General features: G+C 33.7%; 10 protein-coding genes, 1 non-coding gene and 2 pseudogenes across 14 annotated transcripts; 8 read left to right on the top strand and 5 right to left on the bottom strand.

Annotated features, from left to right (window-relative positions):
- Positions 1-3,296: 3,296 nt before the first annotated feature.
- On the bottom strand, positions 3,297-6,440 carry LOC137828779 (WAT1-related protein At5g07050-like). The gene is made up of 7 exons (XM_068635462.1): positions 5,931-6,440; positions 5,639-5,701; positions 5,444-5,560; positions 5,049-5,283; positions 4,689-4,847; positions 4,432-4,583; positions 3,297-3,702 (listed from the first exon to the last, which is right to left on the bottom strand). Exons 1-7 carry the CDS (start codon positions 6,137-6,139, stop codon positions 3,570-3,572), a joined length of 1,068 nt encoding a protein of 355 aa, XP_068491563.1. The 5' UTR covers positions 6,140-6,440; the 3' UTR covers positions 3,297-3,569.
- A 4,864-nt stretch (positions 6,441-11,304) lies between these two features.
- On the top strand, positions 11,305-11,410 carry LOC137830789 (small nucleolar RNA R71; annotated as a pseudogene).
- An 11,463-nt stretch (positions 11,411-22,873) lies between these two features.
- Positions 22,874-23,803, top strand: LOC137829101 (uncharacterized). Its single transcript, XM_068635895.1, has 3 exons — positions 22,874-23,096; positions 23,197-23,669; positions 23,735-23,803. Exons 1-3 carry the CDS (start codon positions 22,874-22,876, stop codon positions 23,801-23,803), a joined length of 765 nt encoding a protein of 254 aa, XP_068491996.1.
- Positions 23,804-34,407: 10,604 nt separating this feature from the next.
- LOC137829100 (uncharacterized) lies at positions 34,408-34,947 on the bottom strand. Its single transcript, XM_068635894.1, has one exon. It carries the CDS (start codon positions 34,945-34,947, stop codon positions 34,408-34,410), a length of 540 nt encoding a protein of 179 aa, XP_068491995.1.
- Positions 34,948-39,577: 4,630 nt separating this feature from the next.
- Positions 39,578-49,498, bottom strand: LOC137828519 (CASP-like protein 5B3). Its single transcript, XM_068635127.1, has 3 exons — positions 43,299-49,498; positions 40,186-40,318; positions 39,578-40,068 (listed from the first exon to the last, which is right to left on the bottom strand). Exons 1-3 carry the CDS (start codon positions 43,427-43,429, stop codon positions 39,874-39,876), a joined length of 459 nt encoding a protein of 152 aa, XP_068491228.1. The 5' UTR covers positions 43,430-49,498; the 3' UTR covers positions 39,578-39,873.
- Positions 49,499-52,550: 3,052 nt separating this feature from the next.
- LOC137829547 (uncharacterized) lies at positions 52,551-57,611 on the top strand. The gene is made up of 2 exons (XM_068636370.1): positions 52,551-57,177; positions 57,432-57,611. Exons 1-2 carry the CDS (start codon positions 55,148-55,150, stop codon positions 57,475-57,477), a joined length of 2,076 nt encoding a protein of 691 aa, XP_068492471.1. The 5' UTR covers positions 52,551-55,147; the 3' UTR covers positions 57,478-57,611.
- A 14,833-nt stretch (positions 57,612-72,444) lies between these two features.
- LOC137828276 (uncharacterized) lies at positions 72,445-74,806 on the top strand. The gene is made up of 5 exons (XM_068634769.1): positions 72,445-72,723; positions 73,892-74,006; positions 74,097-74,186; positions 74,304-74,402; positions 74,496-74,806. Exons 1-5 carry the CDS (start codon positions 72,461-72,463, stop codon positions 74,595-74,597), a joined length of 669 nt encoding a protein of 222 aa, XP_068490870.1. The 5' UTR covers positions 72,445-72,460; the 3' UTR covers positions 74,598-74,806.
- Positions 74,807-75,378: 572 nt separating this feature from the next.
- On the bottom strand, positions 75,379-78,465 carry LOC137828275 (probable GPI-anchored adhesin-like protein PGA55). 3 transcript variants are annotated; one of them, XM_068634768.1, is made up of 2 exons: positions 78,300-78,465; positions 75,379-77,993 (listed from the first exon to the last, which is right to left on the bottom strand). In XM_068634768.1, exon 2 carries the CDS (start codon positions 77,974-77,976, stop codon positions 75,925-75,927), a length of 2,052 nt encoding a protein of 683 aa, XP_068490869.1. In that variant the 5' UTR covers positions 77,977-77,993; positions 78,300-78,465; the 3' UTR covers positions 75,379-75,924. The 3 variants fall into 3 exon arrangements, with proteins under 3 accessions (XP_068490869.1, XP_068490867.1, XP_068490868.1); XM_068634766.1 differs by having other exon boundaries at positions 75,379-78,008; positions 78,300-78,462; XM_068634767.1 differs by having other exon boundaries at positions 75,379-78,013; positions 78,300-78,432.
- Positions 78,466-90,798: 12,333 nt separating this feature from the next.
- On the top strand, positions 90,799-104,359 carry LOC137828183 (actin-related protein 9). Of its 2 annotated transcripts, none has more exons than XM_068634648.1 (20): positions 90,799-91,112; positions 91,197-91,269; positions 91,369-91,475; positions 91,591-91,650; positions 91,740-91,805; positions 92,822-92,924; positions 93,344-93,549; positions 95,252-95,369; positions 95,506-95,570; positions 96,233-96,322; positions 97,669-97,719; positions 101,013-101,144; positions 101,577-101,666; positions 101,754-101,824; positions 101,913-102,112; positions 102,195-102,238; positions 102,325-102,374; positions 102,986-103,031; positions 103,319-103,369; positions 103,834-104,199. In XM_068634648.1, exons 1-20 carry the CDS (start codon positions 91,110-91,112, stop codon positions 103,975-103,977), a joined length of 1,770 nt encoding a protein of 589 aa, XP_068490749.1. In that variant the 5' UTR covers positions 90,799-91,109; the 3' UTR covers positions 103,978-104,199. The 2 variants fall into 2 exon arrangements, with proteins under 2 accessions (XP_068490749.1, XP_068490748.1); XM_068634647.1 differs by having other exon boundaries at positions 90,809-91,112; positions 95,252-95,372; positions 103,834-104,359.
- On the top strand, positions 104,228-104,353 carry LOC137830806 (U11 spliceosomal RNA). Its single transcript, XR_011084279.1, has one exon. It is a non-coding gene; the product is annotated as a U11 spliceosomal RNA (small nuclear RNA).
- Positions 104,360-108,020: 3,661 nt separating the features above from the next.
- On the top strand, positions 108,021-108,719 carry LOC137828629 (uncharacterized protein At4g14450, chloroplastic-like). The gene has a single exon (XM_068635277.1). The coding sequence runs from the start codon at positions 108,168-108,170 to the stop codon at positions 108,447-108,449; it is 282 nt and encodes a 93-aa protein (XP_068491378.1). The 5' UTR covers positions 108,021-108,167; the 3' UTR covers positions 108,450-108,719.
- A 16,501-nt stretch (positions 108,720-125,220) lies between these two features.
- Positions 125,221-127,632, top strand: LOC137828900 (uncharacterized). Its single transcript, XM_068635646.1, has one exon. The coding sequence runs from the start codon at positions 125,530-125,532 to the stop codon at positions 127,336-127,338; it is 1,809 nt and encodes a 602-aa protein (XP_068491747.1). The 5' UTR covers positions 125,221-125,529; the 3' UTR covers positions 127,339-127,632.
- A 4,562-nt stretch (positions 127,633-132,194) lies between these two features.
- LOC137829099 (uncharacterized) overlaps positions 132,195-144,179 on the bottom strand; it is a 12,739-nt pseudogene continuing 754 nt past the window's right edge.

Genomic DNA, 144,179 nt, shown 5'->3' with positions numbered 1-144,179 from the left:
TGAAGAATCCAAATCCTTTTAAGGATGTTGAAGCCTCTGCTTTGCTTGTTGTTGCTGTGCTGGTTTAAGCTTTGTTCTGGGGTAGTTTAATGTTGTAATCCACCCTTAGATTGAATCTCAAGCAATTAGCATCTCAATCTTTATCAAAGTAAAATGTTTTTCAAACTAAGTTGAAACAACCGATTGTTTTGTCGAAACAACCGATTGTTTACACTTAGGTGTTTTGAGAAAGTTTGAAAACTGTTTTTGAATGGTTAAAACTGTTAAGTAACAAAACAACCGATTGATTCGAGGAAACAACCGATTGTTTGTTTTGTAACCATAACAGAAAAACTGTTTTCTTTGACTGAGCTTTAAATGCTTTAACTGAATACGCTCCAGTCATTAAATGCTTTGACCAATCTATTTTAAATGCAATTAAGAGTTTGTTAAGATTTGATAACAAACAACATCTTTGTATAATTTCAGAAAAACTGTTTTTAAGAAATAAGAATCTTGAGACAAAGTTTTTCACTAAGAGTTTTTCAAAGAGTTCTGAGATTGCTTAAGTTTTTAGAGATTGATCAAGGTGCTGGAATAGGATTCTACTTGTATTGATTTCAGATATTCATCTGTAACAAGTGTAATCTTTGTAAGCTGCTGAACAATTCGTTTGTGTGTTTTGCTGAGATTGGCTGTGTGTTCTTGAGGTGTTCAAGATCATCAATCTTAGTGTTGGTCAAGGAGAGTGTGTTTCTTGAGGTTTTCAAGGTCATTCTCTTGGTTATGGTGTAAGTGATCAAGTGGTGATTTCTTAGTGGATATCCTCAGGGTTTCTGAGAAGACTGGATGTAGCTCTAGTTTGGAGTGAACCAGTATAAACAACTGTGTACAATCTCTCTATCTCTAACTCTTTAATTTCAGTTTGTTTGTTGTTTGGTGGTATAAACAACCGATTGTTTTTTCTAGTACTACAGTTTTTGCTTGCTGTTTTGGCTAACTGAATTGCTGAATCAATTGGTTTCTGAAATAAATTCATTCCAGCTTTGAAAAGTTTGCGAAAACCCCTTTAAACAATTCACCCCCCCCCCTCTAGTTTAAAGTCATCTTTTCTAACACACACTCCTAACAGTTTTTTTCCCCAATTCGTGGTATCTGTTTTTAGCACTAGGGCGCAATGATTAGACACCGATCTGTCTAAAGCATAATATTTGCTATCCGACCACTTATCCAATCATTCCTTCGACACAAGGATACAATCTATTATGCTCTTAATCAAGTCATTTGGTTTATACCACGTGTATTTTCTTCTCATCATCGGAATATCAACCAGCTCAGTATTTTCGATAAACTCATTAAACCTTCTCATCTCCCTTTTGTGATCAACCTCATTCATTGCGTTACTCCTCTCTCCAGATCTCCTAATAGATTTAAAATCTCCAACCACACACAAAGCCTTTGTATTTTGCACCCTTCTCCTCTCCCTTACCTCCTTCCAGACGATTCTTTTCTCCGTAGTAGAACCAGAGTTATACATGTTAACAATATTAATATGTAAAGCCTCTCCTATCCTCCAATCCCTTCAATTATACTATAATTACACCCATTAGAAATTTTATTGGGGAGAAAGCATTTTCTCCTTCACATCGTGATCACCCCTCCGGCACTATTATCATTTCCATTCTCAATCCAATCGACTTCATTTGTACCCTACATTTTAAAAATCTCTTCATGCCCCAACTTCTTGCACTTAGTCTCTTGTAGACACACAAATCTGCATGTTCTTTCTATATCAACTCACCCAAATATTTCCTTTTAATGCTTCTCTCTACTCCCCTTATATTCAAACTAATTAGCTTCATCATCAGACAAACTATTCTTCACTTAGCTTGTGCTCTCCCTCCTAACCGTTGATTTATCTTTCATCTCCATAGCTTGTAGACGACCAATAACAACATCGTCCTCACCCGAAAAAGAGAACCCCAACTCCTTACCGATGATCCAAACTCTAAAGGCTTCATAATTCTCTTTATTCATCCAAAACAGCCTATTACAATTCCTAACAGCACTATCACATAAATAATTATTGAGATTTTGAGTATCTAAATCCCACTATTTGGATGCTGAAATCATCATAGGAATGAGTCCCAACAAGCTTTTCCTCCCCGCTTCTATGCTTGATAACCCACCATCTCCTTTATTGTTACTTTCAGCATTACAAGAAAACGAAGTTGTCGCACTCTTATCTTCGGTAGTCGTTCCACCCACTACAAAAAAAATCAATATTATCTACGGATTTTTACCCACGGATCTGAATCCGTAGGTAAATTCAGTATTAACTACGGACAACATTACCTATGGATATTATCCATAGATCTAAATTCATAGGTAAATTCAACATTACCTACAAACTATTATCCACAGATCTCTATTACCTACCAACTGATACATACGAATCTCTATTACCTACTAACTATTATCGACGGATCTCTATTACCTACCAACTATTACCCACAGATCTTTATTACCTACAAACTATTACCCACGAATTTCTATTACCTAGTAACTATTACCCATGAATTTCTATTACTTGTCAATTATAACCCACAAATCTCTATTAACTACCAACTATTATCATAATAATTATATACATAATATCAAAAATATTATTATAATATAAACAATTATAAAATCATAATTTATATTTATAAATAATAATAATAATAAATAATAATAACCATAACTAATAGGAATACATATTATAAGTATTATAAAATTAATAATATTAACATAAATAATATTGTTAGTATTATATTAATAATATGAATAATATTAATATATTTAATAATATTAATATCTGATAATATTAATAATATATGATAATATTAATAATATCTGATAATATTTAACAATAGTAGCAATACTTAACAATATTAATGTTGATAATTTGGTATAAAGATTAAAGTTTTTTGGTTATATCTAAAGATTTTGCTTCGAATCCCATTGTTGTTGTTTAGTTATACCTTTTAATACTAATTGTGAATAATAATCATAAAATAATATTTATAAATATTAACTAAAAATTAAAAATACCAGCATCTACCAGGTTTTAAAACCTTACAAAACCAAATCTTTGCTTTTTGACATTCAATCTTCTTAATATGAAAACATCTGGAAAACCTTTCACATATCCTTTCAGCATGTTCATAGGGAAGTTGGAGAAGAAGAAGAAGCAAAGCAAACCTCCATTGAACTACTAATTAAAACTCTAATAATTTTTCCTATCATAACAGTGCATAATAAAAGGAAAAACATTATACCTTAAAGCTGTTGTATAGATTGCTTCAAACGAACATTGTTTTTCACATCAAACCACATTTCCAAATACACAGTAATGCTACAAACTTTTACTAATCACAAACACGACGTGATTTTCAAAAGGAATACTTGACAGGATTGGAAAGCAACAAACTTTGTTTGTTTTACAGAAAAGTGTTTGTCCCAAAAAAAACTTGGAAACCTAGCTTCATGACTTACATGTTCTGTTCTCTTCCCACTTGGACGCACTTCTTCATTTCCAGTTAAACTGACTATATTATGCATTCTGGGTCTGCAGAACTGCACTGTGATTTTTCTGTGGTCTTCATGCAAACCACTTTGTCACCTTCTTTGCCCCATAACAGCAAGTACAGACCAATTATCACAATAAGTGAACCTATGATGCTGAAGATTCATCACAAACAAATTTCAGAATTGTATTAGTTAATTTCTCATTCCAGGTTCTGCATGTTATACGTTAGGTAAATGTCACATTCTTTAAATCATGGATAATGTGACTAAGATCCTTATATGCTAATAACTTTCATATGTGTTATTCCTCAATAGTCACTATTTTATGCTGGCAGTATTAAAGTGATCCTAGCTCATTACACAGCTGTGTTATTAATTACCATGCACATTCTCTTTTTTAATTAAAAAACGATAGTGTTAATTAAGAGAGACAAAAAATTGTCAATTAACTACTTATTCCCTATTTTTAGGATAAGGTTTGTATTTTGGATTTAACAAAAGTACTTATATTATATGAGTGACTCCAGACTCGCCGGTTTTATGCAGGGGAAGTATGTATATAACTATTACTTGTAGTGCTTTCTTTTTAAGGAAGCCTAAACTTGTAATGCTTTATGCTATTTTTGTTTAATTGCTAACTTAAGCAAACTAGTACGCTTTTGATGGTAATTTTATAAGGAATACTTGTATAAGGGATGTGACAAGTGTACCATTAATTTGTTTTTTCTGATAAAAAAAATAGCTATATTAATGAGTGTAGGGATATATTGGAATAGAATTAGAAAAAAAAAATATCATGTTAAAACTAGCGTGATCAGAATTGCATTTCTTTGTAATTTTTGGAAGTAGAAAAGATTCCAGTTATGAGGCATCGGTTATTACCTGCCCAAATAAAGTTTCTCACCAAGGACAAAGTAGGCTAGAACTGCCACCAATATAGTAGAAATAGGGTTAAACATTGTGACAAAAACTGGCCCTCTTTTCTCAGTGCACCATAGTTGAATGTAGATTATGAAGCCAGAAACTACAACTCCCTGTCATCAATGATTGATATCGTTAAAAGTGTGGATTTTGTGCTTCCTTTTGTTGGTACAAAAATTTTATACGCTTTATTTAACAGCTTATTATATTATACTGACACCATATATTGTGGACCACAAGTCAATGTTCAGCCCCATAGTCCATGCAGAAGAGTCGTGCTCTACTATAAGAGTAAACACAGCTGATTGTGCTGCTCCAACAAAGCACATCCATGTGGTTAGTGAGATTTGAGCAGGGTATCTTTTCAAAGTGGATGCCTGAATTCCACAAAAAACATGCCATAATTAAGAAATGTAACAATTTTAATTAGAAGAATGAGCAGCAATAAGAATAGAAAATAGAAACCAAACCACTAGCTACTTAAACTACGTGTATTCAAACCAGCTCTTTCTTTATGCATGGCGTGAAAACTGTACACATAAAACTTCTAACAGTTTTGACTGAGTTAAGGTGAAAACCTGCATAATGTACCACAAAGACCATGTAACACAACTTGAAACTGTAAGAATTGAACCCTTTAACCAGTCTTCGGTGATAGCAGCACTTTTCCCTGGAATGTGGATTAGAGGGCGCCATAAATTTCTCATGATGGGTCCTTTGTACAGTGTCATAACCAAAACACCAGCTAAGGAGATCATGGTCCCAATAACTTTTGCAATACCACGAGGATTTCGAACATCAACAACCTCAAACCTACATATAACTCAACTCTTTTAAGGATTAAATACTATTATATATATATATATATATATATATCATTACTATATAGCCTTTGTTTAACAACTCTAAATTCACTTCTTTGCTGAGAAAAAAAAACAACTCTAAATTCACGTCGATGAAGAATTAAGCAAACCTGATTGCCACTGCAACAATGAAGGTAAGGGAAGCTACAGTGTTGACCATTGAAGCAACAAAGGTCGGATTTGTGTAGTTCAGGCTTGCAAAGTACATATTAAGGCTTACACTAACCCTGAAATTTTCATGTTAGACAAAACAATTTTCCACATTTCCCTATGGTTAGAATATTAGAAGCATGCATGGTCCTTACCCTAACAGAGAAAGCAAAAAAAATTCCATGAGAAGAGCAAATGTCAGCTTTGGTCTAGCATCTCTGCAAGAAAACAAAGTCAAATACATGATAAAAGTTATAGGATAATACAAACTCAATTGTTAGCATAAACTGAAATTGATCAAGAATGAAAATGCCAAATTTGATATGAAAAAGTGCAACCAGAATTGATAAAGCAAGCATCGGTGTACTTTTCAAAGCCTCCACGAAACAAGTCAAGCATAGTTATGCAAGTGAAGATCAATTCTTGAAGAGAAGTATATATATGTACCTCTCCAGAAAGTATGCAAAAGGGAACATCACAACCGTGGCCACAATATGCCGATAGGTTACGTACACATGAGGACTCATCCCATGATTGAAGGAGGCTTCAGTGATGAAATATAAGAAGGTATAGCCCACCTGGACTATAACCATGAACAGGTGTGGCTTTAACTCTCTGTATATGTGCACATGAGAAGCTCTTTTCTGTTGTTTCATAACTTTAGTTATTAGCTAATGCTAGTTGAAGTGATTCAGAAACTCTGAAAGGCTCAGCACACACAAAATATAGTTGATGGGCTTGTTGAATGTGATTCTCATTGCATTTGATGCGGTTTCCTGTTCTTTATTAAATTCCCAAAAAATGTACTCAAAATTCCTGACTAGACTATGACTTCAGAATCGCATCTGGATACTGGATGATAAAAAAAAGTATATAATATCATTTTCAAAAGTATGCTGATTGAACATTACTTAACAAAAACTATAATTGTTGAATTTGATCACCTTTTGCCCCCACACAGAAAAAGTGAATCTTCACCAATTATATATATGTAACTGAATTCTGATAAAAAAGATATATGGCTGAAAACTACGGCTAACCCTATTAAATGCTTTGTCTCCCACTCATGTTATCCCACTCATTTTTTTACTCAACTAATTTGATATGGGAAAAATAATTCAGTGCTTTAATAAAATAACCCACAGATGTTCGGATGTTTTATTAAAGGAAAATATAGGTTTAGAATTGTTAGAGTTCAATACAAAACTTTTGATACCAAGGATTTAAAAATAACTATATATTATAAAAAATAAATTTAAAATTAAATAATAAAAAAAATATTAAAATAATAATATTGAAAGTGGTAAGTGGATTGCTGTTATCAGTTTATTTAAGTGCTTCAATTTCACTGTAGCCATGCATTTTGTCACCCTTACTTATAAAAAATCCATTTAACAACCTCTTACAATAATACAATAATATTTTAAATTAAAAAATAAAATGAATAAATAAAAATATAAATTTATTAAATTGTTATTTATTTTTTAAAGTGTCAAATTATCAGCAAAAGAGGAAAATATGTCACTACTTTTGGTTTTCTTCTACCCAAAACGTAACCTCCAAAGCAATTAACTTTTAATGAATGGCGGGTACGAAACACTTGAGCAATAATAGCTTACAGTATGAGTGGAGATTACCATATATATATATCTATATATCCAAAATTGGGTGTCTGTCCTTTCTTCTTTTTTAAAGGGGATTGTTTTAATTGTTTAGTTGAACAAACTCTTGTCACGGACTGAATCGACATATGAGACAATAATTGTTATTCAATTATTTGTATACTTTTTTATTATCTTGAATTATTGCATTTTTTGTTAATTTTTTATTATGAAGTCATTTTCTTGTCAAAGTTTGGTTTGATAACACATTAATAACTTCTATACACTTATAGTTTTTCTCATGTATAGTATATGTACATAGTATTCTATATACAATATATTTTCTCTATAATACAATTATATTTTATTTTGCCATTTTTTCTCTTTGTTCTCGTACATATCTCCAATTATGGTCGGGTACATTCAGATCATAACTCATGATAACTATTCAATATTTTTCTTAATGGTTTGAGTTCAACAATATCTATAAATAGGTGATGACTCTCTTTTCTTTCATTTCTATTTCTTTTTCTGTTTCTCTTTTTTTTTTCTTTTTTCCAATAATAGAAAAAAATTCTTCCTATTTTCAATTTTTTGAGCTTTCACAATCAGAACCAACCATTTCCTTTTCTATATGTACTGCATCTATGTTCTTCTTCCTTAATCATGCTAAAGGGTAGGAAAATATATCATTAAAGGTTAAGGTGCAATATTAACAAAAAAATGTCTTGGCCCAAAGGAGATATATAAAAAAAATGGGATTCTAACAATATACAGGTTGGCTATTTGGTCCTGGGCTCCTAATTAACACAACAAATGTCTCAATCATTTTCATGCTCTTTTATGATATAACAAAAATAAAAATTAAGCAACCACAACTGTCAATTCATCAGTAAAACTCTCAAAATTGTTTAAGGTTCACACTCTCACTTGGTTTAATTGGTCTCATTCTTTTTTGTCTTGTCATTTTTTGTCTTAATCAATCATCCTGTTTGTTAGAATATATGGCCTTAAACGAGAGGGGGGTGAATTGTTTAAGAAAGATTTTCGTAATATTTTAAGCCTAAAATGAAAATACTTCAATAAAACCTTGATTAAGAAATCAGTTTTTCAAAACATAAAGCAAATGCACAACACTGGAAAAACAATCGGTTGTTCTATCGAAACAATCAGTTGTTTATACCAGTTATCAAATGACAAAATTGAATTTAAAGAAATAGGGATAGAGAGATTGTACACAGTTGTTTATACTGGTTCACTCCAAACCCAGAGCTACATCCAGTCTTCTCAGAACCCTGAGGAAATCCACTAAGCAACCACACCTTGATCACTTACACAACAACCAAGAGAATGACCTTGAACACCTCAAGAAACACACTCTCCTTGGTCAACACACCTACACCAAGATTGTTGATCTTGATCCCCTCAAGAACACACAGCCAATCTTAGCAAACACAGAAACGAAACTTGTTTTACAGAGAGTACAAGGATTACACTTGTTACAAAAGATAATCTGAAATCAATACAAGCAGAATCCTATTCCACAACTTTGATCAATCACACACTCTTAGCAATTCTTAGCTCTTTGAAAAACTCAAAAACTCTTAGTAAAAAACTTGTCAAAGATTAATTGTCAAATTTGTTTTTCTGAATATATTCAAAGATGTAGTTTGTTATCAAATCTTAACAAACTCTTAAATTGCATTAAAAGATTGGTCAAAGCATTTAATGACTGAAGCGTAAGCAGTTAAAACATTTAAAGCTCAGTCAAAGATAAAACAGTTTTTCTGTTATGGTCCCAAAACAAACAATCGGTTGGTTCTTAACAGTTCAACCATTTTAAAAACAGTTTTCAATCTTTTTCTCAAAACACCTAAGTATAAACAATCGGTTGTTTCGACAAAACAATCAGTTGTTTTAACTTAGTTTGACAACATTTTACTTTCACAAAGATTGAGATTGCCTATGCTTTAGATTTAATCAAAGGGTGGGTTACAACATATAAACTACCCCAGAACTAAGCTAAACCAGCACAACAACACCAAGCACAGCAGAGGCTTCAACATCCTTCAAAGGGTTTGGATTCTTCAAAGCTTGAACACCACTTTGTTCAACATTGTTAAATTTCCATGTATCAAAATTTTAACTACATTTGAATAGGGATTCAATAATATTTTATTTTTTAACATATGTCTAATTCATATCACTATCTAATATTTAAACACAAATTCTTTTTTTCCAGAATTCAAAATTAATATTCTAATTTTTTTTTATTTGAGAAAAATAAAACTAGAAAACAAATAAAATTAAAACTGGAATTTATTCAAAAAAATTAATTCAAGACATAAAACTAACAAAACCAAATTTATTCAAATTACCAAATAAAGAACTAAGCAAATAAGCAAATAAACATAAACAAAATAAAAATAAAATAAAATAAAACTAAACAAAAAATAAAATTCAAATAACTGAAAAGAAAAGAGAATTAGAAAGATAAAACCATATTTTTGCTTAATCCTCTCTTCTTAAGAAGTCATCTAGTTTTTTGTTAAAATTTTTATCTACAGTCTTGCTTCATTTGTTGGATTTGCCCCCCTGAATAATAGAACTTGTCCCCAGGTCAAAATACATAACTTGCAAAATGATTAGGAAGCATATAGAATTTTTATTAATTTTTTTTTTTTGAAAAATAAAATCAACAAGGTAACAAAACAATATAAAACTAAAATATGGATTGGGTTGCCTTCCAGTAAGCGCTCGTTTAACGTCATCTAACTTGACGCCGGTTTATTTTAAGGTGGAAAACTCTCTTTGTTGCATCCTTCTGTACACATTTCCCCCTGCATTAAAATTCTTTAGACCATCAAAAAGATTAAAAGTTACCTCCTCATCTTGAACTCTAAGTTGAAGTTCTCCTTTGTCAACATCAACTATCATAAAGGGTATGCCAAGTATCAACTGAACCTCCTCATCTTCTTTCGTGTCCACTATAACAAAATCCACAGGGAATATGAACTTATCCACCCTTACAAGAACATCTTCAACCACGCCATAAGGATATTTGATGGATCTGTCTACCAATTGTAACTGCATCTTGGTGGGTTGCACCTCCAAATCGCCTATCTTCCTTAGCGTTGCCAAAGGCATTAAATTGATGTTTGCCCCTAAATCCAATAAATCCACTGATAAAGCACCTATAAACACAAGAAGATTAAAACTCCATGGGTCCTTGGATTTTTTAGGCAAGCATTTCTAAACAAGTGCTTTGTATCTAGCCTCCAACTCTATATTTCTCTCTTCAATATAGCTCATATTCTTTCAAAATCTCTCAAGTGTTGAATCTTGCTTCAGATTTCTTGCAAAATAATTTTTAGGGAGCAAATTGTCAAAAAACATTTTGTCCTTCTTTTTTTTTAAGGAGCATGAGGATATGATAAATCTTTTTCAAGAACACCTTTCTCCTTATTTTTAATTTTTTCTTCCTCACTTCTCTTCTTTTCTCTCTCTTTCTCGTCTTTTTCCCTCTCAATCTCATCTTTTTCTCTCTCAGCCCCTACAATCTTACCATCCCTCTCTCCTATTATTTTACCACGCTCGGTGGCAATTTCATTGCAATGCTCTCTTAGGTTGGTTTGGTTGTTGATTAAAAACTGGTCACTTTGTCCCTTTGCAATTTCTGCAATTTTTTTGGCCAACTTTCTCGTCTGGATCTCTATACTCCTAATCATGGTCATGCTATTGTCTTGTGCTCTCATAATATTATGCTGCGCGCTCACAATCTTTGCCAGGGCGCCTTCAACTTTACTCATTCTTTCAAGCATGGATGGATCCTCAACTTCAGGTGCATTGTTCTGATAAGAACAGTGACCATTAGGATGATCACCTCCACAAAAATCACACATGATTTATTGACTCTGCTTTGATATGAATGAACAACATATAATTGTTGGGGCAATTTAGCCATTTGTGCAGTTAGTTGCTCAATCTGTTGTTTCATAATCTTATTTTTAGCCAAGAGTGCGTCTTCTAACGACCCTTTATTCTAAAGACCTTGTCCGTCATGTTGGGCTTGATAATCAGTTGATGCCAGTGCATCAATAATCCTTGCCGCCTATTCTACATCAAGAGCCATCATTATGTCGCCAGCTGCAGCATCTAGGAGCATCTTCATGTCATATCTGATACCATTAAGGAATATGCTCAATTGTGCAATATCTTCAAACCCATGATTTGGACATTTTCTCAATATCATCTTAAATCTTTCACATGTCTCACAAAAGACTTCATCTGCTCCTTGTCTGAACATGGAGATTTCAGACTTTGCTTTGATGTAGCGAGAAATTGGAAAAAATATTTGCAGGAATTTTTCCTCTACATCCTTTCAGCTAGTGAGACTTTGATTTGAAAGTGATTTGAGTCATTCATTAGCCTTTCCTGCCAATGAAAAAGAAAGCAAGCGCATATAAACATTTTCAAGATTACCTGATTGAAAGCCCATTGTTCCTACAAATTCATAAAATGTATCCAAATGTGAACATGGATCCTCATGTTCCATTGCTGTAAATTGATGAGAAAATCGGGATTTATTTCCAAGACCTTAGCGGTAACCGGTATTACAATACTAGAAAAATGTCTTGGTCCTTGGTACATGACATAATCTCCAAGTGTCCTCCTAGGAGGTGATGCTTGTTTTCTTCCTAAAACATATTAGTGGAGAAAAAAGGAGCGTATTTTTTTTTCTTTTTTTTAAGAAAAAATTAAAAACAAATTAAATAAAATAAATTTGAATATAAAAATAAATAAAAATTAAAACAAATCTTCAAAATAAAATAAAAATAAAACAAAATCAAAATAAAACACTAAAATGACGTTAAGAGAAAAATAACAAAAATATTCAGAAAAAAATATATATAAATAAAATAATAACTTACCTAAAATAAAAACTTAAAACAAGATAAAAGAAAACAATAACAAATGAATAAATATAAAACAAAAATACAATAAAAACTTAAAAGTACAATAAAATAACTAACTTAAAATAACAAATAAATACTATAAGTAAAATAAAAACAAAATTAAATTAAATTAAAACAAACCAAAAACAGACAATTATAATTGCAATAGCTAACTCAAATCATTTAAAGATAATGCAAACTTACGTAAAAATAGAACAGAAACTAGTAATAACTAATAACTAATTAATATAAATAAATAAAACCTACGCAAACTCAAACTACTTAACCTAAAACTAAACGTAAAAACAAAACAAAAAACTGAAATAAAATATAAGAAAACAAAAAAAAATTAAAATCAAAATAAAATAAAAATAAAAATAAAAATAAAAGTAATAATTGTGATGGATATCAATCCCACAAGGAACAGTGAATTATCAAGTACAATATTCGCTAAATATAACAACAGAACAATAAACAAAAGTGTTGAATTGGGTGTGTTGGCAATGATCAATAACAAAATAAACAAAGAATTAGTTGCATTGTAGTAAGCGAACTATGATCAAATCATAAACCCTAAACCAACAACAGTCAAGCTCATGCTTGCTATAGTGTTGTCTTAAAATTGAATTATCAGGCAAGCTGATGTCTACAATACCTTCTTGCATGGAGATCTAGAACAATATGTTTTAATGCAACAACCATTAGGTTGGTTTCAAAAGTTAAGCATAACTCTTATCCATATAGTATTTAATTACTAAAAGTAATCCATCATTGTTTACACGTTTTTGATAATATGTCAACCATTTTGTTTTAATATATGTAGATGACATTATCATTATTGGTTTCTCTACTTATGATATAACATCTCTTATTTCTTCTTTGCATGATATGATTTCTTTAAAGAATCATGGTCCCTTACACAATTTTCTTGGCATAGAAGCTACATTTGAAGATATGAAGTTGTACCGGTCCATTGTTGGAGCACTACAATATGTTACCATAACACGTCCTGAGCTCACCTTCTCTATTAACAAAATTTTTCGGTATATGTACCAACCAAAGGAGCACCACTAAAAACCTGTTAAACACATCCTATGTTATCTTGTTGGGATAATTCATCATGGTCTTTGTTTTCATCCTTCATCAATAAACTCCATTCAAGAATTTAGTGATCTTCATTGGGTTTAGACTTAGATGATCGGAAGTCTACCACTAGATTCTATTTTTTATCTTGCGTCTTGTACTGACCAGTCCTCGGGCGTCGTTTGACCACTAGCGATGATGGGGCCACGTAAGGTGGGCCCAAAATTATACTAGTTACCAGTTAAAACATTAGATATATGTGAGGAAACCCTAAGACACGAGGGATTCATGCAGGTGGTGTGTATAGCATATTCAGGCGCAACACGAGTAAATAGCCCTTGGAGGCGCTAAGGCCCGATTAGGGTTAGGGTTTCCAAGGGAAGTTGCATGGCACGTGAATGCTTAGGGCACCCACAGAATAGATGGCCCTAGAGTTTTGGTGCACAAGTTGGTACCCAGGCGGCCATTCTGTTAGTCGTTGCACTCCAGTTAAGGGAAGTCTTATGTGCCAGATTACGCTAAGATTACGTAATAGCGGGGCATGGACATTCTCCGAGGAACCCTAAACATGGGTAACAGAACAGAGGTAAACCCTAGTTTCAACCTATATAAAGGGTGCTAAGAACCCTAGCAAGGTACACAGTTTCTAAGACTGAAACTACTTTATACACTTACTATTTCTTTGCCCCAGTACTGACTTGAGCGTCGGAGTGCAAACGGCCGCTAGAGCGCCCCTTTATCCTTGTAGGTGAGAGGTTTCTAGACCAAGAAGGCATGATTCTCAGGTAAGATTAAAGGACCAAAGTAACTGTTGGAGTCAACCGGCGAAGCGAGTCAACCGGCGAGAACAGGTCTAATCTTATAACCTAAGGCTTAAACAAGTAAAAAGATGTCTCTCGTAATAGCACTTCAAGCCATAATTGTAATAATCTCTAAAATCACATACGTTACCTCTCTTTTTAAAGAGCTTAATATAAAGCTTGATATTCCTATCATCTACTCTGACAATCTCAAAGCAGTTCTTCTAGCAAGAAATCCTATTATGTCTTCTCGCACTAAACATTTTAAGCTTGATATTTATTTTTTTCCAAAATAAAATTTAACAAAAACAAGCTCGCCTCATTTATCTACCTAGACATTTCCAAGTAGCAGATATCGTTACTAAACCTATTTTCACTACTTCTTTCAATCTATTCAGAAATAAACTTAAGGCAACAATCAATCCCACCATAAATTTAAGGAGGATAATAACACATAAGTAACTACTAGTCAATTATAATTTTTCCCAATGTCTTGTATATATATACATAATCTTTTATCTTTGGTTGTATATACAATACATTTTCTTAATATACAATTTTGTTTCTTTTTTTTTTTCTGTCACTCTTATTCTTTCTCACATGGTTTGTTTGTATTTTTACTTTTGACCATATGTCAATAAAGTAAATATTTATTAACTATGACTTGAATTTAGTTTTAAATTGAATCTTAACTACAATTGTAGTTCATAATTTTGACATCATACTTTCAGATTGTTTACCTTCTGACTTGTAATAAAAATACAAGATAGATTCCAAACATTAGTTACATCATACTCTTAGTCACCCGTATATTTCATTCGTTTTTTGCACATAAAGTTTATTTTGCAACATATATATAAACCATCTGAAGTTTGAATTAAAAAAAATATTAAATTCAGATAAGTATTAACATTCCATTAATATGGTAGTGCATTGAGTCAACTCGTACCTGATATGTTAAAAAACAAACTTAATGTTTTCATTATGATCTAAACATTATGTATTACCAAATAAATTTTGTACGTGGAAATTTTAAATGGCTATAACATCACTTTAGTTATTTTTTATATAATTATACTGCATTCTTTTTTCTTGTGTCAAAAGGAGGTAACAACAAATATTTAATCTTGCTAGTTACAAGGTTAAAAGAAATTGTTTGTTAAGAAATACAAGTGTCTCAAAATTCTAAACATTCTCCACACTGAATATCACGCAGTAGTCTAGAAATATACTATTTAATTTAATTCATGATGTTAGACCTGAATATTATATTTTAATAACTAAATTAAAATTTATATTTTTAATAATTAATTTAACAGCAAACCTCGGATTTAGGCATAGGTATTTAAAGAAACCCACAGTTATTTCCCATTGTAGGAGCAATTATTATGCACACCTAAATGATCTTATCTTCGTGAAGTGCTACTTTGGCCCATTTAAGTGCTGAGAACTATTGTTTCTCTGTCACTAATTATTATTAAATACAAATTAAATTTAAAAATAAAAAATAATTAATATTATATTATTTAAGTTAAACGTTATTTTAAAAATATAAAAATTATTGATATTAAAATAATTTTATTATAAAAAAAATTATAAAATAATTTTTAAATTAAAATTTAAATTAGTTATCAAATTTTTAATAGTTAATTTTTTAAATTAATCTGTAAAAAACTAATAAAGATTAATTTAAAAAATAAATAGTTAGTAGCTAAGATTTTATTAATTAATGTTAGATATTAATTTAAAAATTATTTTATAATTTTTTATATTTTTTTAATGTTTTTGTGGTGGATGTGATGCTGAATTCCACTTCACTTTTCTACTAAAATAATGCAATGCCATGGAAACCTTTTTTAGTGGATTTCCTAGCATAAAGATGCCACCAAGTGCATGCTTCGTATTTCCTGAGCCACAAATTCATGTAAACGAATTGAGGATATAGAAAACAATTGTTTTAGGAAATTGCTCATTTTGCTTATGCTGAAATTATGTTATGTATTCAACTTTTGCATATGGCAATCCCAGTCAGCTAGCATGCATATTTGGAAAACTTTTCATCTGTGATTACGTTCATTCCTACTTTATAATCCAATAGAATTCGAATACTACTATTATGGGTTCAACATAATGAAGTTCGGATTCACTTTGAAAGCTTCCACTTGACCCAAGGAAGTAATAAACAGAATCTGATTTGGAAAGGGGTATGGGCCACTATTGTTAGGTGCTTGTGGGAGCAGAGAAATGAAGTAGTGTTCAACCAAAATGTGGTAGATGAAGAAGAAGTTTTCCAAAAAGCTGAACTTAAATCGTGGTTGTGGTTAAAGCATAAAGGGGCTAAGTTTAATTACTCTCTTTCGGACTGGGTGTTGAACCCAATGGTGTGTTTAAGCAGCTATAAGTAGTAGGTTAAATAAGAAGAAAGGTGGAGCTAGAAGGCAGGCGGGGAGTTCGTGGGTATTCAGCTGGATGGGGTTACCAGAGACTCGGGTGTAGGGCCAATGGGAGGCAGTGATGTAGATGACTTGCTATTGTTGACCCTGGAGTTCTGACAAAAGGAGTACAGTTTCTAGACGAAGATGGCTAATAGTGTGGTGGGTCTCCCAAGCAAACGCATGTGTGTGATTAAAGGCAAGCTGCCAAGGAGCACGTTCGGATGGATGAAGATATGGAGAGGTAATGGATTTATATAGCTGGCTGTTATGCTTCTCTGCTAGCAGCGGGTGAACTCAGCTGGGGCACCGTATAACCTTGCTCGCGGGTGACTTTTGTTAAGTAAGGTTTCCTGAAGTTGTTTGGGTCAAATTATGTTAAGCATGGATATGTAGAAGCTGGGGAGGGTGCTGAGGTTTAGTAGGGAGCGATGCTGCTGGCTGGCTGGGTGTGTAGGTATATAAGCTTGGTAAGGGGCTGGTAATAGAGGCGTTGTGCTGTTCTTGGATTGATTCTCTTGGACTCTATGTTACGGATATGCATCGCTGAATATTGCTCCCAGGAAGGTGGTCTCGGGTGAACGCTGCCAGGAGGAGAGTTGGGGGGAATGAGATAGTGAGCTGAAACTGGACTGGTGCTTTGGCTGGGCCATCCCTGGAGGGTGAGTGGTTAGAGACAGTTGCAGTGGGTTCGCTGATATTGCCAACAATGCCCTTTAGTTTGGTGAATGAAACTAGTGCAATAATGGTTTATGTGTAATTCTGGTCTGTTGGGTTAGCTGGATGGCTGGTTTAGTGCTTGCTATGCCTACCAGCCTTGTGCAGGTGGTCCCTCTGGCTACGTGATGGAGGGTGGTTATAGTGGAATGGGGCGTAGGATGCCTCTCTATGTAATGTGTGTGTTCTGAGTCGGGTTGTATAAGAGTTGGGACACCCCTGAAGTGTCCCTTTTAATTTCATTTAATTCTTTGCTGATAAAAAAAAATAAAAAATAAAAAAAATAAAAAAAATCAAGGTAACAAAAGAGAACATTATCATTTCTTTTCAAACCTTAACCTCAATGAATAATCGAAAGGCCATAGAGCATAAAAAACAGCTATATACACATCGATCCATTGCTAACTAAGGATCAAATCAAAGGATCGAATTATTCATATGTGAAAATTTCTTGTAATAGGGAGCATAAAGTTCATTCGGGACGTAAGAAAATCTATACTATTTTTTTTTCTTAGGAGACACTTTTAGAGGGAATAATCAAAATGCCTTGAGAATATAAATCAGCAACGTATTACATTCAATAAACCACATCACATCAAAGGACCCAAATCTTTTATTCGGTTGGGAACCAACACCAAACAAAATCTGTAATTTACTTTTATGAAAATACGTCAAGATTACAACTTAGTGCTTCATTATCTGACTGAACGAAGTTGTAAATTTTACCTAATCTATCACAACTTTTTTTTATGTTCTACTGAACTTCACGAATGTAACCAGTTTTGGTAATGGAATGTTTGGTATCAAAGTAAACAGAGTGGAAGAAGAAAGAAAAAAAGAAGATTTATAAAAGAGCTAGTTATAAAAAACAAAGAAACTCGTGAAAAAGAAAAGTTTGACTTTCTCCAGTAAAGAATTGCTTGAATATTATATTATAATATATATATATATATATATATATATATATATATATATACACTGGATCAGAGTACTCAGAGTTGTCAGTGCTCGGTGGTTGGACCTCAGCACCTGTCATAGGCAGGTCAACTCGGCTCTTGGGCCAAGTTGGCAGGCCATGTGATGGGGCCCCAGATGTATGTATTAGTTATCCTTTGTGCATAAGGCCTAGGCGGCTAGCGATGGGTACTTTTGGACTTAAGGGTGTGCTTAGTGGGCAAGGGGTCTAACTTAAGTAAATATTTTATTTTAAACCTAAGCTCATGTCTGCTAGAGCACGTAAAGGTTAGGTTGCATGTATTCAAGAGAGGAGCGTAGCACCACGCTGAGGGTGCCTACGTAAACAAATTAAACCCCTGATGCTGGTACATGAGTTGGTACCCTGGTGGTTATTCTGTTATTATTTTATGCACTCCATGAAGGAAAGATTTCATTTTGTTGCAACACCGTGAGGGTGTGCCCTTGAGCATAAAATTTTCCTGTTGAATATGCTTTCATTTGAGATTATATTCTCGTGATAGAAAGTTGTTACAAGAGGTAAACTATAAAAGGGACTTGAGATCCCAAGTTAAGGTACGTTGTTTCTAAGACTGAAACTTACTACTTCTTAAATTCAATAAGTCATGTACTGACTTGATCGTCAGAGTGCAACCCCTCTGCCTCAAGTTCCAACGTAACAAAGGGAAGAACATATTCTAACAGAGATAGACGAAGACAGAGCTTGTGAGTCAACCGGCAAGTAGATCAACCGACCATAACAATATATATATATATATATATATATATATATTACTACTTTTTATTTATGTATGCTCTCATGTGACCTGTCTTGTTATCTTGTAACTATTTTTCTTTTTTATAATAATATTATTAATAAAATAGAAAATAAAAATAGAAAATGATAAGATATTTCTTATTGTGTTGTTGAGTTGTAGTTAAAATTTGAGCTTCAAATTCGTTGGATAAAATTCGTAATAAATTTTTTATTCATCTTTGTCCGCACTGGAAATGGGTCAGAAAACGTAGTGTCTTGTTGTTTTTGTCAAATTGTTTACTCATCTGTTTAATTTAAAATTTGTTGCATTTTATCCCAAATTGTGTTGAGGTTTTTGCATATAACAAATTTCACAGATTATTTCTGGAAAATATTTCACAAATTTTGGTTTGTTCAGTACTAGTTTACTCTATATTTTTGTTTTTGTGATCTATTATAAATTGTACAGTCATTCTTAGTTTTTTTTTATGCTAACTTTTATTTTTACCTTTAATTTTTTTTTTCATTTTTTTTTTTTTGCTTTCCATCCTTGTTGTCTCATCATATTCCATTTGGCTTATCTTTCCAAATTTTAGCTTTTGTTTTGTTTCTTGGACTCTTTTTTGGTTAAGGGTTTTGGTATTTCAACTTGAGGTGTTGAGGAAGAGGACTCTTGAGCTACTTCTTTGAGTGTGACACTTTGCCTAGAGAATATCCACCAAACAAGAGGAAAGGACAAAGAAAATTCAGAGGACATCTTTATTAATCATCCACACAAAAAAAGCTTCATTCACCAAAAACATTTTTCATCAAGATTGTTGCGTAATTTTCTTAACTTTTTGTATACAGGATTTTGTTTAATTTTTTTACTTTTGAGTTGTTTGGAAATATTCTCCAAAGGCAATCCCAATAGACATTGTAATAGTTAAAATGTGCATTAGTGTGGAAGTGTGTCAGTGGACTCTTAGTTTTTTTTCTCATAAAAGCTTTCATGTTAGGTATCAATATGCAACTTAACATCTCAGCTAGGTTGACACTTCAAGTAATAACAATCATTTGTCATCACAAGAAAAAAGTATTATTAAGAAAAGAAAAAAAAAATACGGGGGGGAATAGACCAAAACCCATATGTTAACAAAAACGATACATAGGTAGACTATACCTATTCATAAAGAATTATAAGAACATACTAGATGGAAGCCTATTATACCAATGAAATGATTCTCTATGAATAAATCCTAAATTAGTCAACTTATCAGCACACGCATTCCCTTCGCGAAAAATATGATTAACCCTAAACCTGATTTTCCCACAGTAATTAAGACAAGTATTCTATTGATTACGAAGCATCCACGAAATATTAGTCATAGCAGTAAACACAACACAAACCAAGGCAGAATCACATTCAAGCCAGACATAAGTAAGCCTCATCTTTGAGCTTCCTCCATAGCATGTATAACTCCATAAAACTCAGCAACCATAGCAATCTGAACTTCAAGAAAAAGATTGGACCTTTTTTATTTTTATCATTTAGTCCATTAGCGCGACACAGGAAGCAACCTAACCCTAGAAAACTAGGATAAATAGAGGGCTAGAGGCTTAACCCTAGTGTGCCAGATTGATAGCAAAACACCATATAGTGAATTGTAATCCAATTGGGAGAATGGAAGGTGCTAGAAGTATGCGTGGTTAATTCTACCCTTTAGGATTGGGAGTAATCTGCTCAAACTCTTATGTATTGAGGTGATATCTTATATATTAATATTAAGTTCTTAATTGATTATTGGTATTGTTGTTTTATTTTTAATTTTCCGTGACAAATTGAGAATCTTAAAAATCTGATCGGGAGGTATTTTTAGGGTTTGGACCTAAACAACAATACTTAACATATTTAAGTGTTAGGGATAGACTTGAAATGTTAATTGCCATTAACGTCTGAACTTCGTTCTAAATTGTTCTTGTAATTATGCGAGGAATCGATAGTTAGGGAACATTCTTAATGATTTTATATGCGAAGAATCGATATAAATGATTTTTATACGGGCATCAATTTCAATCAAAGAATTTAATATTGACATTCTAATCAAAATACATAAGAGTGAGAAAGATGAAACCTAATCCCTATTTTTCCAACTTGAAGCAACCAATTCTTTGTCTGTTTTCTTATTGATCAGTGTCAACACAATTAATTCAAAACTCTTTTTATATTGTTCTGTTTTCATATTTGGCGGATTATTGTACTCAATAATTCATGGTTCATTGTGGAATCGATATCCATCCTTAGGGACAATTATTACTTCTGACAAACGCGTTGCACTTGCGTAAAAAGTCCTCAAGTTTTTGGCGTCGATGTCAGGGAACAGGTTTAATTGATTTGTTGAGTATAATTTCTTAAATATTGTGAATATTTTAATTGTTTTGATTTGTTTTAATTTTGTGTTTATATTTGTTACTGTTTTTATTTTGTTTTAATTAGATTTGTTTTGATTTTATTTTTCATATGCAGATTTGCTATTATTATTTTAATTCTTATTTTGATTTTATTTGTTTCTATTTATTTTCAGATTTATTTTTTATTTTTTTAGTTTTAATTTATTATATTTTATTTTAGTTAGTTTTTATTTTTATTTTATTTTGATTTCAATTTCAATTTTGATTTTGATTTTGATTTTGTTTTGTTATATTTTATTATATTTTATTTTCTACGTTCAGTTTACTTCGTTTATTTAGTGTTTACGTAGTTATTTTAAATTATTTTAGTTAGTTGTTAACAATTATAATTTTCGGTTTTATTTTATTTTATTTTATTCATATTATTTATTTGTTATTTTAAGTAAGTATGTTAGTATATTCTATTTTTAAGTTTTTATTTATTTATTTTTTATATTTTTTATTTATTCAGTTTCTTTTATTTTGTTTAGTTTTTATTTTATGTAAGTTTTTATTTTGTTTATATATTTTTTCTGAATATTTTTGTTATTTTTCTCTTAACATCATTTTAGTGTTTTATTTTTTATTTTCCAGATTTGTTTTAATTTTTTTTTATTTTTATCTTCAAAATTTTTTTGAATTTCTTTTTTCTAAAAGAAAAGAAAAAATATACACTGTTTTTTTTTCACTAATATGTTTTAGGAAGAAAGCATCATGACAGAAGAATCGGCATCACCTCCTAAGAGGACACTTGGAGATTATGTCATGTACCAAGGGCCAAGGCATTTTTCTAGTATTGCAATACCTGTTATCGCCAAGGTCTTGGAAATAAAACCCGCTTTTCTCACTCTCATCATTACCCATCAATTCAAAGCAATGGATCATGAGGATCCATGTTCACATTTGTCTACATTCTATGAATTGGTGGGAACAATGGACTTTCAATCAGGTGATCTTGAAAATGTTTATATGCACTTGTTTTCTTTGTCATTGGCAGGAAAGGCTAAGGATTGGCTCAGATCACTTCCAAATCAGAGTCTCACTAGTTGGAATGATGTAGAGGAAAAATTTCTGCAAAGATTTTTTCCAATTTCTCGCTACATCAAAGCAAAGTCTGAAATATTTGTGTTCAGACAAGGAGAAGATAAATCATTCTGTGAGACACGGGAAAGATTTAAAATGATACTTAGAAAATGCCTAAATCATGGGTTTGAAGATATTGCTCAACTGAGCATATTTCTCACTGGTCTCAGATCTGACACAAAGATGCTCGTAGATGCTGCAGCTGGCAACACAATGATGGCTTTTGATGTAGAACAAGCGACAAGGATTATTGCTGCATTGGCGTCAATTGATTATCAATCCCAACATGATACACAAAATACTCATAAGGAAGGGTTGTTAGAAGATGCACTTTTGGCTCAAAATAAAATTCTGACACAACAAATTGAGAAATTAACCGCACAAATGGATAAATTGCCCCAACATTTATATGTTGTTCATTCATCTCAAAGCCAGAGTCAATCAATCAGGTGTGATTTTTGTGGAGGTGATCATCCTAATGGTCACTATTCTTATCAGAACAATTCACCTGAAGCTGAGGATCCATCCATGCTTGAAAAATGAGTAAAGTTGAAGACGCCCTAACAAACCTTGTGATAATGGAAGAAAATAGCATGGCAACGATTAGGAATATAGAGATCCAGATGGAAAAAGAGGCCAAACAATTTGAAGAAATACAAAGTGGCCAATTTTCAGTTGACAGCCAAACCAACCCAAAAGAGCATTGCAATAATGTAATAATTGAAAAAGAAGATGAGATTGAGGAGTTAGAGAGAGAAAAGAAAAGAAGTGAGGAAGAAAAAAATGAAAATAAGGAGAGAGGTGTTCTTGAAAAAGATTTATCATAGCCTCATCCTCCTTCAAAAAAAGGAGAAGGAAAGAAAATTCTTTGATAAATTGCTTCCTAAAAATTATTTTGCAGGAAATTTGAAGCAAGATTCAACATTTGAAAGATTTCGAAAGAATAGGAGCTATATTGAAAAAAGAAATATAGAGTTGGAGGATAGATACAGTGTCATTATTCAAAAAGGCTTGCCTCAAAAATTCAAGGACCCAAGGAGTTTTAACCTTCCCGTGTCTATAGGTGCTTTATTTGTAGACAATGCTTTATTGGATTTGGGAGTAAGCGTAAATATAATTCCTTTGGCAATGCTGAAGAAAATAAGTGATTTGGAGATTAAACCCACCAAGATGACTTTAAAGTTAGTTGATCAAGTAACCAAGTATCCATATGGTGTGGTTGAAGAAGTTCTCCTAAAGGTGGATAAATTCACATTCCCTGTGGATTTTGTTGTGATGGACATGAAAGAAGATGAGGAGGTTCCCTTGATACTTAGAAGACCCTTTATGAAGACTGCTAGAATCATAGTTGATGTTGACAAAGGAGAACTTCAAGTTAGAACTTCAAGATGAGGAGGTAACTTTAAATCTTTTTTATGGTCTTAAAAATTTTAATGCAGGGGAAGAATGTGTACAGAAGGATGGATCAAAGAGATATTGCACCTCGAAATAAACAAGCGTCAAGCTAGATAACGTTAAACAAGCGCTTACTGGGAGGCAACCCAGTCCACATTTTAGTTTTATGTTGTTACCTTTGTTGATTTTATTTTTCAAAAAAAAAAAATCTTGTATGCCTCTTAATCATTTGGCAGGTTATATATTTTGACCTGGGACAGGTTCTATTATTCAGGGGGCAAATCCAGCAAATGAAGCAAGACTAGATAAAGATTTTAACAAAAAGCTGGATGATTTCTTAAGAAGAGAGGATTGAAAAAAATATGGTTTTATCTTTCTAATTCTCTTTTATTTTCAGTTATTTGAATTTTATTTTCGGTTTAGTTTTTATTTTATTTTTTGGTTATTTTGTTTTCTATTTATTTGTTTATTTTCTTATTTGGTAATTTGAATAAATTTGGGTTTGTTAGTTTTATGTCTTGAATTAATTTTCTTGAATAAATTTCAGTTTTAATTTGTTTGTTTTCTAGTTTATTTTTCTCAAATAAAAAAATAGAATATTAATTTTGAATTGTGGAAAAAAAATAATGTGTTTAAATATTAGATAGTGAGATGAATTAGACACGGGTTAGAAAGGAAAATATGATTGAATCCCTATTCAAATGTAGTTGAAATTATGATACATGAAAATCTGACAGAATGATTGATTAAGACAGAGAATGACAAGACAAAAAGGAATGAGGCCAATTAAACCAAGTAAGTGTGTGAACCTTAAATAGTTTTGAGAGTTTTGTTGATGAATTGACAGTTGTGGTTGCTTAATTTTTATTTTTGTTACATCATAAAAGGAACATGAAGATGATTGAGGCATTTGTTTGTGTTAATTAGGAACCCAGGGCCAAATAGCCAACCTTTATCTTATTAGAATTCCATTTTTTTATGTATCCCCTTTGGGCCAAGATTTTTGTTATTATTGCACCTTAACCTTTGATGATATATTTGTCTACCCTTTAGCATGTTTAAGGAAGGAGAAGATAGATACAATACATAAACAAATGGAAATGGTTGGTTCTGATTGTGAAAGCTCAAAAAGTTAAAATATAGGAAGAATATTTTCCTATTATTGAAAGAAAAAAAAAAGAGAAACTGAAAGAGAAACAGAAGAAGAAAAAGAAAAAAAATAGAAAAGAAAAAAAAAATCATCATGAAAATCATGAAAAGTCAGAAAGAAAAAGAGAAAAAAGGTGACATCGAAAGAAAGTGGTAATTAGATAACATATATGTTCTCTATAATTGAATTGTAGATATGTTCTTCTTCTTTAAGATGTGCATTTTGTTATCTAAGAAAAACCAATATTTTTTGGAAGCCTGGCCTCATTACAACCCTCGAAAAGACCTCAAGATTCACGATTCTAATATGTTTGTGATTTGAAGATGAAATGAAAAGCAACTGTGATTTGTTATGATTCAGTGAAAATAGAGAGAAACACTTACCTGTGAAAATATGAGAAGATATTCCTTGATGAATTGTCATTTATTTGTTTTGATTTGATCCTGTAAATTGAATGTGTCTATATATTTCTATATTTGAATTTGGAAGCATCATAAGTTTCTAATTTGATCTGTTGTTTAGTAAATTAAGCTGTTTGACATTTAAATTCAAATATATTCATTTACTTTGCTTGAGGACAAGCAAGATTCTAAGTTGGGGAGAGTGATAAGTGTCTAATTTCAGTAATATTTCATATTAAAATATAGACACTTATGAGGATTTATTACTAATTTACATATAAAATAATTCCTAATTTATGAATTTATACCTTTTTACATTTTTTATTGATCTTTATTTGAATAAGAGTATTTTATTTCCAAATTTGGTTTTAATTGCAGATTTCTAGGGAGGATTGAAGATTTAAAGTAAAGGAGAATAATTTGAGCTCAAAAGAGAAAGCTAGAAGGTCCCAGAATGGAAAAAGATGCAGAAAAAGATTGGGCCTTTTTTGTTTTATCATTTAGCGCATTAGCGCGACACAGGAAGCAACCTAACCCTAGAAAACTAGGATAAATAGAGAGGTAGAGGTTTAACCCTAGTGTGCCATATTGATAGGAAAACACCATAGAGTGAATTGTAACCCAATTGGGAGAATGGAAGGTGCTAGAAGTATGTGTGGCTGATTCTACCCTTTGGGATTGGGAGTAATCTGCTCAAACTCTTATGTATTTAAGTGATATCTTATATATTAATATTCAGTTCTTAATTGATTATTGGTATTGTTGTTTTATTTTTAATTTTCCGTGACAAATTGAGAATCTTAAATCTGACCGGGAGGTATTTTTAGGGTTGGACCTAAACAACAATACTTAACATATTTGAGTGCTAGGGATAGACTTGAAATGTTAATTGCCATTAACGTCTGAACTTCGTTCTAAGTTGCTCTTATAATTATGCGAGGGATTGATAGTTAGGGAACATTCTTAAAGATTCATATGCGAAGAATCGATATAAATGATTTTTATACGAGCATCAATTTCAATCAAAGAATTTAATATTGACATGTTAATCAAAATACATAAGAGTGAGAAAGATGAAACCGAATCCCTATTTTTCCAACTTGAAGCAACCAATTCTCTGTCTGTTTTCTTATTGATCAATGTCAACACAATTAATTCAAAACTCTTTTTATTGTTTTGTTTTTATATTTAGTGATTATTATACTCGATAATTCACTGTTCCTTGTGGGATCGATATCCGTCTTTAGGGACAATTATTACTTCTGACAAACGCAGTGCACTTACCGTAAAAAGTCATCAACATTCAAAAAATAAATGTTGAATAGATTTCTCGTGCTTTTCACAAAGTGTACACATAGAACATAAGTGGAAACCTTTATTCTTAATATGTTGATCTGTAGGAAGCTGCTCATGAAAATTTTTCCAGAGTACTAGAGTTTTGGATGCGAAATAGATGAAGACCAAATGAATTTACCCCAACCACAGGGAACTCCTGGTTCCAAGTAAAAAGTATTTGCCAATTTAAGAGTGAAACGACCAAACTCATCTAGAATCCAATTAGGAATATCTTGATCCTCCCTAACCATGATATGATAAAAAAAATGAGGCATCTGCTGTAAAGACAAGGGAATATTCCAATCACAACTTGTCCAAAACTGATAGACTATATTTGGAATGCTAGCACCATCAGATAGTCGTGCAATATTTGCTAAAGAAGTAGTAGAACACCATTTATCATTTCAAAAATTAATAAAAGTACTTGTACCAACAATCCAAAAAGTATAATCAAGTGTAGTAGAATAAAACTGCTTAATTACAGGCAAAAGAGATGAGGATCTATATTCTAAACTCGTATTTTGATTTAAAAACCCTGGCTTTCAGGAGAAAATACCAAGGTTTGTTGCTATAAGCAAAATTCCAAGAAAGCTTGAGAAGATATGCATTATTTTTATGACGAAGATTAATAATCTTCAAACCTCCATTATCAAAAGGAGTAAATCGTATCCCAATTAACGGTAACTATGCCTTTTTTCAGTATATCACCATTCCAAATAAAATTTTGACACCACTACTCAACTTACTTAAGAAGTGAAACATGTCCTTTTATACATATTAAAGCAATAAGCTAGAAATCCAGTAATCACCGTATTGACAAACTGAATTCGATCCATCATATTAAGAGATTTACCTTTCCAACAGCAAAAAAAGAAGTCTAGTCTTAATCTTTTCCATGATGTTTACACTAACTCTTTCCTTGCTAAAGATTTTTTGTTGAAGAATGTTAATAAACTAAATACTATCCACAGAGAAAATATTTTTCAAACGAATTGCCAAACTTTTAAAAGGTTTTCTCTTATGGACAGTTGTAACTTTAACACTTTATTTATTAAAATGTTGAAACACAACTTAGATGCCCATTTTCCATCTTATAAACTTTCTTGGATTCAAAATGATGGGGATTTAGTTGTGAGTCAACAAGTGAAAGTCAAGCCCTCTTTAGGATACTATGCTAAAAATGTTTTGAATCACATTGTACTTGTAGAAGCTTGTGATATTTCATTAGAACGACCTAGGCATTTTAATTGTACCTTTGTTTACCATGGTTATTTTAATAAAATTACTTTCACTCACGGAGAACATAAGTTTGTGTTAGTTTTTCAACACTTTCACAAGTAGTGGAAAAGCAACTATAAACACACTTAAATTTTGAAAAATCTATGTCTTGGGCAGAAAAACCTAGTGAAGTTATGCCTAAACAAATTGATCATATAATTAAGCAACTTCACAAGGTAAGAAAATAAAACAGTAACCGTACTCCTTGGGTTAATCTTGTATATCCAAAGGCAACGGGTACAAAGATCTTGGAAGCAATGTCCTTTCTTCTACTCTTGTTCTTATTATTTTTAAACAAATACCATTTGTATTAATATTTCAATGTCTCTACAGGTTAATTTTTTATCCAGGATGACGTTAACTACAAATCACAACAATAAGGTGGCTAGCTTAAGCAAATCTGAGGAAAAATCTTTTTAAAGGGAGGGACCCTGATGGAGGATCATTTTCACTTCCAAACCACCATACACTCATGTACCGTCCGGTCCTCGGATGTTTACCAGCCTCGGGCGTTGACCAAAGTCAACATGGTGGGACCTTGAAGATGGGGTCCGCTGGAAAGTACAGCAGGGCAGGAAGGAGTCTCTTTAGGCTCATGGGTAAGGGTGGTCGAGGAGGGGGCGGCACCAAGGCAGGGTGTGGAGTCCTCGGGCCTCGGCACCTCAACAGTAAAAGTAGATAAACTAGGTGGTTTTCAATCCACACCCCAGCTACCAGTAGGGGAAGGCCCAGATCACAAGGGACCCGTGCATGGGGTGTAGGAACGCGGTAGTACGCACCACCGCTAAAGAGCCACTGGGACAGAGACGATCCGTAAAGGGTCACATCCCAGGGGTGATCTGCATGCATGGCTCGTGAGTAGGGCAGGGAACTCCCCGGGCGGATGACTCAAAGATTGGATGCATGAGTTGGCATCCAAGCAGTCATCGCGCGCTAGTTGCGCTTCGACAGAGTAGTCTTACGCACTGGATGACCCTAAGTCTGGGTGCTACTGTCACTAAGACGCGCTCACAGAATGCTTAAGTCATAGCAATACAGAAAGGAAAAGACACCAAAGGTATATAAGGATTGACAACAGACATAACCAGGTATGTTTTAACATTTTCACATAACACTCTACGCTTTCATTAGTGCAAGTTATGCATTTCTGAGAGAGAACATAGTGAGAGAGAACACACAGTGATCTAAGAGTGAGAAGTTTGGTGTTCATTTCCCAAGATACTGACTTGACCGTTGGAGTGCAAACGGTCGCGAGGGTGCCCTTTGTTTCTCTGTTTTCAGGTGATTCCACCGGAGGAAGGGAACGTAGGAGCCAAGGGTTCTTGGAAGCGAAGTCAACAGAAACGCACGAAGACGTTAGGTCAACCGGCGGGAACATTTGGCGCCCACCGTGGGGCACAATCTAAAACATTTGTCCCAACCGCAAGAAAGTTCAAGATTCATCAAGAAAGTTCAAGATTCGTCAAGAAATTTCAATATTCATGAAGAAAGTTCGAAGATTCGTTAAGACAGTTCAAGATTTGTCAAGAAACGTTCAAGAATGATGAATATCAGGCAAAGCTCTACGGCACATGTTGGAAGTGAAAGCTTGACCCTGCAACAAGTTATGGAGATGATGCAGGGCCTCCAGGAGGTGATGGCGGCGTCGAAGGCTGAGCAAGAGCATATCCAGCTGGACCTGGCGGCATCGCAAGCAAGAAATGAGGAGTTGCACCGCACCAATGAGGAGTTGTTCCGCGGGTTGCGAAACCAGGTTGGGAGTCACGAAACAGATGAGGAAGAATGTGTTACGCCTCCCAGAGAGTTCCCCATGCCCTTCTCGCAGGAAATCATGGATGCGGTGATACCGTCCACATTTGTAGGGCTGAAAGCTACGTTTACTGGTATGGAAGATCCAGAGGCTCACCTCACCGCGTTTCATACGCAGATGATGCTAGTTGGTGGTTCTAACGTCGTGAGGTGCAAGTTGTTCATGAGCACGTTGGTAGGGACGGCGATGGACTGATTCATCAATCTCCCAGACGGCCACGTGACTTCGTTTGCACGGCTGTCGCAATTGTAAAGGGAGCAGTATATCACGAACCGCACTCCCCCACCCAATTCTTACGACCTCTTTGTCGTAAGGCAGTATTAGGGGGAGACGTTGAAGGAGTTCGTGAATCGTTTCGAGGCGCAGGTGGTGAAGGTCACCACCAAGGATTAAACAATGATGGTTCATGCGTTTCGGAAAGGGATTTGTCCTGGCCCTTTCAGTGAATCCCTCATCAGAAACCGCCCCAAGACCTTTGCTGAAATTAGGCGTCGTGCGGTGGTGCACATCGCAGCAGAAGGTGAAGTGAATAAAAAGCATGTGTGTGTTGTCCCCACGCGCCAACGTGCACCGACGCGTGCGCAGCCCATGAGGGTGCATGAAGCTGCAATGGACAAGAAGAGTCAGGGGAGGAAGCAGCCCTACGAGTGTAGAAAGTCCCAGGCTAAGGGACATGAAGAAAGTTTCAGCGGATGTAATGTTTTTGGTCCACCTTTAACAAGTTGCAGCTGTCTCCTGACCAGCTCAGACCTTACACAAGGTGTTTGTACGGGTTTGCTGGAGATCAAGTGGAAGTGCGGGCGTATTTGGAGCTGAGGAACACCTTTACAGATGGTTTCGCCTCCTGCACAGAGAATATAAGGTATCTAGTGGTTAATGCACACTCGACTTATAATGTCTTGTTGGGAAGACCAACTATGAACAAGTTAAGGGCGGTGGCGTCGACACGCCAATGGAAGATGAAGTTGTCAGACCTGAGTGGGAAGGTGATAGTGATCAAGTCCGACCAACAGGAGGCTAAGAGATGCTATGAGAACAGTCTCAAAGCCAAGAGAGGGGTGTTCATGGTGGTGGAGCGCTCGCCTATCAAAGATGACCGCGCAGGAGTTGCTCGTGCGGAAAGCGCTCGGGAGAGGCGACCCGGGCCAATTGGGAACGTGGTGGAAAGACAGATTAACGGCAAGACGTTTAAATTGGGTAAGTCATTGGACCAAGCAGAGCAAGACCAAGTGGCTGAGGTGATAGCGCGTCACCTAGACACTTTCGCATGGTCCGCCTCGGACATGCCAGGTATAGACCCGGACTTCTTGTGTCATCACCTCACTATGAACCCTAAGGTCAGACCCGTCCGTCAGAGAAGAAGGAAGTTCAACGAAGAGAGGCGTTTGGTCGTCCAGGAAGAGACGAAGAAGTTGTTGAACGCTGGCCACATCAGGGAAGTATCTGGCCGCTCCTTCTTTGTTATGCAAGCCACAGATGAGCGCGTCGCTCCGGTTGTATTTTGCTTTGACGGAGTGCGCGATCAGCTCAGTCCTCGTTTAGGAGCAGGACCAGATACATAGGCCAATATACTTTGTGAGCAAAGTACTGCAGGGGCCAGAAGTAAGGTACCAGGCCTTGGAGAAGGCAGCCCTGGCTGTGGTGTTCTCAGCCAGGAGGCTTCGTCATTACTTCCAAAGCTTCACGGTGGTGGTAATGACGAACCTACCCATCCGGAAAGTGCTGCAGAAGTCGGACGTGGCAGGAAGAATGGTGCACTGGACGGTGGAGCTCTCAGAATTCGACGTTTAGTATGAGCCCTGAGGCCCCGTCAAAGGCCAGGTATACGCGGACTTTGTGGTAGAGCTATCTTCAAGTGGTACACGGCTAGAAGAGGAGGTCAACTTTAGATGGGTGCTCTCAGTAGATGGGTCCTCCAATCAGTAGGGGAGTGGAGTGGGTGTAATCTTGGAAGGGTCGAACGGGTTGTTGATTGAGTAGGCCCTGAGGTTGGCTTTCAAGTCAAGCAACAACCAGGTGGAGTATGAAGCCCTCATAGCTGGGATGCTCCTAGCCAAGGAGATGGGGGCACGCGGTCTGCTGGTAAAGAGTGATTCCCAGCTAGTTACGGGTCAAGTCACCGAGGAGTACCAGGCCAAGGACCCACAGATGGTCGCGTACCTGGGGTACGTCCAAGTCTTGAGGAAGGCATTCGCGGTGTTTGAGCTGGTGCACATCCCAAGGGAGCAGAATGCAAGTGCTAACCTACTCGCCAAGTTGGCCAGTTCGAGTAAGGGGGAAGGCAGAGGACGGTGATATAGGAGACCCTCAAAACACCACGGGCGTTTGTCATTGATAATATGGTGGGCGTCCATCAGATCAATACGGATAGGGAAAAGGCGAGGAGTCACCGGTCGTTGACTCAGGAAACGCAGAGGACGCCCAGTGTAAGTGCTTATCCGGTCTTGGTGAGAGAAGGGGATCCTATGCAGGTATGTGTAGTTGAATAAGGGGACACAGGATGACGCCCTACAGACGCTACCTGGCTGATGGAATACTCCCATTGGAGCCCGAGGAGGGCAAGAAGATAAAAAGAAATTCTGCCAAGTACACCCTTCTGGATGGGGAGCTGTTCAGGCACGGTTTCGCTCACCCAATCCTGGTATCTGTGAGTGGAGAGCAGTGTACATGTATAATAGCGGAGCTCCATGATGGGATTTGCGGTAGCCATGTGAGAGGACGCTCTTTGGCGTCGAAGGTAGTCTGTGCGGGTTACTACTGGCCCACAATGAGAGAAGATTGTATAAGGCACGCCCAGCGATGTAAACAGTGTCAACATCATGCCGACTGGCATAAGGCGCCGCCAGAAGAGCAGAGGTCGATTTATAGCCCGTGGCCTTTCCACACATGAGGTATCGACATTCTGGGCCCTTCCCTTTGGCAATAAGGCAGATGAAGTATCTGGTAGTGGCCATCGAATACTTCACGAAGTGGATTGAGGCTGAGTCGGTGGCGTAGATTACGGCCCACAAGGTGCAACACTTCGTATGGAAGAATATAGTATGTCACTTTGGCGTACCAAGGCATCTCGTCTCTGACAATGGTACATAGTTTGCAAGCCAGCAGTTGTGTACAGATGTCGGGATAAAGCAAGTGTTCGTATTGGTCGAGCACCCCTAGACAAATGGCTAGGTGGAATCCACCAACAGAGTCCTGCTTAGGGGTCTGAAGAGAATACTCGAGAAGGCTAAGGGAACCTGGGCAGAAGAAGTTCCTAATGTGGGCTTATCACAACACGCCTCAGTCCACCACTGGAGAGACACCTTTCAGCTTGGTGTACGGGTCAAACGCGATGATCCCAATAGAGATTCAAGAGAGCTCGCCACGCTTTCAGAGCTTCGTGGCTGAAGAGTCTAATGAAGAGAGAACGGTGAACCTGGATCTACTGGACGAGGTGAGAGAGGAGGCGAGGATCAAAGCTGAGACAGTAAAGAGAAGGGTGAAGCATAAGTACAGTTCCAAGTTAAAGCCCCGACAGTTCCAAGTTAAAGCCCCGACAGTTCCAAGTTGTTGACCTGGTAATGCGGAAGGCTCACCCATACCAGTTGGAGAACAAGTTGTCCCCCAAGTGGACTGGCCCCTTTAGGATGACGGAAGTCCTGAGAAACGGGGCGTACAGGCTTGAGACCTTGGAGGGAGGCCTCATTCCTCGTACCTGGAATGCAGCCAACCTCAAGTTTTATTTCAGTTAAAAACTCTTGCATTATATACAGTTTAAGGGGACATTCTTTTTCCCTTACGAGGGTTTTTTAATGAGGTCACCCAATAAAAATTACATTTTCAAGTATTCCTGAGTTTTCTGTACAATGCAGGGGAGAATGTCGTCGCTCTGGTGTTTAGACACCTCAAGAGGGAATGGTAGCCTCCTTCGGGGCACCTCCTCCTCGAGCATGGGCGCCAAGCGCGGATAGCACGGTTCAATAAGAAACAAACCCGTTGCCTTGATGTTTAAACACCTCGAGGAAGAATGGCAGTGTCTTATGGTACGCCCCTCCTCGAGTGTGGGCATCAAGCGTGACTAGCAAAATTCGACTGATGATGAATTGGTCAGCTTGGTGTTTAGACACCTCGAGAGGGAGTGGCAGTATCCTTTAGGACTCCTCCTCCTCGAGCGTGGGCACCAAGTGCACCAGTCGTCTTGGTGTTTAGACACCTCGTGGGGGGAGGCAGCTCCCTTTGGGACGCCTCCTCCTCGAGCGTGGGCACCAAGTGCACCGGTCGTCTAGGTGTTTAGACACCTCGAGGGAAGCGGCAGTCTCCTTCGAAACGCCTCCTCCTCGAGTGTGGGCACCAAGTACGAATAGTAGGCTTCGGCCAGTTAAGTCATCCTTCGCCTCTGAGCGAAGATGAGGCCAGAGGCGCACCTTGAGGGTAGACACCTCAAGACAGCAAAGTGCAAGTAAGTGTCAAGCAAAGAAGTTCCTTGTCCAAAGCAAGAAGTGAAGACAAGGGCAGTCGAAGGTTCACGCATGCTCGCTGCCTTCACAAGTAGTTAAGTTAAAGGAAGAGAGCGAGAAGGCGTGTTACCTAAAGTTCAAAGTCTTAAAGAATCTCAAGAACATCGTATGAAGTTAGCATTTGAGCATTGTTAGTAAAAGCGGCAAGTAAAGGCACAAGCAGAGATAAGCAAAGCATCTAAATTAAGGTGCAAGTTACATTCAGGATTATAAATGTTCTTAAGAGTACAATTGTGAAGCCTAAGGTCTAAGCAGTGTCCTTCTGAGGATGCCTTGGCACAATTTGTCCATCGACGATGTGATTCGCCGTAGCAAAAGGCGAAATGTCCATCTCAGGATGTTGGCAAACAACCTGAGCCAGGGCATCTTCAAACCCGGCAGCGTAGGCATCAACAGCATCATCGAGGAGTTCTGCCTTGGCCTTCTCAAAGTCCTCAGCTTGTGCAGTCATCTCCTCTTTCGCTTTCACGAGGGCCTCAGTCTTCTCTGTAAGCTCCTCCTTGGTCTTCTCAAGGCTTTTAGCTTGCTTAGTAAGTTCCTCCTTGATTTTCTCAAGGGCCTCAGTTTTCTCAATGAGCTCAGCTTTCACCCTACCCAGATGCACCTCCCGGGCAACAGAGCGCTCCTCGAGGTTGGCCATTTTGGCTTTGTTGGCCCCAGCTTCTTCTTTGAGTCCCATCACCTCAGCACGTAGTGGCACCACTTTGCTAAGCAAGGTGGTGTACTTTTGGCCTTCGTCGTGAAGCCTCTTGTTGGCCTCCAGCTCAGCCTTTCGAAGAACGCCCATCTCCTGGGTCAGAGCGGTTTCCTGAATGAAGAAACGTTAAGTTTGTTTAGCCAGTTGCTCTTTCACCCGCTCCAGTTCATCTGCCAGGGCTTGTTGCTCCTTGGTCTTCGTCTCAACCTTGTGGGAAGAGGAGTTGACACGAGCAAAAATTCCCCAAGGTTGAGACCCATGCTCTCCTGCAATGCCTCGTCAGTATAGCTCCTAATGGCCCCTTTTTGGTAACCTTTCAGGATTTGCTGAAGAACCAAGGGAAGCTCAGGGGCAGGGGCAGAAGCTAGCTCATGTACACTCTCGGCCCCATCCTCGAGTGCAAGAAGGTTTGGAGGAGAGGAGACGCTAGGAGGGTTGTCCCTGAGTGAGGCAGGGCGCCTAGCAGAAAAAGAGTGAGAGGTGGCTACCATTGTGGTTTTCCGCCTCTTGAAGGCAGAGCCCTCCATGGTATCCTCATCATCATCTGAAGCGATGAGCACCACCCCTTTGTTTTTCTCTAAGGGGGTTGGAGGTGGAGAAGCCCTGACTGTTGCTAGAGGAACCGCCGCAATGGGGACTGGAGAAGTGGGGGCAGGAGTAGCTTGTGGAGAAGCAGGGGTGGGGGTGGTTTAAGTAGAAGGTGGGAGAGGAGCATTCTGGGAGGCAGGACGTGCAGAGGCACCTGCCTTAGCAGTTGCGTCATCACAAGTAGACAAGACCTCAGCCAGCCTAGCCCACTTCTCTGCAATTAGCACCATGCATGCACCAAAGAATAAGAGATAAGAACCAAGTAAACAAGAAGAATCAGAGAATCAGTACAAATGTAGGTTAACAGATACATAAGAGCCATAAGTAGAGTGGTGTATGAAGAAGATCAAGAAAGGACTCTTATACCGATATAGCCAGCAAGCCCAATTGGGCTATATTCGTTTTGATAAGTTCTGCAATGTTGAAGATCACCCCCAAAGCTGGCCAAAACCTGGCATACCCCGGGATCAGCTGAAGAGAGCTCATCCAAGGTCTTGGCCTTCTTGAGTTTGAGCTTCTCCATCCAGTATAGTGGAAATCCATCAAGCGCAGTGCGGTCGTGCTCAGAGCAGCACACCCTGAAGAATTTTCCTTTATACCCTTTATAGGATTGCTGGGTGAGGATGACTCTCCCAATTATCCCGCTGAAGCTAACCCAGAGGTTCTTCCCAGGGTTCTTTGCTTCGAAGAAATGTAGGAAGACGTTTACAGAAGGGGCATGGCCAAAGAAGTTGCAGAGGATGGAGAAAGCCCTGATGATGGCCCAGCTGTTGGGATGCAGCTGGGTAGGGGCGACATTTATCTCAGTTAAAAGCTCCCTCTCAAAGTTATTGAAAGGGAGGCATTGTCTAATGCGCTTGAAGACTGTTTGGTAGAATAAGAAGAATGGCTCCCCGTCGTTGGCGCGATCATAACGTAAACAGGTTCACCCTCTACACAAGGGCGAACAGAGATGTAAGTGTCGCACTCCCTCCCGAACGCTCTACCTTTAAAGTCGGGTTCACTATCCAAGTGTGCCCTCCAGTCAGCAAGAGAGGTGAGGGAGGAGACGATCCGTAAAGGGTCACGTCCCAGGGGTGATCTGCATGCATGGCCCGTGAGTAGGGCAGGGAATTCCCTGGGCGGATGACTCAGAGATTGGATGCATGAGTTGGCATCCAAGCAGTCACCCCGCGCCAGTTGCACTTCGACAGAGTAGTCTTACACACTAGATGGCCCTAAGTCTGGGTGCTAGTGTCGCTAAGACGCGCTCATATAATGCTTAATTCACAACAATATAGAAGGGCAAAGACACCAAAGGTATATAAGGATTGACAATAGACATAACCAAGTACGTTTTGACATTTTCACATAACACTCTGCGCTCTCATTAGTGCAAGTTACGCATTTCTGAGAGAGAACAGAGTGAGAGAGAACACACAGTGATCTAAGAGTGAGAAGTTTGGTGTTCATTGCCCAAGATACTGACTTGACCGTCGGAGTGCAAACGACCGGGAGGGCGCCCTTTGTTTCTCTGTTTTCAGGTGATTCCACCGTAGGAAGGGAACATGGGAGCGAAGGGTTCTTGGAAGCGAAGTCAGCAGAAACGCACAAAGACGTTAGGTCAACCGGCGGGAACAACTCACATAAGAGAAAAAGGCTAACCTTAGAAATACATAGAAGAAATTTATGTATTAGGTTGTATTCAATTGTAAAAAGTATAATAGTATTTGTTTTGGCTTTGTATTTTTGTGTCATTTTTAGAATAGGATTAAAATAATTCAAAGACACTCTAGAAACCTTCACTTAACACATAAGCAAAGGTTTCTAGAGCACCTAAGAGAGTTACATGGTTTTGGTTGCCTTTAACCTTCATTGTAGTTAAGTTCCACTTAACTAAGATGAAGGCATCCAAAAGGCAAGGCATGGTTAATAGCTTCATTAGCCTATAAATAAGAGGTTTCCCTCATGTAATGTTTAAACATAAATGAATATTGAATTGTGTTTCTGAATTTTCTATACACATCTCTCAAAGCCTCTCTTTATTAGATGTTCTCTAGCCTAGTAAAAACTCAAGGAAGTTGGTTTAACCTTTTCCTTGTCCTTTACACCTAACCCCACACACCTCTTCATTATCTCTTCCAAACCCATTTCAATGCAAGCTCTATCTTCTTTCCAGACTTTCTCTGCAATCATCATCCTCCTCCACATGACAAGAACTCCTTTGCATAAAAAACGTTATTGGTCAAGGTTGAATTCACCCAAGTGAATCTCTGGCAAGAACAACATCTAGAAAGCGCTTCAGTGTTCTCGGCCAAGTTTGAATTCACCCAAGTGAATCCCTGTCGAGAATGATATATGGAAAATGTGACAATGTTCTCGACCAAGGTCGAATTCACCCAAGTGAATCCATACCGAGAGCAACATGAAAAATGTGACAAAATTTGCAGCCTAGGTCAAATTCACCCAAGTGAATCCCTGTCGAGAACGACATATGGAAAACATTATAATGTTCTCGACCAAGTTCGAATTCACCCAAGTGAATATTTGCCGAGAACAACGTCTGGAAAGCGCCACAACATTCTTGGTCAAGGTTGAATTCACCAAAGTGAATCCTTGTCGAGAATGACATCTGGAAAATGCTTTAGTGTTCCCAGTCAAGATCGAATTCACCCTCGTGAATCCCTGCCAAAGAGTAACATCCAAAAAAATGCGTAGATTGCGCCTATTCAGGCATAGGGGCCAAGTGTACCCAGCAAGGTCAACAACACATCGACATGACAAAGAAACAAACTTTTCTTTTTTTAAGATCTTTCACCTCGCTTGAGCTTGGGAGCCAATGTTCTACCAAATACCGAGAGGATGAGGTCCCATAGTGGACTGTCTGCCGAGAACTATCTAACATCTCGACAACTTGGCAAATCATAGACAACCTCTCGAGCAATATACAAGATTAACGACACCATTAATGATTACTTCATAGTAAACACCCATAAATCATGATTAAAAGACAATTGGACTCCATTGGGTCCGACCTAATTATTCGTACAACCAAAAGCTCAACAGAATTACTATAAATAGGAGAACACTCTAAGGTCAAAGGTAACGTAATCATGATCCAAAACTAATATCTTTTACTCAAACCGAGAACTGACTTGAGTATCAAAGTATAATTGCAGATACTCATGTCGAGAACCTAATGATAGAAAAACCAAGAACTCAAAGATCGAGAAGTCAAGAACTCGTAGAGAACTTGAAGATCGAGAAACAAAGAAATCAAAGACAAAAAAGAAATAAATATAGAGAAATCCATAAATCTAGACTTGAAATAAAAAACAATATAATTGAAACCAATAAACAAACTAATTATCGAAATTGAAATCAATAGAGAAACAAATACATCAAATTTAACCCACTACATAGATAAATATCCCAAATCTACGTATTTGGCGTTTGCAACCACCTTCGATACATTCTTTTGATTGCAAATACGTCTAATACAACCTTCTAATGAGCATTGTGGTTCATCTTCTTCATTCTATTTCACCATATTTTCATATTTACAAAATGTTTTGTTTTCTATGTTAACTTTTCTAAAACCTGGTAATTGAAGTCCACTAAGTGTAATATCTCACATGGTTATATCTCCTTCTAATTGTCCAATGACTTTTTTACTACAATTAAATCACCTCGATCCACAAATTTGAACTCCTTTAGCCACCAGAAAGTTCACTAACACCCTTTGAAACAAGTAACTAAAACAAACTAAAATGCAGAATTTTAAATAAAGTACTGTAAATAAACTAAACAATACAAAAAAAAAAATATTCATTTTGTTTTAAACTAAACAATTTTAAAAAATTTACTTTTTTTTCTATTTTACTTCCACCAAACTACCTTTATTTTCATCTTATTTTTCACTTATTTTCTAATTTTCTTTTCTCTTTCACTCATTTCTTCTCCTTTGTTTCTTTACCCTAATGATTTTGATTTACAGCTCTCATGTTTTTAGTTCTTGAAGCAATAGCAGATACGTGTGATTGTTCTACACGGTTTCTTCTTAATGATAGCTTTAGTTATCAGTGACATAATAATCAAGGACAAAGGTACTCCATTCATAGATACTTGTGAGATGAGAAAAGAGAAAACCATGTGGCAAAAACATGCATTAGCAACCCAATTCATAAAAAGTTTAACCTTGTTCTAGTCACAGGATCAGGAAATCAGCATAACACTTTGGTAACCTAATTTATTTGCAAGGCAAAATCACGTATACATTTTTACTCTTTACAAATCTACAGCCATCCCATTTCTAGATGAAATGAAGGAATCGTTTTAAATGCGTGTAACCTTCTACTCAATTTCCTTTCCTATTGACACTTCCAAGGAAAAATTCCAATAAGATGAACATGTGATGGATGATAAAACTTGGCTGGGATATAGAGTATGCTAGCCTGCAGCTAATAGCCAGAGCATAATTAGGGATGATATTGAAATCGGTAACCAGCTCAAGAAGGCTAAGGCCACTGAAATCTGGTACTTCTGGCATTCCTCTCCAAAATGGCAGTGTCCCAGATCATTGAAGTACAAAACCGTGATGCCAGCTGAGGAAGAAGCTGCAGCTAGAGATAGTGTTGCTGTTACCTGTGGACAGTGGTCAAGAAGACTTTTAAATGAAAGATCATACTTCAGAACTACTGTTATAGGTATAAACCAATGAATAACTAACTAGTAAGAGTACAGGTTTAGGCAGAGGCTAACCCAATCTCCAACTACAAAGAGGCTAACCAGTACAGCATTGTGAAGGACCTTCTTTCTCACCAAGGCATATGCATCCAATAAAGCAAGCACAAAACTCCAAATGACTTGTAAACCCATTGAAGCTATCAAGTAACTGTAATACAGAAGGAGCAGTGGTCGTCAAGTTATCCATGTTCAACATCAAAGCAAGATATAGATCAACAACTTAAGTACATTTCCAGATTATCATAACAACGATAAAACAGTTTTTTCATAGAAAAAAGCATAAGTGTTAGGGTCCAATTGCAACGTATGGAACTGGAGTCCCACATAAGAAGTATAGAATTTTAGAGTGTGGTTTATATGGTCCCGTGCTCATTAATTACTGGAGTAAACTTCTGTAGTGTGTTTTTCAAAAGGTTCTTAGTGTCAAATAACACAGACAAAAACGGTTTTACCAGACATCCTTCCCAATCTCATCCTCACCTCCAAGCCTAGTTCCATTCCCAGCTGAGCTGGACTCATTCTATTTTATTAAGAATTCCACTGTCAGTTCAGGCATTATTTGCATGGAGAACCAAAGCTCGTATAGCATTTTTAGTTCCATATCCTCAATTTTTAGCATCCAACCATATACTGATTAACAAGAAGAGCTTGAAACTTAATGTCAACAAGATAAATTTGAACCTTTCAAGCAATAACCATGATCTAAAGTAATAAACATAGGTTTTAGGGGGCAGAATAAAGAGACAAGTAAAGAGGGAATATCATATGAACATGTCCAATATGGAATCTGATGAACTGAGATAGATTGAGCCTAATGAGTAATCTGTTGAAACAAAAACAATGACCTCGTAGTAATTGTTCAGTGTTTCCGCATAAGTATGCCAAAATCTTCAAGGGCAACTTGAGTGTAAAAAACAAAATGTATTTGGAATTGAATGGTTAGTAGGTCCATGCTCTATTGGTCTAACAATTTGAAAACCAACAAGTAACAAGAATTGTGCAAAATGCTGCTGATATCAATGAATTGGGAACTTGGGATGCAGTTATCAACCAAAAATTACTAACACAAAAGTGTGATGATTTCATGAGTTTTTGCTAGCCAAACATTGAGCGTCTTGACTGACCACTAAATTTGACAGAAAAAGGTCCCAATAAACACTATAAACTCTTCTAAGTAAGATTGGTTAGTAGTGGTTTCATTGCTGTAGTCAACAATCAAAAGGCAACCCAGAACATAAGGCTTCCACCTACTAGAGTATAGGGAGGGTAAATAAGCTAAAGATAGCCTTAACCCAGCAAGCAGAGAGACTATTTCCAAAATTTGAACTTGTTCCCTCCAAGTTGCAAGGCAGCAACGTGACCATTATCCCAAGGCTCACCCTTCAACAGACAAACAATGAAGATTGCATAGAAATGTGTGTCCGTAAATAGTAAACATTACAGTTTATTGTCAATGCTGAGGATATATAACTAAAGATCAAAGAGGAACAGACACAAAATTACCACTTTTCATGTACAACTTAAGAAAGAAAGATGTTCTGGTGAAATCTTTCCGAGAAGTTAAGAAATAACTTTAATCGGATTGTAGACAGGACCAAACTCACGAAAAAAGATGCTATTTTCATTTTCATCATCCTCAAAAGCATGAAATAACCTTTTGTAAGACATTCAAGTTCAGAAAGTCATTTTGCTAATACCAAAATTTTAACATAGTAAGAGGTAAATTTAGGTCTAACTCATCCTCACATAACAACATAAGATAAGGTTTTCCCCCACTTATATACTGTAATATGACCTTATCTTTAGTCAATGTGGGATTCCAACACACATTGATACCATAGTAGGAAGCCGTAATACAACTCCTTAATTTCATCAATCAATATTAATTTACAAGGTTTAAATATGTATTTAATACCTATAAAATGATTGTGTTTTAACTTTGGTAACTATAAAGTTTTTTCTGTATTCTTAGTAGTCCCTCTATAATTAGAAAACATTGTTTTTTTTTTAATCCATATAAAGTATTTTTCTCTGTTTTTCATCATTTCAATAATTGAAAGCACTATTTTGATCCTTCATCTATTCTATGATAGATAAATAACAAACATATTACAGACCCTAACAACAGTTTTTTTAAAGGTGTGACTTGTTGATACAATGAAATAGTCTCTTGACTTTTCATTCACCTCCTACACAGTCGCATAAAGGATAAAAAACAATGTTTTCAATTTTAGAGGGATGAAAAGATGAAGAAAAAAATTTACAGGGATCAAAATCAAAATACGCTCCTTTTATATGAACTACAAACATATTCAAGCCTTAAGTATAATTATATACTTGCAAACCATGGTAAAGGAACCTTCTATAAATTAACGCAAATTGAGATTTTTCAAAATTTAAACACATGTACTTTTATGATACAAATATATTCTACCAATTAAATCATTTTTTTTTCTGAAATATACTTTTGTATTTTTCACCTGTGTTTAACAGTACCTGCAATATACAGGAAACTTGTAGAGATTGATCAGCACCATGAACACATTGGTCCTGAATTACATAATAAGTTATCCTCCATCAAAATAACTAGTACTAAGTTTCTTCTAGGGGAGACCTGTGTCAATTTCAGTTAAAGGGTAAACCACTGATTGGAGAATTTTTACACAAGTTTGATTCATAACGTGTCTGTTTTCCTGTTTTAGATGTGATTTTTAAAAGCTAACATGTCTGGTTCCACATTTTGGATGTGATTTTTATAAACCAATAGTTAGCTTCTAAATCCCATTCGAATCCTCTTTTTCCAAGCATACCATCCGTCAGGTAAAAATTGTGATTAGCATCTATAGTGTCCAAAAGCAAGCTTCATGAATATCAGATTTCCCAATTCCCATTTCCCAACAATGATAAATTCCCAGAACACATTCATTCCAGTCACGACTGAAACAGGCAAAGAGCTAAACTTGCTTGAAGAAGCTGGATTAACTCATATTACATGCACAAATCCAAATATGAAACCCAATCAACAACAAACAGTTGGCTAACACGTAAGTAACAGTACTGAAACAAAGTCACACCAAAACAGATAAATGCAAGAAAAAGTCAGAAAATCAAAATCTATAAATAATTACCAAAAGGCCGTAAAATTAAAGAAACTTGGAGTGGTAGCCATCGAAGCAATTGATCCTGCTGCAAAAACGAACTGTGACATCCTTAGAGCCAAACCAAGGGCAGTGCCCGGTGTCCCATGAAAATCCTTCATCTTTCCTCCAAATCTAAGATTCTGAATGGCTAAAGATGAACACCCATCTTCATATTTGACCAAAAAGTAAGAAAAAGGAAAGTTAAGAGCCCCAAAGGTAACAGATGGATACCCAGAAAAGAAAAAGGGAAATTGAAATATGGGGTGAACAGAGTGGCTGTCACGGGGAAAACAGAACAGGGAAATCAGAAAGTTAGATTAGATAAGCAAAGCAAGCATGTTAAGGTTGGCAAATGGCCATAGTCAAAAGTGTGACCAAACAGAACAACCTCGGTTGTTTGTAATTGTATTACTCTTTCTTTTCTTTTCTTTTCTTTTCTTTTAGTTATGTTCTGTTTCTGACACAATGAAAGTGAACTCTCACCCACGCCTCCAAAATAGCGTGCAGGTTATTCGACAAAAAGTGTGTGGACCCACTTTAACCCTATACTGTGTTAGGCTCACATATTTCATAAATTCTTTTGGAAATTGCCCATACACAATTCTAGTATGGTCATGTCAACTTCCAAGGTTATGTTTGTTTCTTTACTCTATATTAAGTTTTTTTTTTCTATTTTCTTGAATTTCAGGAAGAAAGAAAAAATTGATGTTATGTTCCTAGGCTGACTTCTGGTTTAACTATGCCCTCATCCAGACAGAAATGAACCAAACTGGTCTCTTCAAAATTATTTTTTCAAATATAGATTAAGTAAATATAAAAATTGTCTATTTATCAGTTTTATTTTATTTTTAACAAAATTACTTCAATAATAGTTTTTATTTTTTTTAAAAAGGAATCACCATAGTAAAGTGCAGCTAATATTGGATTAAGATAAAACAGATTTTCAAATTTAAACAATCTAAGTCATCAATCCTATTATGATCTAGAGTAACCTAATAAGATATCTTAATCTCAAGTGGTTGTAGTTTAAACAACCCTCCATTATTATAAAGAAAACTAAGTTTGTTACAGTGAATCCAGGAATGCATGCTGATCTGATTTGCAGAACTATTCACAAGACCAATACAGCTTGTTACATAATTGAAAGTAGACATCAGTCTTCTTTCACTGTAACTGATACATGATACCTTAAAACATAAGAATAGCATACCTTCAAGACTATGACAAATCCTCCTCTCCCACCACATTGATTTGACCACCTTGAGCAGCCACAGCCACCAAATCCTCAAGAGAAGTTTCACATCACATCAAATTCACTAAAACTCAAGGGGTACCTTTGTACTTGTTCCCCCTTCACAGCAACCTTTCAAATATATAAAAGTCAAAGGTAACCTTTCCCCTGCCAACATACCAGCAAAAATTGACCAATAGGTATCAATTACAAAGATTATTCAACAAAAATCCTGTTAGTAACGAACACCATTGACATAACATTAATACTTTAAAATTTAAATGATTAATGTTTATTTTCTTTTGATTATAAGAATAGACAAATTTTATACCATAAATTAGTGGGAAGACCCACAGAGTAAAGTTCTTAAAAAAAAGAAGTAGATCAACTAAAGATAATGAGAGAAGAAAGGACACAAAAAAATGAAGAAACTTTGAATTTAACTTCATTAAACTGTATTACAGCTTTTCTGCTGAGAGTTTATGAACTTTTAAACACTACTGGTGGATTGAGGACAAAATGTATATATGAACTTGGGAGCATAATGTAAACTTATAATGCAAAAGTTGGAACAAACTATATTTGAGAGGAGAAAATAAAAGTATGAGAGGGAAGGTACTATTATCTATTAGACTATTAGGAATAGAAGGTAATCCAAGTTACTAAAACAATCTTATTTAAAATGTCCCTAGTGTCTCTATAAGGGGATGGTCACGCAAATAATAAAGCTCTGCTAGTTTGCAAATTTAAAATTTAGAAAAATCATAATTGCAACTTTACAATTGAATGAACCAGACTTAAATCACAAGAGACAACACTGTTTATGTAAATGAAAAGAACTAATCAAAATTGCAAAGAATTCTTATATAAGATAGCTTTTATATTAGATGTGAGACTAGGGAGCCTTTTATAGTCCAACACTTACTGACCATTTTAGATTTCAACATTTACCACCTCTTTGATATATAGACGATGTGGGACTAATATCATAGTGTAGACGATTCTGAAAGAAAAACTTAGTCTTCGCCTTCTTTTTAGACAATATTTTCTATTTCACACCTTTCTTTTTTAATAATGGTAATCTAAACCTTAATGCGCAATGCGGTTTTTTTTTCCTTACCATAATAATACGGAATTCCATTGATAATTTGACATAATTAATAATTATCATTCACTTTTTTTCAGGTCGTTTTTTCTTTTGTGGGAGGGATAAGTTTTGTTTTTTGTTTTCTAAACTTTAAATTGATATTAAACATAATTTAAAAAAAAATATGTTTTAGTTCATACGCCTTAAATACTGTTAAAATTGTACTTATATCACTAGTAATTATAAATTAATAAATTTTGATAAAAAAAACTAATAATTAGAAATTATTTATATGAAAATTTATTTTGATTTTATACACTAAATACTCAATTTATTTTTAAAGTATTTATTTCGACTGGTTATGGAGACTAAATCATTTTTTATTAAATTAAAAGATCGATTTTTAATTTAAAGCATAACTCCTTTAAAAAAATAAAACATATTTAAGTCACTAAAAATAAAATAACCTATTTAATTTTGTCAACATTTTATGAATACTAAATATGTCTCATTATTACTCTCCTCCTTATATTTTTGTTTATTATTATATATAAATTAATCGTAAGTCATGTTTTTTCTTTATTTTCCAAAACCTCTCTTATACATAGTTCTCTCTTCTATTTTCTTAGAAGATTTCTTAAACTATTTCTCATATTTTACTTTATTAGATTTTACAAAAACCAATTATCAAAATTTCTTTTACATTTACCAGAGTTATTAGTCAGTTTTACTTGGTTGGATGGACAAACAAATATTTGACTTAATGAATTAATTTGATTTTGGTTGTAGTGATGAAAATAAATTATTGAAAACTGATTTGACGTATGGAGGGTTGTAGTTTATGTTTGGAACTATTGTTATGAAGTGAATTGTGCTCATAAAACTTGAAGTGAATTGTGATAAGCCAAATTGAGAAAATATTTTAGTTGAAGAGATTATGTAAATCTAATATTGCATAAATGAATTATAAATTTGGTTGAAGGTATAGAATGAAAATTCTAGGAGCTTAACCATGTGGACAATTTCATTTCTAATTAAAACTTAATTGAGTTTAATTATATTGGTATGGTATTTTTTTATGTGTTGGATAGCCAAAATTGGATTGAATGGACAAAATACAAGTTTGAATGGAAATGGATTTAGTTTTCATGTTTAAAACTACATGTTGGAAATTGAAAGTTAGGTTGCAAATCTACTTTTGGAGAATTATGATATATAATCTAATGGATCTTACTCAAAGAGAAAAGAGTTAGTTCCAAATCTTTTTCAATCAATGAATGTTAACCAAGAAAATAATATACAATTTAAGTAATTAAATTTTCTTAATAAGTTTAAATTCGCTAATATAAATTAGGTGATATAAAATACAATTTCTTCATGCATTTTGCATATATTTTCTTCAATATTTTTCTTTTGAGTACTAGTGAATTAAACTTTGAGTGGCTATTATCATAAATTGGTTCGTTTATGACAGGATGTAATTGAAAGTTATACAATATGAATAAGTAATAACTAGAGTAATATTATTTTTATTTTTATTTATATATATGGTGAAGGAAGAAAAACACTGAAAGTTTTGTGTTAAATGAGAATATTAACCAATTAGTTCTTAGTCCCACACACATAGAATAATTAATAGCTATTTACATTTAACAAATATCAAACTAATTAACATCGTTAATTGTAAGTTGCATTTTTTTTTCTTTTGCTTCCTTAAGAAATTACCACATGCATTAATAAAAATATCATCTTTCTAAAATAATCATAATTTAATAGTTTTTTGTAATATTGCACTAATTTAATCAGTCGAGCTAATCTCGTGAGACATTTTAATGATATGACTCTTCCAACCATCACTTAAATAATACACTACATTTCAATAATTCAAGATAATAAAGTATTTTTATTTAAATTTTATAACTTAATAAGTTCCGAATTACATTTCAATTTTGGTAGTGTTCAGTGTTCGTGCCTAGGATTTATAATGTATTTCTCATTAAGTTATACAATGTATCGAAGTAAAAAAAGATTCCCTTAAAACCAAAATAAATAAAAAAATTAGGGTTGCCACACAAATTTCTAAGGTTAAAAAAACCTCAATTTCATCTATTATTAATTCTAAAATCAATACTAAACTTCATTAAGACCAGTACATTTCTTTTACCATTAATTCTAAAATCAATATTAAAATTCATTAACACAAGTACACAAATTTCTAAGCTAAAAAAAATCCCAATTTCATTTATCTTTTAACTTTAAAATCAATATTAAAATTCATTCATATAAGTATTAACTTCACGTGTCAATGTGTTTACATCACTTAAAAGGGTGACAAGCAGTTTTACAAGTGTTACATAGAAACTATATTTTAACATCAGTTAGACCTCTTGATTTGATAATTTTGAATATCTATATATATATATATATATATATATATATATAATAAATGATAAATTTATAATGAAATAATAATAAAATTATTAAAATAATACTTAGTTGTTAAGTGAAGGTAGAAAAAATGTTGGATTTCAAAGTATCAAGATCCTATTCCATATTATCAATTTGGCTCTTACATAATATAATTAAAAAAATATTTTCTACTGCCACATATTTTTTTTTATAAAAAATTTCATGGATGGATTGTCTTATAATGTCAAAATATTGTTTTCGATTAGCTTTAGTTGTACTCCCATTCCAAAAATATGAATATTTACAAATTTCACAAACTCATAACTACTAGACAAATAAACTCATCTTAAGAACTAATAATTTAGTTTTAATTTATGAGGTCAAAGGAATTTACCAACCTATATCAATTTATGATTCAATGAAAAAAACAATAAAGAAAACAAATTAGTTTATTACCTCGATAATAACTACAAGTTGAGTGAACGAGATAGGATTCAAAAACACCAAAATAACTCCTATATCCCCATATAACATTCAAAAATCAAACCCTACTAAAATTCTCTACTTCCTCCCCTTTCTCAATTAACAACATGCATCAATTTCTTATCAAGGTAAAATACGAAGATTGAAGAAAAGGAAAATATTGTTAAGTAAGACAAAACTTGAGATTGGTAATTTACATTCTACATTAACTAGCTTATAGATTCTTTCATAAATGGATTGAGAATAAAATTTAGAAGGTTTTAGAATGGATGAAGAAAAAAAAATTAGAATAAATCTTTTCAAATTTTATATATAAAAGAAATTTTAAACTTTTTTTATTACCATACCTTAAACCTATTAATCTCCTTTTTTTTATGTTTGGAGGTACAATAGTATTTGAGTCCGTCTCAATTTATTTTTTATTATTCTTATCATTCTAATCTACTAATTTTACTACATATCTTCTCTCAACTAAAATATAAGAGAAATAGTTTTTCACTACAAGAATAATAAGTTTTAGCTGCAACAGAAAGCGTGGGTCACACTATTTGCGTAGGTTAAGCCTACACAAATGAAGAAGAAAAAAAATAAAATAAATAGTGTAGGTCAAACACACGAAAAATCCACACACTTCAAGAAAAAAGTAATTAGTTTCCACATATTTGCGTGGGCCAAATGTGGACGCATTTTTCGTCGATCAAACCCACGCAAAACGGATGCAAACTTAAAAAAAATAAAAATTATAATAATAAAATTTTAAATTTTTGAAGGTTTAGCCCACGCTATGCCTTTGAAGCTAAGTCCCCGCTACTTAAATGTTTTGAAGATTCAACCCACACTATGATTTTAAAATTAAAAATAATAAAATTATAATTAATTTATTTCTGAGCGTGAGAAATAAGAAATGTTGTTGAAAAGTGGTACTGCTGAGCGTGAGAAAGGTGAACGTACTGAACATTTCTTTCTCCACAAAACTTCTTCTTCTTTGACCCTTCTCCGGTGACCGTGCTTCGACGTGCGACCGTGAACATTCATCCTCCACTCCTTCTTCTTCTTTGACCATGACCGTGCTTCGACCGTGAACGTGAGACCGTGAACGGTGAGTTTCGCATTTCTTCCTCCATTCCTTCTTCTTCTTTGACGACCATTAATGAGTAACCCTAGGTTCTTGATGTAGGTTTCCCATATACTTGCTTTTTCTTACAATTATGATGCTAATTTGTGTAACCCTAGGATGATTTTTCTTCTTACATGTTGATTTAAGAGGATTCTAAGAGGATGCATAGTGGACATTAATTAAGCATAACCAAAGGCAATTCATGTTGTTGCTTCACAGGCCTTTCCTTATGGGTTAGGAAAAAGAGTGTCGTGTGGCAAGAGAGTATAGAACTATGAAATGATGGTGTGAATGTAATACTGCATTTAAATCAGTGTTAGTGTGGGTTTGTCATAGAAGCATAGGCTCTTAGTTGTTTCTATATTAGGATGAGCAAAGAATTCTTGCACGGAACAATCTTCACAGGGGATTAATTCTGCAACAATAAAAGTATGCTTTGGTGCTGGCACTGCTGGAGTGATATGGTTCGTGAAGCATAGCAAGTATGTTGGGTTAAGTGCCTAAAATGGGTTTTGGTAAAAGCATGGATGGAGTTGGTAATGATGGTGTAGTGAGCTGTTTGGCAAGATAGTTGTTGCATATTCTGCTCCTTGAATTGCTCGCTGCCATAGTCTTTGTTGTCGATGTATCTTTAGGATGTTGCTCCTAGTGGCTTTGGTCACATGCTCTGCTCATTCTACAGAGTTTTACTGCATTAAGGATGGGTGTAGGTGTTTTGGAAGAGCAAACTTGATGAGAATCAAATAAAGGAGGCTTTTTATTAATGAAGGGAGAGGTCATTCACCTACACATTTGAAGTTCTTCCTTCTAGTCTTTTCAAAATTAAAAGAAGACATAAAATAAAGAGAGGATCAAGCCTAAAGCCAAAGAAGTCTACAAGCCTTCAAAGAATGGGCTTCAAATAAATATCTCTCTTTATAGTTTCTTTTATAAAATGTAGAATGTTTAAATATATAGTTTTTAGGAAGGTGCTTAGAGGGAAACCTTAGATACCTCTTTTGTAAAAGCATCTTTAGGCATTAGTTTAGAATTTTCTAGAAGGTCACTCTTCATGCTTAACTTTAGGTGCTAGAAATGAGTAGCATGCAAGGGACTTTTGGTTAGCTTGTTTTGTAAGCTTCATGACCAGCCCTTGCTCCTATAAAAGGAGGGCTTAGGTCCTTCATAATGCAGATTTGGAAATTGTAATAGAGAAACTCTACTCAAATTGAGAGAGAATTGTGAGAACTTTGTCTTCTCCTACACCTTGTCTTATCTTGAGTGTCTTGGTTCTCTCAAGTGGCGGCTTCCCACACTTATCTTGGAGCATTCATACTTCAAGTGGCGTGTTCATCAACCAAGTTCTTCAACCACATAAGTTTTCTCTCTTTTCCATCTAGTTCTTCCATTTCCATGTCCATATGAACTCCAAAACAAGTGTAGTTTCTTTTAATCGGTTCATCTTCCTTTTCTTACACTTTTGTTCGGTTCTTTTCAATTTCTCACTGTTTTAATTCGGTTCAGTAGCTTCTTTTCATGTTTTGTTCGGTTTCAATTGCTTTCTTTAGAGTTTCAATCAGTTCATTTACTTTCTTGTTCAATTTAATCAGTTCAATTGGCAAGAAATGGAAGTTCCATGTGAGTTTGGTGTTTGGTGCAAGTTTTGGTGAGTTCTTGAAACATAGAACATTGATCCATCTCTATAAAAGTGCCTATTCAATCTCCAACTCAAGTTGATTCCTAAGAAGATCAAGAATATTTCTCTTATATGGCTAGTGGAATCATATCATGTGGTATCATGAGTTTATATGGAAAACTAGATGTATGACAAACTCAAAGATTAATGAATAAAAGACAATCAAGAAAATAAGGAACTCAATGAAAAAGTACGCACACAAAATAATACCTAAAGAAAAGCACTAGAGTAGATGAAGAAAACAAAAACAAGCTAGTGGAAAATATTTTTTATGCAAACTGTGCTTGATGTTCACTGATTTAACTGGAATGATATAGAGCGAACTGGATGATGAAATTTAAACCACAGAAACTTCAAGATTTTAACTCAATAATGGCACTGGAATTACTTAAAAACAGTAAGTCAATTAATTGAGATAAATTTTTTAAAATCGCTGCCAGATTACCGTATTTTTTTCGGCAGAATTGTACACTTTTTGTATTTTATTTATCATTTTTGTGTACTTTGAATTTTTGAGTACTTCTTTTTTCTATGCTTTTATAACACTTTGAAGAACACAAATCCATAATTTCAGAATTTTCCAGTGAGTAAATCAATTGCAATAAGGAAAAACAGTGAGCACGTTTTCAGAAAACAAAGGAATCCTAACAGAAATGAAAAACAGAATTAAGAACTAGCAAAGACATAATGGAAAATGATGTATAGGAACTTGTATAGGTCTAAAATACAAGTATGAACTCAATTCTAAAACAGAAAATGCACTAAGGATCAAGATACAAATGCAGAAAACTGTATTACACCAAAGCAAGAAACAAAAAATGCAATAAAAGTACTACAAGAAGTGATGACATTCTTGGAAAAACATAACTATGACAAAACTTGTATGGATTCAAAAAGGAAAAAACACAAACACTTGGTAGGCACAATTAAGAAAACAGCAAGAATACTCAATTATAATCCTAAAAACAGAAAAGAAACGACAAGAAGATAGAGCTCTTGAATTAAAGTGCAACACAACTCAAAAATTAAACAAGAACACACCTAAACTCATGATACCACATGATATGATTCCAATAGCAAAGAAGAGATGATTCTTTGACATTCTATGGAATCAACTTGAGTTGGAGATAGCTTAGGTACTTTTAATAGAATTGGATCAATGTTCTATGTTTCAAGAACTCACCAAAACTTGCACCAAACACCAAACTCACATGGAAGACCCATTTCTTGCCAATTGAACCGATTAAAAGATGTAAAAATGCAAATGAACTGATTAAATTGCATAACAAATGAAATGAACCGATTAAAATGCTTCAAAACTGAAATGCACCGAACAAATCCAAGGAGAAAGAAGATGAACCGATTGAAACATGAAAATAAGCAAGAACACCGAATAGAAAGCAAGAAAGGAACCTAAGACATGTTTAGGAATTCAAATAGGCACGGAAATGGAATGAGAAGATGGAGAAGAAAGAGGACTTATGATGAGAATCAAAAAGATGTTATCAATAGAAGAAATGGACAAGGGCCAAAGCATTTAAAGTTCTTCTTATTAGTCTTTGCAAAAGATGAGGCCCAAGCCCAAAGCCCAAGCCCAAGCCCAAGAAGGCCCAAGCCCAAGAAGCCCAAGTCCAAACCATGAGGGGCAAGGCCAAGCACTAAATAAAAGAGCATCATAAGAATGACTCTTGTAGGAGGTGTGGATATTAAATAAATAGGTGTGAATGTATTAGAGAGAGTCACTTTGTCCATGTGACTTAGTAGGGGGTGTAGGTGTAGTTTTTAGGAGGTGTCATAGTAGAAAAAGGTCACACCTCCCATGTGACTTGTTTTTTTGTGGGAATTTCAAATGAGTTTTATTTGAAATTTCCCACCTATTTTTCAGCACCTCTAGGCTATAAATAAAGGTGCTTAGCTTGTACAATTCAGATTGGAATTTTATAGTAGAGAGACTATACTCAAATTTGGAGAGAAATTGTGAGTTTTGAGTCTTCCTCTTCTTTGCCTTATCTTGTGAGCTATGGTGAGCTTCAAGTGGTGGCACTCCATCACTTATCTTGGTTCAAGGTTCCAAGTGGCGTGAATGGCTTCTTCCAATTCTCAAAATCCAACAAGCATCTTCTTCTATAAGTGTTCTTCTTCCCTTTTCTTCAATTTTCCATTCGGTAGTTTTGATTCCTAGAGTTTACTTCTTTTTCTACCGTTTAATTTTGTGTTTCCAGCATTGTGTTCTTAATTCTGTTTTGGTTCAGTAGCTAGCTTTTAAATTCTGTCCAGTTTTAATTCTTGTTCTTCTTTCCTTTTGTTTTGATTCAATTTGACAATACGTGGACTTCCATATGAGTCTTGGTTGGTGCTTAGTTTTGGTGAGTTCTTGAATTTAGAACATTAATCCAATTCTAAAGTAAAGTGCCTTTCAAATCCAGCTCAAGTTGTTCCTAAGAATGTCAAGAATCATGTGTTCTTGTTGTCACATTCACATCATGTGGTATCTAGAGTCTAGGCTTGTTGTTGCTTAAATTTTGAGTTGTATTGCACTTTACATTTCAAGAGCTCTTTAATTCAAGTTGTTTACCATTCTGTTTTAGGATTTATTTTGAGTTTTCTTGCTGTTTTCTTTTGTTACACCATGTGTTTGTGAAAAGGACTCTAGCACTCATTGTTCATATGAGTATGGCTGCTCTTTTGGAATGGCATTCTCCTTCCTAGAGCTGACCTTAAGCTTCCTTTCACTTGTGGTTATATCTTGTTATATGTCTTTTAATTTTGTAATCATGTCAAGTTTTGTCTTAGTCATGTTATTCCATAATTGTCATTACTTCTAGTAGTACTTTTATTGCTTTAATTGTTTCTTGCTTTGGTTTACTTTCTGTTTTTTGAGTTTATTGCTTGATCCTTTGTGCATTTTCATTTTTAGATTTGAGTTCATGCTTGTATTTTCATTCTATACAAGTTCCTTTACACAATTTCCATTATGTCTTTGCTAGTTCATCATACTGTTTTTCATTCCTAAATAGGCTCCTCTGTTTTCTTACAAACGTGCTACTGTTTTCAATTTACTGCAATTAATTGGCTCATAGGAAATTTGTGAAAATTTGGATTTACATACTTCAAAGTGTTACAAAAGCATAGAAAAAAGAATCACTCAAAAATTCCAAGTACACAAAAAATGATAAATAAAATACGAAAAGTGTACAATACTGCCGAAAAGAATACGGTAATTGGGCAGCAATTTTGAAAAAATTATTTCTCTCAATTGGCTTACTGTTTTTACCTCATTCCAGTGCCATTTTTGAGTTAAGACATTGAAGTTTCTGTGGTTAATTTTTCACATTCCAGTTCGCTTTCAATCGGTACAGTTAAATCTGTAAACATAGCACAGTTTGCTTTAAAAAAAAAAAATTCCAGTAGCTGTTTTCTGTTTTCTTTAATCTACTCTAGCACTTTTCTTTAGGACTCTTTTTGTGTGCCTTCTTTATTCATTGAGTTCCTTATTTTTCTTGATTGTCTTTCATTCATATTCTTTCTAGTTTGTCATACATTACTCTCTGTTTTTGGTTTAGCTTTTATTGTTTACACATTTTTCTTGCTTGTCTTTTTGTTCTTCTTAAAAGTTGTGTGGAGACTTGTTCTTAAGTAAGTTGGTTTGCTGTAACATATTTCACTTGAAGCTACTCCATTTCACAAGCAAGGCTTGGTTGAGGACAGAATATTTTCTTGGAGTGGTTTGAGTGCTTTCTTGGGCATTTTTCCAGCAACCTATATCTCACTGTTTTTAATTGTTTAACAAGTTTCTTTCACTGTTTTGTTTTCTGTTTTTGTGTATTTTCTGCTCATGGTTCATTTCTCTAGTGGAGAGTCCTCCAAACCGTGCTCACCACAAAAGGCAGCCCTTTATGAGGACTTAAAGAATGCCAAGCAATCCAATGCTCACTATCTTGAGGTGATAAGGAAGATGGAAGCACGGCTCCAAAGTTTGGAGTTAAACCGAGAAGAAATGCATCAAAACCGTGAGAGAAGAACTCCTCCTCCTAGTCGGCATTCTTCAAGGCACTCCCATGGTTATTATGAAGACAATCCAAGGCCAAGACATCATCACCATGAAGAGAGGCGCCAACATGTGGCTGGCCCTTGTTCTCCTAATGTAAAACTTCCTAGTTTTAGTGGTGAAAGTGATCCCAATGTATACTTAGGATGGGAGGCTAAGGTTGACCAAATTTTTGATCTAAATGGGGTTAGGGATGAGCATAGGGTTAAGTTAGCTTCTTTAGAATTTTTGGACTATGCCATGCAATGGTGGCATCGATATCTCATGGACATTGAACTACACAAGAGGCCGCCCGTGGTCTCTTGGAACGATTTGAAAGCTTGTTTACGCGCTAGATTCGTACCCCCACACTTTAGGAAAGACCTATTGTTGAAACTCCAACGGTTTCATCAAGGCGCGCTAAGTGTGGATGATTACTTTAAACAATTAGACACGCTTTTAATTCGAGTTAATATGGATGAGAGTGAGGAAGCTAAGATAGCTAGGTTTGTGAGTGGCCTTCGAAGGGACATTCAAGACGTGGTAGAGTTACAAGAATATTCTTCTTTGGAAAATGTGGTGCACCTCGCTAGTAAAATTGAAAATCAACTTGCAAGGAAAAATGCTTTCAAAAATTCTTCCAAGGATAACTACTACCACTCTTCTTGGAAAAATAAAAATAACTCTTTTTCAAATATCCCTTCTAAGGACTCTACTTTCAACCCTAGAGAGTTTAAGCCTTCCACTTCCAATTCTAGGCCTAAATCACCACCTAAATCGTCTAGTAAGAAGTGTTTTAAATGTTTAAGCTATGGACATATTGCTTCTAATTGCCCTACTAAACGAACTATGTATATGCATGATGGGGTAGATAGTAGTGAGCATGAGTCCGAATCTTCTAGACATTCCTCACCTTCTAGATCCCCAAGTGAGAGTGAGAGTGAAAACCCACATGAGGGTGACCTATTAGTAATAAGACGCATGCTTGGTCAAGTTTTAAAACCTTTTGATGAAACTCAAAGAGAAAATACTTTTCATTCAAGGTGTCTTATTAATGATAGAGTATGCTCTTTGATTGTGGATGGGGGGAGTTGTGCGAATGTGGCAAGCACAAGAGTGGTAGACAAACTTGGATTACCTACCATCTCTCATGCCAAGCCCTACAAATTACAATGGTTAAGTGAGGTAGGTGAGATTGTTTTTAACAAGCAAGTCCTCATTACATTTTCTATTGGTAAATATAAAGATGAGGTCTTGTGTGATGTTGTCCCAATGGAAGCCACACATATTCTTTTAGGTAGGCCATGGCAATTTGATAGAAAAGTTTTTCATGATGGCTTTACCAACAAAATGTCTTTTAACTTCCATGGGCACAAAGTCATTCTTAAGTCTCTCTCTCCAAAGGAAGTTCATGAGGACCAAGTTAAAATGAGAGAAAAGAGAGAGAAAGAAAATGATATAAAAAATTCCAAGAGAAGCCTTCTCATGTCCACACAACAAATTAAAAAGGTAATAGTTACTCAAAAGCCTATTTTTTTAGCTATTCCTAGGACTATTGAATGTGAGTCGGCTAAGGATAGTCCCACATGTTTGGACAATTTGGTAAAAAAATATGAAGATATGTTTCAAGATCCTCCTAAAGGCTTACCACCTCTAAGAGGGATTGAACACCAAATCGACTTCATGCCCGAGGTTTCTTTACCAAATAGCCCTGCATATAGGACCAATCCCAAAGAAACTAAAAGAGAAAATGAAAAAACAAATGAAGTACATGATAAACCGAGTCATAATACCTTCTCAACTAATTCAATTTTGTTGACTCGTGCTACGCCTACAAGGTATCCTTCTTCATTGTCTTGTTCATTACCCAAGGTTCCTACTTATACACCATATTGGATGAAGAATGTTAAGGATGATTTTTTCATACCTTCTAGTTTTCCAAATAATATCATTTCTAAACAATCTTTTCCAACATGGGCTATGTATAGGACATCTTTTTCTGAACTCCCAACATTTCAACGTACTAAGTCATGTTTGCCTATTTCTTCTTGTATTCTCTTATCTAATTGCAAACTTACTTTGTTTTATGCAGGAGTACTGAATTCGTGGACGAATTCTCTCCAACTTGGGGAGTATGATGAGAATCAAAAAGATGTTATCAATAGAAGAAATGGACAAGGGCCAAAGCATTTAAAGTTCTTCTTATTAGTCTTTGCAAAAGATGAGGCCCAAGCCCAAAGCCCAAGCCCAAGCCCAAGAAGGCCCAAGCCCAAGAAGCCCAAGTCCAAACCATGAGGGGCAAGGCCAAGCATTAAATAAAAGAGCATCATAAGAATGACTCTTGTAGGAGGTGTGGATATTAAATAAATAGGTGTGAATGTATTAGAGAGAGTCACTTTGTCCATGTGACTTAGTAGGGGGGTGTAGGTGTAGTTTTTAGGAGGTGTCATAGTAGAAAAAGGTCACACCTCCCATGTGACTTGTTTTTTGTGGGAATTTCAAATGAGTTTTATTTGAAATTTCCCACCTATTTTTCAGCACCTCTAGGCTATAAATAAAGGTGCTTAGCTTGTACAATTCAGATTGGAATTTTATAGTAGAGAGACTATACTCAAATTTGGAGAGAAATTGTGAGTTTTGAGTCTTCCTCTTCTTTGCCTTATCTTGTGAGCTATGGTGAGCTTCAAGTGGTGGCACTCCATCACTTATCTTGGTTCAAGGTTCCAAGTGGCGTGAATGGTTTCTTCCAATTCTCAAAATCCAACAAGCATCTTCTTCTATAAGTGTTCTTCTTCCCTTTTCTTCAATTTTCCATTCGGTAGTTTTGATTCCTAGAGTTTACTTCTTTTTCTACCGTTTAATTTTGTGTTTCCAGCATTGTGTTCTTAATTCTGTTTTGGTTCAGTAGCTAGCTTTTAAATTCTGTCCAGTTTTAATTCTTGTTCTTCTTTCCTTTTGTTTTGATTCAATTTGACAATACGTGGACTTCCATATGAGTCTTGGTTGGTGCTTAGTTTTGGTGAGTTCTTGAATTTAGAACATTAATCCAATTCTAAAGTAAAGTGCCTTTCAAATCCAGCTCAAGTTGTTCCTAAGAATGTCAAGAATCATGTGTTCTTGTTGTCACATTCACATCAACTTATGTGGTTGTAGTTCTTGGTTGATGAACACGCCACTTGAAGTGTGAATGCTCCAAGATAAGTGTGCAATGCCGCCACTTGAGAGAACCAAGGCACTCAAGATGAGACTAGGAAGAGGAGAAGACAAGTTCTCACTACACTCAATCACCAATTTGGGAGAGTTTTGATACTACAAATTCCAAATCTGCATTATGAAGGACCTAAGCCCTCCTTTTATAGGAGAAAGGGCTGGTCATGCAGCTTACAAAACAAGCTAACCAAAAGTCCCTTGCATGCTACTCATTTCTAGCACCTAAAGTTAAGCATGAAGAGTGACCTTCTAGAAAATTCTAAACTAATGCCTAAAGATGCTTTTACAAAAGAGGTATCTAAGGTTTCCCTCTAAGAACCTTCCTAAAAACTATATATTTAAACATTCTACATTTTATAAAAGAAACTATAAAGAGAGATATTTATTTGAAGCCCATTCTTTGAAGGCTTGTAGATTTCTTTGGCTTTAGGCTTGATCCTCTCTTTATTTTATGTCTTCTTTTAATTTTGAAAAGACTAGAAGGAAGAACTTCAAATGTGTAGGTGAATGACCTCTCCCTTTATTAATAAAAGCCTCCTTTATTTGATTCTCATCAAAACTTGTGTTACCAGTTTAGTTTGGGTTAGTATTGTTCTAGTTTAAGCTTTTATGTTTAGTCAGTTTTGTGGTTTGTAAACGCATTGGGATGAGAAATTAAGAAATGTTATGGTAGGGAAAATTAATTGAATTGTTAAGTGATTAAATTTGGGTACCAGCTACCTTGTCAAGGTTATGTTTCATTTATTAGTTAACATCATTGTTGACATGAATCATAAAATATTGAGAACTCCAATGAAGGTAACTTATTAGGTTGAATATTTAAGCAAAAATATGGTACCTGATTGATTTTATTCAATGGGAAGTTAGAAACATGGGGTGAAAGAGGGGAATGTGGATAAAGGCATTGGGGTCATGGCAGTGGAGAAGACAGAAGTTTTGGGGTCAGTTATACATAGCACAGTTAAGTTTTGGGGTCACTACTTTGGTCCTGCAAAACTCTTGATTTCACCTTGGACAGCAGCAACCACTGAGTTAACTGGAAGCACTAGCACTTCCACGTGTAGCACCCTGCATCCCTGCAATTTGATTATGTTGTACTTGCATAAACAACAAACAAACATTAGCTAAAAGAATTCTGGCAGCTGCTACTTGTTGCCTTTGTGCTTGCTCCAACACAAGCATTTCTTCAAGACAGTCCCAACTTAAGTTTTATTTGCCTTGACACCAACACAAACAATTATAACATCATTGGCAACATATGACCCTTGAGTGCATCCTGCTTATATAAAAGATGTTCTTTTTCTCAGTGGTGTATTGGATTTGTTAATAGAACAAAATATTCTCTTAAACTGAGTTGGTACTAGATGATGTCTGGTTTCTATTAACAGCTTTATGTTTTTATTCTATTTTGGTTAAGTTAGGGCACATATCTGGTTGATGTCGTAAGTTGCAACTGATTATAACAAGCAATTTTCGCAAAATCTAAAACCATATATCCATGTCTTTTGAATGTTATACGTGTTTTGATTATTTTATTGTATGTTCAATTGTTTTTGTGAAGTTATTCCATTGAACTACTCATGTAACGATCAAATTGGAAACAAAGTTTTTCCTAATTTTAAGATTCTGCGATTAACTTTTTTTGGCCACTTGGATCCAAAACTTGATCCCTTGCACAACAGCTCCAAAGTATTATGATATTAAAGACCAAATAATTAAAAAAATACTACCACTAAACCCTAAACTCAGTGTGGTGAATATATTTAATTTTTTAAATCAAGATGGAATGGGTTAACAACTTTATTGATATATTAATAAAGTTGTGGAATGACACTCCCTCCATATTGACCACAACCACAGACTATGCTTTCACAAGACCACTCCATATTAGGAGCCAAGCTGCAACACCTCAGTAGTACCTCTGAGTCCTTCAACTTTTGGTGACCCTTTACTGCATACCAGTGTTTTCCATATCAGTCATAAGCATATCCCACCCCTGCAGCAGCCACAAAGTTGTGTCCTCCATAGTGCAAATTCTTTACACCAGTAACTCCGTAACACTTCCTCCCCATCAACACCATCCAGCTGTATCAGATTTAAGTTTACAACCTCCCTACAGGACCTTAGATTATGAAATTGCTTCAATTTACGTTAAAATATTTTTATATTAGATGATAGCATGATTGTACTTGTTCATAATAACTAATTAGACTTATAGAAAAGGTAAAGAATCATCAAACTTTTTTCTACAGGTTTTATTGCTAATAAATATTTCATGTATTTTTTCTTATTGTTTTCATTTGTTTCTCATTTTTTGTAGACTGCTTTTGGTATATGAAGAACTTATAATCTACTGGGCTGCCGATTTTAATTATTAATTCATTTGGTTCTACCTGCATTCGAGTACTCTTACACTTAAAATCTGAAAGAAAAATTTGTTTATGCTTACAGGTTAGCTGGTGACTCTCTTAAACACATCCAGTGGTAAGCCCTTCAGGTCAATTTTGTAGTTTTTCTGTTGAGATAAGTATTTAGGTTTTTCTGTTGACAAATCTTGTGGCTTCACAAGACCGTCCAATTAAACAAAAAAAAATTGGTTTACAACCAATTTATTACCAATATTTTGAGTTGAAAATCACTTTACAAGTCAAAACTGATTTCACTCCATTGTGATATGGTATGATAGTTTTGTTTGATAATTCTTATATATCACTACTCATAGAGCGGTGTTATATTGGCTAATAATTTCATCACTACTATATACATATATTCTATGCAGAAAAATGGATCGAAGATGGATGTATGAACGACTTGATCCTTCAAGGAGACTTAGCAAACAATTCATTACTGGAGTAAGTGAGTTTGTTTCGAAGGCAATGGATCAAACTTTTTATACTACAGAAGGAGGGATAAGGTGTCCTTGCATAAAGTGTGTCTGTGAGAAAATTCTTCCACCATCACATGTGAGGGCTCATTTGCTACGATATGGTTTTAAACCTAACTACACAGTTTGGGTTCAACATGGAGAAGAGATGTCAAGTGAGGACAATGTTGGTTATGCATCCAGTAGCCATGGAAGAACGAAACCAGTTGATAACATTGGTTCAATGACCAATATGGTGTATGATGCATACATGCAAGAAGCAGACATAACAATTCATTATGATCACATGGACAACGACGATGAATATGTAAAAGAGTCACCTAATGCAGAAGCCCAAAGGTTTTATGATATGTTAGCAACTGCAAATGAACCCATTTATGATTGTGCCACCGAGTCAAAATTATCAGTAGCCATCAGACTACTAGCAGCTAGAACGAATTGGCATACACCTGAAAAATGTTTGGACCATTTCATAAAATTGTTGGTTGATGTAGCTCCCAAAGACAATTGCATACCAAAGAACTACTACGAAGCTAAAAAAATTGTGTCAAGTCTTGGGTTGAAAGCCCAAAAAATTTATTGTTGTGAAGCTGGATGCATGTTATATAACAAGGATGACAACCTTTTAACTGAATGCAAATTTTGTCATCTTCCTCGATATTTTCCTCCTAAGGGTGACAAGTGAAGATACAAACAAATTCCAAGGAAGAGAATGTTTTATTTGCCAATCATCCCAAGATTACAAAGATTGTATGCATCAGTAGAATCTGCTAAGCAAATGAGATGGCATTTTGAAAACAAAAAAGAAGATGGCATACTGCGACATTCATGTGATGGGGAAGCTTGGAAGCACTTTGATAAGATATATCTGAATTTTGCTATAGACCCACGACATGTGAGACTTGGTTTATGTTCCGATGGGTTCACTCCTTATGTCCAAGCTTCAACATCCCCATATTCTTGTTGGCCTGTATTTCTTACTCCTTATAATTTGCCCCCTGAAATGTGTATGACCAAACCATACATGTTTCTAACTTGTCTCATACCTGGCCCAAATAACCCAACTAAAAAAATAGATGTCTACTTGCAACCTCTTATTGATGATCTTAACCAATTGTGGAATGAAGGTGTAATGACATATGACATCTCTACAAGAGAAAACTTTGTCATGCGAGCTTGCTTGATGTGGACAATCAATGATTTTCCAGCTTATGGCATGTTCTCAGGATGGGGGACTAAAGGGAAATTAGCATGTCCCCATTGTATGGAGGACACGAAAGCTTTTACATTACCACATGGTGGTAAAAATAGTTGGTTTGACTGTCACCGTCGATTCTTGCCTACCGATCATCCATTTAGGAGAAGCAAGAGGAGATTTACGAAAAACAGGATTGAGTTAGATGGGCCTCCTAATTTCCTAAATGGAGAGCAATTGTGGGAATTTATTCGAGACTTTCCAAAGGTGACTGATGGTCCATTTGATACCTTATTAGGGTATGGACAATATCATAATTGGATAAAAAGATCAATCTTTTGGGATCTGCCATAGTGGAAACACAATTTGTTAAGACACAATCTTGATGTTATGCACATTGAAAAAAACTTTTTTGATAATGTCTTCAATACTGTGATGGATGTCAAGGATAAAACAAAGGACAATCACAAGGCAAGAATGGATGTTGCTGAATTTTGTGGACGTGGTGACTTGGAATTGGTTTAGTTACGAAATGGGAAGTTAGGAAAGCCAAAGGCAAACTACACTTTCACAAAAAAAGATGCAAAATCAATTTATAAATGGATTATAGAATTAAAAATGCCTGATGGATATGCCTCTAACATTGCCAAGTGTGCAAACATTGATAAAGGGAGTATGCATAGTATGAAAAGTCATGATTGTCATGTCTTCATGGAGTGTTTACTACCAATTGCATTTCGTTCATTACCAGAATTTGTTTGGAATGCGATAGCTGAAATAAGTCAATTTTTCAGAGATTTATGTTGTAACTCTTTGAGGATAGATGATTTAATTCAAATGAAAGCAAATATTTCTATTATTATATGTAAATTGGAAAGAATCTTCCCACCAGGTTTCTTTGATTCAATGGAACACCTGGTTATTCATCTTCCTACTGAGGCAATACTTGGTGGTTCTTTCCAATACAGATGGATGTATCCATTTGAAAGGTAATCACTCAATCCTCAGTTTTATTGTTCATAATTATTGTTCAATACTTAAAACTTGACATGTGGTGTAGGTTGATGAGAGATGCAAAACGATCAGTGGATAATTTAGCAAGGGTAGAAGGTTCAATATGTGCATTCTACTTACACCGTGAAATAACTTATTTTTGTTCTCATTATTTCCAACATGTAAGCTTGTTGTCAAATACAAGTTTGAGAAATGATCCTCGGACTAGTTCAAATGAGGGAGTTGAATCAACATTATCCGTTCTCAACAAATGTGGTCGTTCCTAGTGGATCATGCAAAGAATATTGGCTAAATGATGATGAATATCGTTCTGCCCATGTACATATCCTCATCAATTGCAATGAAGTTAAACCAATACTTGAATAAGTTAACAACAACAGAATTTGTATTGGTTACGTTTAAATTGCAGTTTATGACTGATTACTTATTTATTTCAAGGTTATTCTTACAAGTTAACAACAACAACGAAGAGGGTTCAATGAATATACATAGACATTTTCCAGAATGGTTTAAAAACTACGTAAGTATTATTTAATTTAACAACTAAGTAAGTGTTACTTAATTTAACAACTACGTAACTATTTCGTAGGTTTATGATGAGAGGAATAGGGTGATTGACCCAAACATGAAAGCATTAGCTTGGGGACCTAATTCATCTACAACATCGTGGAACATGTACTTTGTTAATGGATACAAGTTCCATACAAAGTCATGGAGTGAAGGCAAGAAAACCACAAATTGTGGGGTGCATGTAAAAGGTGTAACAGAAGGAGGACAAAATGACTTCTTTGGCGTCATCAAACATATTTATGAATTAGAATATCTTGGTTTGAGTAAGAAGATTCCTCTTTTCTTTTGTGATTGGTTTGACCCAACCAATAATAGAGGCACCAAAGTTCATTCAGAATATAACATTGTAGAAATCAAGATGAGTGGAAGATATATTCCATATGATCCCTTCATTCTTCCACAAAAAGTAAGACAAGTTTACTATGTGCTTTATCCAAAGATATGTAGGAACTTGCGTGGTTGGAGCGTGGCAATCACAACAAAACCCCGAGGTCATGTTGAAGTTGATAACATACAAGATGATTTACCTTATCAGTTTGATGAAATGCCTAATGTGTTAGCAATTAGTACAATTGAGGAAGTAGAAGGCTTAGCTGACACATTAATTGTTGAGCTCGTCAATGATGATGTTATGGAAACAGTATGTGATGACGATGATGAAGATGAGGTCAATGAATCAAGTCAAGAGGATGAAGAACATGATGACAATGACATGGACAATTGGGACTTTGAATAGCTTTTGGCTAATTAAGTAGTTCAACACTGCTAAATAACTTATTCAGCTTTGAACCTCTTGTTCCCATATGCTATAGTGGGGGATGAGCTATCTAATTAGTGTAAAACTTTTCTTGACAATCACAAAGGAATTTGACTTTTTAACACTATACTACTCTATTTAAACCAAAAACTTAATGTTTCTGCATCATATGGATGCCATAATCAAAATGAGTATAGTGAAAGTGACCACTGTTTATCATATCATATGAATATGGTTATTTTAATTTGTAATGATCCCCTTAATATGCAAGCATTCTTGGTTTAAATGAAACAAATCAACCTTATTGAATAAAAGATGAAGATTATATTCACAGTGACAGCTTCTAAAAGAAATTAAGAAACCAACTAATGAATAGCCTAAGCTAACTAACTGAAGATTACTAGTAGTAGTTATAGCATACTAACAGGAAGTTGTATAATTTAACAGTACACTGTCAACACTATGAAAAAACATCAATTAATGTGATTTGAATGAGTAAAAAAAGGTGAGGGGAGGTAAAAAAACAAAAAGAAATGTTAAAAAAATGTAAAGCTCCACCTGTCGTATAGAATAATTGTGTCAGCTGTAGTAAGGTTTATCCCCAAACCCCCAGCTCTAGTAGATAGAAGGAAACAAAATGTTGAAGAATCTTCAGCATTAAACCAATCTATCTTTACTTGTCTTTCAGCACCTCCAACCTTGCCATCTATCATCTCATATTGCCATTGCTAATGTTTAAAAGAGAAGGAAAACAAATTCAACATCATACAAAATACAAATTTTTTTGCAAATTCTGAATGAACAAAACAAAAAATTACATGAAACAGTCCCTGAATTTATCTCCTTTTATCTCAAGTCAAAGCATGTTGTCATAGATGACTAACTGGTTTACCTTGTAAGAACAGTAATCTTGCAGCAAGTCAAGCATTCTCTGAAATTGGGAATATATAAGGACTCTATGTGATGTGATTCCACTAGCCATATAGAGAATGATTCTTGACCTTCTTAGGAATCACCTTGAGTTGGACATTATAGAGGCACTTTTCTTGATCATTTGTTCTAAGACAAGAACTCACCAAAAACTAGTACCAAATCCCAAACTCATTTGGATGAACCAATTTTAGTCAAATTGAACCAAAAAAGAAGAGAAACTAAAAGGAACAACAGAATTGAAATTAAAAGGCAAGAACAGAACATAGGTGCTGGAAAAACAGAAAAACCAAACCAAAAAAACTCAAGAACACAAGACAACATGAACAATTGAAAGAGAAGAAAGGAAGGAGAAGAGAGTGCTCATGAAGATGGAAGAATGTTGGATGATCTCGCCACTAGAAGTGTGGAATGCTCCTAGATAAGAGTGATGCCGCCACTTGAGGACTCCATTGATCCATCAAGATAAGACTAGAGAAGAAGGCTCCAAAAGCTCTCCAAAGTTCACTCAAAATTTGAGTAGAGTTTTCTTAGATTAATTCCAATCTGAATTTTACAAAGGAAGCACCTCTATTTATAGCCTAAGGTGCTGAAAAAATAGGTGAGAAATTTCAAATAAACTCATTTGAAATTCCCACCAAAAACAAGTCACATGGGAGGTGTGACCTTTTTCTACTATGACACCTCCCAAAAACTACACCTACACCTATCTACTAATACACCCCCCCTAAGACTCTTAACTAAAGACTAAAAGATGCTTTAACAATAGAGGTTTCTAATGTTTCCCTCTAAGCACCTTTCTAAACAATATTTATTTAAAACTTGGCTTTGCCCTTCATGGGATGGTCTTTGAGCTTTTGTGGGCTTTGGCCTTCTTGGGCTTGGGCTTGGGCTTTATCTTTTGCAAAGATTAACAAGAAAAACTTTAAATGTGAAGGTGAATGATCTTGTTCTTCATTATAAAAAGCCACATTTAGTTTATTCTCATCACTATGACCTTGCTCTTTAAGTTTCACCATCAACTTGTCTAACAATTGCAACTTCCCAGATGATTCAAGTAATTGCTTATCAAATAGAAATGAAGGAAAACAATAGTAAATCAACCATAATATTAACCAATAAAAAATGTTAATGTTAATGACTTTAAACATAAGAACTTTAAATACTTTAGCTTAGGTGCAAAAGTTAACAATTATAAACTTCATATACTTTCTCTTTTACTTTGATAGGAACTTGGATTATTGTTTGGATTTCCATACGGTTCAGATTGGTTTAATTGTATTCAGAATGCTGCATATGATTGGTACACTTTGTAGACTAAATCTGGTTAGGATTGCAACCCAATAGTGATACATTATCGTTCTTTCTTTTAATTAAAAAAGAATCAATGTTTCAAACAGATAATGGCACTCAGATAATATAGCATGTGAGCTTACTCATGTGCCTGTTTTTCATCATTAAGATCAGGTTGAACTCCTTGTAACATGAAGGGGTGGCAGCACAACTTACGCAATTCCATAACAACATTGATAAGAGAAATCTGCATTATCAAATTTCATACTGTATAGTTGAATTATCAAAAATAGATATTTGGCAGCGGCATTGCTGATTGGATTTGGTCTTAACCTTGTCAGCCGATCATTTGAATTTCAGGTTACTTTTCTTTTCTTCTTCTTTCTTCTCTCTTTTTTGTGGTGAATATGGATTAGATGAAAATATATATGTACTTTGTTTACAAATTATTTTGTCTGAATAATTGTCATTTCCACCTACCCTTTTTAACTCCAACTGAGACCTAGCATAGACTTGTTCTCCCAGGTTTTGTGTTGTCTGTCTCCTTTTGACTTTGTTTATGTATAACCGAACTAATAATTCAAGAAAAATCTCATTCTTATTATTCTCATTCATATCCTTTTACAGCATGAAGGAGAAGTCTGTTAAATCTAAGGTTATCTAGATACACAAGTATAAAATTGCAAATTAATTGTTAAAGTTGACTTGGTTTTGATGTTTATTAGCTAGTTCTCCCAAGTTAAATCACTAAAAATCAGTTCCACTGTTTTTTATAATCATGCAAAACATGTCTCCAAGTAACATTATACGTTAAATTGTTTCCACTTTCTTTTTTGTGATCAAATTAGATCAGATTATTATGCTTTCTTTTTTTATGATGCCATTTTCTTTCCAGGAAAAATGCCTAGAACTAGAGGAAGGGATGGTTCTGTTATTAGACATAACAATGCTAAGCGTGGAGTTCACACATCTATGCATGGCCGTCTTGCAATAGAACTAGGGTCCATTCCTTATTCTGGCCCATCACCCAAATCCCATTTTCCTCAATCCTTCACGCCCTCTTCCTCCACCCCTTCTTCTTCTTTGACCCCTTCTTCTTCGACCCCTTCCTCCTCAACCCCCTCCTCATCCTTTCGTTCTGCAATGCGACAGGACAATGTTCCTCCTTATACCTCTCGTATTATACCAGTCCTGTCTCCCGTGGCTCCAGCAGCCCAATATTTGTCTACTCCGACACTCTTTCCCACTTACAATCCATTACAGTCCACATCTACTCCCTCATTAGTTCACTTCTCTAGTGCTCCATCCGTTCATGTGACTCCTAAAAAATTCTAGTGCAACCCACTCTTACATCAGTTCAGCCTACTCAGGCATCAGGGCAACCCTCCCCTGATACGCCAGTACAACCCACGACACACCATGATATCCCTGATGAAGAACATGATGGTAGTGGGAAGGTCATCATTCGATCAGTGGGTAAAGGGTAAGCTTATTATCACATTGAACTTTATTGTGAATTGTTTGTTATACTTCATGTTTAACATTTTGGTTTGCATGTTTTGTAGATGGACACCTAATCATTGTGCTACTAAGGCAATTGGGCATGCAATTAGGTCACAATTTAGGGGTCCTTACTATCACTATGACGAAACACCAGAGGAAGTCCAACTTAAATGGTGGACTAAATTTAAGGTGATCTTAACATAACATTTTCACTCATTTCCATTTAAGCATTTATTATATTCATTAACTTTTTATTTAAATTTGTTGTTCTTTTTACAGACTCGAGTGACTTGGGCCCCTCATGATGAGTGGGAAATTAGAAAAGTGTACGAGTCAAAGGTGAGAAAACGCCTCTCTGATATGCTTGGTAAAGCTAGGATGAAAGCAACTAGACCTAACTAGATTAGTGAACAAGCATGGATTGGTCTCTTGGACTATTGGGATTCAAAAAAGTTCAAAGAACAATCAATCCAAAATAAATTGAATAGGTCATCGACTCGAGGTGGGGCATTACACTCTACTGGTCGTCAATCACACCTCGACATTGCATTGGGCCTACTAAGTATCTATATTTTGTTTCTTAAAACAATATCTATGTATGGTACTATAACTTGTTTTTCCTTGTATTAACTAGATTATGTTTCATTACCTTCATTGATGTCGCATACTGCTCTTGATGAAGTTTGATAATGTACAAAATAATCAGAAAGTTGAAGTTTCTTTTCCTTTGGTGGGTGATTAGATAGTAGCATATACTGATTTGTTGTAAGCAAGGTAGGCTTTAATAGCTCAACTTATGATTATGATTATGATTATGCATGGGGAGTTAGATATCACGAAGTAGCTGCTAGGGTTATGATGGTTTTCTGCTGCAGATTTGGTGCTGGTTTTGCTGGTTTTTATGTTTTGCAAATGTTGGTTTGCTGCTGCAGTTTTGGTACTGCTTTTTGATGGTTTTATGCTATATAAATGTTGGTTTTCTGCTGCAGTTTTGGTGCTGTTTTGGAGCAGTTTTGGTGCTGGTTTTATGATGTACAAATGTTGGTTTGCTGCTGCAGTTTTAGTAGTGTTTTTAGTTGGTTTTATGCTGTATAAATGCTGGTTTATGTTGCAGTTTTGGTGCTGGTTTGGTGCTGTTTTGATGTTGTTTTTGCTGCAGTTAAAGTGCTTTTGATGTTCTTTTTGGACCCTAGGACATCTCTCATCTCACATTAACGTTGTTTACCCCAAAACACCATTTAGTTATTTGTATATTCGTTGCTTACCTTTCTTATTTTCCTCTTTTGTTCTTCCCTTGCTTTTTTTCTTCCTTTGGCATGCAAATAGAATAAACTAGAATATTTATTTTCTTGATGAAGCAAAATATATAAAGTTGGTAATTTGTTTGTGGAAATTTTGGTTTGTCTGGAGGGTAAAATATTAAGAGTGCAGTTAGCTTTGCAGACAAAAGTAACTATTAGGCTTATGCTTTATCATTATGAACTACAGAGTTTCAACATTTACTTTACTTAACTCTCTCAATTTTAGCTTTTTAATTAAAAAATTTAAATTAGTTTTAGTATATAAGATATAGAGTTTTACCATCATTATAAATCCTCATACATTCTTTTCAACCAAACTAACGTAACTAAATATTTCTTAAAGAAAAAGTGATAAATAAATAAAATTTAGTAAGAAAAACATTTCTTCATATTAGATTGCTTCCTAAAATAATTTTATCTATTGAAAAAAATGAAATAGGTAAAATATAGAATAAATGTAATAAGAAAAAGAGAAATAAAGTAATTTAAAATTGATTTCACATTAGTTAATGTAATTTTAAAATTGATTTATTTTAATAAAAAAATAATTTTCTTTTTTAAATTGATTTATTTCAATAAAAATATATTTTAAATTGAAACTAGTTACGTGCCAAACTTGTAGGTTAAGCCTACACTTTTTCAAATAAATAATATAAAAAAATATACACTCCTTGTGTGCCCCTCGTAGCTAAACTCATTTTACTTGGACATTTTGAAAGCTTGGCCCACGCTAATATAATTTTGTGTGGGCCTACCGTGGGTTAAACTCACAATTTTTATAACTACTTGGACATTTTGAAGGTTTGGCCCACGCTAATATAATTTTGTGTGAGCTAAGCGTGGGTCAAGCTCACAATTTTTTATAAATTTCTAAACTTCTTGTAGGCTAAGCCCACGCTTGACCTACGCAAAAAACACCCGCCATGTGTCGTCCACACCCGCCAATATCTTTACGTCGAGTATATTAGCTTCAAAATTCTTATCAACATTATGCCGACGATAATTACCATTACGACGAGTATATTATCGTTTGTTTTTAGCCCACGATAATAAACCTCTTTTTTAATGTTTTCACATCTTTTCAATTACTTGACAATCCATATTTAAGAGAGACATGATCATTAAAAATAAATTTTTGTATTCAGTAAAAAAATAAAACAAAAAAACAAAGTGCAAAATAGTAAATATACGATAAATATACAAATTTATTAAATGTCAAAATATCATAATTCAAACATTTCATCCTAAACTAAAACCCACCTACATCTCATGCATACCTGAAAATAAAAATTTATTTAAATTAAAAATGAAGGCAACATAAATTTAATCGTTACTTTTAAATTTATTTGAGACACTCATGTCAAATCACAAGAAGGGGTCTTCCAAATTACCAATCACTTTCCAACTTTCTATCATTTTTACTTTACATAGTTTTATAATTTAATAAATTATTATATCTGAGATGAAGAGTTTATTTTACATTCTTAAATATAATTGGAGTGATTTTATCGTTATCTTAACTTAATGAATTATTAATATGATCATTTATTTGAGTTTGACTCTAATTTGATTGAGATATGATAACAGGTAAATAAGAAATTCAATATGATTTATTGACATATTATATTAATTTTAGTATTATATAATCGAATTATAAAGTATAATTAAGATATATTTATAACATATATTTCAAGATAAATAATATTAATATAATATAATATAAAATCTTATTAATACAACATTATTTATTAAGTCAAAAAAATTATTAATAATGCATAAATATTTAAAAATATTATAATAAAAAAATGGGACATCAGCCAATGTTAAAACAATATAAATATAAAACGTGAATAAATATATAAGAGTTTGCTCTACCTTAATTAATCTATAGTATTTGAACTTTGAACAGAGACAATATTATGAATATTAAGAGAATTTCTTTTACCATAAATAATAATTTACTTGACTCAAGTAGAATTTGTTTGTTATAAAAAAATATACACGATTACAAAACAAAAATCTAATTATGACTTAAAAATATGTCAGTTTAAATTCTAAAATATTAAAAATTAACTTCAAAATATTATCATAGCTAAACATGGTCTTCTTTTTTATTTTAAGATTCAATATTTAAAATTTAGGTAAATAATTCATCTTTTTCATTTGTTTTTCATGAGTTAATTTTCTTTAACTTGGATTGGAATAAAAAAGACAATGATTTATTTCAATCGTTATCTCTTATTATTAACTCTTTCTGAACCCATCATTCCTGACATTTATCAAATTCTTCATTAAAAATCAAATCAAACACCAAGAAATCAACAACGTTGTACGGAGTCACGCGTACTTTAGATCTTAAAGCGATTGCAATTAAGTTAGTTGAAATCAAAGGCAAAAAACATGACAAATCAATTAAAGCAGTAAGATAAGCATATGTGTTAATGACAAAAATAAAAAAGTATATATGACCTTTGTGATTTTCTTGCATAACATTTATCCTCCTCTCACTCTAAATATTCCAAATGTCTCAAACCTTAAATTTGGTTCCAATTCTTTGACGATTCAAATTACAGACCAAATCCAAATTGATCACTTTTCTTTTATTTTCTTCCCTTCATCTTCTGCTTCTCTCCTGCTACTTCAAAACACACTCACAACAATGGGCTTTTCCTCCTTTCTGGGTCGTCTCCTCTTTGCCTCCCTCTTCATCCTCTCAGCATGGCAGATGTGAGTCCTCCCTCTCTCTAGATCCATCCGTAATGTTCAAATTATTTAATGTTTTCCCATTAAATTTTCATTTTGTGCATCTGGATTTTCATTCAGATTTGTTTGTTGTTTAATGGATACATTTTTTTATAACTGGGTTATTTTCCTTTTGCTCAATGATTCTTTTGGGAACTATGGTGAGCTGTTCTCAAGTTTAATGACACATCTTTTAGCATAAAGAGTTGTCTCTGGAACTTCATGGTTTACTTTAATGTAAATTATTAGTTAATTGCTTCGTTCTCTTAAGTATGCCAGCATGTCGGAATAAATACAAGGAGGAATTAATAGTAACAACAACCGAAGCAATCCTGAAACCTTGAGTTTCTCATCGCGTGTACGTTTGATGTTGCTTTTCCTGTAGTCGCTTCCTTCAAATCATTGAGGATTTTTAAGTTTGCAATTAGTACTTTGTCTGACGCCTAATTAAGTACAGTCTGCAAATTGATGGTTTTAATGCGTCATTTAATATGGCTTGAATTCAGCTTTGTGCCTAACACACTACACAAGGAGCTGTGAGGCATCAATTGTTGATGATCTCAAATTGTCTTGTGATATACCTATAATATACCATATAACTTATAAGTAAGGTGCAAGAGGTGCAAACTTTATCTTAGGAACTGAATTTGTAGGGATGAGTTAGGTTAAAACTCCAACTCTAACAGCAATAGTATTTTAATTCTTTATGAATTATGCTGCCTTTAATTTTACATTTTTGTCTTTATTGAAGGATGGATGGATAGTGAATATAAGATCTCAGTAGACGCCTTGTTGTGTATCAAATCAACTGATTAAGTAAGAACTAATCTGGCTGGCTTTCCAATGGTATTTGTTTCATCAAATATGTGCAGAGACTACAGCTCTACTAAATTTTATTGTTCTGATACGATGTCTTGCAGACATGTTGGTTGGGATGCATTTCAGTAGCTAGATATAACCTTTTCAGCAGTTTTAAGTCCTATTACTTTATTTTTTACCTTGCTTGGTGGTGCATCACCATGTTGATGTTTATGAATGGGCATAGGTTGTATACCCCGTACCTTGTTTGACAACATTTTTGTCTATGAAATGTTTGGTTGTGATTAAAGCAACATTTAGTACATTCATATTTATATAGAATGCATGTTGCCAGGTTTAATGAATTTGATGACACTGGTGGACCCGTTGCAAAGGAGTTGATTCCCAAGCTCACGGTTGTGAGGAGAAATTTATCCTCCAAACTGGGGGTAGCAGTACCAGATATTAATGTAAGGCCATCTTTTCTTCCACCATCAATTTTTTGGAATGGAACTTAATTTTTACTGGTATTACTTCTCTGGATAAAATGTTAAACACAGGTTCGGCCAGTCATTGCCTCTACCATATTTTTAAAGGGGGTTGGAGGAATTCTATTTGTTCTTGGGAGTACATTTGGATCTTATCTTCTGGTGAGGGCTTACTCTCTTAGCTTTGAAATGAATATACTTTGTTATTCTTAAATTTACTTTCCAGTTTTGATCTTTGTTTTGGTTCTAAAACATAACTCTGGTTACTTTTTTTTGTAGCTCTTTTATCTGGCACTTTCTACACCAATTCTGTATGATTTCTACAACTATAGACCTAATAAGCCTGAATTCAGTTTATTGCTGAGTGATTTCATTCAGGTATTTGCAAACTATTGTTATTTCATGTGTTCCTATCTGGTGATTTTACCTGTGTGACAACTTAATATAAAGTGTTCAATTTTTTCATGGCAGAGCACAGCACTTTGTGGTGCATTGCTATTTTTTATAGAGATGAAGTACTTGATTACCAGGAAACAAATCAGGAAGAAGACCCCAAAAGCAAAGACAGTTTAGAGATTAGAAAAAAGAAGTATGTATCTGTTTCCAGTAAAACTTTGGTTACTTAAAAGCATTGTGGAATAGTTATTTAAAACTTTTTTGCATTGATGATTTTGTATGTGGGCACATTATGGATAAGCTTAAGCGTTCTCTCACAATTCTTTTGTATTGGCTGGCACTAAGAATAGCTATTAACAGAAGCCTTGGTTAGATTTTGATGGCTACGATACTCTGGCAAATATTTACACAGACCGATTACTCACAATGTTCAATCCGGTACAATTGTTTAATTTTAATATAATTAGATATGATTGAAATAAGATATCAAATGTATGTATATACAAGTATGGACTTCAGATTTCTGATTTGGCGAGTTTGGAGTCCCTACTTATATTATCGTAAATGTTGTTTATATGCCAACTACTAGCTCTTATCCCTTGCACTCACGTTGGGATCAGCAAAATCAGAATTCATGTTTGTATTAATCAGCTTAATAGCTCGTAATCAAATTTTTAACCAAGCAGAGCAAAACAGTTTTCTGCATATTTAACCTTCGCTAATTTAAACAGATCCCCTACCATAATTTGAATACGGATATCAATGCTGTCAGCATTTGGATCTTAACTGAGTCCAGAGAAATGTCAATCCATCAAGCCTCTTCCTTCTATATTTGCTATATTGAAATGCAAGAACCTCAGTATGAAATCATGCAAACGAGTTTCAAATACAAGCTTATCATTAGGTCCCAACAATTGAATTTTACTTTTCTTCGGTCACGAAATTCTTCAATCCCCTAGACAAAATACTAATTCAACATATAGTAATAAAACAATTATCAATCCAATAATTTTGTGCATACAGTGAAGATCGACCACTCATATTCCCTACCTACCAATATGATTCAATGTTGGTTTCCATGTTGGTTAACCCGTAGGAAAGTGAAAGACAAATTTCACTAAAAACAAGAACGAAAAAAAGAAAGGAAAAAGAGGAGGCTACATTACATAAAATTGTCCGTAAAAAAAATTATACTTTGGGAAGCATACTCAACCAGTTGATGATATGTTCAAAGAATGGTTACTAGTAGCCACTATTGATTTGATTAACCACTTGAGCAGTTAATTATTCCTAAATTGGAATTAGAGAAAATTGTGCTTCCACCAAGTCGAAATTCTTCCTTCAACCCATTATATATACAAGACAAGTGCACATCATCAGCGAGGCGAATTTCCACGTAGCCTTAGAGGAAGTTAAGAGCTTGTTCAAATAACCATCTAGATCAAGGGGGTGTTACATTACAAGTTTTTTTTTCACAAATGGATTTAAACAGCGAAGGGTTGACTCACACATCAAATAACTTGTTCACGCGGCAAAAAGTCCAGTCTAAATCATCCCCCGAAGCAATTAGACCACCACCATCAATGCTTAGGGACTCAGCACATGAACATGACATCAAAGCTTGATGTTTTTCTTTGCCAAGGCCATCAATTTCCTGTTCATTATCCTCAGTTTCAGTAATTGCAGTATCACTGCCCAATTTTTTACCATCCTTTGTTTCAATAATGACTTGAGGACCTGAAAACTTATTGATACCAGAGTCATTGATATTTTCTTCTTCATCTGACAAGCATCTACAGCAATCACACTCATCCAGCTCGTAAGGTTGGCTCAGTGACCCTTCCCTCCACGATATCCTTTGGGATTGTGAAGCATTCACTGTTGAACTAGATAACCATGGGTCCTGATCATCCAAAAATTTTGGAAGTTTACTGAGATCAATAGATTCACAAGGCATAGTTAAACAATCAAATTGGAAACTTGAATTAACAGACTCCACAGGGGGCATCGAACTATTGACAAGGAAGCTTTCTGATAGAAGTATGTTCCTGGATGAGTTAAGGTCAGGGTTAGAATTATCTTCCTTTTGATTGTCTACATTCACCAATGACAATCTAACATGTAATTCTGAACTAGAATCTGATTGTGGAGTTTGAATAACATTTCTACTGTCATATGAATTCTGGGAAAAGGGTGAATTCTCATCTATGACATTGTATCGATCGCTTTTTCCTTTTCCTAAGATACCTGCCCTACAAACAGGTGTGGGATTGGGAGAAAACAACAAAGATGAATAAGAAGGCGATAACATGTAATCAGAGGGTACTTGAAATTCAGCAAGCCCATTTGGAGAAATTGAAGATCTGATTTTTCTCATGATACCATTGGCACCACCAGACAAATCACTGCTGTCACTTACATTCCAAAAAGTCTTGGAACTGGATGTTGGCGAAGTACTGGAAGCAAGAGTTATGGATGATGCTAGTCCCTGACTTTTATTTAGTCCATTTTCAAACTTCTGACTCAGAATGTTCTTTCCCTTGTTAGATGGAGAAGAAAGCCAATGCACTACAGCTTCAGATGGCAAAGGTAACACGGAAGGACTAGAATGGTCAATAGTGTCCATTACTTTTTTCTCATCATCATCAAAACTACTATCAGCTATTTTACCACTGCCTGAATACTTCTTCTCTACAGTGAGAATCCCTCTGGGCCTACATTTCCTCTTATCAACAACACCAGAAACAACATAGCCAGCGCCATAACAAGCAGGTGTTACAGTTTTTGGAACCAGAGAGGACCCACATTGTATCTCCGGGGAAACAGAGTTATGAATCGGAGGCGTTCTACTGATGCTCGCATTTGGATTCTCCTCCAAATCCCCAAAAACTATAACATCTTTCAAACACGACCCAGTAGCATTTTTGGTCGAAGGAGTAAAGTTTAAATCACCATGACACAATATGACATGGTCATGCTCACCAACTTTATCATTTCTGCCTACCAAGATATTCTCTTTTTCCTTTACCTGGTCTGATGCAGATGACAACCTAGGTATAAACTTGCCACGGTGATTGAAAGCGGAACAAGGCTTAGACATTTGGTTTTGACGAGTCCTAGAACTTGATTTCTTCCCAGACTGCCATTGGTAGACAGAAGGAGGCTTCTTCCTATGATTCCGCGCCTTATCCAATGCAAGTGTCTTAGTTTTCAACCCAGAATCACCCTTTGGAATGTTTTCCTTGGAGGATTTAGATTTAGACAGTTTCAATGCAGCTACATGAGGGGCTGAGCTGGGAGTTTTAGTGAGATTCTTGGGTCTGTGGACAGGGGTTCTAAAAGAAGAGGATGACAAAAACCTGAGGCACCCCTTTGGGGCTTCAGTGGAGACAGTGCTAGAAGCATAACTACTGTTGCTGCTGCTAGAAATGCGGTTGAGATCCTGCAAAGGGCTTCTAGGACTTCGCTTCTTTTTTGAATAGGATGATGCAACTGTGCCTGGTGTAGGTGGTGGGGGCAATGAGGAAGATTTCTTCGATGAAACTGCTTTACTCATAGTGAGGCCTGCAGGATCTACATCACATTGAACTGATCTAAATACATCAATTATTTAATCAATTAGTTAATTAACATCACATTGACACATTCTGCATAAGCACATTAGTTTTCAAACAAGATGAACCTAACAGAGGCATACGGTAATCTTCATGCGAAAAAAAAGAAGGAAGAATTACAAGTACTAAAAATTGACAGCGTAGAATTTCTAAGTTGGGTCGTGGTCATTGAATTTCCAGAAGATTCTAAAAAAGAGTTGCTCTGGGAAAGGAAACGAATGTGGCGAGGGATCGGAAAGGGAAATATAAGTGGGTGTGACGTTACCTGTGAAAGTAGAAGGTGGGTGTGATGGATCTGAGTGATGCAGATGAAGCAACAAAGGATCTCAAACACCAACTCGCTTCAACCTTAACTGGGAACACACCAACAATGAATGCGTGGCGCACTTCCTTTGCTTTCGTTTGGGTTTGAACATTTCACTTTAATTATTAAACTTTAAATTAAAATGATAATAATAATTATAATACATTACTTAAAGTTTAACTTTAAGTGCTCGTTCCAAATAATTCAAAAGAATTAACTGAAGAGTGAAAATACTACTGTACCCTTTAACCTGAGTTCACAAATGGCATTCCTGTGCGTTGGGCGGCAAACAGAATCAAAAATAAAATTGAACCAATATATCCGCATTTGGATAAAAGATGCATACATTTCTTATAGATTTGGGTTTTTTAATAGAGTTTTTATTAGAAAAATATATTTTATTCAGTATTTAATTTTTTTATTTATATTTCATTATTTTTAATTCACTTATCAATTCAATTTTTTTTCTTTTTAAAATCTTCTTCAATTCATAGGTGAACTTATTATTTACCTCCTTAAAAGTAGGTTAAAGAAAAAAAAAATAGAAATTGATTAATATTTTCAACGTATACTTATTAAAATTACTTAAATTTATAAATATTTAAAAATTAATTAACTCGGTTATTTTTTATATTTATTTTAATTTACCAATGGTATTCATATGTGTATGATGATTTTAATTTTATTTTAAATCAACTTTATTTAAATTTGTATTTTTTAGTGTAACTTATTTAACTTTTTAAAATAAATTAACATTTTTGTATTAAAATATTAGGATGAAATTTTATATACACTATATTTTAAAATGTTTTTTATTTATATTGTAAGAATTTGGAAAATTGTTTAAGAATAGAAATGTTATAATTGAAATGAAACATTAATATTTTAATATTAAAGTGAAAATTTTATAAATAAAAAATTTAGTTATTCGAACTTTATTTTAAAATAATTAGTATTTTTTTTCTTTTTTCTAAAATTATGATCAAGCTATTCATCCTGAGGATCAAAAGCTATTATATAATTTCTAGTCAAGAATATATTAAGGTTATTTTATTATAATTTTTATTAGAGTAGGTTTATTTTCACCATTTTTCTACTGTCACTTTTGAAAAGTATTGCATGCTTGGGAGAATGGTGTTTGCATGTGGGTTTTTTTTACCTAAGATAAGTCTCTATAGGATCGTAGGGATATACTTAGATCGCTAATAAGGACTTTTTATGTACAAGTTTTCCTTCTTGTGAGTTTTGTGAAGTTTAAGTTTTTGGTCTAGTGTTGAGCAAAGTAAACAGGTAAGGGAAGTTAGTTTAGTTTTCAATAGAACTTTATGTTAGACGATCTCAATGTAAAAGAGACTTGGTCACATAGATTTGAACAAGTTCTTCTACAAATTGATATTCTAATTGATTTTTATTTAAATGAGTTTATCTTGATTTGGCTTTAAATTGATTGTGATATGGAATATTTGTATTGGTTGAATTGAAATGTAAATCTCATTATGTTTTCAAATGCTTTTGAAATGAGTATGCATATGCATCAATTTGATTGTTAGATTTCTACAATTAAGATATATTGGTAAGAGATGTAATTAGTTTGAGATAATATATTTACTTTTATTTAGAAAAAATGAAGTTAAAATTTATCTTGAACCAATTATGATCCACATGTTATCTTCAAATTTTTCTGAATTATGGAGGCTCGCTAGGCAAACTATGTGCTCATTGAGCGAAATTCATTTTAATAAAAACCTAAGAGTTTTGATTATTGGGTGGATTACCCAAAAAATCCTTGGGAACAATGAAAAAAAAAGATATCTAGGTAACGAAAACTATAGGGGGTTGTATTGGTGAGATCCAACGGTGAGCAGTTGTCCAAAAGAAAAACCGGGAGGACCTTTAGTACCATCCCTACCCTCGAACCAACAACCTTTGCGCCAAGCAAGACCATCCTTGTCCTTTCTCCATTCCGCCTCCTTCTTTGCTTTGTTCCAATAGAGTATAAGGCAAAGCAAAAGTGGTCAACCAAACTCGCTAGACTAGCCTTTTGGTCACTAGACGAACCAAATCTCGGTAGGTGAAATGTTTTTATGAAAAACTCTCAGTGGAGTAGTCATTGGGCGAACATTTTGTTCATTGTCCAACTAAGTGGTTGGTTGTGTTGGTGCCTTTGGTTGGGCGAGCAAAATGGTGGTTAGGAAAATTACATTATGTATTTAATTAGATGAGCCAAGTCCTTGTTAGGCGAAAATGTGTTTTCTAAACTTTGATAAAAATATGTTTTTAAATGTTTCTAAATGTCAAAATGTGTGTATCTTTCATTATATTTTTATATTTGACTAATATATTGTATTTGAACATTATTATAATGTAATGGAGAATAAATTTCAATTTATTTGCATTTAAGTTGAGTTGGATGTATACGTATGAATGAAAATTTATTATTGTATTAAATTTTGAAATTTTGTGATTGATTGATTAACAAATAAAGAGATGATAATGTTACTAGTATTTGAATTGAATTTAGAATTTGTATGAATAACTTATATATAAATTACGGTATGATGTAAACATAGTTATTCTTAGGAAATAAAATACTATATCGAGATGTATTATATATGTATTGAAATTGAGAATTGTCTAAAATGATATATTCTAACTATACTAGTATATTAGAATCACATAAACTAAATTTATCATGTGGTAAGAGTCAAGAAGGTTCATATGAAATCTGGTTTGAAAAATAGTTGGTATGAGAGATCATATGAGTTTACCTTATCATGTGAGAGATAACATAATGAATGTAGTATGACAAATGTATGTCTCTGAGTCAAATTCAATACAGGTGTGTTCCATAAGTAAAGTCAAGTGTTATGTGGTGTGTGTTAGAAGTGTTTTGGCATAAGTTGTAAATTTTATTTATTTTGAAAGATGCTTTATTTGTGAAATGTTTGAATGAATGAGAACAAAAATAAAATATGTAATTGTTATTATTTAATAATTTTTTTGTATGAATATTTGTTTAACTCTAACTTACCCTATTTTCTTATTTTTTGAATGTTTATCAATTGTGATAATCGTGTATTATACGAGAATCAGAAATATTACATATAGAAAGACTGACTCGACAAAAGTAAATTAAGAAGTAGGAAAATAGGTATATATGTTTTTATCTATTTCTTTTATCTAAATATGACTATGTATATTGTTCTTACAATTTATATTTATCTGAGACTAAATATCCCCTATTAAGTTCCTTTCGTTTTTCTTCCAATCCTAGTTGTCCTCCAGGTAAGTCTGTAAGGGTGGGGTACCTACAAAGATACTCCGACGCTCAAGTCAAATGAGGTATATTTAATTGTCTAGTTCAGTTTTTAAACAACCATGATCTTTTACCATGGGTGTGCCCTCTTTTTATACTCTTCTATTAGACCTTGTGCTGCTGCAAGGATTAATGCAACTCCAATTATCCTTTAATTACGTTTTATTTCTTTTAATCAAGATTAGTCTATTTAATTTGCGATTTGACGTGAGAGTCGTTTTGACCAAAAAGGTCGTGATATCGTCCAAGGTGGCCGGTCTCTTGACGTTTCGTCTCTCGAATGCTAGTAAGACATATATATTTATTTTGAAAAATAAAGTTGAATAGGGTTGATTAACCATAGTGTAACAAGAGAATGGTAAAAAAAATCTATAAACGGATTTTAAATAGATATCGTATTATATTTTTAAATAGATATCGTATAATAAGAATATAAAGTAATGAGATAGATTTCTATATATGACCGAGTAATTAGTATATTTTACTTTTCATCTTAATCACAAATGTATCAAAATAAACTTTTCATTAATAAAATATTATATATAGAGTGACACGTTCAATAATTAATGGAGTGAAAATCATAACTGACTCATTAAGAATAAATTTGTCATTAATTCAATAGATTACTTTTTTCTTATATGATCGTGTTATTGATATAAAGCATTTTTAGATCTTGTTAATTAATCTCTAGCAAAACACTTAATTCTTATTTATCTTTGGTTAAAAAGAAAAATAACAAATAAATATTTAATTGAAGTGGTTTTTCTATGTACCTCTATATTATTGATAGGAAAATAGGAGAGATGACATTAAATTATTCAATTTCATTTGTTTGGTTATACAATGAAATAGAGGAAATAAATGAAAAATATTACGAAAAAGTTGGTTTTGTTCTTAATTAAATTTATTTTAAATAGAAATATTTTAATTCAATAATTTGATAAAATACGTATTTATAATTACTATATATTTAATCATTTTATAATTAGTTAATTTTTTAATTTAAAACATAACAAAAATAACTATTTTAAAACATTTTGAAAATGATTATGTTGCCGGTTTATTTTCTAATTTTAAATTAATTATAATATTTTCTTATAAAAGTATAGTTGGCTACATTTTAAATGTTTTTTTTTAATTTAAAAGGATTTTACTTTCCTAAAAAGGATTATTAGTTACTTAATTGATGAAAATTGAAGAGGAGATATAATTATTTTAACATCTTTAGTGAAACTCCAGTTATAATTTTAGTATCATCTAAACTCTCAGATGACATGGTTCAAATGTCTACATAAATAGAACCATATTTTTCATCGTAGTAACACGTAAATGTTCTTAAGCATAAAAAAAATATATGCATTTTAGATAAAAATAAATAAATTATACATTCTACATAAAATCGTCAAAAAGTCATTCATTATGAAATTTGATAAAAATCTAAAGTTATATTAAACTAATTTAAATCTTATATTAAACTAATTTAAATCTTATATTAAACTTTTTTTAATCCGGCACAAATCTTTATTCCTTAATTAATTCGATCAAATGAAGAGGAAAATCTCTAAATATAAAAAAAGTTCAAGTATGAAATAATAAAGAACTTATATAAATAATGATTTTGATCAATTTTTCTTAATATACACATTGATCATTGATGTTTGTTCAAAACTATAATAAAAAAATAACGATGATTCTTGAAATTTAGAAAAATTACAAAGTATTCATATAAAAAATAAATTGAAAATTTAATTTGTATTTGTTATACATATATACAAGAAGGGTACATGATCTAAATTTAAAGTTGGGATGATAATATTATGAGATAAATAGTTTTAACTTTAATTAAATATTTTAATATTAAGAGCGATGAGATACATTTCCTTTCAAATTTGAATTAAGAAAATCATATATATATATATAAACATTTAATTAAAATAAATTAATATAAAACTCAATAAATAATAATATTTTTGTTACAATATATAGATTTTTTTAGTACAGTAAAAAAAACATTAGTGTTGTACTAGACCAGAGCGCCCAGAGCTCGGTGGTCGAACCTCAGCACTTGCCATAGGCAGGTCAGCTCGACTCGTGGGCCATGTGATTAGGCCCTAGATGTATGTGTAGTCCCTTTCTTGTATAACCCTTCGTGCATAAGGCCTAGAGGGCTAGCGAGGGTAGTTCTGGACCTAGGGGTGTGCTTAGTGTGCATGAGGTCTAGTTTAAGTATACGTTTTCCTTTAAACCTAAGCTCATGTGTGCTAGGACACGTAGAGGTGAGGTTGCATGTATTCAAAAGATACCGTAGCCCCACGCTGAGGGTGGATACGTGAACAGATTGGACCCTTGATGCTGGTACATGAGTTGGTACCTTGGTGGTTATTCTGTTATTATTTTGTGCACTCTATGAAGGAAAGATTTTGTGTTGTTGCAACACCGTGAGGGTGTGTCCTTGAGCATAATATTTTCCTATTGAGTATGCTTTCAGTTGAGATTATATTCTCGTGATAGGAAACTGTTACAAGAGGTAAACTATAAAAGGGGCTTGAAATCCCAGGTCAAGGTATGCTATTTCTAAGACTAAAACTTACTACTTCTTGTTTCTTATAAGCCCTGTATTGACTTGACCGTCTGAGTGCAATCAATAGGTAGGCCCTCTCTGTTCCAGCAGAGCTACGTTATAGAGCAGCAAGAGACAGACGGAGTTAGGGCTTGTGATTGGAGTCAACTAGCGAGCAGGTCAACTGGCAAGAACATTTGGCGCCCACCATGGGGTCTGATAAAACCAGGTCCCACCCGAAGTTGTACTCAAGCTTTTAGGCGTGATGAGGAATACGAGGCACGATCCTTTAGGATCTGAAGGGAGTGACAACCCTACCATACAACAACTTATGGATACCGTGAGCAGGGGATCATGTCAAGGCCATTCAGTGACTCGCTGATCAGAAATCGGCAAATGACGTTCGGGGAGATCCGACAACGAGTTGTTGCCCACCTCGTTGCAGAAGAGGCTGTAACAGTGAAGCGCGGTAGCACATACCCAGGGCAGGCCAAGCCCAAAGAAGGCAGTCGAGCTTAACCAATGAGAGTACATGAAGTTGTGACCGAGAAGAGGTCAGACACACGGCGAGCACCTTACACACCAAGAAAGAGCCAACCCAGGTTGAAGGCGAAAGACGACCTGCCTTTCCCACCCAAGTTTAGAATGACTTACAAGGAGTTGTTGGCTATGCTGGGTATGACAAATAAGCTGAGGTTCCCCCTGAAATCTGACAGGATTTTGGGACTATGCAAGGAGTTCTGATGCGAGTTCCACAAAGCGTTCGGGCATGATGTGGAACACTGTATAACCCTAGGCTACCAGTTAGCAGGCCTAATAAAGGATGGGTTTTTGAAAGAGTATCTGAAAGGGAGTCAGGAAGGGTTGAAGGAGGAGTTTCCTCCAGTGGATCAAGTCAGTGAGAGCATTCAAACTATAAAATATGTTTCAGTCTAAAGTATTTAGAAAGAGCGTACCTTTACCTAGGGTCTTAAATCCCTTTTATAGACATTCCTTCAACAATTTTCATCAACCAAAATATTATTTCAGCAACAAGAATATAATCTTAACAATATAAGTAAACAATAAGAACATTCTTGTAACGTACATCTTTATTTTCGGGTGCAATGCCACGTCACTTCCAAAAACTTTTATTCATATTTAAAACAATCTTTGACAAAGCATTTTCAACTTTATTCATTCTGTCAAAGATGGATGGATAATTAGATTGATGCTGTTGTTGGAAAGGCCCCTACTTGTTGGATGAACTATAGACTTGTTTCCACCCAAAAATTTGATTTTGATTATTTTTCCAACCTTAAGAATAATTGTTGGAAAAACTACATTGCCTTCCTTGATTTTCCATATAATTTACCTCAGCTTCAGGTGAGGTTGTTTGATAAGAACAGTGACCATTAGGATGATCACCTCCACAAAAATCACACTTTATAGGAATATTCTGACTTTGGAATGATTGAACAACATGCAACTTTTGGGGTAGTTTGGCCATCTGTGCGGTTAGTTGCTCAAGCTGCCGTGTTAGAATTTTATTCTGAGCCAACAATGCATTTGCAGTATTTAATTCCAATATTCCTCTCTTTTGATGACCTTTTCTGTCTTGTTGAGCTTGATAACCAGTTGTAGCCAAAGCTTCAATAATCCTCGTTGCTTGATCTGCATCAACAACCATCATTGTGTCACCAATCACGACATCTAGGAGCATCTTTGTATCAGATCTGAGACCATTAATAAATATGCTCAGTCGAGCAATATCTTCAAACTCATGATTTGGGAATTTTCTCGGCATCCTCTTGAATCTCTCCCATGTCTCACAGAAAGACTCATATGCTATAAGCCACTCCTTTGTTTTCCCTACCAAAGAAAAAGGAAATAAGCGCATATATATATATATATATATATATTCCAAATCACCTAACAGAAAACCCATAGTTTCCACCAATTTATAAAAGTTAGCTAAGTGTGTATGAGGGTCCCCATGGTCCATCATTGTGAATTAATTGGTACTAATGAGAGTGAGGAATGCAAACTTCATCTCCAAGGCCCTATTAGTTGTAGGTATTGCAATGCTAGAAAATTTTCTAGGTCCTTAATGTATGGCGTAGTCTCCAAGAGTCCTACTTACTTCGTTGCCATGTTGCACTCTTCCTGAAAAATGTGATTAGAAAAAGAAGAATTTGTCGAAGAGTCTTATGTTGTTTTCCAAACATTTGGGTCGACCTCGTAACATGCATGCCCCAGGCCGAGCTGGGTATAACTTTATGTACCGACCAGTCCTCGGTCATCGTATCGACTCCAGTGACTGACCTCGGACATCGCATACCGATGCCAGATAGTAAAGATGGGCCACGTAAGGTGGGCCCCAAATACACATATCAGAGTGTTGGTCAGCCTTCGGACAGGAACCATGGACCTCGACGTTGGAGATCGACATCAGACCTCGCCAGAAGAGGGAGAGCTCAGATGTTGACGATCAGAACAGTTATATTGGGACACATAAGGTGAACCCTAGAATTACACTAATTACCAATTAAACATCAGTGATGGGAGAAGGCCCTGAGACACGAGGGATCCATGCAGGTGGTGTGTATAGCGCATTCAGGCGCAACACGAGTAAATAGTTCTTGGGAACGCTAAGGCCCGTTAGGGTTAGGGTTTCCAAGAGAAGCTGCATGCATGACACGTGAACACTTAGGGCACCCGCAGAACATATGCCCCAAAGACTTGGTGCACAAATTGGTACCCAGGCGACCATTCTGTTAGGAGTTGCACTCCAGTTAAGGGAAGTTCCATACGTCAGGGGGAGGAAGGTTTGTAGGGGTTGAAGTTCCCACGCCGGCAGCAGCAGCCCTGCGTTTGGCAACCAACTCGGTCAACTTCTTTTTTTTCTCCCAGCTGTTAGGGTGCAATTGTGTGGGGGCAACATTCACCTCAGTGAAGAGGGCTCGCTCGAATGGGGAGAAAGGAAGTCGTAATCCAAGTCTTCGAAAGACCGTGGAGTAGACAAAGCAGAAGGGACCTTTAGGGTCTGAAGACTCATAAGAACACACCGATTCACCTACCCTACATGGCACCATCCTCATGAACTTGTTGTGGTCTTTGCCAAAGACACGTGACTTATGGCATTTTTGTTTCTTCCTATAGGCGGCTATACTTGCCAGGGAAGTAAAGTTGGAGGTCTCCTTTAGAAAGGTGTCAGGTGCCCAACGATACAGGGACTGGTAATCAGGGGCAGAAGGAGGAGGTTTTGGTATCGAGGGTGGAGTGGAAGTTAGGTTAGAATTTGAAGTGGAGGCCGGAGAAGGGTTCCATTGAGCCATCTTAATAAAGGGAGCTAGAACAAAGAAGAAAAAATGAAACTTTAGAAGAAGACGATGGTGTGACTCGAGAAACCCAGAAAAACAGAGACTCAAAGCGAAAAACAAAGGAAACGTAAAGTGCAGAAAACCTAAAATGCAGAAAACATAAACAGTCCCAGAACAGTTATAACATGTTATGGACAGTGGAATCATAAAGCAAGAGCAAACAACGAGTAAAAATCATACCTTTGATCGAGTGGGGTTTGAAGGTTTGAGTTTTGAAGGAGAAAGAGAGAGCGTTTCGAATGAGATAAATGCTTGGAAATGATTTGCTTTAGTGAAAGTAATGGAACAGTGAAGAGAGCGTAAGGGTTTAAAGGTTTAAACAGTATACGCAGAAGCGCAAGCGCCAACAAGTGATAGTCGTTGATCTTGCAACGTGTATGCCTATTTTAAAAGGTGTGGTGAGACGTCACTTCGGTGTACTGTTCACATCCCGTCACCCAGTGCCACGAAGGTCGCCTAGGGCGATCACTTAGTCTCTTCGCTGAAACAAGTTACGGCTCGAGACTGGGGGCTTGTGTACCGACCAGTCCTCGGTCATCTTAGTGACTGACCTCAGACATCGCACACTAGTGTCTCATAGTAAAGATGGGCCATGTAAGGTGGGCCCCAGATACACATATTAGGGTGTTGGTCAGTCTTCGGACAGGAACCATGGACCTCGATGTTGGAGATCGGGTTTAGGGTTTATCAGACCTCGCCAGAAGAGGGAGAGATCGAACGTCGACGTTCTGAACATTTATATTGGGACACGTAAGGTGAACCCCAGAATTACACTAATTACCAGTTAAACATTAGTGATGGGAGAAGGCCTTAAGACACGAGGGATCCATGCAAGTGATGTGTATAGTGCATTCAGGCGCAACACGAGTAAATAGTTCTTGGGAACGCTAAGGCCCGTTAGGGTTAGGGTTTTCAAGAGAAGCTGCATGCATGACACGTGGACACTTAGGGCACCCGCATAACAGATGACCTCAAAGACTTGGTGCACAAGTTGGTACCCAGGCGGCCATTCTGTTAGTCGTTGCACTCCAGTTAAGGGAAGTTCCATGCGCCAGATTACGCTAAGATTGTGTAATAGCGGCGCAAGGACATTCTCCAAGGAACCCTAGACATGGGTAACAGAACAAAGGTAAACCCTAGTTACAACCTATATAAAGGGTGCTAAGAACCCTATCAAGATACACAGTTTCTAAGACTGAAACTACTTTATACACTTGGTGTTTCTTTGCCCTAATACTGACTTGAGCGTCGGAGTGCAAACGGTCATCAAGGCGCCCTTTGTCTTTGCAGGTGAGAGATTCTTCAACTAAGGAAGTTCGATTCTCAGGCAGAGATAGGAGGCCCAAAGGCTGTCGTTCGAGTCAACCGGCAAAGTGAGTCAACCGACGGGAACACTTTATTTAACCGAGCTTACTACGCTTAAGTGTTTGGACCGGGGACCCGAGCATGTCTGGTCAGTACAATTATATTTCTAAATCAATGTAACAAATATTTTAAAATTTAATTAAAAAATAGACTAAATGAAATCTGGTTTTGATTCTTTATTTTTTGCAATCTTAATTTCCAAACGTTAAGTTTTTTTGTTGTTTTATCATCTTCCTTTGTTTACATTTTATATCTTAATTAATTAAATAATTTTTTATAATAACTTAAATACATATATTATTTTTTTAGAGTTTGATTGAATAATATATATATATATATAAAAGTTATAGACTGAAGACAGTGTTTTTCAAAATTTGAAAACTAAAATTACAAAAAAAAAGAAAAGAAAATAACATATGAAACATTAGAAAATATTAAAATTACAACCTTAACCTAAAAATTATTATATAATGTTTTGTTTGGATTAGAGAGTGGAAATGAGGGAGTAGATTTGAAATGATTCGAAGAGAAAGTGTAAAGAAAGTTAGGGTGTTTGGATTAAGGTAAAGAGAGGGGAAAGTGTGAAGAAAGTTTATGAAAGTTTGTGAATCACGTGATGGGTGTGATTGAAATTGTATTTATTTTAATTAATAAAAATGTAACTTTACATATTTGTCCTTATATTTAAAAATTGTTAAAAAATAAATTTAATTTAATTTATTTATTTATAAATTATATTTATTTTAATTAAAATATTTATAATTATAAATATTTAATAAAAGCTCATTTTTATATTAAATAAAATTATTTTTATCTTTATTTTTTGTAATTAATAATTTTTATATAAATTTATTTCTTTATTCTTAAAAGTATATTTATTATTATTATTTATATTTATAACTTATTATATATATAATATAATTAATTATGTTATTTTATAGTAATATTTTTTTAAATTTTAATTATATTTTTTATATTTAAATTATAATTCTACTTAAATAAATAAAATAACTTGAGTTTAAAATAAAAAGGACAGAAAAGTAATTTACAATTAATTAATTAATTAAAGAAATATAAATATATAGAACTTTCTTCGCAAATTTGTGAAGAAAGTTTTTAGAGGGTAAATTTTTTTTCGATTTTTGTATTTTAATATATTTTATTATTTGATTTTTGCATTTTTTCTGTGAATAGTACAATTTCGTCTTTCTCCGCTAAAAAACAAACTGAACCTTAAGGGTGTGTTTGCTTCCAAGTGGGAGGAGGGAGGGGGTACTTTTTGTGTTTGTTTTGATGGTTTTGAGAATGGGGGAGAGGGTGAATGATTTTTTTCACTCTTCACAAAATGAAGAGATTTGGGAAATTGACGTGGATTATTGTATTTTTACCAAAATATCCTTTTGCATTCATTTTATTACAATATATAAAATTAAATATTATATAAATTTATTTATTATTTATAATTTCAAAAATATTTAATTATATTATTAATAACAATATATAATTGTAAATAATAAAAATAATAAAAATAAAAATTATAATATATATCAACAATATATATAATATATATAGTTATATAGAGTAACAAATGAATATAATAATAAATATTATTTTGATAAATTTTAATATATTTAATAAATTTATTTCAATTTAACACAAAAATATTTTCATTATATTTTTAATTTTTTATTAAAAAATATAAATAATTATGGATATTATATATTAAAATATTTAATTAATTCAAACCTAAAAAAAATTAAAATTTATTATTCAAATATTTTTTAATAACAAGGATAAATTTGTAAATTTACAATAAACCATCCTCACAAATCCACTCTATCATTCCTCAATCCAAACAACCTCACACATCCTCTCTAATCCTCACAAATCTACTTCCTTCCCTACTCACAAATCTCCTCCTTAATCCAAACATAGCCTAAGCCCATATTTTGGTTACCTATAATTTAATAAAAAATTAATTTAGAAGATTTGAGAAAAGGAACCTTTGTCATTAAGGAAATTGTCACAGGAAGTCTTTTCTCAGCTGTGAACTGAGGAAGAACCCAAAAAGAAAAACAGAGGCTGAAAGGGAAAAAACCCACCAAATTTGAAAAACCTTTGTCACTCTATTCTCTCTGTTACTGCAACTACAACTTAATCTCTTTTCCATGGTACAATCTATTTCTCTATTTCACTGTTACATTTTTGAAAAAATTGTTCTCCTATATCATGTTGTGGATGTTCCAATGTCACAGGATTACCTTAAATCAGCTCTTCCTTCTCAAATAATTTCAGAACGAGGCTCTAATTTGGTTGTTATCAACCCAGGTATGCTAAATATCCAATTTCGGTCACTACCCATTTGTCACCCTCTTCCCAAAATCAACACCGGAAGTTTAAATATTCTAACTTCGTTGATACTCTCAGGTTCTGCAAGTATTAGGATTGGCTTGGCTTCTCAAGACACCCCTTTTAATATTCCTCACTGCATTGCTCGCCACACAAAACAGACCGAGGGGAATGTCATAGATCAGGTTTTTCTGATAATTTGTTTTATAATATATTGTATTCTGTCCCCCTCCTTTTTTTTTTTGCATGGATACATGTTTTAATTTATTTGTTGTTGGTTCTTTACTTTTTTGCATTTAGATGCTCAATAGTCATGTGGTGCCTGAACAGCACAAGGAAAGGGAAAAAGCTTATAATACTGTACGTTACTATGACAAACTTTGACTCTTTAATTTCTATATTACATTTTGCTAATATGGATTTATACCCTTCTCTTTGTTAAAAAAAAGATTGCATCATTGTTGAAGATACCATTTCTGGATGAAGAAGCTCCCATTAACTCTTTCCCTCGCAAGGTGTGTGGAATGTTTATTAAGCTACAATTCAAATGATTAAACTCATCCTGTTTGTTTGTATGATCTGTTTTGTTTGTTTGTTGTGTATGTGTCGTAACAATGCTTGTAGCTGTCCAGATTTTCTCAGGATCTGTTTAAGCATGGGATTCATATTCTCCTTTCAAACTTTGCAGCTCAAGTAGTGTGTGTGGCAATTCTATTGTACTTGATTTAATAATTATTTTGAGTTGAAGATAAGTTATGAACTGCAGAAGACAAACACGGTGACAGGCAAAAATATTATTCATTAAGGAAAGAGCACTGTAATTGTATTAACCCTTTTGAACATTCTTATTTTTCTATGGAGGTCTCTCTGCTATTAGTCCTTAATATAAGTAAACAATGTTATTTATATGCTTAACTGAGATTTTATATTTTATATATTACTTATCACTTATATTGTTTATACATATATGATTAGAAGATATATGCCATGCATGTCCTTATAATCTCATGAAGTTTGTCGCTTCACTCATGTATCATCCTGACAGTTCTTCTTTCCATGGTTGTTTTCTTCGTATAAAAGATTTTTGGAATAAAAATATAATAAAATCTAGTATGTAAAACTGGAGGATTATTATAGAAGACTAAAGAAGCAAAATAATATGTTATGTAGTAAGAGAGCACGATAGATAAGTGTTGGGATGATTGTTTTAGCTGGCTATTCATTGATTCTACAAACATGTCAACAAGGATGGTTGGAAGTCTTTCTCTATCCTACACTATTCCCTGCGGTTGGAGTTGTAGTTGTAGTTGGAGAGTAGGTAATATGTTACAGATGAATCTCTATCCCTTTCTTCTGTAAAGTCATGTTCCTACTCTCCAGTTCAGGTGAAACTAATCTATTTGGACAATTCAATCAAGTATTTATGAAGTTGTTATTGGTTTTTCTAGGATTACTATACAAAAATAAAACTTGTGTCTAAGCTACTTTTTTCTACATTAATACTGTGACTTTCAATGTACATAATATGCAGATGGGACGTGTTGATGGACACAATCCTCATATTATCAGGAAACATTTGCCTTTCACTTGGACTAATGTCTATGAAGAGGTCATTGATTCATCTGTATCATTAGGTAAGAGGAAATTGTCCTCTTTGCATTATGTCAAGTAGCTTACCATTTTCTTCATTTAAGTTTGTTTTACCCAGTACCTAATATGAGCTGGATAGTACCTTTCATGAGTATTATACAAAACAAAGTAATATTAAAGCTGATGCATTATCCTATCTTATTATTATAAAGTATTTCAATTACTATATGAAAAGCCACATTAAGATAATTTTTACTATTTTCCTTTTTTTAGTAACATTAAATTAAAACATGTTATTCTTTCTTATTTTCAGTTTTTCTTTCATTGTTTGGTTTGCTAAGCTGCTTGTTTTATTGGAACTGAGGTCTTCATTTAGAAGCAAGAAGTTGCAATGTTAAATGTTTTGTTATTCTAATATTAATTAGCACTATGTTATGAATTGTATATAAATTGGCACTTGTAGAAACTTCAAGTAAAGGTGAGACTGGTGAGTCTTCGGATCCAAAAGAAGGTACAGAATCAAAGAATATTAATGCAAGTGAAATAAAATTCAAAGAGTTCATTTGTGGCGATGAAGCATTAAGAATATCCCCAACTGAGCCGTATTGTATATGTCGACCAATCCGCAGAGGACACTTGAACATTTCACAACATTATTCCATGCAGCAGGTACTCACCACTTCCAAACTAGAATAATATTGGTGCACATTAGGATCTTTAGTTAGATGACGTACAGTTAATTACTGAGCAGAAAAGTGTATATATTATGTAGTTTGGTACTGTAATATAAAGTGAAGTGTTGCATTATAATGTAATAGCAAAACGTATTAGTGACCTTTATTTCTGTATTAATGAATTATTAACAATAGTTTTATTTGTAAATTGTATGCTTTGACTATTCAGGAAGACATAATATACAATCTTCTATGAATATACTATTGCAGCATAACAACAATTGTGCTTTTAAAATATGCATACTTTACCTGCTCGTTCCTGCAAATTTATAGCTCAGTTCTTGTACTTATTTTTACTTAAACAGATTAATCATGGTAAAAAGAAAAATAAAGAAGTACATGTAAAGCCTCTTGACAACCTATTGCTGTATAAGGGGATTTTCTGTGTCCTTTCATTGACAATTTGGCATTTTATGCATATGTATCTTAGTCTTTGGTTTTGATTACATATTCTCCACACTATGTGCAAGCAAGGTTTTTGTGAAAGTATTGAGTTGTCATGAAGGTACATTAAAAAGAACAATTGTACTGTGATCCTGGATTACTCATCCCAAATTTCCTATCTTCACTTTTTTGTATTGATGTGTGGAAGCATCAACACTGGATTCTCAATTAGAAGCCTCTGCTCAGTCTGAATTGTGAATCTAGTTATGAGATTTAATATAAAACCTCCTGTGTCTTCACCTAATAGCTAAAACGTTTGAGATAAATTGGTCATTATAAATTAGTTGTAAAATTTGGACTTATATTTTGTCCAAGTAACACTCCTCCTTGAAAGCCCAATCTGGCTTTCAAATAATTATTTCAGTAAAACGATGATAGAAGTAGATTTCACAGGCCCTTAAATGCTCCAGTGTTAGATATCGGTGTGTCTTTCTGTTAGGCAGCAAAATAAAGACAGCACTTGGAGGGTGTATCATAGAAGGAAATTTAAAAATAAGGGTTGAGTGGGTTAGTTAGTTGTGGTGAGGGGGTCTTTAAATAAAGACCAACCTGTTGTGGGGAGGGGGATCTGAATTGTTGTAAGAAGTTGACAGGATTAAACCTGTGTGAAAGGAGCTATTCTCCTTTGTAACCCTTTTGGGTGTTCTGTTCTGCACTGTAATAAAACAGAGTTTTCTTTCTTCTTTCTGTGTTTGGGAGGGATTCTGGGTTTTCTGTTTGGGAACCTAACACTTTCCCAGGAGTAGAAGTCTGTCACTCACTTCTCAGCTGTGCTATCTTTCTGAACTGTCTGAGCCGCAAAATGATTAAGCTGTTAACCAGAGGCTGATCCATTTCCATATATGATTTTTATTGTCCTGATTTCACTTAAGGTTGTTTTCTTAGTTTGGAGATTTCATATACTGATTTGATGATTTTTTTTCCTGTTATTTATGGATTTTTTAGCTTCCAAGTTATGTTTTGCGGCTTCTCAATGACTTAGAAATTATTGGTTATGTTTAATGTTGTTGGAATCCCGCATCGACTAAAAATATGAACAAATTATAACCACATTTATGGACGCAGGATGACTAAATTTTAATCATATCTTTGAGATTAAGATACTTACGCTGATTGAGTAGTGAGAATTTTGAGTATTTTGGTCACCATTTATAACTCTTATTTTATATCACTATCACTTGCCCATTATGCAGGTACTGGATGATCTGCATACTATTTGGGACTGGATTTTAAATGAGAAACTGCATATTCCTCGCAATGAAAGAAATATGTATTCTGCTGTTCTTGTGATGCCAGAAACATTTGACAATCGTGGTATTTGGCAATCAGTTCATTTAAACTATGATAAATACTTGTCCTATATTTATTTTGCATGTTGTTTATTTAGAATTCTTAATTTTCCACTCTTGATATAGTCATTTTATGTTCCTGTCCTTGCCATGAGCAGAAATAAAGGAAATTATATCTTTAGTGTTGGGAGAACTCTGCTTTGGCTCTGCAGTAGTACACCAGGTGTGATCTTCTATCTTGCTGTTATAACTTCATATGGTGATTGCAGCTATAAATGAATATTAATATCTGAGATGATAAACATTCATCATTGTGGTTATAGTCGTTTTGTTGCTGCTTTTGATAATATTTTAACTTTACTTCTGAGGTTTTTCCCAACTCCCTTGACTATTATAGATGGATACATACTGGTATCATTGCAAGCCTCATTCTTGAGGAGTGGGTTCAGTCCCTCAAGATTGGAATCAAGCATGTCGGTAATGAAAATTGAGGGAAATGAACAAATGTGTATTAATCAAAGCAGTTCAGTTATTGCCCTTAAGTTTGGTGATTTCACGGTCTTAGTTTTGGTTCGTTCTTTCCAAATAAAACCGAGTCTTACTGTTGGAAGTTGTTGCAGATGACTTTATGCAAATTTCCCCAGTCTCAAACTTTCTGCTCTTGCTTTACAAACCCTTTGTGCTATAATGGTCACTATATCTTTAATCTACATCAGGGATCATGATCCTGATGGATGATGAAATTTATTTATAGAATGGGGTTGGTGGAGATCAAACAATACAGCATCCGACCAAATTAGCTTTTTATTTATAGAAGTGAACTCTTTGTAAGGATTTCTTAATTAGCCTCTAAAAATTTCATACGGAATTATTTGACTTGACCAGGAAGGTATTGCAGCAGTTTTTGGAAATGGATTATCAACAGCATGTGTTGTGAATATTGGTGCTCAGGTGACATCACTTATATGCATTGAGGTAAATGAAACTTATTTTATAATTGTTATTCAACATATCTTATTTTTACACCTATTTTGGAGTTTTCTATTAGGATATCTTGGAAAATGGAATAACTAAATGATGTATACAACATTTGCCCGAGCATAAATCTAAAAATTGTATTTATGAATTAATTAATAGTTCTATGATCCACAACTCTTAACAGCACAAAATTTGGAAGTAGATTAACGAAAGCACTGTATGCAGATCAACATATCACTGTAATTTATCCAGCACCACCTGGTAGTAGATTAATTACAGCAGAAAATGTATATAGGCTCCTGAAGTTTACTTAATTTTTAAGTAACTGCCATGAATTTTTAAATTTGGTAATCTGGAAAATTGTGTTCAGTTCAGTTGTTGTACCATCATTGGTAAGGTAAATAACAATTACTTTTCCGCTATTCTTCAATTTTTGAAAGAGGTCCTTAAATTTTCTATAAAGACACTCTTGGTGATAAATTAAGTTAAAATCAAATCACTAGGTTGTTTTCATGCGTCAATTAATATGACAATAACTTAGTCATCTTAGTAAGTGATTTTTATGCTTGATTTAACCTCACAAAATCGACTTGTAAAATAAGGTGTGCACCCAACAACTTATATATTGTACTTTGGCTATATCTCTAGTCAACGTGAGATCTCCAACACACCCTTATACCATTAGTGTTTTCCCCCTGCTTATCTGGATTCTCCTTCTCCTGAAAAGTAGAAGCTCCTCCAAATGGCTTTATAGAAGCTCTGTTTTTTGGTATCTTATTAATAAAAAAGGCTACTTTATTGTTCAGAGCTTTTGTAAATTTGTGCTTAGCCCAACTTCTTTCAAGGAAAGAGAAGCTCGGAAAATGTTAGGTCAAACACTATGTAGATGGGATTGGCTGTGGAACAAATAATGCTCCATGCTGCTGTCTTGGATTAGTAACTCTGGTCTGGTCAACTGATATAACAAAAAAAATTGCATTGTGAGGTTGGCTTTAAATCTTAGGTTGGCCATGATAAACGTAACAACTAAATATTGTTGATTGTGATGCTTGTTTTAATGATTTAAACTTTTTGCTAGTCACTGGATTTACTTTGTCTCTTCAGTTAAAGACCTTATATGGTAAAGTAGCTTCTACGGTGACTTTGACACCAGTGATATTATTCTGAATATAATTTTGCTATTGGTCACATATACCAACTTTAACTTGTGCATTAACTTGTTTCTATCATTATTTTAACTGTCAAAAATTGAGTTTTTTTTTCATACTTGATGGTAGTTCAGATTGTTATGAAAAACAACAGGTCATTAATTTTCCCATTTAAATTCTTCTCTTGTTGCTTAGGACGGAGGTGCTCTACCTTCAACTGGAAAGACTTTACCTTTTGGTGGTGAGGTACAAAATAGTTCCATACTTCTACCCATTACTGATGTTTTCAAATAATCCAAAACTTTGAAAATATTCACTTACTAGCATGCTTGACTATACTAATTTTTGTTTTTCTGACCCAATTTTTTCTTTGCTTATGTAGCAACTATGTTTCACGTGTTACTTGTGACATGTATAATCTAAATAAACTAAATTGGTCCAAACAAAAGTATTTTCTTAGAATTTAGACGTAAAACTTAACCCTATAAACCAACTTGTGAGATGAGGATTGTCTAAGCTCTATGTAATTCATATTTCTAGTTGGTGTGAGAATAAACACCACCCTTGATGAGGTGACAACAATTAAGGAAGTATTAGATTATCTGAGAGAAAGAGAGAAGAAGAGAAGACAAGAAATAAAAAGAAGATGCCAGTTTTGTATTACTAACAACTAATTTAGAATGTGTTAGAAAGACAGAGGAATGAAGCATGTTTCAGTAAGCCTGACCTAGACCTATTTTGCACTGGGTGACTGTTGATAGGATAAGGCTATGGTTGAGAAATAACAGTGTCTGCCAGATTCAGTGTTAGAAGTAGATTTAGGCATAGAAGAAGTCTCAGGTCGAAATACAGAAGGAACAAGTTCAGCGGTCTGAGAGGAACAACCAGACTCAATGTTCTTATTAGGGGGAGGTGGAACTGAAAAAGGAGGATGCACTAGAACTGACGTTACTTGTACTTTTGGTAGAAAAAAGTTCACTGTAAGGAAATTTGTGGTCATTAAATGTAACATCATTTGAGATGAACATTTTATCAGTTGGAGAGACATTTGTACCCTTTGTGAGATGTTGAATAACCAAGAAAGGCAAACTCATGAGACCGAAAATCAAATTTTTGATTATTATAAGGCATGAGATGAGGAAAACAGGTACAACCAAAAGTCTTCTAGAATTGAAAATCAGGAGAAACTCTAAAGAGAATAGTATAAAGAATTTGATACTGAAGAGAGGTTGTGGGAAACCAAACCTATTAATCAGATAAGCCACAGTGATGAAGGCATGATCCCACATCTTTAGAGGAAGAGAACCAGACTAAGCAGGGCCAAGACCAATAACATGTTTGTGTTTTCTTCTATCAACTCCATTTTTATGATGAGTGTGAGGACAAATAACCCTGTGATGAATCCCCATTTCAGCAAGAAACTTGGATGAGGGGATCTGAACTCACCACTCCAATCAATTTGAACACCTTTTAGAGGAATCTGAAACTGAAGTTCAGTTATGGCCTTGAATTGTTTGAAAATAGTAAAGAGATCAAATTTCCTTTACATAAGATAAGATAGATTCATGTAAATCTGGAAAAAACATCAATAAAGGTTGCCTGATAGGAAAAACCATTCGTAGATATTACTAGAGAAGGTCCCATAGGTCAATACGGGGGGAAAGTGGTAAACATTTTGAGATAAGGAGGAAGGAATTCTACGAGCTTTGCCAATACAACATAAAGCATAGAGATGGCCCTACACATCCTTGAACCACCATTTTTTTAGTTGCCCTGAAATTTAACAAAACAGTGAGCGACATTAAATTCAAAATGAACACAATTATCTCTAGCGAATTTACTAACACTAAGAAGATTTTTAGTGATAGTGAAAACCTAAAGTAAAGGAAGGGATAAAGAAATATTAGGATTATTTGGAGCAGAAAAATAGGAGGATCCAGAAGATTGAATTGGCAAACCTTGACCATTACCAATATAAATTTTTTCAAGACTTTCATTGGGAGCATTTTGATGAATGTTCTGATTTTCTCCAGTAACATGGAAGGAAGCACTGGAGTCAGGGAACCAATTGGAATTATTTGGAATTAGAGGTCAAAACAGTAGGTGGCAACCCTGCTCCAGTGTTGGTCAGCAATGCCGTGGGCAGATGCTGACTTCTAGGAAGGAGGATGAAGTTGGCTGGAGGGTATAAAAGACGGAGCAAAGTATTGTCGATGGTGAGGAAACAAATGAAAATATCCCTGAAAATTTGTATTTGAATTTCATTGGAAATTCAAGTAAAGATTGCCTTGAGTTGGAGGTTGATAATTTTGGCCAAGCAGATAATAAAAGAGGGAAGTAGTATGTCAATATTTAAAACATACTTTACATTGAATATTAGCTAAGCATCTTCCTCGGCTACGACCACAACTTCTAAAACTGGAGCCACGATATCACAAAAACTAGTGACTTGAGCTTTTGCATCTTGATTTTGAATATTGGTGTAATCACACAATAAGTTTCTTGATCATTTTGTTAAACATAATTGGGTATTGTTGCTTGAGTCAGTTAAAGAGAAGTAGAATCAAGAACAAACTTCTTGCGGCACTTTTGAAGACAAGACTCATGTGCAAGAAGAGTTTCAACTTCTTCAATAAAAAGAGGTTCAAACTTACTTTCAATAATAGATTCAAGAATCACATTAATTGATCTAGAAGAGAAACCTGGTCACCTACAGGGGCAAGATAGTCAACCAACTCTTTAGTCCGTAGAAGAAATTCCTCTCTTGAACTATTCTCAAGAGATAGTTGGCAGCGCACTCTATCTCTCATCTGTTTAGAAAAATACTGATGCACTTTATCCCAAATCTAATATGAATGAAAAGCACAAAGAACACAAGAAAGAAAAGATTGCGATAACATAGACTGTAACCATGTCAAAAGCATTTGATCTTGTTCCCTAGGTGCCATAGATAGATTGATATTTCTAGTAGCACGATCTTCTTCACTAAAAGAATCTGAGGCATAGATAAATTATTTACAATGTTTTGAAGATGATGCCATTTGATGCATGGTTCCACCTGTTGCTGCCAGAGCAAGAAGTTGGAATCATTTAGTTTCTTTGAAATTTTTATGAAGACATCAGATGAAGGGGAAGAGGAGGATTTTCAGGCATAAAAAAGATCTTTAGGCTCTTGATACCATATTAGAGTATAGAGAGAAAGAGAGAAGAGGAGAAAACAAGAAACATAAAGAGGCTAATTTTGTATCACTAATAACTGATTTACAATAGCTCTCTTTATATAGATTAAAGAGAAGGACACAGCTGGCAAGACCTAACTAACAGAAAACTGTCCAAAGCAACTAAAGGAAAACCATGTTTGTCAATGTGTACTGATTCTGCATTATGTAATATGTTGCCATTTTCAATTTGTTTCTTTTTATCAAGATTTTCATATTATAATTCTTTAAATTATGCAGCTCACCATATTTTGTTTTCCAAATTTCGTATGTTTTTGGTAGTTTTTTGTCATTATATAAATTAGAACTTCATACTTTCAGGATATAACAAGGGGCCTTCTCTGGACCCAAAGACATCACCATACTTGGCCACAAATTCGTACAGATGTTATCCGAAAGCCTATAGATCTGTTAATGTTAAATCAACTGAAAGAAACATATTGTGAAATCAAGGTGAGTTCTACCAGTTTTTTTCTCATTTTGCTAAGTTTGCAGACGTCAACCTGAGTATTTTAGAGCCCAGCCTAATTGAGTGCAAACTTGACTTTTCATTTGAAAATTAGTTGCAGCACAATTGTGGCCCTGTAGATATGTTTATCATGTTTCTAAACAACATGAATATGAAAATTCTATAAATAAAACACGTGAGAGTCTCTTTTATGTATCGTGTGTGGCATCGCAGGTTGCATTTCAGCACAAAACTTATAGAAAAGGACACGTGATGTACATGAAATTATTAGAGTAATTTCTTATTAAAAATACTTTGTTGTGTTTATATTGGTATTGTTGGGAATGAGAAGGTTTATGGACTTGCTGCTCCTCTTTGGTTTTCACTTGCTTCCAGACTTGGATCCTTTTTTTAATTATCTAGTGTCCTGTCTATAGGAAGAGGAACTTGATGCCATTGCAGTAGTTCATTCATATGAGGACAAAGGGCCACCTGTGTCTCACAAGATAAGGCTTACTGCTCTTAATGTATGCATCCAACATTTTTTTTGTTTGCCCTCACACTTTTAATTTGAACAATGCTATGATCGTAAAGTGATGTTGATTATTGAACAGGTCCCTCCTATGGGATTGTTCTATCCAAAGCTTTTAGTTCCTGATGTGTATCCTCCTCCTCCTCGCACTTGGTTAGTGGATCCAAGAAATTATTTCGGTGCTGTTGCATGTTTGTGAACAATTATAAGTTTACATAATCCTAGTGGTCTCCTTGACCAGGTTTCATGACTATGAGGATATGCTTGAAGATACATGGCATATTGATTTTTCCCGGAGATCTGACATGGCAGATACTTTCTATCCCAATGTTAATGGAGGATTACCAATGTGGGAAAGCTATCCCATTTTTTCAGCTAAGCCAAGAAAAGAAGAAAAAGTGGGCCTTGCAGAGGCTATTACTAACTGCATTCTCTCAACTGGTAATCTTTTGTCCTTTTTTTTTTTTTTCATTTTGTATGAAAAAATTTGAAGCTTGTTTAACTGTTCAGTGCCGTGTCACAGGTCGCATAGACATCCAGAGAAAATTATTTTGTAGCATACAATTGGTGAGTTTTACATGTTGAGCTTGGTGTATAATTGTCTTAATAATATTACATGTTGATTGGAAGGAACTAACATTTATTTGGAATAGACTGGCGGGGTGGCTTTGACAAGTGGTTTAGTTGCAGCAGTTGAAGAAAGGTTTGTTCCAATTTTAATTGACCTTATCATATTAACCTACCCGACTACAAGCTAATTGGCTGATACTGATGTTTGCAATGATAATGCATGTATTGTTTTATATTAGAGAAAAAGGAAACTAGCCAATGATGGGATAAAAAAACATTGATAAAAGTTATTGGGTTTAATTCTTAGTAGTGTTTATTCATTTGTGACTTCTTGGTAGTGTGATATTGTAGATGTATTAAGTAGATCAATTCCTTCTTGATGTAATTATATTTGGCATGAAAAAAAATCTATTTTATTTAATAACCTGAAGTTTTAACTTCAACATTTAAATAAGTTTTATTATTGTTTTCTTTTAGTGTATTTATAATTTTGATGAGATTTGTCTGCTTTTGAAGGTGTTTCTTCTTTCCTTCATCCTGTTTTACATTATCCATATCTTTCAATACTTTTTCTCTTACAGAACTGTATAGTTAGCAGTGCCCATCATTTTATGGTTTTTCTTCAATCTGTTTTAACATCATCAATTCTATTTCTCATTTGAATTTCAACACCCTAGTGTCATGAATGATTCTTTAATTGTATCATGATATTAATCGGATGAATCCACTAATCTTATGTCTCAGAGTTTTACACGCAATTCCTCCCAATGAAGCAATTGATACTGTGGAGGTTAGTTTACTATCAATTATCTAATATCTAATGCTTATTAACTATTTGTACTTAAAATTATATATTATAGATGTACCCAAATCTGCTCCAAGTGGCCATTAGGGCCATTATACATCAAAGAATAGGTATTTAATTACCATGGTTTAGCCACTATGCAATCAAGGTCAGACTATTGAATTTTATAATTATGTTGCACATATTATGTAAAATTCAATCTATATTTAGTTTTCTTTATAATTACTTTTGTCTCTGATCTTATTTAATAACATTTGTGCATGACACTCAAGGTTCTACAATCAAGGATAAATCCAACGTTTGTGTCTTGGAAAGGCGGGGTGGTATGAATTTCTTCTTGGTTAATTCTTTAATGGTTCTTCTTGTCATGGTTTTCCAATTCTAATTTTGAAATGTGTTCATTGCTTTTTGTGTATAGCCTTTAATTATTGGAAACAGATATTTGTTAATTATTCAGCTTTGGAAGTCATCAAATTCATGAATTTATTGTTATAATGTGATAGAGAAACAGAGAACGAGTTTAGCAAAGCCAACACAAAATTTTGTTTTTGATAAATTTTTATGGTTTTGCATGTGTTATTATTTTTTTAGAAATAAAAGTTATCAATTTCATGTTCATAATAGTAAATTTCTGTGCATCAAGTTGGTAGTTAGTTGGAAATGTTCAAGGTGGGAGAATTTACATGCGTTCTGTGATGGTAGTTTGTAGTCATATATTTTGTGTTAACGTAGATGTAGTTAGTGGTCATATATTTTGTGTTAACATAGCTAATATATGGCTTTGCAGATTCTTGGGGTACTCGATTTGGGTAGGGATGCATGGATAAGCAGGGAGGATTGGATTCACAATGGTATCCATGTGGGAAGTAGCAAAAAATACAAAGATTCTTATTATCTTCAGGCTCAAGCAATGTGTTACATGAATTCTTAGTAAACTGGGAGGACATACCGCACCAATCAATTAAACAATTTCAATTGTATAATTCCCAATTCCCATTTAATTCAAATGTAGATTGTTATTTTAAATATAAATTTTAGTTGTTGTGTTTAATGTTAGAGGAAATCTTAGAGGAAAAGAGTACGTTGTAAGGATGTGTATTTGGAGTCCCACATCGAAGTACTTAGAAAAAGGATACAAGATTTTTCTTATAAATTGAAGTGAATGTCTATGTTTATAACTCAAAAAGGGTCGGTTGGTTAATTATGCCACGTTCACCCTCGATTGGTGAATGCTGTATGGCTATCAAGACATATGGCCGACGTAATTTATGGAAACTTAAAGGGTTGGCTCCTTAGCCGACCCTAAAAGTAAATTTAAAGTTTTATTCTATTCATTATTTATTATTAAAGTGCTATTTATGTTATATTTTATTATTCATTGTGTAAATAAATATAAGTTTTATAAATGAAGTCTTAAAAAGATTATTTAATTAAAATAATGAATTATTCTGATGATTATGATGTTTTTTAGAAAAAAGTCTTTAATTGAAATATATGACTTAGAATTACTAATTGATATATTTGCTTTATAAGTATTTTAAACTTAGTTCCAAAAATGAATTCTTGACTTAATTTATAAAGATACGTCGTATGTTATAAAAATAAATTAGCTGTAAAAAATTTAGAATTTATTCCAAAGTAATAGTCAAAACATTGTAAATTGACTTGGATTGTTTCAGATTCAAAGATTATTGGCATTCTCACCTTTATCAAATGGGAGTGATTCTTTGTCTGGGTAATATTTTCCATTTCTTTTTCATTGTTTTCCTATCCAACATGGTCACCTCTGATTATTCCATGTTCCTTTGGTTAACTTTATTGAATCAACAACTACAATGTTCTCTACAGTAGTCAAATATTGCGCATTTATTTATCTCTTTACTACTTGATGGGTTTCATCTCTAACTCACTACTTCTGAGCTGTGCTGGTAGGTCCTCCTTCTAGAAAAGCTCTTTTTATCTCAAATCCAATTATCACATTAGTATTAGTACTAATTATCTATTAATAACTTCAGAAATTATGGGAGCAACATTTATTATATTTCAAACTTTGGCAGGATATGTTATAAGTTTCCAAAAGCTTTTAGGGACACACTATCATACTATGGACATTTTTAAAAGTATTTATGAGTTTCTTTAAAATATAATTTTTTATATATAAAATAACTTAAATTTAAATTTTTTCTTCTTATAAATAACTGAAGGTATCTTTTATATATATAAATAAATAAATAAGCTAGTACTTTGTATTACCTGTATTATTATTATTATTGTAAAATATACAAAAGTAAGATAGTATTAATCAAAATTTATATTAAAAACTAAAAAATTTCAAGTTATTGAAATAAATATTAACTTAATTTTGCCATCATCTATAATTAGTTAAAAAGGTTCAAAGTTGTAAATTAGGATATTAACAACATTCACAATACTCACCAATATCAATTTTATACTCCTAATAAACTTCAAACTTTATATCAACACAAAACTAACCATTTGCACCTAAACATGAAATTCAACAAACTTTAAGACTCCAAAAACCCTAAAATACTAAAAACTTAAAATTAAAATACCAAATCTAGCTTCTCTTACTTGAAATTGAATTTGAGTCCAACCAAGAATTCAAAGAGAATAAACTACTCTCAAAAGTTAATCACCTACAACTTTAACACAAAAAATAACCCAAACACAAATTAAAAGGGATCTAGTTAAGAAAATTCAAATTATTCATAAATTTCAAAGAAGAAAAACATTATAAAGCAACAATAAACTTACTTTATCTCAAAATTCGATTGAATAAAATACCCTAAAAAAAGGTAAAATATCTGAAATTAAGATTAGGAACAAGAAAAAAAAATTGAGATAAAAAAAGAGAAACTTACAATATATATTTCATATCGAGAAAATGAGAACAAAAATAATAGATAAAGGAGACAGCTTACACATAAATTCAATATTTTTTATATTATTATCTAATTGTAAATTGATAAATGTAAAAGCTAGTTGATTTTTATAAAATTATTTTAAATTTCACATTTATCACTTTTAATGATTTAATTAATTATATAATAAACTTTTACATTGTACATAAAATTGAACTCTTTATTTAATAGTTTAATTAGAAATCTACGATGGTCTGCAAGGAGCGAAAATGTATGCACCTATTACTTTCGTACTTTTCTTAATCAATTTGAATAAACTAAACCTTAACATGATATAACTTAAATTCCTTTTCAAATGATTAAAAACAAATTATAGGTGAATTGATATAATTTTCATGTCTGTTGTTATACAAGTACAAACATAAAATTAAAATATATTTCTATAATTTTCATGTTTGTTGTTATAAAAGTCTAAACATAAAAATTAAAATATATTTTTATACCTTTTAAATGTGATAAGATTTCATATAAAAATATAAGTGATTGGGTCTACGAATCGATTCATCATTCCATTATTATTTACACGAAATAGATAATCTTTTGAACCCATTAATCTAATCTGATCTATTTTATTTGTCAATTTAATGGATTACTAGAGTTCTTTTTTTCTTAAACTTTAGTAGAATTAATCTTGAAAACAGAAAATTTCAAAGAATTAATTTATAAGAATTGAAGTTGAAGAAAAAGGTTGATATTATTTTAAATTTATGTTAGGAGAATAATATTTCTAAGAAACATTTCTTGAAAATATAATTTTATAGGATGGACCAAAACCTCAGATGAGTACAGTGGAGAGAACACTTCTTGATTTGTGTTTGTTATGTATGCAATAAGAGGGTGACACGTGGATATTATGAGTTGAAGTTATATAATTGACCACGTTACGTATGCTTTAGCCGTGGGAATGAAAGAGATTTGTGACCATTGGATTTGGTATTAGTTTACAGTCTCCAACTTCTAACAAATGTCTTAAAAACCTTCGGTCAAATCTCGTTCTTGACTTTTTCGTTCAGCATCCGAATTAAGATAATCTCCTACACAAATTCATATTCAAAATTTATATTTATCAGTCTCAGGATTAGCTAAATAATTGTATTAGTAAATGTAGTCTAGCAATTGGCAAGTATTTTAAAATTGAACTTTTGTCCTTACCCAATGGTAAGAGTTAGCAAAATATATTCCTCCAGCACATCAAATCATATGTTGTGAAAATTCCCATCACTACCTTTTCTCTACAATATCTAACCTCTGTTAGTAGAAGGAGAAAGAAGAAGAAATTTTTTTGTTATGTTGTTTTAAAGTAAAATAATTTTTTGACAATGATTTGTTGAATGCAATTAAATGGGAAGAGTGGTGATTAGGTATTGAATTTGATAAGGAAAGGTGGTGAGGGTAATTTTGTTATGGATGATAATGAGAGAATAATGAATAGAATTAGAGAATTAGAGATTTAGAGTGTTTGGTTTGTAGTGATGATGTGATTTGAGGTAGAGTGGGAGGGACCTAATAAGAGGGATTATTGTGTGATGATAATAGAAAAAGGTTAAAAGAAAAGAAACAAAAGAGGCATTATTTGAGTGTATTACCTCTCTCCTCTCTCATGTCTTATAATAATATCATTCAATTCCTCATACACTCATTATTCTCTCTGCTGCCTATCATTCAACCTTTCACCCTCATCCCTCATCTACGTTTCCTTCCTTTTCATCTCTTCCAACCAAATCTCATTCCATTTTTTTAAAATTTCATTAGATATTTAATAAATTCTTATTAGAAAAATAATTTCATTCTTATTTTATTTTGGTGAATTAAAGTTAGAATCCTACTCCACTTCATTAAAGTGAAATTTTAGCTATGAAAGCTGAATAAGAAAAGAGATAAAAAAGAAAAGAAAATGAAGAATAAAATAGAAATTTGTTGAAGTGGTTGAAATGGCAAGAAGTATTTAAGAAGAAAGGATGGGAAATTAAGAAAAGTGAATAGTGAGGCATTGATTACAGGAAGCGAGGGAGGGAGGTGGACCCCACTTTCATCAGCCTTTCACTTCCCAACGTGTGTGTGTGTCTGCTGCACTCTCTTTCTTTATTACATATATAAAAAAAACCACCACCATTTCGTTTCCATCTTCACCACAATCACTCTTCTCTTCTCTTCTCTTCTCTTCCATAATCATATTCCAATGTCAAATCCCCAAACAAACAATAACCGCCACCAGCCCAGCCGCCTGCAGCGCCGGGCCCCCTCCTCCCTCCAGATTAGCCGTTCACTCGACTGGAACGTTGCCATCCCCCTACTCTCGCCCCTCGCCTCCTCGCCGCCGCCGCTCGAGCTTAAGCCGCCACAAGAGCCGCCTCAGCGGGAGGCGGAGAAGGTGAGCGTTTCCTTCAAGAAGTGGCAGCACCCGGCGGCACCCTTCTGTTACGAGCCGGCGGCGATAGTCCCTCCGTTTGTTCCCGTGTAGATACGAAGAAAAGGAAGAGATAGCAGAATGTTGGTGTTATAGGATAGAGAGAATTAAGATCTAACGATGTATTTCAATATTGTTCCTTTTTGTTCGGGGAAAGGCTTTGCCTCGTTTTTGCACACCGGGGATATCACTCATTCATCAACATACACCCCACCCCTGTGTGTTTCTTTCTTTTTCTTCTTTTTTTTTCAGCCTTTTCCCCGTTTTTATCTTCCCTTTTTATGCTCGCCCTTTAATTTAATTACTTCATCTCTCCCTTCTTAATCTCCACTTTTTTGCACAATATTCTTTTCTACAAATAATTCCAACATAACAACGCAATTAACGTCATTTTTAATGATTTTCTTATCCGATGCTTTGGGTGCGGTGTTGTGGAGGACACCACCACCACCATTCAATGATTTCTCCTGTGGATTTTGTGTGCGTGCGAGCGGCTCAAGGTTCCAACTTCCAACACAATGGAATCAAATAGCCACTCGCGATACTCTGTCTTTCTCTTTCTAATACAGCTTCATTTTTTATTGTGCCTCCTAAATATTTGTGCATCTGCACACTTCATCATGTTAATTGTGCTCTGAATTGTAGTTCACTAGGTATTTAATTGAATTGAATTGAATTTAGAAGGATTATATATATAGTATGAGGGAAAACTTAATGATGGGAAATGAATGGTAATGTTTAGTGGGAGGAGCCAAGGATGTGTGGTTGATTATATCCCAATAATTGACGAATTCATGAAGGAAGCAGTAATGTAGAAATTAGAAAATTGTGTGTAGAGAAGAATAGAAGGAAAATGGATTGGGTGGGTTTTGGAGTAAAAATTGTAGATGAATGTTATTAGTTAACCGTGGTACGGTTGTTTATGCATAGGAATGGATACAAGGAGATGGTGACTTTTGGTCCATAACAGATCAGCAGCAGACATAGAGACACCTTAATGTCATCTTCACTGTGTGCAAACAGCACATGTCTTGTTCCCAACATCTATCATTCAACAACTATCCAACCCACATGTTCAGAGGATTGCTATTCCTAAATAATTCTTCCTTCTATGCCTAAAATCACAACTTTTTTCCCCTCATTTTACAGATTCACCTTTTTCTTTTATGTTTTTTTTAATCAAAGTTTAGGTGAGTTTGGTTTTGAAAATTCACCAAATTTAAAACATGTCTATTTAATAAAAGTTTGCAAATTATTTATCAACAATATTGAAATTTAAATTAACAGTATCTTTTTAAAGTAGGTTGAACTTTACTTGAACTTTTTTTTTTCATTTTGAACAACTTGCTCAAATCCTCCTTTTAGGCATAAAATATGACCTTATTAAAATTTATGAATGTTTAAAAAATATATAAAAATGTATTTTTTATATGACAATGATACACACGAATAAGTATAAGATGATTCATTCTAATAATGCAATATGCTTCTTGTGTTTAAAAGGTAATGCCCTTATTTACACATGACAATATGTCTAAAGTGAGATCATGTTCATGAAACAATGTTTATTCTTAATTTTTATGGGAAAATAACTTCTTCAAATGAATCTGTGTCGAGTGATGGAAGTGTGGTTGAGCATATCTATTTAGATTAAAAATTGTAATAAATTAAATGAATCTCGTTTTTTGTAAAAGCGTACCATTTACAATACAAAAGTTCCATGAAATCCAAGATAACTAACTCACCATATTACAAAATTGTACTATATAAACTTTGAAACAAAACTATTAAAAATATGAGGCTTTTCATTTTGGAATATTTTTCAAAACCTTTACAAAGTACTACGGAAACTTCACAATAATCGGTGAGAATTGAATTTGATTTCTCAAATATCAACATTAGCATAAAATTTAACTTTACAAACAGGGAGAGAATATGAAGAGAAGTTCTTAAAAAATGAAAAACACAAAATCTAAATAAGAAATTCCTCGTTTGGCACTCAAACACTCTCAATATGTTCATAAACATGACTGAGGATGAAACTAAGAATCAATACGACTTTAATAAGAAATGTAACACGATCCTCAAAATATTTAAGCAACCAGAAAAAAAAATAAAAAAAATCCACATAAACTACTATAAAAATGTACTTCTAACATAGATTGCTTCTTCTATCACCACTTTTTAATATTAGTAACCCTACATCGCCGTAATTAAAAAATAGCTTATCCTAATATGAGTTTAGGAATCTTTTAATGTTTTTTTTACGGAAAGGAATCTTAAGGTTAGAGAAGATGGCAAATGCTTTCCGGAGTATCAACAAAGGTGATTTGGTATGGATCTCCTGTATTCATACAGTTCAATATTAAGAAGAAGCATAGATGATAATATTGGTAGAAATTTTCGTCCAGCAGAAAAAAATAATTCACCATTTATGAATCAGGTAAAGTGTACCTAATTGATTGTAACAGTTTTATTATTTTATGACCATATATAGGCATCAAATTTAAATATGTATTTATTTGTACGAATCGATTTTATTCACATCTTGGGAAGTAACTTCTGTGGCTCTTTCTATCTACTGAGAACAAAAGAAATAGTATGTGAGTTTCTGGCGTAGTGAAAATGTAAGGGAGTTATTAATGAATTGTTGAGGTTTGCGTTGAGTGAAAGAGAAAGATATTGGCACCGACATTAACAGGGGCATGCAGATATTAATCTCATTTGAGTGGGGAAAGTGAAAGATGAAAAAAGGAAAGCAAAGAAGCAAGGCAATGGAAAAAAGTTATACGCCAAATTCAGAAATGTTGGTTGCTGATACGCAAAGCAATATTCCATTCTCATGCCTTGCTTTTTCTCTTTTCTCCTTTCTACTATGCATCTACCTCATCTATCCAAAAATACTTCTTTTTTTTCAATCTTTTTCCCCATTTATTGCTTAATGCATTCTTCTACATTCGGTAGCTATAGAACCAATAAATTTTTCTTTTATAAAAATATTAATATTAATCTATAAATTAACCTCATAAAATTGATTCAAAAATACAAAATTTGTATCCATTTATTTATTTATATATATAATGTATATTTTGTTTTAGTTGTGTATAGACCGAATATATTATAAGGATGTTTAGACAATTTTTTGACTTTTACATTTTTTTTCATAAGTATAATGACAAGTTGTTGAGTTTTAAATATGTTTCCAAACTTCTTAGGAAAAGTACACATCAATATATAATCTATCCAAATTGTAACTTATATTAAATAACTTTAAATTTTTTCCATATAATAAAATAAGAAACTTAGCGAGTGTTTGTTTGTTTATGGGTGAAAACTATTTATGCAGATGAATTTGAGAAAGCGTTATATGTTAGAATTTGTTCATAAGCGAAGAGATGTGAGTGTGGATGTGCGAGAAAAGTATGGAATGAGTGTTTTGCTAGTGAGTGAAGAAAGGTAGGAAATCCAAGGACGTCCGTGAGAAGACAAAATTGTCCTTGACTTTAACAGTGTGCATGTAGAGATTCTAGGTGTGCACAATGGCCATGCATGCAGAGATTCCTGAACCCCAATAGCCTTTGATCAGTACAAACATAAACTTCACATATGTTGTAGTCGAGTGAGAAGGAACAACATCTGATTCAAGAATATTGAAGGATCCACTTATACGAGAGGATCCATTGGTCATATCTGAAGGTTAGTTGAATGTGTTTTCGTGTACTTTATGTTAAGTGGTGACTTAGTACTTAATGCTAATCAATATAAATTCAATCATTGTAGGAAAATGGTACCTTGTAAATGTTGGCTTTATGTTCAAACAACAAGTAATAACATTGTATTGTGACGTTAGATACCATCTGAAAGAGTACTGCGGAAGAGGTTCACAAATTCTCCGATAGTTGTTTAATCATCATCTTCGTCACTTAGAAATGTAATTGAAAGATCATTTTGTGTGTTAAAGAAACAATTTCCAATTATAGCTAGTGGAACTAAACCTCATTACTAGTTGGACATGATGACGAATATAGTTTTAGCATGATGTATTCTTCATAACTTTCTTCACGGGATGGACAATGATTAGTCATTAGTTGATAAAGTTGAGTGTGAGTTTATGGAAAAAGACATAAATACATTACTTTTCCAAATTCATAAGGGTTATTATAGGCTAGGTTCACACATTAAAGACAATATAACTAATAAAATATGGAGAGATTATGAAAACAATTAAGATTATGTAATAATTTGTATTCTGAATGAAAAGTTTTGTTGCTTTATGTTCCCTTCACAAGTAAATACTTCCTTAACGGAATATATATGTCTTGTCTTATTGTTATTGGAAGAATTGTGTTTGCAATAGGTTTAACATGAATTAAGGAGAACATGTTGTTCTGGAGTCATCCATGGATATTTGTGAGTTCACAAAATGGACCGCAAGTATGAATCTATGACTTTTGACAACTATGATGGATGAGGCACAATTGGGGATCATGGTTGATTAAATTTGGACGACCCAAGCCTACAATAACATTGTTGATGCTCTCTATTAGTCTGGCAGAGCCTTCTACCACTAAATGGAAGTTTAATCCCATTAGACACTATGACTTGATGGAGGAACTCTAGGGAGCTGATTGTGCCACATGGCATGGAGTAAGAACAACCCGACAAGTCTGATGCCACATTGATAAGCAAAGTTTCATTGTGGTGGTCCTTAATGATGATAACATGGAATACATCTCGAAGGTGAGCAAGCTCCTCCATCACGACCATAAATGGACTCATATAACCTCAGTTCACCTCATGTGTCATCTGGTGGTACATCATCATTGCAGGATTCAAAAAGAAAAGCCCTGATGGTTTATGTCATGGATGCCTAGTTTGAGAAGCTTACAACCGAGGTAGATGTATTTGTTGATGGCAAGAAATGCAACGACAAATAAATTGTCTTCTATAACTCAAAGATATATTATGGCATTTGAATGAGTCGCTCTGGTAGCTGAACAAAAAGTGCACTAATCTAAATGATAAGTGTTGACAATTGAACAATAAAATGAACTTCTTTGTAAACAGGCCAGCCTGATGCGTCGTACGCAAAAATTGACATTTGGGACATGTTAGTTGAAATGAACATACAAGACGAATAAATTATGGAATAGTGTTACGACTTCTTGTTCATTAACCTGTCCCATGCAAAGCGTCTTCTAGGCATGTCCTGACAAAATCGTATGAAGAAGTTACTGAATATTATGACTAGGAGTGGTTGAATGCCTCATTTGTACCTTTTTTTATGGAATGTTATATTTTCTTTTACTTTTTGGCAATGTAATATTATATATGATACCACCATGTGATGTAATTGAAAATCAATGATCACTGTTTTATTTTATATTATTAAATATTATTATTTATATTTTTACTACCTTTGTTTAAAATGTTATGTAATATTATGAAATGTGCATTGATTAATGTTTTCACGTCTTAAATCTTGTGGAAATGACTTCATCTTCATTAACTAATAGATAGATAAGTGTCAAGCAAAGTAAAGGAAAAGCTCTAAAGCCTGATGATGAAGTTCCTGCTACAAAGCTCCCAAGTATTGAGGACGTTTTAAATAAAGCATATTTTTCATCAAGCGTGATCAAATGATTGAGTATTTGAAGGTGTTTTACACTAGGATATTTTTGACACCTAAGATAATGAATTTCCCATTCTTTGCACAACCAATACTTTACTTTCACCATTATTTGCACTTTCAAGGTTTTTGGAACAATTTCTCATGTTGAAAACTCTATAGTTTGAAGATCTGATTAAAGTGTTTTATTCCAACGTGAGAATCACACAACTTGGTAACTTATCTATTGAGTTTAAAAAGAATAAGATTAATGTTATGTAATATTATGAAATGTGCACTGATTAATGTTTTCATGTCTTAAATCTTGTAGAAATGACTTCATCTTCATTAACTAAAAGATAGATAAGTGTCAAGCAAAGTAAAGGAAAAACTTTGAAGCCTGATGATGAAGTTCCTGCTACAAAGCTCCCAAGTATTGAGGACGTGTTAAATAAAGCATGCTATTTCGTCAAGCATGATAAAATGATTGAGTATTTGAAGGTGTTTTACACCAGGATATTTTTGACACCTAAGATCATGAATTTCCTATTCTTTGCACAACCAATACTTTACTTTCACCATTATTTGCACTTTCAAGGTTTAAGGAACAATTTCTCATGTTGAAAGCTCTATACTTTGAAGATCTAATTAAAGTGTTTTATTCCAACATGAGAATTAGACAACTTGGTAACTTTTCTATTGAGGTTAAAAAGAAGAAGATTAAATCAAACATTTAGAATGGTTGATTTTGGCTAATTTGAAGTACCAAAGTCAGAAGTTGTCATCTTCAAACATCCCTAAGGAGCTTAACTACGACAGTGATATGATATCGAGATTTAGGATTAGACTAGAGATGCATGGTTGAAGTGTTAGGAATTAGGTAGTTTTGAATATTAATGAAAAACTATTACATTACGTGTTTATGCACATATTGAGTCTGTGTCAACAATTTTGCTCAATTATTGCATGAAGACATTTTTATGGAATGAGCCATGAAAAAATTAATATATTAATTAATTAGTCTTATTTCATCATGCAACACATGATCAAATGTCTGGATAATAACATTCCTCTTATATACGACATTCTTATTACACAGATCATGTCTCACTATGGCATAAACTTATTTATCGATGCATTCATGGAACTAGGCTAGTCACACTATTTTGAATCAAAAAATTTAAAAAAGTTGAATATCGTCTAAGTTAGCGATGTCTAGCAACATGGTAAGATGAACCAAGAAGATGAACAAGATATTTAGTGTGGTATTTAGCAGTGACAACAATGATTAAATACTTTGAACGCCAATGTGAATAAAGGTTTTGAGAGGGTTCATCAAAGAATTGATCAGTTGCAACAAAGATTTGATGACTTTCATGAATCTCTCAAATGATAGTTGTGATGTTTTTTCCCGTCTAATTATTGTAATTTAACTCTCTTTTTTCATGTTATTTAATATTAATTAGACACTTAATTTTGATCACAATTTTGATTTATTTTGTTAAGTTTTACTGAATTTACAAATTTCACTTAAATCTTTTACAATTATTTGTATTATAATATTATTTAATTTTATCAAAATCTATGATTAACTCTTACAAACTTTCATAAACTTTTTTCTTCGTCTCCCTTCATTTTCCACTTTTTTTTTCTCTTAATACAAAGAACTTCACTTTCCATTCTTTTTACCCTCAAATCCATTTTTTTTTTCTCATTCTCAATTCCATCCTAAATTCCAAATAAAACATGCATTAATGTAATTGGTAATCTCTTATTTTTATTTTCAAATGTCTCCTTGGTATATATTTCGTATCAACCCAAATTAAATTACACAAACAATTGGATCAATTCAATTAGAATAAAAGCTATTAGCGGTATAAAATAGGTTTGTTTTATCTAATTGCAAACTCCTAGATATAAATGATAAATTTATTGATTTTATCATTATCTTATAGAAATTTATACCCAAAAAAAGTCTAAATTATGTGTTAATCTATGTATATATATAATAATAATAATAATTTGAATGCATAAAAATGAATGCAGTCGGTTTAGTTTGCAAAGCAAGCAGATATTCTGAGAGGGTGAAATGTCTTGTTATGTGGCTTCCATTCGTTATCCGATGGTGTGATTGTGCTTTTGAGAAGAAGAAAAAAGTGTTCTAATTCAACATAAGAAGTGTTAATGTAAGCTAGAAACACTAACTAGAAAACGAGGCTTTTATAAACAATAATTTGCTTTTGGATGTACCTTTTGTTGTTGATTCACACAAGAGATCCATCCATGTCTGCATGTGCATCAGCTATTGGAAGGTAAAAAAGGAGCTAAGGTGGGTTGAACACCTTCAAGCTGGGGCCATGTAATGTAACAAACAATACCATATACTACCAAGGACTTTGAGATTCAAATTTAGAAAAATAACAAACTATGGGTCAAAATATTCAGTCCTCAAAAGTTAAAAGACTGTCCACTCTATATAATATCTCCAAAATTGGTGTCACATTTAGACTAATAATTAGCCATTTATAAAGTTAGTATGATCAGGTAGGTTCCTTCTGTCACACTGGATGTGACTGCATCCTACACATCTTATGTTAAGTCCATTGTTTATCTATCTAACCATAGTTAGGTCAAACACATGGAATGCTATTAACATATGGTTAATGATATTGGTCAGAATTAACAGTGTTTATTAAAAGGCCTGTTATATCAGCGATAATTAATGTTTTCACTGTATATTGTGATTTTAATCTAATCTTAAGTCCTGTTAATCCTTCAATACTACCACCTTTATATTGATAAATATATTATATTCAAGATTTTTCTAGACAAACATCACTACTTAACAAATGTTTAGGGACGAACAATTCGTCCATGAAAATATACATATATATATTATTTGCAAATATTAAAGTTATTCATATAATTTACTAATTGAGTTACTCTTGTTCCGATTTGTAGATATGGGCTCGGTCTAGAGAACATAGCCCAAAATATTGGGCTTAATAAGTTGTAGCCTAGATGTTTTTCTTTTACCTCCATACATTCTTCCTTCACCTTCATATTTTGATGAAAAGTCAATTGTATCCTTAATGAAATTAATAAGTAACCTTAAATCTCTACATCTTTCATCTTCTTCCTCCATTCTTAAGCAGTTGCACACCCTTGACATTCCCTTTATGAGGTGTGGTTTCCTTTCGAGATTTTTGTTGTGCTTTAGAGCATTGTAGAGAACTTGTGGAGGCCTTGTCTTACTTCCTTCTTTAACAAAGTTTAGTCTGAAGTTTCTCTCTCTATATAAAATTTTATTTTTGCATTGGAGAATGGGTGATACGGAGAGTGAAATTGGGATGAATGATTTTTTTTTTTTTTACATACTTAATTGTATAATCCAGAAGGTATTCCCAGATCTAAAAATAACTTATAGATTAAAAATCTAGAATGTTTAAAAAAAATTTATATTAGATTGGATCATCTAGCATTTTATTAAGGTAAAAATAATGTTTTTTGACATAGTTACGCCTAGGATGAAAGGTGCTTCATCACAAGGTTATGGAAGACAAAGACCTATGATATCCGGCCGTAGAGGAGATTGTCATGAAGCACATAATCACATTGGATGTAATATGGTGGAGAAATAGGAAGACTGTCATAATGAGCAGGAAAGAGTCTTTGGACGACCTTCAAACCTGTCTCTACTAGTTAGTATCGCAGATCATGTTGTTGTGAGGCTATGAGAGGATGAGGTAAGAATGAAAAATTATTTAGTTATGTTTTATTAATTATGTTGATTTATAGTTACTAGCACAAATGTATTTGTTAGGATCTTGGAGAATTGAAGTTGGTATCCCATGGTAAAATTTTAAGCAAATTTGGGTTTCCCCATCTTCAAGTTGAGGCTTTTGTGCTTAATTATGAATTGTTGCCTTTTGTGCAACATAAGTTATGAGGTGGTAGATAAGGGGTTGATTTCAGCCTTTGTAGAGAGGTGGTAGCGGGACACTAACACCTTCCACCTTCCCATTGGTAAGATGATGATAACGCTCGATGATGTGTTGTTTTTACTACATCTCCCCATTGTGGGTCATGAGTTTTCTACGTACGTCACCCTGGAATTTGCTGAAACTTCAATTGTTTTGGTGCATTTGATTGGGGTTGACTAGGGTGATTAAACATCAGAGATGAGGCAATGTCGAGGGACACACATACAAATTAGTTGGTTTTGAGAGGTGTATGAGGAGTGTGCGTACGACAAAGTTGGGAGTGTGTTGCGAGGGCATACTTGTTGCATTTGGTGGATGCACTATATTTGATGATAAGAATGCTACCTCCATCTCTATTTCGTACTTGTTATTATTTCATAATGTACAAATGTGTGGTGGATACTGTTGGGGAGTTGCCGCATTAACACATAAATATAAACAAATAAGGAATGCGTTTTTTTTCCTAGACAAAACAATTGGGCGATTATGCTACTTTCATTCAGGTATGAGACAAACAACATTAATGTTTGTTAGGTTCATTATACATGAATAACCTTTTTGTTCAAATTACACAAACATGAATATATGAGCATTTCTTGGGCATGGGAAGGAGGGATATAAATCTCACCTATGATGAGGTACACCCGCGTACAACGTGATACCTCATAGAATGACACATATATACTTTTGGTGTTGTCTGGGTGCAGTTGGATGCTCTAACCCATGATGGGTGACTTGGACTCCATATGATGACCACCGCCCCACTAGGCCCTTTGAGTCTATACGTTATTTTCTAGGTACATTCGATTGGGCTAGTCAAGTTAGTGACATTTCCTGAGTGTGTGTTGTGTCAGTATAAGTATGAGCAAAATGTTCCTCGACCTATGATGTGGGGTGCTTTTGTTGTTATAGATGAAACAATATTACTCTTTGTCAACTACCTCGTCACATGTGTGACACTGACGTCTCATCCCTATACATATGTATCATAGTACATGTAGTAGTTTAAAATCACGTCACACCTATACATAGTGAGGGGTGTAGATTAAGATCGACCGAGTGTACACCCACATCATCATGACCGTTGTCCTCAAGATGACAAGAAATATCCCTCATCCCAATAAGACCATCCATGTGATGAAGATCAAAATAAAGAGGATTTTACTAATGGAGGAAGAGGCCATTCACCCAAACATTTAAAGTTCTTCCTTCTAGTCTTCTCAAAAATTAAAGAAGAATTAGTAAAGAGAGGATGAAGCCCAAAGTCAACAAGAAGACTACAAGCATTCAAGAATGATCTTCAATTAATATCTTTCTTTGTAATTTCTTTTGTATAAATTTGTAGAACATATAGGAGTAGTGTTTAGGAAGGTGCTAAGAGGGAAACCAAAAATACACCTCTTTTGTAAGTACCTTAGGCGTTAGTCTTTAGGAAAAAGCTAGAAGAAGTGATTTTTCCTTCTCTTGCTCATTTAGGCGCCAATTTAGGAATAGGCTAGAAGGTGACTCTTCAAATGTTCCTTCCTTTGTACTCTTGGCCGGTCTTATGTCTCTATATAAAGGCATGAAAGACACCTTCAATAATAGATTTGATATTTTGAGTGAAGAACCTCTCCCAAATTGGTGAGTGATTGAGAGACTTGTGTCTTCTCTTCTAGTCTCATCTTGAGTGCATTCTTGGAACCTCAAGTGGCAGCATCTACACTCATCTTGGAGCCTTACATCCTTCAAGTGGCGTGTTCATCTCCAAGAACTCCAACCACATAAGTTCCCTAGTTCTTTTCATCTTTTTCATCCATTTCCATTCTAAAACAAACTCTAAAACATGTCTTTGATGTTTCTAGTCATTTTAATCAGTTCATTTGTATCTTAGCTTACTTTTGTTCGGTTCATTTGCTTCCTAGTTTGTTTTAATCGGTTCATTTGCTTTCTAGCTTGTTTTAATCGGTTCATTTGTCATAATATGGGTTTCTATATGAGTTTGGCTTGGTTACTTGTGATTTGGTGAGTTCTAGAATGTTAAGAACATTGATCCAATTCTTAGAAAGTGCCTAATCATATTCCAACTCTTGTTGAATCCATAACATGTCTATATAATATCTTTATCATGTTATTGGAATCATATCATGTGGTATCATGAGTCTTAGGTGTGTTCTTGTGTGTTTGAGTTGTTTTTGGCACTTTTAATTCAAGAACTTTACATAGCATTCTGTTTTTAGGTTTATTTTTGAGTATTTTTTTGCTGTTTTCTTGTTCTTATTATATTGTGTTTGTGTCATTTTGATTTTTGAATCCTTATTAGTTTTGTCAAAGTCATGTTTCTCCAAAAATGTTATCACTTCTATGTAGTCCTTTTATTGATAATTTTTGTTTCTTGATTTTGTTTTGAGTACAGTTTCGTGTGTTTGTTTTCTTGATCCTTTGGTGCTTTTTCTTTTAGTTTTGAGTTCATACTTGTGTAATAGACCTATACAAGTTCTTACATATCACTTCTATTATGTCTTTTGAAGTTCTTAATTCTGTTTTTCATTCCTGTTAGGTTTCCTCTGTTTTCTTGAAAACGTGCTGACTGTTTCGATTTATTTGGTTACTGAAATTTTTTGAAATTCTGGATTTGAGTTCTTCAAAGTGTTATATAAAGGTAGAAAAAAATAAGTACATCAAAATTCCAAGTACAAAAAAAATGATAAATGAAATATGATCGGTGTGTAATTCTGCCGAAAAAAATACAATAATCTGGCAGTGATTTTGCAAAATTTATCACAATTAATTGGCTTACTTTTTTGTGTAATTCCAGTGCCATTGTTGAGATAAGATCTTGAACTTTATGTGGTTTAAATTTCATAATCCAGTTTGCATTATACAGTTCCAGATAAATCTGTAAAGTCACGCACAATTTAAAAAAAAATTCCAGTAGTTCTGTTTTTGTTTTCTTCATTTATTCTAGTGCTTTTCTTTAGGATTCTTTTGTGTGCCTTCTTTTCATTGAGTACCTTATTTTTCTTGATTGTCTTTTCTTCACTATTCTTTGAGTTTGTCATATATCTTGTATTCCTTTTGATATAGCCTTTCTTGTTTACACCTTTTCTTGCTTGTCTTTTATTGTTCTTTAGAGTTTTGTGGTGTATTGGCTTTGAGAAAGAGTGCTTTTGCTTTGACATATTTCATTTGAGAGTTACAAGACCTCAAGAGCAGATTGGTTGAGGGAAGTATTCTTTCTTGGAGTGACTTGAGTGACTTTTAATTTTCAGTACATCTCTATAATTGTTCTTTTTGCTAACCTTGTTTTTCTTAATATTGTTTGCTATTGTGTTTGCTGTTTTCTTTGTAAAATGGATACATATTCAAGTGCTGAATCTTCCAAGCCACATTATACTCATAAGTCTTATGTTCTTAATGAGTTAAAAGAAGCAAAACAAGCCCTTGCTCTCAAAGATGAAGCTATGAAAAGATTGGAAGAAAGATTAGCAAAAGTTGAATTGAAGCAAGAAAGATCTTCCCATTCCATTCATGGCAAATATCATTCTTCTCGGCATTCTTCCAAAGATTCTTCCAATGCTCATGACCATGGAGAAGATTATAGAAGAAGGAGGCATCATCATCATTCCCATGGAGAAAGCCACCACCGTGAACAAAGACATCACCAAGAAGCATTGCCTTATTTTCAAACTGTAAAAGTCCCTAACTTTAGTGGTGATAGTGATCCTAATGTGTATTTAGATTGGGAGGCTAAATGTGAACAAATTTTTAAAGCCTATGAGGTCCATGAAGACCAAAAGGTGAAAATAGCCTCTTTAGAATTCATAGATTATGCCATGAATTGGTGGCATAGTATTGTAATGGACATTGGCTATAACAAGAGACCTCCCGTGGTCTCTTGGAACGATTTGAAAGAGTGTATGCGCCTTAGATTCGTGCCACCACACTTTAGGAAAGACCTAATGTTGAAGCTCCAACGGTTTCAATTAGGCACGCTAAGTGTGAATGCTTATTTTAAGGAGTTAGAAACGCTTTTACTTAAAGCAAACATGAAAGAAAGTGAGGAAGCTTTGATAGCTAGGTTTGTGAGTGGCCTATGAAGGGATATTCAAGATGTTTTTGAACTTCAAGAGTATTCATCTTTGGGTTCTTTAGTTCACCTTGCAATGAAGGTTAAATCCCAAATTGCAAAAAAAAATTCAAAAATTCTCCCAATGATGGCTACTACAACAACTCTTGGAAAAATAAAAAACCTTTTCCAAACCTTCCTTCTAAAGATTCTTCTTTCAACCCTAAGGAGTCTAAGCCTTCTACTTCTACTCATATATCACCAATCAAATCGTCTACTAAAAAATGTTTTAAATGCTTAGGATATGGTCACATAGCTTCTAATTGCCCTTCTAAAATGAATATGTTTGTGCATAATGGGGTAGTAGTTAGTGAGCATGATTCCGATTCATCTAGGCATTCTTCACCTTCTAAGCCATCAAATGAGATTGAGAGCGAAAGTCCTTGTGAAGGTGACTTATTGATGATAAGACGAATGTTGGGAACAATTCCAAAATCTTTGGATGATACCCAAAGAGAAAATATTTTTCACACCCGCTGTCTTATAACCAACAAGTTATGTTCCTAGTGGCCAAGAGTCTTCACCCATCCCAAAATAATTCAAAGTAGACCGATAACCACAGTGACCATCAACCTTCACATAAATGACATCCATTATGTAAGGATGACATCTAGAATGAAAATGATCAAGCATGAGACGTGGTTCGGGCTTCATGGCCACCTTCACTTTTTCCCTTGTCCTTGGTGGTTGATGAGCATAATTTCCTTAACACTTTTGAGCTTTAATAATAGATTCTTGTATTGTAATCATGAATAAGTCAAATGTTTTATTTTAAATTAATCTAATTAGGTTTATTTTGGTCTTAATTCACTACAAGAAATTGCCCATTTATATACCGATTATTACATACGGATCAGAATTCATATGTAAAGTGATCATTACATACGAATTTTTCTGTATATATGAATAAAAGTGATTACATACGTATTTTTCCTTATGTAAGCCAAAAATGATTACATATGGATATTTACATACGAATTTAATTCAATATGTAAATAGACGTTACATACGGATTTTTCCGTATGAAAGTCAAAAGTGATTACATGCGGATTTAAATAGTATGTAATTTTGGCGCCATGAAGCAAGAATAATTACATAGGGATTGTATCCGTATATAAAGTATTATATACAAAATATTTTTAATAATTGTAATAATAATAATATTGATATTAATGATAATATTGATATTAATATTTTTATTAATATTAATAATAACAATATTAATATTAATATTAATGATAATATTAATACTACTAATAATATTAATATTAATATTAATAATTATTATTATAATATTATTACTAATATTAATAATATTTTTAGTATTAATAATATTAATAATGTTAAAATTGAGGGCCTTAAACAGGAGGGGATGAATTGTTTATAAAAGATTTTCGTAAACTTTGAAGGTATAATGAAAGTCAAAGAAGAATCACAGTCAAAGGAATAAAAGAACCCAAGATAGAAAACAATTTTAGTTGAATTCCCGAAATTCAACCGATTGTTTCTGCGATTTAATCGGTTGTTTCTGCGATTCAACCGGTTGTTTTTATCAGCAGAGTGTAAAAACAACTAAAAACAGATATACAAGAGTTAAGGGAGAAAAAAAATCACACAAGCAATTTTATACTGGTTCACTCTTATACCAAGAGCTACTACATCCAGTTCCCAGAAACCTCTAGGTATCCATTAAGTAATCAAAAACCAGATTACAAACTCACAACCACCAAAGAAGTGATCTTGATCCCCTCAAGAACACACTTTCTTTGGCACACCACAAACACACCACAAATCAGAACACCCTCTGACTCTGTGAACACCAATACTTACAGAATTACAAATCAAGAAAGAAATAGGATAAATCACAACTAGTACAAATCAAATCAAAGTACACAACAAGTCCTACTTCACTCTTAGAAAAATATCCAAAGCCTTAAGCAATATTGGAGAAAACTTGATTTCAAAAACTGATATTGTAACCTTAATGCTAGGAGCGTATAACAGAACATTTATACTCCAATTAGCAGTAGAAAATATTTATTGTAAAATCTAAATCAATTTCAAATCATTTAAAGCAGATTTAACAAACTTAACCGAATTCGGCTAACACTGTTAAAAAAATAGTCGGTTGTTTTATCGAAATAATGAATTGGTTTGACAACAAAGTCAACCAAATTCAAATATGCCAAAACCAGTTTCAAAAACCTTAAGTATAAAAAACCGATTGAAATGATAAAACAATTGGTTGTTTTTTGGCTTCTTCATAAAACACTCTTTTAAAAAAGATTTGAGTTAAACCAACTTTGGATTCAAACTAAGAGTGAATTAACAAATCCAAACTACCCCAGAACACAACCAACTAAGCTAAAAACAACCTTAAAGCAATCCATGGAGATTTGGAGTCATCAAAGCTCTTCTTCAACAAATAATATTAATAATAATATTATTATTAATATTTATATTATTAATAATATAAATGATATTAAGTTTGACAGTATGTAATTTCAGATTTTCTTGTAATGATTGTTATTTCTACTAATTTTGTGTTTTAGTCATAGTAGATTGTATAATATTTCTTATAGGTCTAACTAGATAGTGTAATAGATGGATATTTTCTTGAATTTTTTAAATTAAAATTCCCATATTAAACTTACCAAAAACAAAAAAAATATGCTTCAAATATATTGTTCAAGTAATTTTTTTTAAATATCATTCATAGCATGTTGTGTAAAGAAAAGAAGAATATAAAAAGATCTTCAGAGGAATCGAAGGAGAAAAAAACATTAATATTTTTGTACTTTAATATTTTTGTTGTTGTAATCCTTTATTATTACTAAAATGTTTGATTTAGTAATGTCATTTTAATTCCTAATACCTTAAATTATATATCATATTAATATATTTCATTAGCAAGTCATATAAATTTAAAATTTATAATCTGGACTATGACTTCTAATGATATTAGTAAAATAAACAATTCAAAAGAATATTACTAAGAAAAGAAGAAAAAAAAGAAAAAGAAAAATTGGAATGATTGAATTCAAAATTGTGAGACCTGACATCACTTTTCAAAGTTCTGATTTCTTTTTTGAAATATTGTGGATAGCTCTGAAATGGCAATGAAAGCAAAACCAAAGCAATCATTCACCTCCCTCCCTGGTCCCTCTCTACCCTCATACATCCTTTTGTATTTCAATTCCTTCTTTCCCTCCACTTTCTGTCATTTCTCTTCTCTCTACACTTTGGCCTCACACACAATCTTATTTCACCCTCTGTTTTCTCTCTCTACCCCACCAACAATTCCACTGCCTAAACCATTCTTCAGCTTCAAAGTTTGCAGCTTTCACAACCTATTAGGCTCTTATTCTTGTTCCCCACACCGGGTCTTATCACACCATTTGAATGAAGGGCATTTGGTGATTGTGGTAGATAGCTATGGTTGCTGAAGCTTGGATTGTGAAGATGGGTAACCAGGTAAGTTCCAATCTCAAACACGCTCTTCTTCTTGAACTTTCTGCAAGGAGAAAGCACAACCCCAAAAGGCAAGATAGTGGCAGTAAAGAAGTAATTGGAATTCTTTCTTTTGAAGTAGCAAAAGTAATGTCCAAAACCATTCATCTTCACAGATCCTTGTCTCAGCCCGAGATTGTTAAGCTCAGGAACGAGATTTCCAACTTACAGGGTGTTCAAAACCTGGTTTCCTCCGAAGAGGGTTATCTTCTCGAGCTGGCTCGAGCAGAGAAGCTTGAGGAGTTGAACTGTATTGCTAGTGTGGTTTCTAGGTTGGGAAGGAAGTGTTCTGAGCCTGCCGTGCAAGGTTTTGAACATGTGTATGGGGACATTGTTAATGGGGTTATAGATGTGAAGGAATTGGGGTTCTTAGTTAAGCATATGGAAGGAATGGTGAGGAAAATGAATAGGTATGTTAGTGCCACCAGGAGTTTGTACAGTGAAATGGGGGTCTTGAATGATTTGGAGCAAACAGTAAAGAAGTTTCAGCATAACCAGCAAGAGGAGAGCAGAAGGGCGTTTGAGCAGAAACTCACATGGCAGAGGCAAGATGTGAGGCATCTAAAGGATATTTCACTTTGGAATCAGAGCTTTGATAAGGTTGTTGAGTTGTTGGCCAGAACAGTTTGTACCATTTATGCTAGAATCTGTATAATCTTTGGTGATTCTACGTGGAGGAAGAATACTACTAGTCTTGGGCTTAGTGGAGATTCACCACCCATGCGAAGTGAAAGTGGGTTAGTGTCTGGCCAGATTGGTGTTCCTTTGAGTTCTGAGAAGTTGAAAAGCAATCATAGCAAGAGAAATGGTCATGGTTATCATTTGGGTTCCACTGCCAGAACTGCTGTGGGAACAAGGGTAACTGCTAGTAAGCCTCAAATGGATATTAGGAGAGGTGAATTGCCATATCTTCAACTAGAAGATTTTGGTTTTCCTTGTGGAACAAGTCCGGGGAAACTTTTCATGGATTGTTTAAGTTTAAGCAGTTCGATTTCGAAATTTGATGATGACAATGATGATTATGTTGCTGATAGTGAGGACCAACATATTCACTTATCGAGCTATCATAGTATTGGTGTTGAGAATAAGGTCAAGAAAAGGGAGCAGTTGTACTATTCTGGAGATCTGAATCATGTTCATAGTGGTGTCCCTATCACAGGAGATCTAAGTTTCTCAACCTTTGGTCCCCAGAGTAGATTGACACTTAATGCTCCTCCTTCTACACTTGGAGGCTGTGCTCTAGCATTGCACTATGCCAATGTCATAACCGTGATAGAGAAGTTCCTTAGGTATCCACATTTAGTTGGCGAGGAAGCTAGGAAAGATCTATATCAGATGCTACCAACGAGCTTAAGGTTGTCTCTGAAAAGCAAACTTAAGACCTATGTAAAGAATTTGGCAATATATGATGCCCCTCTTGCTCATGACTGGAAGGTGAGTCTAGATGGGATACTCAAGTGGCTTGCTCCACTGGCCCATAATATGATCAGGTGGCAAAGTGAGAGGAATTTTGAGCAACACCAAATTGTTAGCAGGACATATGTGCTGCTATTTCAGACATTGTATTTTGCTGATAAGGACAAAACAGAGGAAGCTATGTGTCAACTTCTCATGGGACTCAATTACATATGTCGTTATGAACAACAACAAAACGCCTTGTTGGGTTGCGCAAGTAGTTTTGCTTTTGAAGATTGCATGGATTGGCAATTGCAATGTGGCGCTTTTCCCAGTTGATAGATTCTGAATATTGAAATCCTGAATATGATGAGCATTTCCTTAGTTTATATTTACAATACACATCATTTTGATGCGGCATGGAATTCTAAACTTTGTACATTTAGGACTCTTGTTGTTAAATGGCTTCAAATGGGCAAAGAGAAGGATCGTACTGAACTTGTAAATATGTTTTTTGTGCAGTTCACTTGATGCATACAGTATGCTTTGTTTATTTCTTTTGATTACACTGCTTGTATTAAGCTTTATTGCAACTGTTATTATTATGAATGACGCAGACTAATATTCAATTTATCCATGTCTTATTTCTTTGGTTACTGTCGATTTATTTGTGCATTTACTTCAAATTTTGTATTAAATAGTTTTTAGTTGTGATTTATTATGATCTGTTCAAGTTCCCATTTACATGTTTGAGTTGTTGAAGAAGTGCTAATTCAGAAATTGCGCTCTTCTTCGTTGGAGGTGTGTTTGGGTGTGAAAAAAATTTGAATTGTGAAACTTCAAATTTCAAACTTAATGTCCCTCTCAAACTTATACCTGGGCCTGTGTCAATATTGCGGTACGGGATCGTTAAACCTTTAGGAACTGGCAAATTCTTCCGGCACCATACCAATTACATTTTTCACCTAATCTCATTAAAATAACATAAATGTTCCTGCAAAATGATGAAAATGTCTCTGCAAAATATCGAAAATAATCTTAAATGGAAGGAGGATGTGGATAAAAAAAAAACTTTCATAACTTTTTTTTATAATACACTAGGTTATTAACCTGTGCTTGTAGGGAAAAGATTTTATCTATGAAATGGGAAAGATTATATTTATAAAATATTATTAATATATTAATAAATAATTAAATAAATGTAATTTATGTAGGTATATATTTTAATTTTTTTTTTTGCAATAAAGATGCATAGAGATGTCTTATAGTGTCTTATATAAATAATTTTATACAACCTAAAGAAATTTATACAATATAACAAAGATACTAAATTTATAGAAAATAACAAAATACCAAATCAAAAAAAAAAACCAAACATAAATTAGAAAAACAGAAATATAATAGTTATAAATATTAATAATGTTTGAACAACCTATATGGTTGCCCACATTAAGTCCAACTAAAATTAAAAAATTATCCTTTTTATCAGGCTTAAAAACAGTCCTGACTCCCAACTTCAAAAATAATTTTATCATTCTCCTAAAGTGAGTGTTCCCTACAAAATTCTTTCCATCCACTTCCCAATTTGACAGTCTTTTTGGGAACATTCCGCATTAAAACTTTACATTGCACCTGCTCGTTTGGTCCATGCAAAGTGACATTTTGGAATCCACCTCTTCGCATATAATCTGCAAAAGTCACAGACAAATCCTACACAACAATAAAAAGTTAAATATTTGAAATTGTGAAAAAAAATACATTTTCATTTAATATATGTAAATCAAAAGTCAGTTATAAAAAAAAAATACCAGATTACTTGCTGTGCACTGGGAAGCAGTCAAAGTTAGTGTAAAATGCACAAGTGCATGATAGGTTAGTGAGCTTCGACTTTCAATCTCTAGAAAAAAATCTACGACAGTATTTTCGGACAACGTCATCGTTACATCAAAAATAGCTATCCCCACGTAACAGAAGAGAATTTGATGAGATCCTTCTTTTAACGCGTACAACTTACGCATTTCATCGCAACCTTGAACGATCAAGGGATTGTGCAGGTGCATATTACAACGTACCTTGAATATGTTTCCTCTTTGATCCGCAAGAGTCCATATACAATCCAGATCCGTATCAAATATAATTGCGAAAGCCCGATCCACAAAAAAATCGTACTATGATAATATAAGCATAATATGAGAATGCAGACAAAGAATATTGATGCATATTTGAACATACATGTGCACATTATATATTCATTTTAATATATGATAAATTTAATTCCAAATTAACAAAAATTACATTTTATAATTAGAATTTTAATTTAATTTATTTTTAAATAGTTAGCATATACATTTAGTATGAAGTAGGAATATGTTTTTCTAAATTTTGAGAAATGACAGTGATAGTAAATAAATTGTTATTTTCCATTATGAATGAGAAGTACAGAAAACCATAGGAAGAAGATTGGGTCAACAATGGATTTAAAATGTAAGAGTTTGAAAAAGACTTCAAGAGTTAGGTATACGTTTTAATGTGAATTAAGAAATGAGGCAACACATCAATCCAATCCAGCAGAGCAGAGTGCATGCCTAAAAAATGCACCCTCATGAATAAATAAATATTTTTGTCGTTAAATTCCCCTTCACACATATCCCTATCTAAAAAAATTAATAGAATTCCAAATAAAGAGGGTGCATATTTGAATGCACATCATAAATTTATTTTAATATATCATATTTTAAATTCTAAATTAGCAAAAATTAAATTTTATAATTAAAATTTTAATTTAATTTATTTTTAATTTGTTAGCGTATACATTTAGTATGAAGTAGGAATACATTTGTCTTAATTTTTGAAAATGACAATGATACTAAATAAATTGATATTTTGCATTATGAATGAGAAGTACAAAAAAACTATAAAAATAATATTGGTGCATATTTGAACATACGTGTGCACATTATAAATTCATTTTAATCTATGATATTTTTAATTCCAAATTAACAAAAATTAAATTTTATAATTAGAATTTTAATTTAATTTATTTTTAATTAGTTAGCATATACATTTAGTATGAAGTAGGAATACATTTTTCTAAATTTTGGGAAATGACAGTTATAGTAAATAAATTGCTATTTTCCATTATGAATAAGAAGTACAGAAAACCATAAAAAGAATATAGGTGCATATTTGAACATACATGTGCACATTATAAATTCATTTTAATATATCATTTTTTTTAATTCCAATTTAACAAAAATTACATTTTATATTCACAATTTTAATTTAATTAATTTTTAATTAAATTGCATTTTATATTCTCCTAAATGCTTTGATTTATCATACCAGAGAACAACTCCACAATGAACACATTCAATTGATGGTTGACCAACATAAAAAAAATCTGAAAATTTCAAAAAGAATCATAAAATTATCTTTCTATAATACACATGCTAAAACGTTATACTGAATCATTAGTTATATTAAGATGTACTTTGACCAAGTAATAATAATGTTCTAACCTTGCAATTTAGATTTTGAATATAGTTCGCTTCTAAAATTGTTGAGTATATCATGAGATAAATAAGAAGAATTATATTTATACATGTGAAAGGCCTTAAGACTTACCTGTACTTAAAGGACATGAGGGTTGCCTATTCTCTAAGTCTGATATTGCATTATGTGAAAAATTACACTCTTCTCCATGGTTTGTATATGTTAAGTTTTTCTTTTGGGTTGTATATTGTGGGGTAACAACCATGACAGCTTTCTCTATTGCATTCTCAAATGAACTTTTGTACTCTATATGTCAGAAACCGCATCCTGTGTGTAGTTTAATCCATATGAAAATGTTGTTAACTTATTCCTTTGGCTTGTGGATTCTTGGTTGAAAACCATCTTCATTTTCTTTGTTGGATTGTGGCCTGATTTGTCACGAACATCTGCAATGTAGTTTTGATTTTAATACATTAGCAGTAAATAATAACCAACAATGAGAACCTTATTTACCTGTTGTTAAAACATAATTTGTTTCTCCATAAGAAATTGTGGTTGTCTGAGGACTTTTTTTGCTGCAATTTTTATCTGGAGTACCTTAAGAAATCAAGTCATCAATAACAAACTTCAATTCTATATTTAAAAAAAAATGGCATATAAGTTTGGTAGCTTTTTTGTGTAACTTATTCTGAAGGATGATCTTCCTTCGGTTTCTTGCACACTTTGACTCATCTGGATCCATATGCATATACTGTTGTTAATGAAGTTCAGTTAGTTGTTAAATTGTTTTGACAAAAGAATTTGTCAAATAGGTAGAGACCACTGAAAGTTTAAAGCGGGAATCCAAATTCTCTTTTTTGGATGCACTTTGACTTTCTCAAATTTGGGTTATTCCAATGGTCTGCACAAATCCGTATTACATCATATCCTTCTTGTTCTTAAGTAAGACAAAGTAGGTTGGACAACAGAGATTTACAAAAGACAGTCAAATTGTATTAATAATTAATAATAAAGTATAGGCGAAAGTTTGATACACATTACCAAAATTACTGACAAACATTTTAAAAGCAAATTTTATGAAAAGCTATACACACTATTGTCTATTGATCTTGGTAGCTTTCAAAGGTAGATATTGAACATGCCCAATTCTATCTCAATTTGAATACTGTGATATAAGCATTACTATTCTAATATTTACTTCATCTGATCATGGTATCAATCTTACTATCACTACTGTCCTGCGGCAGGTTGTGCTTCAACATTTGCTTACTGTTTTTGAAGTTAAATTGCTCATTCTCATCCAATCTGTGGATGAAATCAAAACTCGTCTTTAGCTTAAATATGCACACTGTCTTAAAAGGATATGGTTTTTTATGCAATTTGATTTTAGAATTACTAGAAGCTTCTGCAACATGACTTGAATTTGAATGTCAAAATTCAACAACTCTTACACATTTAATATAACAATATTAATAGTGATTATCATAATTCCATACAATACTATTTCCTAATGAATGATAAAGAATTCATGGAATCTATAAAACATTCTGTTATGCTATAAATTACTATTATAATAATAAACAGTTTCTGCAATGTCAAAATTATGGGACATATATGTTGTAATTTTTCAATATAAACTGAAGCTCACATTATAATTTAAGTTGAAATTATAATTCCAGGTTTATCATATCATTCCATTGCTTTCAAATATTGTCAAAAATTTCAGTGTAAACAACATTTTTTGTCTTGTTGGCTACATTCCCATCTTCATCAAAAATAAGAATTTTCAATCCTTTTTTGGTTCTAACTCTAGAAATAGCTACATACAACTGTCCATGTGTGAAAACGGGACGTGGAAGATATAAACCAACTTTAGTCAATGATTGACCTTGGCTTTTATTGATTGTTATTGCAAAACATAGAGCTACTGGAAATTGTCTTCTCAGGAATTTGAATGGCATACCTGAATTTGAAGGGATCAAATTCATTCTTGAAATGAAGATTTTATCACCAATATTTGTTCCTGTTAGAACTGTTGCACAAATAACATTTTTCTTGAAATCAAGAACTTGCAACCTTGTTCCATTACAAAGTCCATTGGATTGATCAATATTTCTCAAAAGCACAACAGGCACGCCAATTTTCTAATGAAGCCGATGATTTGGTATCCCTAAACATTTTATCTCATTTAAGAACTCAGACGTGAACCATTCACCTTCAGTTTCCTGATCTTCATCTGATTGGCAAGGTGTATCCGAACTAAGATAAGTTATTTCTTTACCACTTAACATAGATAAAATAAAATCATTCACTTGCTCTACTGATTCGGTTGTTCTGCTCCATCCTCAAAGTACCCAGAACACATCATGTTAGTCAACAAATTAGGATAAACAAAATTTACCAATGACAACAAAGGTGTTTCTGGGGGCTCAATCAATAGATCAGGTGGGATTTCCACAACACACTCACCATTTTCATTCAAACCAATTTGGCCATCTCCAATTTTGAGAATCCAATCAACAAATTCTTTGATACTGTTAGTGCTTACATCAGATTTTGCATTGTTTAATCTCATGTTTTGAGAAAGTTTTAAGACTCGACAACTTAGCCACAAATGAGAAGAGTTGATTGTTGACTTCACAACATCATATCTTGATCCTTTTTTTACAATTGGCAATATTTTCCTGAAATCACCTTCCAAAACCACAACCTTCCCACCAAAAGGTTTTTGACTATTTCCTTCATTAACTGTTCTCATAACATCTCTCAAAGTTCTGTCAAAGGCCTCAAAACACATTCGATTCATCATTGGTGCCTCATCCCAAATAATCAATCTCGTTTCAATCAAAAGTCTAGCACGATGAATTCCTTGAGGTATATTGCAAGTTGATTCTTCATTTATTAGAATAGGAATGCAGAATCTAGAATGTGTTGTCTTCCCTCCAGGTAGTAGTAAAGAAGCAATTCCACTTGATGCTACATTCAAAACAATCTTTCCTGTAGATCTAACTGCAACATATAATGTTCTCCACATGAATATTTTTCCAGTTCCACCATAACCATATAGAAAGAAGAAGGCACCCTTTTCAGACTCAATTGATGAAATGATCTCTTCATAAACATTTAATTGCTTAGTAGTGAGACATTTCAACAATGACATATGCTTTTTTGCCATTTCATCTTTGTTGTAGTTAAGTTCATCCATGATAAACCTATTTTGAAAAAAAGATGAATGAGAAGGATCAAGTTGAGGCAAACAGACAAATTCTTGTAATGACCGTCCATTTGCCATTAATAACTCTTTTATTTTTAATAGGAAAAAATCATGTAGTTGCTTCTCCTCAAGTTGAAGACCTAACATTATTTAAGATCATACATGCATCACGTTCATAATTTATAGTCAAAATATGTAATCAATTATAGCATTTTAAAAATACAATACCTGGCAATCGCAAGTCTTTTCTTTTGTGGTATAAAATCCCGTCTGACAGTAATTTCCAAGAAGCTTTCCAAACCACATCCGGTTTGGACATTGTGTTCATGAACAATAATGAAACAAACAGGCGTCTGAGTTCATGGCCAGACCCTAATTCACTTGCTTCTTTTATTGCATCAATGAATTCTTTGTCATCTTTCAATAGTCCTAATGCATAGCAAGCTTCTTCATATGTATTGAATGTTTGCTCATTTACTATCCTTATGCTAGCATAGTCAACACAACCCTTTTCAATAGTCAACAATATCCTCATGTAATAAAGTTCTCCACATCCAGGTGCTACATAAGTTAGTCTACCAATGTTGTAACCTTGCTTCCTTGGTTTCCATTGTCTCTGTTGAGCAATCCATACAAACTTGCTTGGAAATTCAGCATATGTCAAATTCCTTCCATCATCATATTTTTGGTTGGCTTCAAACCAAGCTAGAAACATGGTCTTCATAGGTTCATTCTTTTCCAACAATTGATCAAGATTATCATCATCTTTAAACAAAATTGGTTGTTGCTTCGGCAAATGAAATGACAACCTTTGTACAGCTGGCCATCTATGATGTATGTCAAAGCCAAAAGTTCACCAAACAGCTTCACACGGTGATAAGTATCTACAATCATAATAATTTTTGATTTCGTCAACATTCGTTTTCTCTTCATCGTTGGAAGTACCATTGCCAATTTTCATTGTAGCCCTGTCAGGCCCTTTATTAACATATTTGAAAAGATATTTGATAGAATTTGACTTGTTGCAATATTCTGTATTCACATGTGCTTGATACCTCATAAGAAGATGGGGACTATATGGAACAACATTACCGTTATCCATCCATTTTTTTCCACAAAAATTCCATTATTATGACGTCTATACATTGGATATCCGTCTTCATCAATAGTAGTTTCAGCCGTAAACGTTTTTGGAAAGAATTTTGAACATTTACCTTGTTTCATGCAAGGAGAATTTAATTTAGCCATTCCACATGGTCCATGTATCATGTAGCTTGTAACAACTTTGAACAATTTCGGATACAAATTTAGGCGAGGTAATTCAGCAGATATGACATTATCAATGTCTGTTGCATTATGCAGCTTGTTTGATCCATCCAAACATAATAGTATATGAGCATGTGGTAAACCTCTTTTTTGAAATTCAATGGTGTACATGCCTGAACCAAAGAAGACAATATGCCAAATTAATTATGGAAATTTAATACTGTTAAAAGATTTCACTAAAAATATTTCATCTTGAAGAATACCTGCAGTTGTTTGATCAAAAAAATTATTCTTCTTGAAATATTTCATCATTTGATCAAGTTTAAGTTTGAAGACTCTGCAAACAATATCAGGTCTATCTGACGGACTTAATCCTTTTGGTGCAAGAACATCACGAATTTCAGGCTAATTGACATTGCATGTTATTGTTATGAACAAATCAGGATAACTAAATCTTCTGCAGATGGTCATAGCATCTTGATAATTGTTGAACATGTAACGCATGCCACTAGTAAAAGATGAAGGCAAAGCAACACGTCTACCAACGAAAGAAGGATCAGTCTCTCCTCTGTTAATTGCTTCTTGTAGGCCATTCAAAATTTCAGAACGAATTAATTTCTGATTTGACCTAATGAAAGACAAACGTTGTGCTTCAATCATGGTATAACAATCCACCAGAAATTGTTGAAAAAGCCTGTTAGAATGGATGACTTTAAACTAGAGGGGGGGGGGTGAATTGTTTAAAGAGGGTTTTCGCAAACTTTTAAAACAAGAATGAAATTATCTCAAGAAACAATTGATAAGAAATTCAGTTTACCAAAACAGCAATAAAAAACAACAGTACCAGAAAAACAATCGGTTGTTTCACAAAAACAATCGGTTGTTTATACCAGCAAACAACAAACAAAACTGAATTTAAAGAGTTAGGGATAGAGAGATTGCACATAGATGTTTATACTGGTTCACTCCAAATCCAGAGCTACATCCAGTCTTCTCAGAAAACCTCTGAGGAAATCCACTAAGCAATCACACCTTGGTCACTTACACCACAACCAAGAAAGTGACCTTGAACACCTCAAGACACACACTCTTCTTGACCAACACATCAACACTAAGATTGCTGATCTTGATCCCTTCAAGAACACACAACCAATCTCAGCAAACACAGATATGAAACTTGTTCAGCAGAGTACAAGGATTACACTTGTTACAGAAGATAATCTGAAATCAATACAAGCAGAATCCTATTCCACACACTTTGATCAATCACAAACTCTAAGCAATCTCAACTCTTTGAAAAACTCTTATTCAAAAACTTATTTTCACAAATCTGTTTTTCTGAATATATTCAAAGATGTTGTTTGTTATCAAATCTTAACAAACTCTTTTATTGCATTTAATGATTGGTCAAAGCATTTAAAGACTAGAGCGTAAGCAGTTAAATCATTTAAAGCTCAGTCAAAGATAAAACAGTTTTTCTGTTATGGTACCAAAACAAACAATCGGTTGTTTCGACAAAACAATCGGTTGTTTTAACTTAGTTTGAAAAAAAATTTTCTTTCACAAAGATTGAGAATGCCTATGCTTTAGATTTAATCAAGGGGTGGATTACAACACTCAAGCTACCCCAGAACTAAACTAAAAGAGCACAACTAAGGCTTCAACATCCTTCAAAGGGTTTGGGTTCTTCAAAGCTTGAGCACCACTTGGTTCAACAAAGCCTACGTGCACGTACTATGTTACGAAACTCACAAATGTCTTTCTTGAATTCGGAATGCAATAAATTCCCTTAAGGAAACACAAATTCTTTTTCTACTTGCACTACCACTGTGACATTCCCTTATTGGAATATTTTCTTGATAACCATCTTCTCCATAGGGGAACATCAAAGGATATTGTAGTGGGATGAAAGTAGTGTGTGTTTCATGAAGCCTTGATAAATCACCACAGACCTTCTTCACAATTATATCTCTGCCTACGTCCATGTTTGCGAAATCTCCCACAATCTCATTTGATGATGGGGTGTTGTACACTCTTGGATCTTTCAATCGATTTCTAAATAATCGGAGTGTAAAATCTGATGGTTTATCTTGAAGAGACATGTCTCTTACTCTTCGGAAGGATTTAGCAAGAACATTGTATTCATCAATCATGTTTATGAAATCACCAACCAATGATTTGTCAAGTATGGACTTATGGTTATTTGACCTGAAATAATATGCAACAGAATTAACAATAATCAATGACATAATTTGAACGGTTAAATAACAGTAAATACAAAAATACTTACTCAAAATGACTCATTCTATTAGTTAACTCATTCTTTGTATCATATATATACAATTGTGCAAACTTGGGATTGGAACCTGCCTCTGGTAACAAACTTCCAATACGGTGGTAATTTTGGCCACTAAGTATGAACTGAGGAGGTGCACTACCATTATTCATAGAAGAATCAATCTTCCCACCTATTGAAGTAAAGGAAAACATACTGTTGTAAGTCCTAATGTTATCTAAGAAATGCTTGCTTCTAGGATCTTCACCGTTTAATAAATTGTTTATTAGTTCTGGAGGTCTTTGTAAAAAAGGTAGTTGTACTTTTCCCTTTTAGCAACATATAGAAAATTGCACTTCTCTTGAATGCTTTGATTTATTAGCACGTTCCTCATACCAGAGAACAACTCCACAATGAACACATTCAATTAAAGGTTGACCAACATAAAAAAATCTGAAAATTTCAAAAAGAATCATATAATTCTCGTTTCTATAATACACGTGCTAAAACGTTATACTGAATCATTAGTTATATTAAGATGCACTTTGACCAAGTAATAATAATGTTCTAACCTTGCAATTCAGATTTTGAATATAGTTCGCTTCTAAAATTGTTATGTATATCATGAGATAAATAAGAAGAATCATATTTATACATGGGAACAATTTTGTATACAATATGAGGAAACACGCTAAACATACTTGTATGATTTACCATTATTTTAAAAATTTGGAGACCATTCAACATAATGTAATGTTTGGCTAATCGAATTCATGATGTTCAAAACATATCTAATAACTTTCTTCTGAGAGACAGAGTAAGAATAGTGTCCAACTTCAGAACGATGAACGTATTCAATTCTTCCTGTATATACAAATTATTCATATAAACACTATGTACATATAAAAAGTAATTAATAATTTCATATGGGAAGGTGTATACAATGACAACCTAAGTGTTCTTCATCAATTATTGTTGGCTGCTTCGATATATTCAACAATGTGTTTAAATATAATTGATATAATTTCTTATTTTGCACAGAGTCAGATGACTTTTGAGATATTGGAGTATCTGTCATCAAAGTTTAAGATAAGACATATGACAAATATATATAAAATAATAATATTTTTCAATTAATCAAATTTCAAGGTTTAAGACATCACTTACTATAGTTGAATTCGATAATGGTTTCCTTTGTGCAATTGATTGTAGTGTGTTTTGATTAGGAGAAAAATTAACTGCAAGTAAAGGATATTATAAAAAATCAGTAATATATATAATGATATGCAATATCCCTCTATAAGAAAGGTCTTAAGACTTACCTGTACTTAAAGGACATGAGGGTTGCCTATTCTCTAAGTCTGATATTGCATTCTGTGAAAAATTACACTTTTCTCCATGGTTTGTATCTGTTAAGTTTTTCTTTTGGGTTGTATATTGTGGGGTAACAACCATGACAACTTTCTCTATTGCATTCTTAGATGAATTGTAATGTACATGTTCTGTACTCTCTATGTCAGAAACCGCATCCTGTGTGTAGTTTAATCCATATGAAAATGTTGTTAACTTATTCCTTTGGCTTGTGGATTCTTGGTTGAAAACCATCTTCATTTTCTTTGTTGGATTGTGGCCTAATTTGTCACGGACATCTGCAATGCAATTTTGATTTTAATACATTAGCAGTAAATGATAACTAACAATGAGAACCTCATTTACCTGTTGTTAAAACAAAATTTGCTTCTCCATAAGAAATTGTGGTTGTCTGAGGACTTTGTTTGCTGCAATTTTTAACTGGAGTACCTTAAGAAATCAAGTCATCAACCATAAACTTCAATTCTATATTTCAAAAAAAATATGGCATATGAGGTTCTACCTGTAAGTTTGGTAGTTTTTTTCTGTAACTTATTCTGAAGGATGATCTTCCTTCGTTTTCTTGCACACTTTGACTCATCTGGATCCATATGCATATACTGTTGTTAGTGAAGTTAAGTTAGTTGTTAAATTGTTTTGACAAAAGAATTTGTCAAATAGGTAGAGACCAGTGAAAGTTTAAAGCGGGAATCCAAATAATTCTCTTTTTTGGATGCACTTTGACTTTCTCAAATTTGGGTTATTTCAATGGTCTGCACAAATCTGTACTACATCATATCTTTCTTGTTCTGAAGTAAAACAAAAAAGGCTAGACAAGCAAAGATTTACAAAAGACAGCCAAATTGTATTAATAATTAATAATTAATAATAAAAGTACAGATGAAAGTTGGCTGCACATTCCCAAAATTACTGACAAACATTTTAAAATCAAATTTTATGAAAAGTTATACACACGATTGTCTATTGATCTTGGTACCTTCCCAAGGTAGATATTGAACATGCCCAATTCTCTATCAATTTGAATACTGTGATATAAACAGTAATATTCTAATATTTACTTCATCTGATAATGATATCAATCTTACTATCACTACTGTTCTGGGGCAGGCCGTGCTTCAACATTTGTTTACTGATTTTGAAGTTAAATTGCTCATTCTCATCCAATCTGTGAATGAAATCAAAACTCGACTTTAACTTAAATAACATTGTCTTAAAAAGACATGGTTTTTTATGCAATTTGTTTTCAGAATTACTGCAAGCTTCTGCAACATGATGTTACCAAATTGCATCTTAGCTGACTTGAATTTGAATGTCATAACTATCATTCACAAAAATCCTAAGGCTTAATGCAAATTCCTTTGTGTAATTGTATTCACAAAGATCAATAAAGTTTAGCAATAGCTGGGCAAACTATTCATTATAATGTCACCAAAGAAAGAATGTTTGAGCTCAAATCCAATACTACACTTGAAATTTCATTTATTAGAACCTATTAATAAATCCATTACATGGGTTAAAGTCATGCACTGCATAACACACTTGAAAGATACAAACAACATTTGATTATTCACATTAATAATCAAATCTCAAATGATTTATACATGTTTGAAATATTGTATGAACAATCTTCAATCTTATTACAATGTCGTGGAACATTCTGGTTCTCCTCTGCAACTTTGTTATGACAGAACTTTCAGCATACTCTAACAATCTTCATCCATTAAGGATCAAAACATACAAACCTACAAAATAACAATACACAACTATACATTGGAATACATAACATGTCATATATAATAGTAATCATAATATCCTCAAAACATAAAATAGTTATGACATTGTTTTGCATAATATATCAAATCCACTACAATATTACATAAGTAAGAAAATTACTCTCATATCCTCAAAAGATCAAATGTCACACATAAATTTTAAATAACATTTCACTTCTCAATTTTAACAGTTCTTTTGAATGTCTTGAGTGGCAGATTGTCCTCTCCAACTTGCAACAATTGTGGAGATTGTCTCTTGAGTGGAGTCACTATAACACTGTCATTGCTCAAATCCACAGTTTGAGATTGCGACTCATTGCATTCACTCCCAAACTTTGTCAACAAATCCTGTTTCAATACACACACTTTCAGAACAAATGTTTTCAAGTAATGCTATTGTCTATTAGAATTTATTTATACCTCTGTGATGTTCTCACAGGAAGCATCAGTTAATGCTAGCTTTCCTTTTCCTTTTTTTCCATCTTGATCATATATCTCCTTATCAAACAAATGAGAATTTAAACAAATAAGTACTTAATAGACATTTTATATTACAAACATTGTACAGTAAAACATAACTTACTAATGAACTATTATTGTCACTAATGAAACATTGAATGATGTCTTCATCCACACAAATTTTTTTAACTCTAAAGGTTTGCTCAAACCTGAAGCCTTTATCCATTTTTTAATCAACCTTAAACAAAACCTTTTTCTCCAATATTTGTGCAAATTCATTTGGAAGATTTCCGTTCTAAAATAAAAATGAAATTCAAATTAATCAATGCACGGGTTATATATATATATAATTAACATTTAAAGGTGTGCAACAATAACCTTATCATGGCTTTCAAACTTTTCAGCACATGATTTACTCAGAAGTGAACTTGCTTCTCTGTCAAAAAGCAAAAAGGTTGTAGAATCAGTGTCATCTATCACACGAAGTTGCACTTTATACCTGCCATACAAATACAATATGTTCAACACAACACATTAGTATTGTACTATAATCAATATCCGAGAATATATCAATAACACATACTTCAAAACGTGTACCTAAGGGTGACCTTCATTACGTGTTTATTGCATTTTTCACAAAAAAAACATTTTGGAGTCGGGGTAAACTGCCTTGTTACAGATGCATGCAGTATACCACCAATCATCATCATCCACAGCATGTTTTATAGTTGCAAGAACTATGAATGTGTTGACCTGTTTCAATAAAATGTAAAAATAAGTGGAAACAAAAGACATATAAGAATTTAAAATATATAATGACATTTATTTCTCTACAATCCTTCAACCCTGCTATGGTGTTCCTGGTGGTGGTCTGAAGAAACTCATCTTCAGGAGTTTGCTTTGAAGATTCACACAGTTGGATGAGCCCCTGGGATGGAGACTCCATTGTTTCTAACATCCTTTACCATTAAAATAAATTATAATACATTAAAAAAAGCTTTTGACCAATATCAAATAATGATATTTCTAAAGTACCTCTTTTTCAATAGTAATGCTTCTTCAGTTAGTACATTATATTCCACTCTTGTGCAATCAATACAGTTCTGAACATAGATGTTGTCTATATAATAAAAAATTAACATGTAAGAAAATTAAGAAATCAAGACTAATAACAAATAATAGAGATAAGATACTTTGATTCATCCAAAATGATACCTCTGAAGAACTTGACTTTGGAAAATTCTATAGATATGACTGCATTGTCTACTTCTCCAGTTGTCAGAAATGCATTTAACTGATCTACATAAGTCCCAAAAAGGGTGCATTGAATCTTAAAACTACTCTCACAAAACAACACTGTTACACAATCAGTTTTAAAAAAAAGGTCGATAGAAGTCAGAAGATTACCTATCACAATCTATGGAGATGACATTCATTTTGGCAACTTTTCCTTCCTTTGTCAACTCCCGCTCTGTGCCAACTCCAGTTAGAATTCCAATTATATCTGCATAAAACACTACTGAAGTTAATAATAGAAAACTTGTATTGAAAAGATACCAAAAACCAGTAGAAAAGTTAATTTAACTAACCCACTAAAAAATCGGTGTCAAAGCCATCGGCAAAAAGTAGTGAAAGAGGGGTGTAATGTGGTTTAGTTTGTGGTACCACTTCATTAGCCATTAAAGATACCTTTGTTCCATATTGGAAGTTAATCTTATAAGCATGTTTAGTTGTTCTGTAAGATCCTAAATTGGATGCCACACTAAACGATTGGATGGAATACACATGACCTTCAGATATCCGACTTTGGAATTTATATATTAGTGTCCTCCTCACAGATGCATGGATTCGTACTCCTTAAAAAAATACATAAGGAAAACATGTTCAAAAGCAACACATTTAAAATATATGCATGTCACAACTCTGAGTTTTATGGAAAACTTACTTGTTGATCTTGTAGCACCATCTCTAGTGAAAAAGGGATTTTCTGTTTCGTGAAATCTTGCACACACCATAGCCGTAAGACTCTAACAAACACATTCCATGACTCCTTTATTGAATTCACGTCATTTAACACATTCATTGTTTGATCTAATTTCAATATAGACATAATGTATTCCACAAAATAGAGAAAACAATTTTAGTGAGAGAAACACAATGACAGAATAAAATTCAATTTGAATGTATTCACAATGTTGAAGTTCATTTAAATAAAGTCAGCATTACCTAGCTTTCCATGTATATGTTTTCCACATTCAACTTTCCATGTGTCAACTAAATTTTAACACAGTTAAGGTAAACCCAAGGCACGACTTTTTTTAGAGCAGACATAAATTAATTGTCTTGCAAGAATTCTCCCCTTTAGACAATGAAAGGTACATCACGTTGTCTATATACAAAAGCAATTTTGCACATACTTTTTACAGTTTTAGGATGGCTTCTTGTACTTTATACACTATTGAAGAAAAAATTGATCATTGTGCATTGCTCTCATAAACCTCATTCAAACAATGTTATGAATCCAAACAAAATTAGTACCGTTTTAGTTATACTTTCCAGAATCCACTTTCTATTTGGCAGCCCAATTTGAACAACGTTTGGGAAAGGCTATGGCAGACCTTTTGCTCTACCATCCAGAACTTCATAGGATTGGCAGTTGTGGCAATTGGTTGACTTCATGAAACACACCAGGTTGAATTATACAGATCTGCAAACATTGATGAATGTGCACTGCTCTCATAAACCATAAAAAATGTTATAAATGCAGTCCATGCAGCAAAAAGTACTTTTGCACATACTTTTTACAGTTTTGGGAAGGCTTATTCAAATTTATACATTATTGGAGAAAACATTAGTTTATACACTATTGGAGAAAACATTGATAAATGTGTGTCGTAATACAAACAAACCTCATTGAAACATTGTCATAAATTTTCTCAAGATTGGCGCCACATGAATTCCCACAATCCACTTTATATTTTTTTTATTAAATTTTACAAATTACAGTTTTTACAAACTTATTTGAAGCTGGTTATTGGTTTGACATGCAATACTGCATTATAAAATATTCAAATTTGAATTTCCAATTCTAAAACAAATTAGAACACTATTCGTTTAAAATATTTCTAATAATAACGTTAAATTAAATAAACTTGCAAAATAAAATAAAAAACATAACATGTAATAATAATGAAACAAAACATAACTTGTAATGAAATAAAAGTAACATTGTCATTCTTTGAAACATATTTGCGAAACTAACTTGTTAACTTATCACAGAACTAACAACACCCTCAGATCTGTGTGTTGTACCTCAATATTAGCTTCAAAA

Source organism: Phaseolus vulgaris, chromosome 7, assembly GCF_000499845.2.
Source record: "Phaseolus vulgaris cultivar G19833 chromosome 7, P. vulgaris v2.0, whole genome shotgun sequence".
Taxonomy (NCBI): Eukaryota; Viridiplantae; Streptophyta; class Magnoliopsida; order Fabales; family Fabaceae; genus Phaseolus; species Phaseolus vulgaris.
This window is presented reverse-complemented; position numbering and strand designations above follow the sequence as displayed.

Coding starts and splice junctions, on each gene's coding strand:
- LOC137828779 (XM_068635462.1), bottom strand. CDS start 6,139: ATGAAACAACAGAAAAGAGCTTCTCATGTGCACATATACAGAGAGTTA. Junction 5,702..5,930: donor TTTGCATACTTTCTGGAGAG/GTACATATATAT, acceptor GTTTTCTTGCAG/AGATGCTAGACCAAAGCTGA. Junction 5,561..5,638: donor TTTTTGCTTTCTCTGTTAGG/GTAAGGACCATG, acceptor TGAAAATTTCAG/GGTTAGTGTAAGCCTTAATA.
- LOC137829101 (XM_068635895.1), top strand. CDS start 22,874: ATGGAAGAAAATAGCATGGCAACGATTAGGAATATAGAGATCCAGATG. Junction 23,097..23,196: donor AAATGAAAATAAGGAGAGAG/GTGTTCTTGAAA, acceptor ATTATTTTGCAG/GAAATTTGAAGCAAGATTCA. Junction 23,670..23,734: donor TTGACAAAGGAGAACTTCAA/GTTAGAACTTCA, acceptor ATTTTAATGCAG/GGGAAGAATGTGTACAGAAG.
- LOC137829100 (XM_068635894.1), bottom strand. CDS start 34,947: ATGGGCGTTCTTCGAAAGGCTGAGCTGGAGGCCAACAAGAGGCTTCAC.
- LOC137828519 (XM_068635127.1), bottom strand. CDS start 43,429: ATGAAGGATTTTCATGGGACACCGGGCACTGCCCTTGGTTTGGCTCTA. Junction 40,319..43,298: donor TTTAATTTTACGGCCTTTTG/GTAATTATTTAT, acceptor TCTGTATTACAG/TTACTTGATAGCTTCAATGG. Junction 40,069..40,185: donor TCTTTGTAGTTGGAGATTGG/GTTAGCCTCTGC, acceptor CACTGTCCACAG/GTAACAGCAACACTATCTCT.
- LOC137829547 (XM_068636370.1), top strand. CDS start 55,148: ATGGTTCATTTCTCTAGTGGAGAGTCCTCCAAACCGTGCTCACCACAA. Junction 57,178..57,431: donor ACTCGTGCTACGCCTACAAG/GTATCCTTCTTC, acceptor TGTTTTATGCAG/GAGTACTGAATTCGTGGACG.
- LOC137828276 (XM_068634769.1), top strand. CDS start 72,461: ATGACCTTTGTGATTTTCTTGCATAACATTTATCCTCCTCTCACTCTA. Junction 72,724..73,891: donor ATCCTCTCAGCATGGCAGAT/GTGAGTCCTCCC, acceptor GCATGTTGCCAG/GTTTAATGAATTTGATGACA. Junction 74,403..74,495: donor TGCTGAGTGATTTCATTCAG/GTATTTGCAAAC, acceptor TTTTCATGGCAG/AGCACAGCACTTTGTGGTGC.
- LOC137828275 (XM_068634768.1), bottom strand. CDS start 77,976: ATGAGTAAAGCAGTTTCATCGAAGAAATCTTCCTCATTGCCCCCACCA.
- LOC137828183 (XM_068634647.1), top strand. Junction 101,667..101,753: donor TAAGGCTTACTGCTCTTAAT/GTATGCATCCAA, acceptor ATTATTGAACAG/GTCCCTCCTATGGGATTGTT. Junction 103,032..103,318: donor AAGCAATTGATACTGTGGAG/GTTAGTTTACTA, acceptor ATGACACTCAAG/GTTCTACAATCAAGGATAAA.
- LOC137828629 (XM_068635277.1), top strand. CDS start 108,168: ATGTCAAATCCCCAAACAAACAATAACCGCCACCAGCCCAGCCGCCTG.
- LOC137828900 (XM_068635646.1), top strand. CDS start 125,530: ATGGTTGCTGAAGCTTGGATTGTGAAGATGGGTAACCAGGTAAGTTCC.